Below are 122,482 nucleotides of genomic sequence, written 5' to 3' on the forward strand. Positions count from 1 at the left end.
TCTAAATCTTAATTGAGCGCACGTAAAACCAATGCCTTCCAACAGAAACCACCAGTAGCCTAAAATATAGGATTTTAGCCGCTACAGTTACCTTAGGAATTATAATACAAGGTTTTGAAGCAATTATCTATAGGATTTATTACCGATTTCTGATTAAGAAAATTATTTCATAAAATGTTTTTTTTTTTTTTTACAAAGTAATGTTATATTAAACTTTTGGATTTCCATTGTGGGTTGATTTGAGCAAATTTAAATTGCTATAAAGTTAAAAACTAGTTACAAACTAATGTGACCTTATTCGAAACTCTTGAGGACAAACAGCTATATCATTGTATTATTCTATTAATTATGGTTTGCAACAATTTTCATTTTATTTATTTATTTTTTGTGGCTTCTATTTTAGTCAAGTCTCACTTGTTTAGTCAATTGACTTTGATTGTTGGTAATACATTCTTATGTTATGAATGGAAGTTGTGATGAATTTATTCCATTTTGAACCAATAACAAATGTGATTTGTCCTGTATTTTCATAAATTTCCTATACAGATGTCCGCAAACATATGAACTAAGTTAAATTTTATTCAGTTTATTTATATAGCGCCACTTCACAACACATGTCATATCAAGGCACTTTACCATTACCACTAAGGCTATCCTGGTGGGTTCTCAGCTAGACCTTCTCAGCTTCGCATCAACTGCTGAGAAATATTCCCCTCACCCACACTGCTATTTGTCCCACATGTTTACACCTGACTCCCCACCACCACTACCTCATAAGGAAACAATTTCAGAAATACAGACCTGAGTGGGAAGAACAAATCCCTGGATGAACAGCTTAATTGGGAATGAGGAAAATTATAAAATATTGAGGGCTGTCAGCATTTACAATAACACACAATGAACCAATAATTGTTTAGGATTCAGCAGGACAGAAACACTGCAGACCCGGAAAGCATCAGTCCTTTATGTTTCCTGAGACCTACAGAGTATTGTGATACTGTTGGGTTTCTGTTGATTGTATATGTAAATTCAATAGTTTATTTAACATTCTTTATATTAGTCTCTATAGTTGGCTTTTTAAAGAGTATCATGCTATAAGAAAAAAAAAAAAGCTAAAAAAGCAAATAAACATAGTTCAAATTGGTTAGTTTTACATTTTTTTAGTTTTAAAAGGTGTTTTTTTGAAATCTTTTTGTGCATTTTATTTTATTTTTTGTCAAAAGTTAATGTTCAGGGATCAAACAAACAAAGTTATCAGTGAAATATGATGTCATGGAGAAGGCAGATAAGTTTTCTGCTGTTTTGTAGACCTTATACTGTATTACAGTTTTATGAGCATTTAGCATACCATTTCATATTTTGTATATATTTAAATAGCTGTTAATTACACATTTCACAAAAACTTACCAAAGTTTAGGTGCTAGTTCCATGTAATAGATTATACTGTAGACACATATAAATGTGCAATAACTGTGGTGTGCAACCCTGATTGAGCCAAGGATAATGTGATTTTTGTCCTTTTAAAGGACAACAATTGGCTGGATGTAAAATAGTACAAAGAATGGATTACTAGAATAAAATAAAAAATAAAATACAAAATTGGGGTGTCTATTTTCTCTCTATACACCGAATTCGTCATTATATTTACTTTTAACCACACAGTAAAAAAAAAAAAAAACACGGTTAAAAATAACACTTTGACACCTACAGATTGAAAATCAATCTGTTTTAGATAACATTTGGCATCAATCGAAATTAGTGTAAAGTGTACTCTAAAGCCAGTGTCAACTACCCAGAGTTAAATTAATCATGTTAGTGTCAAAATCCAGGAGTCAGCCCATGGGTGTCTTGTATTTTTATTTAGGAAATGTTGCATCCCTAATTCACAGAATAGCATATGACAGTCTGAAAGCTGTTATATGTTAACTAAAGCACTTCAGCATTTAATTACACATTTGTTATGGTTTTCCCGGGGTAAGCATTGAATTTAAAGTTGTTGCAAAAACAATAGGCAAGTACTGACATTGAAAGGAAACATTTATAACAAGATTATTTACAAATTCTGCGGCAAAGAAAATTAGAGAGAAAAGAGTTAAATAATATAAGTTATTTATGTCAAAATAATGCTAGCACATGAACATACAACACATACGTAAAGAAAAGCTGCAAAAACATTGCAAGTAAAAAAAAACTGCAAACTAGCTCTACTCCAAACCACTTGGGGAGATGAGGTTTTTTTTTAAGCTGCCTGATTATTTGCCACTCTGATTTCGGTGTTGGTCTCATTTAAATGTTTGCTAGTCTGTTTCTCATTTTTGTTGATAGCAGGATTTTTTTTTTATTCTCCTTGAATTGATGCATTTTCATGTAGTGTGCACCCTTCGGCCACTTTAATCTACTGTGGGTACCTCTGGAAGTGATCAGTTTAAACGAAGACATTAAGACTTTAATTAAAAAATTGAGCAGAAGTGAAAAAATAACTACCTAAAGTATATAGATACTAATTATAGTCAGTCGAAGTAACAGTGAGTATGACTTTTTTAACTTATAGATGGAGTCAGCCGCGGATGAAAATGTTGTGAGTCATAGGTAAGAGAGTTCTCAGGCAACCGAAATGTCAAATCACTCAACTTTTTAACAAAAAGAAAGAAAATCTGAAGAAAAGAAGTCCTGTGACATTTACCTTCAATTTTACAAAGCGAAATACTTTTCCTCTCTCTTAACATCTAATTATTATTTTTTTTTTCACTTAGAGCTAAAGTGTGCTGTCATGAAAAACAGCCTGACATTAACGTTTCTTCCATAAATCAAGAGTAGTAAAACAGCTTAGTAAGTCATTTTTAGTGAACTCATATTTTTACATTTAAACTGAGAGAACAGGAAAAGCTGAAACTAGTATTTCATCTGTAGATTATTATTGGGACAACACCTGATTTTGTAAATCAGCTCCTCTCATCTGATGATGATGAAATGCTTTGATTTTTTTTTTTTTTTTTTTTTTCTTGTTGTAACAAAAATCTTAATCAACTGCCCCTTATATTGTGGAACTTAAGGTTTCTATTTCCTATTTATAAAAATAGGAAAGACAAGAGTGTGCCAATCCAATAAATTATGTGTCTCTTCACCACTCAGGTAGTGACAATGAAAACTAATTATTTATCTGAATCTCACTCTACGTCTGTTATAAAGCAACTATTAAAATCCCTAATCCCCCCTGTCAGAGAAGATCCTAGGTGTGTAAAATTCTAATAATAGGATAGTAATAACAAATGGGTTGTAATTTGCCCTTCACACTTTAAATCCTCTGGTGAATGTTTGTTTTCTTTCTCTCTACTCTTCTCCTTGGATTCTGTGCAGCTAGTCTAGGTTTGGTCATTCTCACATACTGGTTTCGTATTTAGATCACCTCTCATCAAGACTCAACTTATTTCCAGCAATTAATGGGTGAGAGGTGGGGTACACCTCAGACAAGTAGCCCGTCCATCAAAAGAAAACCAAGAGACACACAGAACAAGCCACAATGCCTGGACATACCTGACCCAAGTTTAGAGGAACAGTTTTACAAAAAAAATCCTGTTGCTGGACTGGGGAGGACAACAGAACATGTTGATTTCCCAAACTCCATGCAAAAAGAGCCCAGGCCTTAAACAAGATCTAGCCACAGTGGTCACTACAGTGGACGGCTCTTTGAAAAAGGTTCATTCTGTGGTTAGTTGTAGTAATTACAAGTAAACTTGTTCACCACTTGTGAAAAATCCAATAAATCATTTTATTCTAGGATTCCTTTACAGGTAAAATAATTAAATATAGCGTTATATATATATATCTAAAAGTAGATAGTGACAACATATAATTGGTCATAACAGCCCTGTTCTTGTTTCGGTCTTTTTTCAATTATTGTTCTATGTGGAGATGAAAATTTCATACATTTTCGTTTTCCGTAATGTTCTATGGACATACAGTTGAACACAGTGGGTAAAAGAACTATTTAACACACTACAATTTTTTATTTTCAAATAAATTTTTAAAGGTGCCATTGACATTACAATCCATGCAAACCATAGAAATCAAACCATAGATGTCTAGAGATGAGACATGCATAAAACGAGTCTGGGTTTGTCAGATGCGAGGAGAACAATACTTGTCTGACTGCACTATGCACCAGTGCCAACGGCAAGGTAGCGCATAAAGACATGGGTGGTAGAGTTTGATGTGAACTTTAATGGCCGGCACAAAATCCTGACCACCCGATAGAACACAAAGTAGAGCAGAGACAGAGAGGCTGGTCTTCTCATCTTATATCAGCGTGAAACCTCGCAAATGTACTGCTGGAAGAATGGCCAAAAAATCCCATAATAACACTTCTAAACCTTGTGGACAGCCTTCCCAAAAGAGCTGAAGCACTTCTACCCACAAAGGGTGAACAGATATCATATTTAATCCATATAAGAAGGAATGGGATGTCACTTAAACTCATGTGTGAGTCAAGCCAGATGAGTGAACACTTCACTCAATATAGTGTAGTTTCACCAAAATTACTTCTACATTTCTAAAGCTAAGTTTTAATGTGTGGCTAAGGCTGCCTGGTGGCTGTTTGATGCCAGAAATGGGAGACTTGCACATTATCAACACTTCCAGTAAGAACCTTTCTAAATCCATGACACAACATTAATAATTTCCAGTCTCAGACAATATTATCAGTGTCTTCTGGGTCCATCTAGACATCCTACCATTAATGCAGAAGACCCTTGAAGGCTATAAAAAATCTCTTAGTTCTTTCTAGTGTGTAAGTGACTGTTGCCAGCACTAGAGGCCAGTAGGGTAGCTAGACTATTTTCATAGGGGTGGCCAGTAAAGAATCAATATGCATTCATGGGTGCTAGAACCAATTCAGGGGCAATCTACTGTTATCATAGCGTATTAACAGGAAAATTAATGACTACAATATCTATATTTTCCCAATAAATCATCATGTACATAAATACAGTACTTAGAAATAAAGTTTAAAAAAAAAATCAATTGACCCCACCAACCCACCCTCCTTCAATAAACACTACACTGACGTCTGCATGTCTCTGCCAGAGGTCATGGAACATTCAAACCTATAAAGGTGTTTCAATGACTGAGACCAAGGGGGGAATGGCTTTATAGGCCTTAATTGTTGCAGTTTATCCTGGGCTATTCGTTTGGAGACTGATATAACCATTTCCCAGCCGAAAAACACATTTAAACCTAGGAACAATCGGCTTTTAGTGGCAGTGGGAACAGCTCACTTAGCCATATCGACCCGGATGAAAAAACTTGGCAAGTGACCCAGGTGAAAATCATCTTCAAACGCAGTGGCGACTGGGAAAGTTTTCTCCAGGGTGGGCTAAAAATTCAAAATAGACGTATACCAAAAACCAATCAAGCACATACTAAATTATCACACCGGTATATTTATATGAATGCCAACAACAAAAAACATAAAAATTATTTTTAAAAACAAAACATAATTTCAAGTACAGGTTTACAATGTTGCCCTTCTGAGGCTTTGTGGAGACAAACCTGTGTGTTGCATGGTCCAATATGGTGTCAAAAACCTAAAACAAAATAATCTACCAGTTTAATAATGGAGAAACTATTAGTCAGATTTATATTTTTTAGTATATACAAACTATTTATTTTCTGAGAATGTGTTTCTTTATGAGCAACTATGCAAATTAACAAACGTCTATGAAAGGTACACTATGTTATATTATTTTCCATGTGAATCCCACATTGTACATGCTTCTTTGCCTTTTTTAAAAAGTGCTATCAGTCCTACCTGTCTTTATTCATGCAGGGTCAGATCCTGACGTTTGAGGCAGTCAAGGCAGCAGAATAAAGCTTATCCTCGGTCCATGCAGTTAGCCAAGCCTTGTAGCCAAACCAGGTCCTGGAAAGAGTGTCCATCTGTCTCTGGACAGCTGATTAATTTTGATCAGAATCAGACATACTTTAATAATCCATAATAATAATAATTCCTAGAGGGAAATTACTTTTGTTACATGCTGCAGATATACAAACATTTATATATATACAACAATGTTCGTCTGATCAGATCCAAACGATTTCACCTCCAGCTTCTCTTAGCAAGATTTTAAAGATATTTCCCTTCCGAAACTTGGCCTGTCAATCACCCATACTACAGCTGTGACGACACTCCCTGCCTCCTCGTGGTGCATAGGAGGTTCAGAAATACATCACCAATCCAATGAAAAACGAAACAGCTTTACTCATCATTAAAGATTATATATTTATCTTGCACATCTAAAAAAATATATATCAGTATATTATGAAATATGTTCATTTTATAATTTTTATGTTTTTTCTTTTTATGTCTTTATCAAGGTCATTGGGAAGTTGGGGCGGCGCCTTAGCACCCTATATTGGCCAGCCGCCAATGTTTAAATTACTTTGCTCCGATTAGCATACAGCGGGAACATCAGAACCGGTTCAGTCCGCTAATGTACATAATACCATTGAGCGCAACGTACGGACGTCAACATGCCACATCAGCTGCGTCTGATCTAACAAGCCAAAACAAAAGTGTTTACATTCGATAAACATGGCACAGTGCAGGTGAGAGGGAGTTGGAGGGACAAAAGAACGAATCTATCTTTTATATCTTTGCTTTGTCCCTTAAATGGCTTATGCAAGTTTTTATTGTGTGTCACTTTCCTTTAACGTTGACTTTTTTTCTTGCTGCTTTTCAATAAGCACCTGATTTCTGAAGCGCACGATTAACAGTTGAGGTCTGAGGTGTGGTGCTCTGCTGCACCGTTGAAGTTGACACATACGCCTGTCATGCTTCTCTGATTAAAGTTCTCCATACCTTCCTTGACAGTTTAATGTAAACTGACATGCTGGTGCCAAATCACAACTTAAATAGATCTTCTTCAGACAGTTTAAAATGTTTCACTTTATTTCAAACATAGAAAATGCACATATACTGTATGCAACATCTTTTAGAGTCTCATTTGTAAAAATAGAAATGTTAAAGCCATTAATTATTTATTCCCTTCATGTCTTAAACATGCAGTACTTTGCAATGCCCATTTACATAAAATCTAAGTAACATGCAGTGAAGGTTGCGGTTGTAAATGGGCAAAATGTGAACAAGTTAGAAGAGAAGCAGTACTCTTCCACCCCGATCATTTCATTACTGTACTGCTGGACGATATGGGGTGTAGTTTGACAGCTTTTTCCACACATACCTCCCACCTAAATGTAGTTTTAGACTAAATAAATATCCTCACTGTGTTAACAGTCAGGACAGTGGAGCAGGAGGAGGGAAATATGTTCCCACACATAACCAAAATACAAGAGAGAGGCATCTGTGTGATGGGACACAACAAGGGAATCCTACAGATACAGAAACAAAAAACAGTCCCATATGACATAACAAAGATCAGAAATTAAAACAAGTGTCAGTCTGCCTGTTGGCATTGTTTCTTGCTCCAGCTGTGTAGTTTTTATTTAAAATAGACTAAAGCTCTTCATATGTACTGCAAGGCATTAAAACTGGATATTTTCTTTTCCATTCATTTATTGCATTAGAGTTAAATGAAGGGATCTTTGTGAATATATTTTAGGCTGTGACATAATAAGAAAAATGAAAAATAAATTAACCAAGATATAGGAAGGAAATTGTGGACCTTAATGAGTATGTCTCATCTCTGGGTACAATTTCCAGATGCACAATCATGATGAAGTATAGTGTATACTTGACAGATAACTATATCTTTTAAACTGGTCAGGGAGGTGATGGGTTCTTTGTCCCGGAAAGGAATGTGGTTGGTGCAAACTTACAAAGGAATCTCAAAATAAAGGAAAAAGATAGGAAAAATACAGACTGAAGCTGGTAAAAAGTTATAAAATTAATAGTGAAACAATCTTTTCTGATCTTGGCCGAATGTCCCCACAATGAGAAATCAGTTAACACCACACTGAAAATTACATTAACATTTCCAAATGGGCTGGAAAAAAGGCGCTATCTTGATTGAACTAAAATTGAAGTTTTAAGGCATTATGACTATTTTCATATTCGGAGAAAGAAGGGAGAAGCTCTCAGGGTAGAAAACGCTATCTGTACTGTGCAGAACCCAAAAAACAAAAACTGGGACTGAAATCTCAAAAGCGTCTTTTTTATTTCTCCTAGAGAACAATGAGATCAACATTAGACAAAAGTGGGACTGAAGCCTGTTTTTCCTTTGATTCAGACATGTAAAACAAGTAAAGCGAAACTTTGTTGGGCCTCTGTGAGTTTAAAGAAGGATATTAATATGGCCTCATCTAATGATCTTTAGAATCTCAACCTGAGAGTTCTCTATATGAATTCATGTTATCTCATGTCAATTTCTATGCATAGATTGGGTACATTAACTCTCAGTTGCGTCACTCTGGGAGTTTAAAGCCTCAATCAAGGCTCCTGTTGGTTTCCCTGGTGATTTAAAGGAAGAAACGTGAGGTTCAACTGGTACGGAGCTCAGCTTCAGGGGAAATCTCAAATTTGTCCACTATTTGTCTCCAGAGTCTCCCAATATTTGAACAATTTTTCCTCTCTCTCCCTCTCTGGTTTTCTCTTCTCCGAAGCATCCAATGATTTTTTTTGTTAATATTCACCACAAGCCTTGTGCTCCAGTCTTGCTATAAGGTGTCAGATTGCTTTTCACATCTTTCAGCTTTGGTCCTTTCTAATATGATAGATCTGAGCATATATTGGCTAGCTGCCATGGGTACACATTCATAGGCCTTGGTTAGATTTAACTAGTGACATCATTTTTAAACTGGGTCTTTTATCAGTTAAATTGCAGTGAAAAACACTTCTTTTTTAAGAAGACAAAGATGAATACTTCTACATAGGACTGCATAGAAATAATGGAAGTAGATTGTGATTCATGGAAACTAACCATTAGTCTTTACTGAAGCACAAATCCACTTTACCTCTAATAGTTCTGAGTCATCATCCTGTAGAGATGTTCCTTTTACCTGAATTCTGTCATTTTTTTCTGGTTTTTATTGAGTTAGATTTCTTTTTTATGTGTTATGAACCTTGTATATAAGAAACAAATTTAATACCCGCATTGCCTTGTCAGCAGGTGAAGTTTATCATTTACGTCAGGAATCCTTCTAACAAGGACACCTGTTGGCTCTTGGTGATAAGAGAGAGCTGGTTTCTGGCGCTCTGTGAGCAACGAATCAGCAAGGCAGCATTGAGACGACAGGGCTGCACTGGGCTCTTTATCAAATATTTTCACAGATACAGCAATAATACACACAGATGCACAAGCAGGAGGAAGAAACTTTGCAAATGTAACTCATGCTGAAAGATTGACTATAGGAATGGAATCATTTCTATTCCTGTATGAGAAGAGGAAGCTGAATCTAGACTATTTCTTTGTAGTTTGTAGGATATTAGCCTTGATTGCAGAGAAGAGTTTAGTTTCCTGTTGATGAAAATGACCTAAATAAATAAAACTGATATTGAGAGAATCACAGGAACAAAGTCCTCATTCAAACTTTTTTAAGGATTCAAATGACTTTTTTTCAGTAGCAGAAAAATTAAATGAATGCAAACAGTTACATCTATACAATTTTTTTATAGATATTATATAAGCAGGGGATGTCAAACTCAAGTCCTTAAGGGAAACACATGAATCTTGCTACAACTCACCTGATTCAAATGGCTTAATAACCTCCTCAGCTGAATTTCAGAGCATCCTCCAACTATCCAGTCTACCTGGACCAGGTCCTTCAAGGTCAGTGAAAATAAGGAGGCTGGAAGAGTTTTAGCTATGGAATTAAACAGGTCCAGCCTTCTTCGACTTTTACCGCACGTACTGTATGCTCTGTCGCCTAGCAATGGTGACAGTTGACAAAAAAAAGCAGTTAAAGAATGAATATTGAACTTTTCACTACTCTTTTGGTTGCTAATTTTCAAGGAGCTTCAGATTTATAGTCCTCACACTCCAGACATATTGGAATCTGTGCTTTAATGTCAGCCAAACCCATTTGAACAGGGAAAGAAAAACCTTTCAATAAACCAAACATTACCCGCCACATGTCTGATTCAAAAACCATCAAAAGCATCTATTTTCATTTATTTCAGACGGGAGTATTATTCACATACTTGCATTGTATTTAACTGCACTTACAATATTCACCATTGTTCAGCGCCATTTACATTTTTCCTACGAGCATCGAGCAGCTGGCTTGCTTGGACTTGCAAGAGAGTCCGAGCAAGCCAGCTAGAGCAGACGCATCTCTAAGGTGCAGCCACCATCCCTCAAGGACTGGATTCTGACATTCCAACAAATGCTCATATTATGCTTCATTTCTACCTTTCTGTGCACCTTCCATTATTTGAGAAAAACTAGAGAGGGATCTCTGGAGGTTCATACACAATGGACACATTTATAGATAGCTTTGTATGGATTTGATCAGATTTTTGACTCCAGGTCTTCTCCAAGCTTGAGTTTTGAATCTATGCAGCTTCCCCAATCACACCATGTGCCCTGGGCTATTCTGTTGATTAGGTCGAGTTTCAAGATTTAAGAAAAGCCTCCCCATGACATGATGCTGCACAGCTTAGGTAAAACAATTAAGTTTTAGTCTCATTGATAATGTTAAATTCTATTTCAGATATGCTATTGGTTTCCCTTAAAATTTTTATTCTTCTTATTGACACCTTTTTTTTTTTCATAAAAGACAACGCTGGAATTGTGAAGTGTGTAAGAAATTATCTTACCTGAGCTGCTGGTCTTTGCTGCTCCTTAGCATATGGTGCTTAATGCTCTCTTAACCAGGCTTTTTACACGAAGAAATGGGATTTAAATGGTGTCACGGTGTTAATCCCAAAAGGTAATTGTTTCCTATTTTTTATAGTTTCACACAATGTATTGAAATGTAAAATGTGACTTAAACTGTGGAACATTTTTAGCCGAAACTTCATACCCCATCCATGACTTTTTACAAATTCTCCAGTTTGCTCCATTAAAATAATATCAAACTGTTTTCAACTCCTAAACTTTTTTTTTCAGCAAAAAAATATTCTGTTTGGTTTCTGCAAATAGCAGTAAGACACAAAGACACATACCACAGTGTCTCAGCATATCCAAATTATACATAATTTTTGCTAAGCTATCAAGAAGGCATATTAATGAAAAATAATGGCATTAATCATTTATTTTGTTGCTGCAGTGATTGCAGCATTCAGTCATTTCTAATGCTAATTTGATTTTATTTCAAGTCTATCACTTTCAGGAACCTACTCTTTTTATAATATCAATATTTTTTTCTCAATAAATCAGTTCATATTGTGTCTTTAGAACAGTTTCTCCTTCCCACCTTGAAGTCAATCATCTGTTTTGGTAAAAAAAAAGAACTTGTCAAGCACGGCCTTCAGGATAGAATCCAGAACATGTCCTTTTTTCTCTCTCTTGCTCTTATCTCTTTGCAGTGTCCTTCATTAGCCATATAAAAATGGGAGCAACTCCTAATATACTTTGCTGTCTCTTGCAAAGACAGACATGCTGCCTGCGGTTGTGAAGCTCTGCTGTGGAATATCCTACCCACATCTCAGGAGCATGACAGGTAAAACAAAGAAACATCGGAGAGAAAAAGTCTTTCTTTGCTTAATTCAGGTGCAGTTTTCTAATTGAGATCTTTTTTAATCCTATTCCTACGTGCAGGGCTTCAGCGCACAGCTGTAGCAGTGATAGGCCAGGAGATCTCACACATGAAGCCTTGGACGCACATCCAACATCACTTGGGGAAACTTGCTGGTATTTAAATACAGTTCTTTTCTATCCAAAAAAAATTAACTGTAAATTGTGGCTTACATAAGCTGCTTGCAGAGCCCAAAACAGAAGTGGCAGTGAGTGAAGATCACCTGTTTTACATACAACAAGGCAAAGATGCACTCAGGAAGGCGGTAAACATGTTGGAGGACAGAGAAGGATGGAGGGTTGAGATCAAAGAGGTAAAATCTAAATACAAAGCCTGCAATTCTCCTTGACACTCTTTATCAAGTTAGCTGTGCTTTAAGGACTTTTATAGAATGTTTTTTTTTTCCTGTTCAGAGCAATGGCGACGTCATTTGCAGTAAAGTGATACCGGGGGCCGGGAAGGTCTTCAGGCTCGAGGCAGTTTTGGAAGCCAGCGTGGATGATCTCTATGACCTCCTGTTTATCAGAGTTGAAGACATGCACAAGTGGAACCCAAGCGTGCAGCATATCAAAGTGAGCTGAATATCATTAAATAACTAAAGGACTCTGCGGTTCATAATGCATTTTTAATAAGTTGCAGAGCTGAGACTTATAAAATCTCCCACTTAGTAGACTTGCTGGAATTTTCTGTTTTTGTTTTTTTATCATGCTGGTAAACAGCTGCATTCCAGCTAATTAAATCGTCCTGAAAAAGTTAACTTATTCCTTGCAATTTGATTTGTAGTTCAAATCAATGAAATTATACCAGTGCATTGCACAATATGTTTGTTATACATCAAGCATTTATATCTGTGAATTACGATTATTAAAGCTAAGAGGTCATGAAAATCATTGTGTCATAAAATGTTAATATTTGCTAGAATAGAGAAGGATTTCTTGAGAGAAAAATATTGATCAATGTACATGTGCTGAATTCTTTTTCTAGTTCCTTTTGCATGAGTTTCTACACTAATGCTACTTGGCTTCAGGGACAGTCTGTGGGTCTGTAATGGAAGCCCAGGTTGCTTTATTAGCTGCTGTCGGTTAGTCTGCATTGTTGGATCTGGTGTCTTTTATGTCCATTTTAATAGTATTTCATAAGCCCCATTTACACTACTCTTTTAAAACCGTGCCGAGATCAGATGAAACATCACACTGGACCCCAGAAAAGGTGGATTTTGGGTCTCTCCACTCAAACTTCTTCAATTTGGGTCCTTGACTACCATATTATGACCTTATCTTTACAGATTTTAAAGGGAACTAAATTGCACATGCAATTATTATTTTCAGTTTTCTTTAGGTGTGCTGTGAGATCATTTCTGCAAACGTTAAGATGTGCAAATGGTTTCATTCTTCCCTATTGAAATGAGCAGACTGTAGGTTCTACTTAAGTTTAGTCAAGTTAAAACAGACCCCAGTAGACAGAGTAAGAGTGCCCCTAAAAGAAAGACAAGGTTCTAAGCCATGTATTTGGAGGCAATAATGATGGTAATCATTTAAAAAATGATAATAAGGAAAATATTGAATATCATTTATTGCACATTGGTTGCGTATCTCAAGGTGCTTAATAAAACTGCATTAATATTTACTTTACTCCTCAGAAGATTTTTTTTATCCCTTAATATTATTCAGGCATTCTTCCAGTACTGTACCAGTACTGAACCAGTATCTCCTTCGTGGTCACATTGACTTCAATAATCTGTATGAGTATGCATTACATTTTCAAACAAGCTAAAAAAAAAAAAAAGTAATGTCATATTTGACAAATTCCTTTGCACATGGTAAATTTTAATATTTACACTTTACCCACCTATAAATTTGTGCGGTTTGGTCATTAGAATATGATCTGCATATAAATGATGGCACGCATGCAAAAAAAAAAAAAAAAAGGTTTGCAGAGCCTACCTGCTGATTTGATGTGCAAATCCTTTTGCACCTTTAAAAAAAATCTGCTTCCCAAGACCAAATAAAGTCAATACATATTCAACAACCTTTTAAAGATCAGGCCTTAGAGAAAAACTTTTTTTGGGGACCAACAACAACCTTTTTCTTCTTTGTCCTGTTAAAATGGTATTCTCACCTTGTGCTCAGGAGTGGCTCAACACAGGACAATGACGGTTGAAACTGAAATTTTAAGCACCGACTGTAGCTTGAGTCCATGACCTTCCCAACCACCAGCATGGGTTATCCCTTTTTTATGACGATGTCCTTGACTATCTGCTGCACAACTCAAGTCAGGGGTTTTCAACACAATTTCATAACATTTCACATTTTAATTTAAATTACTAAAATAAACATAGGTTTAGATTATGATCTATTTTACTGAGATTACAAATTATCTGCTAATTTCTGCTGACAACTGATATTAATGTTTCATTAGAGTAATGTGAGTGTGATAGGTTAAAGTTTACGTTTCCAAAATTTTTATGTGGCTCTTATTCCTTTTTTGTCTGGTTGCAGGTTCTAAAACGAGCCGGACCTGAAACAATCGTGACTCATGAGGTTTCAGCTGAGACAACAGGGAATCTGATTGGCCAAAGGGATTTCCTGAGCGTCAGACACAGCTGCAAACAAAAATCCTGTGTTTATCTCGGAGGAGCAGCAATTCAGCTGGAGTCATTCCCGCCTCAGCCTAGATTTGTGAGGTATGTTGTAATCAAGCCAAACTCAAAACCCCATCAATTATGCAGTGTGGATGCTTTCTAAATAGCTCTATTAGAAGTTTAATAGGTGAATATTTTTCCTCTCAGTTGGCAATGTAAGGAGATTGCAACAACAACGAAAAAAAATCTGCTTTTAAAATCAAATTTATAGACCTAAAATTATGTGCAGACGTGAAAGATACAGTGCAATGCAAGTGTATGCATGTTCATTAAACGCCTTTCCAGTTTCCGTCAAACCACACAAGGCTGTGTATAATTAAAAGGTCCTTTTCCCAAAGTTTCTTGCAAAAGAAAGTTTTTTTCATTCTCTTTTAAACTGACATACCTACATAAAAGCTAAGATACTGAAGACTGCTGTGATCAGATGAGACCAGATTTAATATTTTTTGCTCTACATTAAATATGTGGTGGGAATGAACACACAGAAAAGATTGTTAACACTGGCATGATTCTGGAGGAAAACCTTTTAGAGGATCCAAAACAGTTGAGACGTTCATACTAAAATATTAATACTCATTGGTTAGATCAAAGCATATTTAAATAAATACAAATCCATGGCATAGTTTATGTTTCTTTGTAAAACAAATTAAAGCATTTTCTTTCTGATGCTAATTTTAAAGTGTTTTTGAGTCGATCAGGTAAAATACCTCATATTATAATACATTTTATATCAGTGTCAGTGTTTGAAAAGGGTGTTTTATTAAAGATTTTAACTATTAAGTTTAGTATGTAAAAGGGAAATGTAAGAATTGTAATAAGTATTACAAAAAGTAACTATTTGTGTTGGGAGGAGTTATTCTGTAATGGTGTTATTTGGTTGGTGTAATCTTGTTTCTTTTTTCCAATAATTATACGTATGTAAACTGTAATTTATTTAAGGTTATGATAAAATGTGTCTGAGATTAAGAGAATGTCACAAGAAGCAAATTTATGTGGACATAAATCAACATAGATGCTGCACAACGTCTTTGAAAAAAGATCTTAAAGTTACTATTTGCCTGTTTGCTTAATACACAAAGGTTAAAACAATGCAGTATATAGAAGAAAAATAAAATATATGAACATTTGTCACAAGTGTCCTTCCATTGCGTTGATTTGCTAAATTATTTTTTTTATCTGATGCAGAGCTGAGGATGGACCAACCTGCATCGTTATTAAAGCACTGGATGAGGACACAACAAAATGTAGCTTTACATGGCTCCTTAACATGGATGTAAAGGTAAACTTTTATATTTCTATACTTTTGAGGCTTTATTTATGCAGCTTTTAGCATGCTTCTTTATGTCACCTATTTAGGACAGTTTCCGCATATATTTACCAACCTTTTGAGGACCAACAGTTTTTGTAGGGACCAAAGGCTGGTCCTAATGTTATTCAGTTTAGAGGTATGGTGTGAATTAAGTGTAGGTTTAGATTAGGGTTAGGAATTTTCTGTTAAAGGTTTAGGTATATGCCAGGGTTGGGCTTAAAGGTAGTAACTACAATGATGTAAAGTCTTAATATGGATAGAAATACAAACAGGTGTATGTGAGTGTTCGTTTACATTTGATCACTGTTGCACTTTAAGAAATAGAAATGTCATGATAGCTATACAAAATGAAATTTCATGTATACAAAATGAAATTTCATTTTGTATACATTCTGTGTATACAAAATGACAATACACTTTGTCTAAGTATATTTCTAAATTTATTTGGATTATAAGAATTGCACTAACTAGTTGTTTAAAGACTATACTCAGTCAGGTGCTACTGTTTTCTTAAAATGCCTGCATGATTTGGGGATAACTTGCATAATGGTGGCCCTCTGCTTTAGGAAACTAAAGAGGCAGATCTTATTTTTTTTCCCCATAAGTACAGTATTTACTCTTACTGTCTATTTTCCATCTCCAGGAGCAAAACTGGTTTAGATTCAAATGTCATTAAAACTTTGACCATTTATCAGAGCACCGCTATTGAAGAGGGGGAACAAGAAAGCTCCAGTTGAAGAGAGCTTTATGATATCCTGTTAGCAGTTTTAGATGCATTGAAGACTGGTCAAGTGACACCAAAATGAAAAATAACTTTTGTTCCTGTATGCAAGGGCTATTTGTGAGGAAATATAAAAACTTATAAGTGTAGCGTCCCTAGGATGAAATATGGTGGCAGCATCAAGCTGTGGGGATGTTTTTGTTCACTAAGGGAAGGAAAAATTTCCTAAGTTATGTAAAAACAGATGGAGATAAATGTCTGATAATAATCATGAAAGAAAAAGGCAGCTTAACAATTAAACTGAGATAAAGGCTGAATCTCAGACAGGGCTCTGACCTCTGCTCTACAGCCACGGGTGTTATAGATGGTTTAGAATTCACAATTTAACATCATCCTTGTTGCCAAGAGGAATAATGCTCAGTCTTATGTGCAAAGCTGGTAGACAGACCAATACTCTCTGCGGTAGCTGAAGTATGGAAAAATTTACATCATATTTTTTTAAATTCTTTTATGTTAACACCTTTTAAAAAAAACTTTGAACTTTTTTCTTATATGATCTTGACAAAATATATTAAAGTCTGTGTGCAAAGCACAGTATAATGCAATATTATTGTTTTACTTTGTCCATATTCCTTCTGCACAGGAGCATATTGTTAGGCCATTGTTGGTTACCATCTACAGTAGAGCAAAGCTGATTTAAATTGTATAGCTTAGATGGTTCTAAGAAAACCTATGCACTTGCCTAAACACAGTTATTTTCTGTTTTTCCATAGGGGTGGCTACCGAAGTCCATTGTCAATCAGGGTTTGCCTCGAGCGCAGCTGGATTTCACAAAACACCTCCGAAAACATCTCAGCCTAAGATGACTGAGTCTTCATGACTGTACGACTGCAGCAGCACCTTGTCCTTGTTAAAATAAAGTTTGGCATAGTGACAGAATGACTGTATGGCAAACTGCTACCTTGTTGAACAGAAATGCTGCCTGGAGGAAATGAGCAGTTTGACGAAGAGCTAACAGACGGGAGAACCAGCCTGGCAGGTGGGAGTAGGATTAAAATAGGAATGAATGTTAGATTATGCCAACTAAACCTCAAAGATATCTCCTGTTTAAGAGTCTAAACTTGTCTCTTGATACATGACACACTACAAATGAATGGGTAGACCTACTGTAATAAAGTGATTAAAAGCGCATTTGTTGTCTTCCTTGTTTTTACTTGTATTCTAAAAACACAATAAAAGGAAAACTTTACAGCAGTTATCTAATTTAGCAGCCTTGATCTGCATTAATTAATTCAGAATGAAATTAGCTAGCATTGTAGGCTTTTGTGTTTTCAATTTTAATGAAGCAGCTGTGTTTCAATTCAGACTTTACTCAAACTTTTTTACATTTTCTCACATACCACATTATAGTTTTTTATGGCAGGAGAACACAAGGAACATAACCGTGAAAGCTGAAGTGTTTTACGCTTTTCTAGAACCATGTTTTCCTGCAATTGGAGCTTCAATGCTTTTAGGTGACCATTCCTAAACAGTTTACACATGCAGACACTAAACCATGTGTTGATAACAGTTGTCACGCTGTACGATGGAGGACGACAAACTGAAAGATTTGCTGCTGTAAGAGAAACGTGTCCAATAGAGCTGACAAACACATCAGGCCATCAATAAATGTACTGAAAGTTACATATTATTATTATTAGAGACGGATGCTGCAAAAATAGAAAGGAGAATAAGAGAAAGGAGGCCATAATAGAACTACTGATGTCATAGAAGAGGAAAGAATTAGATGTTGATTGCAGCAGCACTCACACTCTAGAATTTTCCCAGAACATTTTCCATAATTCATATTTATGAGTGATTTTTTTTGGTCTAGGAAACGCTAAATTGATTGCAGGTTTAGGTGCCACCCTGAACGGCCCCCGGCCACTATTTTAGTTCAAGATGGGAGATTTCTTTCATAAAAAAAAAGGTTCATTCAACACAGCCAATTATTGCACAGTGTAAACAAAGCTAGTTTTTTTCTCTCTATATATATATGCTTTGAATTAGAGCAAAAACAAGCTTAGCTCTCACCTGCCAAATGTGAGTCTTCTACTAAGCTTGTGATAAATTAAAAATAAAATACTTTACGAGTTTTCTTCTAACATTGTTTTCTTCTTGTTACTTTTCTGTTAAAGCCAGGTTTGTGAAGCATCTAACTTTTATTTGTCCTGCCAACAGATTATTTTATCTGAGCTGTGGATTTCTGTGGCTTCCTCAGCTGTTTTCCTCTTTCTATGACAAATTTCCTAGAAAAAGCTTCCTTTTTAACTGGCTTTCTATGTCTTAGTTTTTAGTTGTACTTCCAATATTCATATGACAAACTCATTGGAGCTTTGTTTTACATAAAAAAACATATAACATTGGTTTATAACCTTATTTTAAACTTCTCAGCTTTATCCCTGACCTGTATGACCTCAATGATGCAGCTTGCTCTCTAACAAACAGTATTTCTATTGGAATAACTTAAGCTACAGTGGATTTCTTTTTACCAATTAGGGTGGTTCTGAGGGACATTAGTTGTAGTGCATTAGAGTGGAAGGTAGATGTTTTAGTTATCAGGCTCCTCTCCTGTAGAGCCAACTACCACTTTTAGTCAGTGGCAGACACCCTGTCTTCTTTAGGACTAGGCTTAAAAGTGTCTTTTTTGATAAAGCTTATAGTTGTAGTGACTGAGGTTATACTGAGCTATGTATAGCTAAGCTGCTACAGGCTTAGACTGCTGGAGGACATATGGATCACTATTCCTCATTCTGCTTCATTCTATCTCTACTCTCCCACTCAGAAGTTTTTGTTAGTTAAACCTCTAAAGCTGGGCATGCACTGTGCAATTTTTTTCAATTGTTGCATGCAGCTACAGCTTTTGCTGTACAACGAAACCCTGCGGTTTTGTTGCACAGTGTGAGTTCACAGCTCACAATGTATGTTCTCACACTGTGCAGCACAACGCTCTGATGGGATCTACCTGCTCAGACTGTACCTCTAAAAACCATGTCAGACTCAGCTCCGCAGTGAGATGGCTATATTCTGACTCGTCTATCCGGAAGTAAATCCAGTAGAAGAGGAATATGAAGCTTACTAGAGTGAAACGTGTTGCCTTGGCAATTTGTGCAATTTTGAGTGCAGAAAGCCCTAAGAAGAAAAGGCATTGATGTACAGTATTTGGACAAATACATGGCTGAGCAAACGTGGCTACTACGGTCTGTCAATTTTACAGAAAGAACTCCATTTCACTCGCACCCCCGCCATGCTTCTGTGTTTCCATCAGAGAGGAAGAACAAGAGTCCTTGTTTATGCATGCCCACTGATCGCCCCTTCTTAGCCCCTGTACAATACACGATGCACGATCAGGCTGAAATTCGGGCCGATCGGAAAATTCTCGCACGACTGGAAAGTCGCCCCAAAAAGGGCAAAAAAATTGCAAAGTGTAAACTTGGCTTAACTTATCCTGCTTTTTCTCATCATAGAAGCTTCATCTGGTCTGTTGTTGCTGTTAACCGTACTGGAGAGAAATATCAGCTGGACTGCAGCTATCAACACCTTTGTTTATAGATGTTGGAGCTCGGACTGTTTTTCAGTGTAGTCCTGTTTCTCTTACTATGGGCTCTCTTTTATCCTTTGCACTAGGAACAGTTCACTGCGACCGTGATGAAATAAGTGGCAAAAGATGGATGAACTTGATAGTATCATTCTGCAGTACATTTGTTTCTTGTCTGTGAAGAGGTAGGGGTTTTACTTTTACAAAGCTGCATACATACAAAAAAGAGAAAAGAGAACATAGTGAAATAAAAAAACCATTGCTTTTTGTTTTCAAAGTGAATTTTACTTTTTTTCACTTTACCACTTAGAAATTCAATAAATATTAACACTTAAAGCTCTCATTCATGTATATACAGGAACTATACAATAAACATAGTAAAGGTGTTAACTAGAGAGCAGGAGTCATGTAGCAGTATTTCCAGCTGCAGTCCGTAAACCTGTAGCGTGGGCTATCCTTTCCAATCCCAAACATTTCTAACTTGTAATTTACACTATGTACAAAATCTGAAAATGGAAGAAGTTACAAAAATATCATAACATGTTCTTTTTAGAGTTTTTTTTTTTCTTTTTTGTTTTGTTAGTCTTTAAAGCATTAACTCCCATGACGACAGACAGAGGCATGCTACAGTACATTGGGGTTGGCTTAAAAAAAGTCATGATTTTGCATCAGTTAGGAGTAAATCACCATTAAGTTAGGCTTGTAAAATATTAATAATTATAAAAAAGAGCACCAGGAGTGCAGACCATAAAATCTATAGTATGCCACCGGAAATTACAGCCATTATAATTATCCCATTGTTTTTACATTGTCTCTTGGCTTAAATCAGGTGTTTTCATCATCTTATTTAAGCTCAAATTTAACCTCACATAAGCTTTATTGTGGCTAACATTTAGCTTTAGATGAGAGCACATGTGCTGTTTTATAATACAAATTGATAGGTATGACATTAGTGTAAATTTTCAAAAAGACACTGTCTTCTAACCCTGTGTAAGATACTGTTATTTAGTGTCTTCAGAGCCTTGAAAATATTTGTTTTCTGTAGTGAGACAGAAAAATAGTTCTACTCTTTAGTTATCCAAGTAGAGATATTACTGGTTTGTGCAGAATTAGGAGAACAACGGCAACAACAAGCAACAAATATCTCCACATGTTTTATTCGCTGTTTTTTCATTTAAACATATGAGTAAGATTAGAAATACTTAAGGGAATGTATTACTTGTGTGCAAAAATCTTCTGTCAAACCTTCCGAATCCCATAAAGAATTATGTTTTTATTTTATGACTTCCATTGGTTCTTGCTGTGCTTACTCGTCCCTTTTCATGTCTATAACTAAAAGATGCAAACGAGGAAGTGACCAAACAGAATCTGACCTTTTCAGTTATTCTTCATCTGGCCATTTCTTATGTCTGCTTTGTCAGTAATATGACCTGTGACTTATGATTACTATTAGCAGTACATATATATACATATATATAGTGGGGCCAAAAAATAACTAGTCAGCCACTGATTGTGCACATTCACCTACTTAGAATAAGGAGAGAGGTCTGTAATTTCATTGTAAGTACACTTCAACTATAACAGACAAAATGAGAAAAAAAAAAGATCAGAATTTATTTGTAAATTATGGTGAAAAATAAGTTTTTGGTCACCTAGAAAAACTCTGCAGAATCTGTTAGTTTAATCAACTGGTTTTCCTTAGATCCTAAGCTTATACAGTTCACCAGATCACTGTATGATCTGTTGAACTGTAAAGTACCTTGAGATGACGTGTTGTGAATTGGCGATATCTAAATAAACTGAACCGAATTGAATTCCAATTTTGTATTTTGTACTTATGAAATTCAGTTTTTGATGGCAAAAATGTAATTTAGAAACTATATTGTTACAGGTCCAACAAGGTGATTTTGACCAGGGAGAATCTTATTTTAGTTATCTACAAATGGGACAACTGAGAGGAGAGTATTTTTAATAAATGTAAAAACATTCTACTTAGAAGACTTTATATAATCATATGCATCAACTCAAGAAGCAATCTTCTCCTTCATCATTTTCCCTTCCTTTGCAGATGTAGTGCCGTTGCTCTGTCTTTCACATGCATTCTCCATTTATTACTTTCATTTCTGCATAAAACTAGTTCCAGTGGGGTGAAATAGGCACCTCCTGTTTTCTGTAGTCATGGTGACTCCTTGAATCGGGACTCCACTAATAATGACGTTTCATAATTGATACGCCAGTGTTCAACTCTGAGTGAACCTACTTAGAGTTGATTAAACTGCAGCTTTATGAAACTGAAAACTCAGGGTTTCCAAGCTAAGGCTAGATCAACTGACGCATGATGTCATACTAATCTGACCTCCAAGTAAATATTCAAATTCTATTAGGAAAATTGATAATTAAATTGCATCCCTAGCAAAGAGACTTTAATTAGTTAAAATCCATATTGGCTGCCAAGCAAAAAAGAAAGCTTTTCATGGTGCATCTTTAGGGGAATCAATTATTAGATTAAACTGAGCAGTAGAAAACCAGCCAAAAAACAATAAAGCACACTTTAAAGATTAATTGGCACATGCTGAGATAATTATATTTCTCTTGGTGTAATCCTTATAATTCTCTTTTGAAAAAGGTTAATAATTATTCTGGTGGCACACTAATGAAACTATGGTGGGCACATGCACCAACATTTTCACAATCCAAGTTCAATAGTAGTTCTAAAGCACTTGAAAAAAAGAGGCTTACACATCTGTGCACAGATTAAAACATGAATGTAGCTATGCAGTCATCACATTTTGAACACGCCCTGTAGTCTGATTAGTTTACAGCACCGCTGTTTTGACATTGTTTTTCTTCTGCTTCATATTTTATGACCAGAGGGCAGAGCGTGTGCAGAGGCTACACACTTTTCGCTCTGAGGTTTTGATGAGGTAACCACCACTGGGCTTGTTAGGGTTCACTGGCATGGAGAAAAACATGTTAAAAAACAAAGGGAGAGAAGAAGTGAGCTGATTCTTCAGATCAGTACACTTACACTCACAGCATTGCTCACTGTTCATGGCAGAGCCGAAGGGGTTCTGTGATTCGAGTCCCTCTCTGATCCTAAATTGTCCTTTTTAGACCTAATGGCAACAGGGCCTAAAGTACTCTTAAGACTGTGCCTTTTCAAAACACCTCTACTTAAGTCTGGTGTGGGCTGTGGTGGCCCTGGAGGTAGATGAGTATCCGCATGGGAATCTCTCCTCTCTTCATTTGGAAAGGAGTCGCTGGTGGGGTGTGGGTACAGAGTAGCATCTGTTGGTGGAGGAACCTTAGCAGTGGCAGCCGTGTTTGGCACGGGGGTGGTGGAGAACAATCTTTGTCTCATGGCTTTAGTGGTTTGCGGCAGGCCCTGAGTGGTGGTTGCCAGCCACAATTTCTTGGCTGAGGCAGAATGAGACCGTGTAGAAGTCTCTGGCCCAGTCTTGGACCTGGAGTCAGGAACGTGTGTTGCGAAGCTTTCCTTTTTGTTGCATGACTCACAACAAAGCTTATAGTATCCAGGGATGGAACAGTAACGGGCCAAAACTTCCATTTGACAGAAAATTGATTTGTCCCCCAAACATGGCTCATCTAGTAACAGAAAAAAAAAAAAAAAACGTTATAAAGCAAAACTTTTTATGTAAGAGATGCACAATAATTCAGCTGGTGACAGGATACTGTATTCAGCGTGAGTTCAAGTTAAAAGTTCCATCCTTCCTGAATTGCAAATAAACACTGGTTTACTCTTACAGAACACACGGATGTATAGTGTCACTGAGAAAACAGGACTCAAACGCTGCTATTTTCTAAATCAGTGATGATAACAAACACTTAAACAAGAATAAGACTTTACACTGAATGCATTACAGCTAAGTTGATCCATTTTTACTTTTGTGATTTGAACTTGTTCATTGTCCTTAAGTATGTTTTAATTGGAAATAGCTGCTCTTTTGTGCGACCCTATTTCAGGTGTATGCTAAAGGATGCTAAAGGCAGTTCAAGAAGTGAGCTCTATAAGAAGTTTTAAATCACTCAGTAGCTACGTTTACATGCGCAAAATTTCCCCGATCCGATCCAAACCTTGGTTGATCGGAAATGCAAAATCTCCGTTTACATGGACACTAAATGAAATGATCCGATCATGACGTGTGTATACATGTACCAAGCGTTGGATCAGATTAAATCTTTTAAGCATGCGCAGAACTTCCTGCCAAACTTGGCAGTTCTGTCTGCGTCTGGTTTTTGGGAGTCCTGACAAACGATGCGCTCGGAGCGAGCGGAAAGAAAAACGGAGAGAGGAGGAAAAAAGCGTTTGGCAGCGAAATGTACGAGAGAAAATGTAGAGAATGAGCGATTGAACTGGCGTGGGAGAGCGAGTGGGCTGTGGAGAGAGAAAAGAGCAAGAGGAGGAGGATAAATTCCTGCTTCCTGCAGCTTTAAATGAACTTGAGTGTATAAGTCGGCGTTCCTAGACTCCCCCCGCCATGTTGTTCACAGCGAGAGCGAGAGCGACCGGTTGTTTCCTGTTGTTGACAAGGCGGAAAAACGTCACGCTGACGTCGCACACATGCGCAGTGAAGATTATTTTACTCTTAAGATCCGAATGGGTGTTTACATGGACGCCAATCGGAATGGCGATCGGCAAAAACCACCTCTCTCTTTCGGAATTAAATTTAGATCCGATCGGACCGAATCGGATTAGAATCTTCAGTCTGACATGTTTACATGAAACATTTTTGATCTGATCAGGCCTTCAATCCGATTAGTTGTGTCCATGTAAACGTAGCTAGTGTTAATTATGTAGAGGATACAGATCCCTTTACCAAACCTATTTTTCTTATAGAAAGTACAGTTGATTTAAATTTGAAACATTTTCTGTTTGAATCTAACCTATTAGAGATTAATGCACTGTAAAGACATGAACGTATCATTACTTCTCTGTACAACCACAGGTGCTACAGCACCATCAGCCCTTCCCATGTTCTCCTGCACTAAAATTTTCTCTCAATTGATCAGAGAACTGAAAATTAAAAAAAGAAACAAAACTTGACTTTTTTCGAGGAGTTACATCCTGCTGGCAACCCCTACAAATCAGTTGGCCAGTACAGGAAGATGCAGATGGAAACATTGCTTCAGATTTTTCTGGATAGAAATCTTAAAATTAAAAATGGAACTGTGTGATTGTGCCCATGCTCTGTAGTGTCAATCTACACCCTCACCTTTCCAGCCAAAGTGCAGCCTCAATCTGGCTGATTTTGATTATGAAGAGACAGCCATGTTTATGCTTCTTTCAGTTCTGCTTTCTGCTCTGTCCTAAGAAGTGCCGGCCTGGCAGTATGCCAGCCTGGCAGTATGCCCCAATCCCTCTCCCATCCATGCTACAGGGACATCACTGGTCTATGTTACCAATTAACTCTCCAACTTCCCCTTATGTTAAAATTTCCTTTTCTTTTCCTATTCCTTTTCCCCTCCATTGTCACAACTAGCTGTTCTCTCATATGTAAAATGTATCTTTAAATCAGCCAATCCATTGGCTGAACACGCTGAGGACACTGTTCCTCATCTCCTGGGCATTCACCATTCCCAGACCTTTCTCCATTGTCAATCCAGTTGCCCTATTGGCCCAGCCCCATGCTTTCACCACTTTGGTTACAATTCATGACTCCTTATCTGACCCTTCTGCTTTACTTCAGCACCTGAGGCCATCACCGCTGCCATTTCCTCTGGGTGTTTGAACACGCATGTCAAGTTCACATTAAGTGTGTTGTTTAAAGACCATTGGCTGCAGTTTCTTTACCTTTATAATGGACAGTAAGCATGGCATTAGTGGTGACATTAAGCATGCTAATCTTAAAACTTTATCAGCCTTTCATGCTCCTGACCAGTTAAAACAACTAAAGATCAGACAAACTTTAAAACTTTTAGCTGTATAATCAGTGACTGATTTGTACAGTATCAGAGTGGGTGCGTGTCCTTTCCAGAAAGTGCTTCATGGAGAATTATTCTTTGGAAACATTTTCTGCATGTTAAGTGGGTTAGCTTAGTAAAACTAGCTTCAGCTGTTATCTCTAGTGGTTAGCTGGTAGGTTTTCAAGGTTAACTTTAACTGTTGTGAGCTAACAGCAGCAGATGCCACTGTGAGTCACAGGATGCAGCAGTTCCACTCCATAGCTAGTTTTAACTAAAATTAGAAGTACCAAATAAGTTAATAAATTCAGCTTGTTCAGACATTAATTTCCGAGACTCATTATAGTCTGACTCAACTCTGAACAGCATGGTGACTCATTCATTTTCTGTTCCCCCAATTGAACCATCCTTACATCCTCCTCCACACCAGTGTTTCACCCTGCCTACGGTGAAAAACTCTTTGAGACAGCTGAGTCAGTTTGATTTCCCTCACCTTTCCCTCCAAAGCTCACAGGCAGTTGCTTCGGGCTACGCAATCACAAAAGTATCATATAATCATGTCCTGGCTCTAAAAACCTTACTATCAGCCAGTTTTTATCCAAGGGGACACCATCTGTTCTATACCAAACAAAGAATCAAATTGGCTACTTATCCCTTATTGGCACTTGCATATCAAATAGTACTATTCCCTTTTCACACTTACCACAACCCTTTGCCACTAAACCCTCTGCTGTCCTGGTATCTATTTAAATTAATGTTCTTTAGGTATTGAGTTCTGAATATGTTAAACCCGGCTACTTCTTGCTTCATGTAATTGTCTGTCAGTCATCAAAGCTCTATCTGTACTAAACTAAATCTCAGCAAGCTGCATCTGCATATCTAAAGGGAGCAAACCCTGAGCTAAGCTAGTTACGCTACCACTCTGTGGTAGCAGTGGAAATCGAAAAGACGGGCGTACACTGTGCAATTTTTTTGCCCTTTTTGGGGAGACTTTCCAGTCGTGCGAGAATTTTCCGATCGGGCCGACTTTCAGCCTGATCGTGCGTCACGCGTCGTCTAGGATACAGGGGGTAACGAGAGGCAATCAGCTTCTCACGACCACCTCCCGATCAGGAATCATGAGGTCATCGTGCGCAAATTGCTCAGTGGGCATGCGTAAACAAGCATTCTTCTTTTACTTCTTCCTCTCAGAAGTAAACACAGAAGCATGGCCGGGAGTGTGACTGAAATGGAGTTGTTTCTGCAAAATTGACAGATCGTAGTAGTCACGTTTGCTCAGCCATATCTTTGTCCAAATACTTCGTCGCCTTTGCTTTTTAGGGCTTTCATCACAAAATTGCACAAATTGCCAAGGCAGCGTGTTTCACTCTAGTGAGCTTCATATACCTCTTCTACTCATTTGGCTTACAGATAGACGAGTCAGAGTAGCTCCATCTCACTGCGTAGCTGAGTCCGACGTGGTTTTTAGACGTACTATGTGAGCAGGTAGATCGCATCAAAGTACGTGCTTCACATACATCTTGAGCTGTGAACTCACTGTATGACGAAATTGCAGGGTTTCGTCGTACAGTGTGAGCTGTAGCTGCGCACAATGATTGAAAAAATTGCACAGTGTATGCCCAACTTAAGAGAAAGCTGTCAAAGGCTAGGGCCTCAGGAATTTCCCGATGTCTGAATTCACCTGTAGCGACTGTAAGCTAATATACTTTAAATTGTACATGACGTATGTGGTAAAAACTGTGAGAGCTAGAATACAAATTGCAATGTTTCATCATTGTCAGATGTTTTGACATTTTGGGTTAATGTAGGTATACATGTTAAACTGTTTTCCACAATTTAAAGAAAAATATTTGGAGCAATGGAGTAATGATTAAACAGCAAACTTTAACTTTTCCTTTCAGAAACAAGAAATACAAATCCTCCTTAGACTGGCTTTTCATGTAAACCTAATTATTTAGAATGTTACCCTTTGTGTAGATTTTTAATTGCAAGCTTTATATTTTTTATCTTGGGAAGGTAGAAATCCTATATTCTCTAATTGAGAAGTTTTCAGCAGGGAAAATACACACCTCTCACACACATTGCCTCTGCTCCCAATCGGAATAATTATTAATTGCTAAAATGATTGCCTGAACACACCTATTAAATGCTATACTTGCCAATTCTTGCAGAGAAATTTTACGTTTAATCAGCTAGGTAGAGCTTTAGAAACGATGAAGGATTTTTTTTTTAAAAAACTGCATCTTGATATATATGCAGGCTTATAAAAGTGATTGTATTTTTGGAAAAGACTTCAAATCAACTTACTAGAAGATCGTGGAGAAACATCGTGGATTGCAGCTTCATCCTTTATTGTAGAATTATCTGTAGTTTTGAAAATAAGACAGTAGATATAAGACCAGGACAACAAAAACAAAGTGAAACCAAAATAAATGATAAACTGTTGAACATGCCAAAAATGTAATAAATAAATTCCTTTGCAATTTTTAGGAAAAGCAGAAGAGATGTGTTCTGTGATAAACCTGAGGCCAGGCAATAAAACGTAAACTGCAGTTGGTCATCACTGGAGAAAATCTGTGTTGAAGAACCTAAAATGTCTTGTTAGAAGTTGCACCTACAAAGTGTATTGCAAATTTAGGAGTGTTTGGAGCTCCTGGAGTGAGTCATCCCACAAATAGAAAATCATAAAAAACAAACCACTCCCTCTATAACAGGAGCCTCTCAAGGGAAGGACAGAAGGTTTCCGGAAAATAAGAGTGCTGATTGAATTTCCAGAATTTAGCTGGGCAAACTAAAACTCCAGCACTAACAGTTTTTTTTTTTACTGTGCTTACTTTCATACACCTCCACTGCCTTTTTCACCTTAGACACACGAAGTGGCCATGAGAAAAAAAGGAAAAGTTGAATGTTTCAGAAACGGCCTGATGAGTTTTTTTTTGCTGGATCATCAAAATAAGTGGTCCTCCAAAATGTCAATCATTCTGGTGATATGTTTACTGTACATAATGTGGTCCTACATGTTCGTCCGCTGCTAGCTGTCTAGCTTTTATGTGGTGAGCTTTGGTTTTAATCAGTGATTAAAGCTCACCTTTCTCACCACGGTTCTTTGAAAATGGCTGAGGACCGTAGGAGAAAAGGTGTCTATGAAGTGTATGAGAAGAAGAGAAAGACCTTAGAAAGAAACAAGACTAGAGTGTTTTTGGGAGATTCTTTCACGCGGTGGCGTACACTGAAAGCACTGGTCGGACTTCCCACTGATGCATTGGTTGTGAAGTTTCTACTCGACAGGTAAAGTCTGGCATGCTATTCGGAGAAATGCATTTCATATCACTGCTAGTAAAAGTTATCTACCTCTACATTGTTTCCAGGGAGATAAAATATTAGGTCAATTAATTAATACATTAACCCTTCTACTATGTTTCACAACATATATATACACTATATTGCCAAAAGTATTTGCTCACCTGCCTTGACTCACATATGAGCTTAAGTGACATCCCGTTCCTAATCCATAGGGTTCAATATGACGTCGGTCCACCCTTTGCAGCTAGAACAGCTTCAACTCTTCTGGGAAGGCTGTCCACAAGGTTTAGGAGTGTGTTTATGGGAATTTTTGACCATTCTTCCAGAAGCGCATTTGTGAGGTCGCACACTGATGTTGGACGAGAAGGCCTGGCTCTCAGTCTCCGCTCTAATTCATCCCAAAGGTGTTCTATCGGGTTGAGGTCAGGACTCTGTGCAGGCCAGTCAAGTTCATCCACACCAGACTCTGTCATCCATGTCTTTATGGACCTTGCTTTGTGCACTGGTGCACAGTCATGTTGGAAGAGGAAGGGGCCAGCTCCAAACTGTTCCCACAAAGTTGGGAGCATGGAATTGTCCAAAATGTCTTGGTATGCTGAAGCATTCAGAGTTCCTTTCACTGGAACTAAGGGGCCAAGCCCAGCTCCTGAAAAACAACCCCACACCATAATCCCCCCTCAAACAAACTTTACACTTGGCACAATGCAGTCAGACAAGTACCGTTCTCCTGGCAACCGCCAAACCCAGACCCGTCCATCAGATTGCCAGATGGAGAAGCGCGATTCGTCACTCCAGAGAACGCGTCTCCACTGCTCTAGAGTCCAGTGGCGGCGTGCTTTACACCACCGCATCCGACGCTTTGCATTGCACTTGGTGATGTATGGCTTGGATGCAGCTGCTCGCCCATGGAAACCCATTCCATGAAGCTCTCTGCGCACTGTTCTTGAGCTACATGAAGTTTGGAGGTCTGTAGTGATTGACTCTGCAGAAAGTTGGCGACCTCTTCGCACTATGCGCGTCAGCATCCGCTGACCCCGCTCCGTCAGTTTACGTGGCCTACCACTTCGTGGCTGAGTTGCTGTCGTTCCCAAACACTTCCATTTTCTTATAATACAGCTGACAGTTGACTGTGGAATATTTAGGAGCGAGGAAATTTCACGACTGGATTTGTTGCACAGGTGGCATCCTATCACAGTTCCACGCTGGAATTCACTGAGCTCCTGAGAGCGACCCATTCTTTCACAAATGTTTGTAAAAACAGTCTGCATGCCTAGGTGCTTGAATTTATACACCTGTGGCCATGGAAGTGATTGGAACACCTGATTCCAATAATTTGGATGGGTGAGCAAATACTTTTGGCAATATAGTGTATATATATATATATATATATATATATATATATATATATATATATATATATATATATATATATATATTTTATATATATATATATATATATATATATATATATATATATATATATATATATATATATATATATATATGTTTTATGTATGTATGTATATATATATATGTTGTATGTATTTATATATATATATATATGTTGTATGTATATATGTATATATATATATATATATATGTTGTATGTATGTATATATATATATACATATATGTTGTATGTATGTATATATATATATATACATATATGTTGTATGTATGTATATATATATATATATTTATATATATATATATATCTGAGAAGGTTGCGAGTATCCAATAAACCTGAATTCAATACTAAAAAAATATTACTGTGTCTGAAACTGCAATAGCAATAAATGGTTCCCCCCAAAATTTGTCTTAGTTTGGCAAATCTATGTTCTTGTTAAAATTTTAGAGAATCTCACCTGGACATGGACTTAGCTTGCAGATAATGACTGTTTCCGGCTTATCTCCCTCGCATTCTGTCAAGGTACTGTCGCTGGCCTTGCAGGCCACCTGCCTTTCCTGAATCCCTTCGCCGCATGTCACTGAGCACTGCCAAACAAAAGTCGAAAACGAAAAGAATAAGCAGACAGTTAGGTTTATTCTAAAATTAAGGTAATTCAATGCATTATCAATTTTTTTTAAATATATGATCTCAGTAAAATGTTGAAGTCAACACTGCTTTCCTCTTTTTTTTTCCACATTTCAGACTTCAAAGATCGAGATATAAAACTGTAATTTTATGTGAAGAATCAACAAAAATGGGACACAATCATGAAGTAAAACACCATTTATTGGATATTTCAAACTTTAAAAAAATGGCCAAATGTCCATAGGACAACAATCGGTCGTATACTGTACAAATCTGGCTTTTTTTTTTATGGAAGAAAGACAATACTAAAAGATATCCATAAAAACTCATGTTCAAAGTTTGCCACAAGCCAACTGGGAGACACGGCAAACATGTGGAAGAAGGTGCTCTAGTCAGATGAAACCAAAATCAAACTTTTTGGCATCAATTGAAAACATGTTTGGCACAAAAGCAACACAGCTCATCACCTTGGACACACCATCCCCACTATCAGACATGGTGGTGGCAGCATTATGGTTTGGGCCTTCTTTTCCTCAGCAGGGACAGGGAAGGGAGCCAAATACAGGAACATTCTGGAGACCTGAGACTTGTATGGAGATTAATCTTCCAACAAGACAATGATCCAAAACATAAAACATAATCTACAATGGAATGGCCAAGTCAAAGTCCAGACCTAAATCCAGTCGAGTATCTGTGGGAAGAACTGAAGCCTGCTGTTCACAAACGCTCTCTATCCAACTTCACTGAGCTCCAGCTTTTTTTTGCAAAGAATGGGCGAAAATTGCAGTCTTTCGAAGTGCAAAACCATAAGAGACAGAGCCCAAATGACTTGAAGCCCTAACCACTGTTAACCTAAGGTGGCTGAATAATATTGTACACTCAATTTTTCATTTTTTTTTATTTCTGAAAAAGTTTAATATATCAAATAAATTTCGTTCCACTTCATGATCGTGTCAAACTTTTTGTTGATTCTTCACAAAAAAATAAAATTTTATACCTTTATGTTTGAGGCCTGAAATGTGGCAAAAGGTCAAAAAGGTCAAGGGGGCTGAATACCTTCACATGACAGTGAAAATGCAAATACACCAAATTAGGAAGGAATTTTACAAGATAGGAAAAAAAGCCCAACGATTTTTATCCAATCTCTTTTGTATCCAAATTGTTTTATCTCTTTTTAGAACATTTATTTAAAAGTGACCACATTTTTAATATTCTTTTACCTCAGACCATGCCCCAGTCCTCCACTGGGAGGGGCATGCGGTGTAGTTACACACTCTCCTTATCTCTGGCCGATTGCCTGTGCAGTGTTTACTGTGGACAGTCCGGCTGGTGCCATTGTTGAGTGGCTGCATGCACTGCACCACTCTGGTCTGGTAGCCGACCTTCCCGCAGGTTTTACTGCATGGGCTCCAGTCTTCCATTATCCACCTATCAATACAACAGATCGTTTTAAAAAAGGGTTTCACATTTTGAAAATTTATATAAATTCACAATGCATGTTTGTGATGTCACCGACATTCACTTACGTGGGCTGGTTGCACTCTTGAACATTGCAGCGTTTGCGGATAGGTTTAGGCTTTTTACTGGTTTCACAAAAGTTTCTATGGACTAAACGACCATCACTCTTCCTCCTGCATCCATATTTTGTGTACTGTATACCTATAAATAAGTAAGAGGAAGTAAAAGCTTAAGGAAGTATAAAAAGTCCAGAAATCTGAGAACATATTACATTAGAACCACCCCCTAATGAACGGCTGTAGAAGGCCTCTATAGATGTGTGTCTACCTTGTGTGAGCTTTTTCTTTAGGATATTTTTTTTTATGTGCTTGCATGTCTTTGCATCACGTGTGTTGCGGCTCCTTTTGCCAGTTGCTACATGTGTGCACCTGGTAGCCAGCTTAGAATTAAGCTTTAAATCTAAATCAGTCATTTGAAAACAAAATGACTCAAGTTCAAAGTAGCATTTTCTTCTAACATAAGCTTTTACCCATATAACCTGCTTGGTTCATTCATAGCTCTACTCTGTGTTTAATACAAAAATATACCATATCAGTGTTCCTTAAATCAGAATAGGCAGCAAATGCAACTGAATTCTGATCTCATTTTGATTGGGATAATCATAACCTGTGTTCTGAGATTCTCTGTTTTTAAAATAAGAAGCTGCTTTAAACCAGTGCAATTTGCAACTGGTTGATCTGTTCCACATACACAAACTTACCTCCGCCACAAGGTTTGGAGCACTGAGACCAGCTTTTCAGTGCCCACTCGTACGTATCCAGCTCAGAAAGAAGCACATTGTTGTTGGTGATCAATGGCAACAGGTCCTCATGTATTATGTACTTATAAGTCAAACTAATTTTGACATCTTCTTCCAGTGGAATGACCTGCAACAAGATAGGCTAGGTTATTGATAAACTATTAAAGCAGATAAAATTTAAAGTAATTTTTAGTTACTTACCAGAACTACAATGCCTTCATGCAGAGGACCAGTTGTTTTTAATGTCTCCCTCTCTCCATCAATGGAGTATTCCCACTGTAAACCATTTTCGATGAAGGTCTTTGATTCAGCATCTTCGCTTTTTTCATTTAATATGAAGTGCCCGGTAACTTGATTCTTTACAGCTAAGTATTGAAGGGAAAAGGTCATTTAATTAAAATGCAAAGAGAAGAAAAATATCCCTGCCAAGTGACTTTATTTGAATATCTTTTATATTTTCTCAAAGGGGGAAGCCTCACTGCGTGTATTCTCACATTACAACTATTGTGATGATCCGACGCTAATTCCTTCAAGTTAAGTACCATCTGCCCCTCTCAATAGCCTCTAAAAGCAAGGAAGACAATGTAGAGACAGAGAAGACTCTAGTAAATGCCTCTCAAATCAATATGTTATTAATCATGTCTTAAGTAACATAAATTATCCAACCTAAAAGAAAATATGTTTTTAAACGTGTTTTTTTTTTGCAGACTGAATATAGATAGCACTCAAATTTTAATATTCAGAAATCAGTATGAATGAAAAGATGCAGTGATTAACTACCGTAAGTATTGCACTCTAATTAGTTTATGCACTAGCATATTCATCTACCTGACCTGCTCCATAATTTCATCTGAGATCCATATGGCATTAGCTATGAACTTAACTATTTGACCAAACATAAACTTTATAGCTCTAGGCTGAAAATTGGATCTGCGATGGAAAGACAGGATTGTTATCAGTTGTGTGTTGAATTATGAAACAAAGTATTTAAAAAAGCTTTTGTCTTGTAGCTGAAAAATTTCAGGTTTGATTTCAGATTCCTCCTCTGTCACATGTTGACGTGCCCTTGAGACCAAAAGTTTGCCTGCCTATTTGGATATCAGCATAACGATGTATAGTATTAAGCCCTTAGAGGTGCATAGTCACGTTATTTGAGATTTTTAAATGCATACACCATTAGCTCTATGTGGTTGAATACAAAAGTTGTTTTTTTCTGAAAGATTACGGCTTATAATTGAGTTATTTTTGAGTTTTACGCTTTGTTTTCTGTATTTACACAAAACATCATTGGTATGAAAGGGCTTATTTGCACAGGGGTAAACAAGGAATGAATGCAGCAAAGTCAGTTAGCACCTCTGAGCAGTGTGAGAAAAAATAAAGAAAAATCCAATATCCTGTGTGATAAAATATTTAATTCCAAAAGGGATAACACTCAAACAGCGCTCAGAATGCAATGTAAAATAACATTATCTAAAAATGCTGAAAAATTTCAATTATTCTGCTGATTGGATGGATGTGTTAGTAAATGTCCTTTTTAATACTAATATTACTTGTAACAATGCTATTCTTATTTCTATTCTACAGTCTTAATACTAACAAATATTATAAATATATAATGTAGAGTGGCTGGTTCCTAACTTGATGTTGTGTTCCTGTTTGTATTTGCTAGTAACAGAATAGTTCTGCTTGGTTTTAGTTTTTTTTTTTTTTTACAGAAATATAACATGGCTACACTTTTAACCAATAGGCCTTGTACCTGCCAGAGGGAGTTGCACCCACTTTTCATCTTTTGTTAAACTTGGTCAGACATTTCTGGTTTCAGAAATCCCTCAAAGAAGCCTTAAACTCCTAAAACAAGTTGCTAATATGTTTTCACAATTAACTTATTCTTACAACACTTACAACAGAAGATACAATTCAAGGCTCAATTAAAAGCATTCTGGAAAAATGCTTCATGACACAGATATGTTGTTACTTTTCCCCTCATTGCTGGTATCCTTGGAAACTAGAGTGATACCTTTCCAACAACCTATTGTATGTCTTTTTTAGATGTTGTTAGGCATCACAATTTCAATCTGTAATGAAGGTTAAAACAGCTGTAGTCATTTTTATAACCTCTGTGCTTTTTGTACGGTTTGCTGTACAGATTGCTCCGAACACGGCTCTGTCATAGGCAGGAGTCCCCCAGTGTGAAAATCAGCACTTTGACCAGATCTCCTTTTATAAATGTAAAGGTTCCGCTAAATCATGTTAAAAGTGACAGCTCGGCCTGTAACGATGACCCGCTAAAGCCCTTGTGGATCAAATATGCTTTTGTTGATTTTGTTCTAATTGGCTGTAATTATAGTAAAGCTGTAAATAAATAGCTTCCAATGTCTGTCCTGGGTTTTCATAATGTCTGTTACGGTGCTTTTCACTGTTAATAAAAAAAAAATCTTCAGGGAAGGCAAGAAAAGGCTCCTGAGAAGGTCCACTAAGGGAAAAAGTTATTCTGTTGTTTCTGACCTCAAGATGACCTTTGCTGAGTGCAAGTAAGGTATGGTTTATAGTTTCAGAAGAAAAACAAAATGTTGTGTTTTTTATGAATGGACAAAATGATCAGTGTACACAATCCAGGTGTGTCCAGATGACCTTAATTTCTCCCTACAACAACAATGAGACATAGTTTAAAGAGTCATCTACTAAGCACTGATTTAAAAATACAGAAAACTCCAGGTCAGTATAAAGCTTAATACATTTTTTCTGCTTTTTTTTCTTTAGGTAAAATATTAGCAGAATGATGTAACATAAAAATACCTGACTTTGGATGATGAGATAAAATCTATAATTAAATCATTTAATATTAAGTTTCTGTGTTATCTGTCCCACAAGAGGTTAATACTAGAAGAACTAGAACAAGAAGAAATAAAACATTCATAAAAACAATTAACGGATGTAATGCTTTTCTTTTTCTGATTCCTATTTTTAAAAGCAAAACATACTGTACAGTTCAACCAAATGCTTTTAATGTAAAAATTGCCAAATTATCAAGTGAAGACCCTCTTGAGGGATTTAGTCTCAGAATAAATGTAGCTGTTCAGTGTAGGCCTTAGGCATTTGTAAGACAGAATTAGACAAACAGCATAATACAGAAAACAAGAAAAATTTAGTCACTTCAAGGGTAAAAGTTTAAAGCCTTCAGATATAAAACAATATACCATGCTTTGTCCATATCACAGAGGTCTAAAAAATGGAAATAATGTGGCACAACTGCAAATCAGTCAAGGCATGGGGCCTGATTTAAAAAAAAAAACAAAAACAAAAGAAGGAACACTAAGGTTCATAAGAAAAAAATAATGTTTTAATGCAGGTGCAATAATTTGGGGCATTGTAGGTGATCTATGAAGATGTGGTTTCACCCCATTTAAATGTGCAAATTGCGTGTACTACTGGCAGTGAGAGAGAGGGGCTGTAAAAGTAAAGATGGAGTTTTAAAGATTGTAATTGTGATAATAATTGCTTAAAAAAAGAAAGACAAATTATAACAAAGATAAATAAGATTTACAGGGCAAACAGCTGGATTTACCTCCCCACTTCATCTCAACAGTCAGTTCATAGAAAAATATTGCAAACAATGGACGACCGACAATAATCTAATAAAAACATAACAGTGCTTCATGTGAGTCCCATGAAAGAAAAGTTAGTAGGAGGGGGAGGGGAAGGTGGTTGTAATATTAATGTAGCCCAAACTTTTCTTATTTTTTAATAAATAAATAAAACAATTTAGCAAAGTTTTGTAATTGCAATTTAGTAAAAGATATATATATATATATATATAAATAAAACATATATAATTGAGTATTGCGGACTATAGATGTTTTAAATTTCTTTTTTATTCAATATTTTCATTTTGCATAATCTAGACCAACATTATTACCAATGTTTAAAGCAGAATAAAAGTTATTATATATAAAGTACTCACCAATTATGTGAGGGGAGGTATTGTTTTCTTCAATAATTATGTGTCGGGCTCCCATTGGGATGTCAAACATTTTAAGCATTCCTTAAAATGACAAACAAAACAGGTCAGGCAAGAGAAGCAAACTATTTGGGCTTATTGCTGCAATAATTGGTTGTAACTTTAGGTTTACCGTTCTTTTTAGGGGTCTTAGTGAGTGTCAGCTTCACAGTACGACAGTGAGAGTTATCCCCCTCACAAACTCCACATTTATCCTCTTCTTTGTACGAGCCGACCTCTTTGTCGCAGCCTACATGCTGCAAAGCAAGAGACCCAGACAGACAATCAAATCAGCAACTTTTAGACACACCAAGATTATGTCAATATTATGATTATGAAAATTATGTCATGTGTGATTCTTTCTCTTATTTGGCTTTCATGGTGCCTTTTTAATGTGACGATTTTCAGGGAAAAAGGCAGAGATAACGTAAAATGTAGCCTAAACAAAACATTGAGCCTTTTCATACAAAGATTAAAACCTCAAACGTTATGTTCAAGGTGAAAACCCGAATAAAATACAAATAGTGTCTACTCACTGGAGGAGAGCTAAATCACAGTTTTGCAGTTTACATTAAGATATGTGATGAACCACAGAATGAGAACAATAATCGAAAGGACATCAATAACGGTTGAGGCAATTTGTGAACAAATACCAGTTCATACACACATACAAATAAACCTGACTATCTTTACGGGGCCTCTCCATTGATTTCTGTTATTTTCTAACCTATTTCTATAACTTAAACATGACCTCTAGGCTAAACCTAACCATTAGGGGTTGATAACTAACCCTACCTAAACTCAACTCTTACCATCATCCTAAACATGACCCCTGACCCTAACAGCACTTCTCCTCATGGTGTCCAGCATCAGGTCCCAGAAGGAGCAGTTAGCCCCATCAAAAAAGTGCTATTTTTCCAGGGCCCCTCAACGTATCAAACCCAGACACACTTCTTACTTATTACTTCTTCATGTGGTATCATATTTAAGGTAAATACAAAAACCTGACATGAAAATTACACATGAACACCCACTCATGTTGTCATTTCTACTGGAAAGCTGGGGAAATTCTATGATACCTGAGTTGCCAAGATGAGGTCACCTATGACTATTTAAACATGGCGAAGCAGGAAGGAAGCAGGAAGTGACTGGTACTGCATAATTAAGCGTTCTCCCCTGTTGTGTTTGTAGCCTCCACAATGCTATGAAAATTATTGTTTTAAAAATGTATAACCATTTAAATTTGTGTCGTTTGTGAAATGGCCGTCATTGTTTGTTTTACAAGCAGTAAGGATCATCTTTACCAGAGCACCTGAAGGCAGCATTATTCCACATTCAACTCTATTAACTTATATCTGAACATCCCTTCTAAACTTGCTATTTCAGGACTTTTTCAACATTTAACTCAATTTAAATGGATAAGAACATAAAGGAGTGGGAAGATGCCGAAACCTCAAGATAAAAATTCTTCTGCTACAAAAGCTACAGCGCCTCTTACTCAGAGATAATCATAACCATAATGAATCTGAAAGTGGAGATTCAGGGGGACAACAAAAACAATATGGATAAACTGTACCTGGAAATTAAAAGCAAGCCATATTAAGTGAGGCAATAAATCAATGGTAAGTTGGAGAACAAAAATGAATCCATCTGGGCAAAACTAGACCAAGTGTTGGATTTAAAAAACTCCAAACTTATTAAGAACATAGTGTTCTAGAGCCCCCTAAATTGAAGAATTATTATTTTGCAGCATATTTGAGAAATGTAGTTTTTTGGCGCTCCCTGGATGTTGAAGCAGAAATGGAAATACATTTTTACTAAAAAGTGTTTAACTGCCTTGTGTATGTTTAAGGACCCTTTACATAATTTGAAAAACTGAATACTTAATTTATTTAAAAACAAAGATCTGTTTAGATATATACAATTAAGTCAATATTAAGATAAAGAAAGTGGTCTTGCCCCAAGATTGATTTGATCAAAGTATTTTCTGATGCTTATAAATATCTACTCAACAGAACGGTCTCTAATATTACAAAAACTAAATGATAACACTGTAAGCAGGAGATGGAGGTCAAAATGCCAGACACTCTGCTTTATAATGTGCAGCACACAAAAACTATCAATAAGCTTAAAAGCTAGATGGAATTTACTGTAGTTGGAAAACCCATATCAGACTTTTATCACCTAATATTTGTTCAAAACTATCAGGGGTAGAATCAACAATGTTGGAGAAGGTGCATTCATTCAAACAGTTCTTACACCCATATTTTTTTTTTACTTTTCTCCTAGCCTAGCCTAAGATTTTTCTACCGGCTTTACTACCCATAGCGGTGATTCAGAAGGAGGACAAATATTCCTGTAATTGCAACAAACGATGCTACAATGAGAATCAGGCTTATATAAGATCCTCTTCAGGCTTATCAATTGCTTGACCTTATAGAGGAGATACACAAAAATGGAAGATGAACCATTTTTCTTGGACTTATAGAACATAAAATGTTGGTCTAAAGGGTATGGATACAGACAAGGAGAAACTTGAAAACATATTATTTAAAATGTCACTGTTCTTTGAACAATTATACCTTACCAGTGCTCCAATCAGTTTGTTTTGTTACTTAAAGGTATAGTGCAGGATTTTTGCGAATTTTTTCCTCTCCACTTTAAAAAAACAATAAAAACCGCACATGCAAAACCCTATACCCGCTATGTGCGAGTGCATGCACAAACCCATTTCTCCCTGTGTACGTTCTGTTTAAAAGTTGCTGTTTGCATCGCTTATACAAGCTTACTTTCCTCATTTTTCCACTATGTCAGACTCACCGCCGGAAAGTGAAAATGCGGACGAGCACGTAGGATGGCCTTACGTAAACATATCGCCAGAATCATTAACAATTGGGAGGACCAGTTATTTTGATGATCCACCCAGAAAAAGAACATCCTCCACTATACGTTTAATCTCTTTCCGTTTCTTATGTGTACTAAAATCTAGAGCATATAAAGGGTTTTTTTTTAAAAATCACAATTACTGCATTTTATGTTAAATATGCATCTCTATAAGCTTTAATATCGTCAAAAGTTATCAAGTTTTCAAAATCCAACAAAATGTAACACCCAGAAATCATTGTAGGGACAACTTCAACTTGTAAAGACCCAAATTCCTAATAACATTTTCTAAGTCGTTTTATGGCACATGACTGTTTTTTAAGGTAACTGTTACACCTAAGACTCACCAGACACTCTCCTCGAGCACAGACGCTGAAGGGGTCTGTGTAACTGCACCTCGTCCCATCGTGCATCACCTGGTTCATAAACACCACCTCTCCGGTGTCTTTCGACTTACAGCTTAGTTCACATTTACGGGCCTCTGGGAACACAGCAACAAACAGTCGTACAGACCATACAGTAGTTTATCAAATTACTTAACTAAATTCTACTTAAATAAATTCTTTCGTAAGAGGGCTTTATCTCCAAACTTCAGAATACATTTAAAGGCTTACCATCCGGGTGCTCGTACGGCAGCCAGGTGTGCTTTTTGTTGTTGTGGTATTTGTTGCTCCGCTGGATGCATTGCTGAGCACGGAAATCTTCATAAGGGCCAGCGCACTCCTCCGTGTTGCACATCTGGTAGTCAAAAGCAGAGCCTGAGCAGTCCCGACCACCGTAGGCAGGCCTGACTCACGACATCAACAAAAGCGACATAACATTACTCAACAAGGTCTAATAGCAGCTGTATTTAGAGTAATTCTATTTCTAATCTATTTTTATTTTATTAAATTTGACTTGACTTATTTTTAGTAGTTGAAACAAAGATTTGACTTAAAACCCCAAATATTTCTTATTAACTAGCAATATCAGAACACACATATTTCAATTTGAATTTGCTTTAATGTTACTGAGTATCCATAAGAGAGGGCAGAGCACTGTAGTCCTACTTAAGAGAAGCACTAGAATGAGTACTCATACAAAAGTGAAATTACGGTGCAAATAAACTACTCCTAAAAGTATAGATTTGTCAAAAATGACTCAAGTATGCAAAGCTGAATGAATGTAACGACAGTAGCTACTACCCACCTCTGGTCTATAGTGAAGCAAACAGTTTAAAATATCATCATCCAGGAACCCCATCCTCTGGAGTAACTTTAAATAAAATTTGAAAAACCTTTGATTTCTATGTTAAAACCTGTTCCTAGTACAGTTTTTGTTCTTCTTGCATCTCTTAAATTACTTTGCAGTTTTTCTTTGAGAATACCCGGTCTAAAGGAAAAAAAATAATAATTTGGGACTTTCAGACTGTGCATGTTTTCTGTTTTCCCTATTTAACAGTCCATTTCCTCATCATATACATCATATATACTCCCCATTCGTTCTATCCTCATCTCATTACCTCCACCTACTGCTTCTATAAGTTATTTAGAAGGGGAAAGAAAAGAATTAATAAAAACAAGTAACCAAATATAATGTTCCTCTTTTAAGAAAAACCTTCCCACCACCATTCTGCATGGGCATATTGGTTTGCTTATTTATTTATTTATTTATTTTTTGTGTTGCTTCTTGCAGCTCTTTCAGGAAGTCAGGATTTGTGACATGCTCAATTGATAGTTGACTTTCAGGTCTGCTCCTGGCATTATTATCACTCATTCTTCCCACCTGTGCAGCTCCTCCCTTCTCATCAATGCTCATGCTTACCACCTGCTCCCCTCTCTATTTAACCAGACCTCAAATCAGTTACTGTTGCCAGATTATTTGGAGAAGATGGAGTAGCTAGTAGATGTCTTTTGTTATTTCGATGCCTGATTCTAGCCTTGCTTTTGCTTTTTTTCCCACAACCAAGTTCCTTTTATTCCCCTTTGACTTCAAGACGGTGAATCTGTCTCTGAGTATCTGGTTGTACTTCTGGCCCAATCTGCTCTTGTGAGCAGTGCCCTCTCCATTAAAGTGGTACAAGCCAGCAGTGGCATCACCATTAAATCAAGTATTATTCAGAGTGTTGCTGCAAAACCAAAGCTCAGTTTCCTGGTTGCCAAAGATTCTGACAAGAGGTTCCTGTCTCCACTGCTGACTGGGTTCCTGGTTCACTTTGACTTTAATAAATTTGCTAACCTTTAGTTTGATGTGGTATTATATAAATTTTGCCAAAAATAAAAAAGGTTTTGGATCCTTCTAGCTAATCCATAGTTATCAAGTGTCTTTTAAGAAATAACAAGATAAGCTATCAAAACTTTGCATATGGTGACTTGAAAAAATTTACTGCATGGATGTGCCAAAATTATCTTCATGTGAATCAAAACACAGCTTCAGTTAATTCAGCTAGAAACAACCAATCAGGCTTAAAAATGTATTTTCTGTTTATCTTTAGTAGAATTGATAACCTCAATGTTGTCTTCACAAGTCTGCCTAAAAAATGATCAGAGAGCTGCAGCTAATCCAGAATACAGCTACCCTCACTAAAACTAAGAAAGTGGAGCCCACCACCCCAGTGCTAAAATTTTTACACTGGCTCCACATATCTAAGAGAATAGACTTTAAAATACTTCTGTTGGTCTATAAATCATTGAATGGCTTAGCACTAGATTACATTACAGACTTGCTGTCAGTGTATCAACCACCCAGACCTCTCAGCTCTTCTGAATCAAATCTGCTTTGCATACAAAGAACCAGAACCATAAAAGTTGAAGCAGCTTTTAGTTCTTATGCTGCACTAATCTGGAACAAACTCCAAAAGATGAAAAAGCACAAAGCTTTATCAAATTGAAAGAAAAAAAAAAAAGTGTGGATTGGGCTATGACGGGGATTTCTAAATATCCACCCAAGCGGGGGTCGCGAGGGTTCCTATCTCCAGCTGTCTACGGGCGTAAGGCGGGGTACACCCTCGACAGGTCGCTAGTCTATCTCCAGTCTATTGAAATGTTATTAGTTTAATTTTGTGGACCAAATTTCTTAATTTCATTATCAACCATTTATTATAATTTAAGAATTATTTTTGCAATGTACTTTTATCTGTGTTTTCATATTATGTACAGTACTTTGAATTATCTTACTATTGAAATCTCAGATATACATAAACCTGCATTGCTGTAAACCTCTCTTTATTCTATCTGCTAAGTCAATTAAGCTGAACATCCATGTCTTTGGGATTTGCAGTTATGCCACACTCATTATAATAATCCTTATCAGATTATGATAAATCGTTGCTACTACCTGAGACTTGCACACTACTTCGATTTTTGTCCATCATATAAAATCTCAATGACATGTTCAACATTACAAAATATAAAATACAAGATTATACTTTTGAAGCCTTGTGACTTCACTATGTGATCAGAACAGTTCTACTCAGCTCTGCCATCATAGTTTTACAGTATGTTATCTCTTTGATGAGCATTAGGTTCACTTAGGAGGCCATAACTTTGACTTGGATCAGACTCATCACTGCTTCAGGACTCACGGGGGGTTGTTGCACTGTCTGCTGCGAGAGCGAACACCACCTCCACATGTCCTGGAACACGATCCAAACTTTGACCATGAGCCCCAGTTTCCGTCATGTCCCTGCGGTTCTTGACTGGACCTCCAGATGCAATGACCCTTGAAGCACCACTGAACAAAACAGTAACATGAAAGAGATTCCTTAACATCAGAAGGGTTAAAATATGGGTCACAATATTCAGAAATATCATAATAGACGGTCGGTTTACCCAAAGGTTTTCTATCATTATGAATCAGATTTTTTTTAAAAAGGTTATGCTTTAGTTATATTTCCTACCTTTCCAGGTGCACACTCTGTCCCATCTACAGGAGGACCTTTTTTCGTTTTACAGAAATACTGGTTGTCTGGGTGGCTGCACCACAGCTGCTTACAAGGATCGTAGGTTCGAAACTAAGTAATAAAAAACCTTATTTTAGAATATATACCAACATCAGTTTTTTCTCTGAACATTCTAAAATTATGAATTTCACTGCATTTTTAAACAATAATATACTCTCTAATTCATGTCCAAATTTTTTAAATGTGGACATGCATGACTTGCTCAGAAAAAACAAGTAGTTGTCATCAGTCAATACAATAAATCTCTTCAAATATGCAAGACTTACAGCTGTGCACATTTTGTAACCGGCACCAAAATCGAAACGGCACTGCTCATCCATTGAATAATTAATTCCAGGAAGCTCAGGGAGCTTGGGCCACTTGTGTTCAAAGGGATCATCCAAAAGACAGTCATAGGAGCTGTGGAAAAGAGTGAAATAAATCACACTTAAATATTATATATCATGAGAGATATTGGGAAAACTGCTCTAAATTCTTACGGAACCAGAAGAATACTATATAAAGTGGTGTGGGAGAAGCAAAACACACTGAATATATCTGTTGAGCTCCTGTTTGCTGCAGCGTGACCAGTGATAACGATGGAAAGCTGCTTGGACAAGTGGAGCCATGATGCTGCCCATACTGGTTTCGTCAGCACAACGATTCCCTTGGCCATCATGCTCCATACCTAGCCTATGGAAAAAAAAAAAGATAAAGATTTAAAGTAAAGTTTTATCTTTCTTTTGTTTAAAATTCAGTTCAGTAAATAACATATTTGGCAATTTTAATGCTAATTAAGATTCTGCTTATATTTTGTTCTCAGTCATGTAGTGAAGGAAAAGTGACAGAATTCGTGGGAAGATGGTTGGAGCTAAACATATAATAATGTTTGAGAGAAAAACTTTTACAAGGTTGCAAAATACTAGTACAGCAAATACATATTAAGATTTGAAATAAGAAAAGATTCATAAAACATGTACCCTTTGCGTTCCACTTCACAAATATTAACTACTTTGTTATGGCCTATCACAGAATATATCAAATATTACAGAGGAGTTTGAGGTCGTAATTTAGAAAGTTTAAGAATCAATAGTTTTTTAAGGAGAAAGTATAGAAAGCCCAATGGTTAGGGGTATTTCTCGTTGTGGCTAAAAGGTGTTGAACAATCAATATCTTTGCAGAGTACATACAGTTGGTTTCAACACTGTAATCTCAGCTGTAGAGCTAAAGAAAACTGAAATCCTTAAAGTTAGACTAAACATTTTGCACCCTTGGCTGACTGAGTTTTTCTATTATAAATAGTTTATTAAGTCATAAGGACGGAGACAGTAGGGCAGAAACAAAGTTGTTTGCGAGCACAGTTGGCAAAAAAGAGTTTATGAGAGTTTAGAGTCCAACAGATATGTATTCAATGAGTCTTTGTAAGGTTTAAACACTGCAGTCTCATTGTACACACAGATTAGTAACTGTGCCCTTAAGCTAGTGGTTCAAAAAGTATGGCATATTATGTGCGGCCATAATATAACAGGCTGCAGCTCCTCCTTGTGCTGCGTCCTGCCTCTAACTCTTTTCTGGTATGCATTAAAGAACCATTCCTCATTACTTCCACCTCTGTATACCAGCTTTTATTCCTGTTTTAACACTAGCTGACACTCTTTGTCAATCGCCAGTATGGCAATCAGATATAAAGTGTAGGAGGGGGTTAAAACCAGGTATCTTCTCTTAATTTCCTCATTGAGACAAGTCAGACTTCTAACCTTTACTTAATCATACTTAGTTACTTTAACACAATTTTTAGGACATAAGACAATTGTGTTAAAGTGTCTAAATATAATTAAGTAAATGCCAAAAGCGGTGCATTATTTTTTTCAGTGCATTATATACAGTAGAGTAAGAAGTTACAAGATCATCTGCATACAATAATTGCTTAATCACAGCGCTATATCACGCATCTATATTTGGTTTTCCAGCTTCTTTAACTACTTTATTAAATCCTCGATATAGACATGATGAGGAATAGAGAAAAAAATCTATCCAATAAACATACAGTAATACTTTCTTCCTGAATAAATATAGGACTGTAAGCTCATACAAAAGAAACTGAATCTGCGTGTTTCCTTTTTCTGAGAGGCATAATTGCCATACCATATTCATTCAACCAGCGTCACTTCTCTGTGATCCTGTTGATAAAGCCAAAAGATTACCTCTGCATGCGAGATAGAGGTTGTATGGTGAAAAGGCTTCCTGTCTTTTACTTTGCTTGCATGCATGATGACACAGGAACATCAAGTTTTTCATTCAACTGACTGGAACAAGCTTGGACTGACTATATCAAAGAGTAACCATGACAATAGCTCGCAAGATACTTGTTTTATTCAGAGATTAGAGCTGGAACTATAAAGCTGATCAAACCCATAAGAAACTATCATGCTCATATAAAGTAGGTTCAATCACTCAAAAAAGTTTACTTCACTCATCAGTTGTGAAAAATATAATTGTTTTTAAAATGATACTCTTCATTTCATCTGCACTTGAGACTAAAATTAAGTCGAAGCAAACAAAGTGCATTTGAACAGAGAATTATTTTCAGATAAAATCTTTCCCTCCTTCCTTTTAGGCTGAGAACAAATAAGCCACTGATGATGATTATTATTATTACAGACCATGGACCTTAGTTTAAAAACGTCAGCAGAGAAAAATAAACTGAAATAGCACTCAGCGACATAAGAAACTCGCTTGAACTGATCACAAGCCTAAGCATTCAAACTCTTTCAAGACAAATTAATTTAATAATTATATCTCGATAAATTAAAAAGAATAAATTATTTGTATAATTTCACTGACAAATTAAAATCAAACATGACTTATTATTTCCATCCATCCTCTACTGCTTGTTCGTCAGGGTCACAGGTGGCTGGTACAGTTTGGGAGAAAGGTGGGGTGCGACCTGGACAGGTCTATAGTTCATTGCAGAGCAATCATATATTGAGATATTTCAATAATTACTTCGGTTCATTCTAAATATCAACTGATTTTGGTTCTAAAGGACATAAAAAAGTTTCTGGCTGATTGTTTCATCATCAGCATAAAGGCAATAATTTATGTAAAAGCAGACCTAACCAAGAATTGCAAAAGAACAGTGCATAGTATAATCAGCAGGTAGTATTTGTTGCCTAAAAATCCTTTTTTAAATGAAACACAAAAATTTTGTAAGCACCGAGTTTTGCAACTTTATTAGCTATAAGCTATAAACATTGCAATTGGTAGAAATAATTATTTGAAATATTAAAATAATTTTTAGCTTCACCTTTACAATGACAAAGTTACTTTTTGATGAAACTGGATGCACTCGTTTATTTGACTTAATATTGTCAACAAATATTAAAAATCACTTGGTAACAATAAGTGCAATAACAGGTTTTAAAAAGGTTGACAAATGGGTGGGCGATGGAATCAAAAGAAGTATTTGGGTGGCTGTTCATCTGAAGGCCAGAGACCTTTAATTGGCAATAGGCACAGAACACAGTCTGCTTCTGTCAAAGGCTAATGGGATGAAACGTTGTTGACCTTGTCCTTTTTCTTCTTTTGTGCAATATGACAGACAATCAACTGTGTTCGGCTGGCTCTGGATTCTCGTGCCAGTAGGAGGCCTGGGTTCACAAATGTTACAGCACTTCATTATACTTCAGTCAAAATAAAAAGGAGAAAGAAGTCTGCAAATAGGCAGAGGTTTTGCACAACTTTAAGAATTGAATTCAACTTTATTTTCATTACACTGTCACCAGTACAAAGCAACAAAATTCAATCTCTGCATTTAACCCATCCTCTTGGGGAGCAGGGGGCTGCCATTCTGCGGTGCCTGGGGAGCAGTGTGGGAGTTTGAAACCAGGTCGTCTGCGTACGGTAGGTGTCGCAGTGAGCCCCCTCCGCAGACACCTCTCCCAAATTGTAGGCGACTGCAGACAGTGCAGCAGGCAGGAGGCCTCTGATTTGTCAAATCTACATCCGCTCTACTCATGCGTATTTCCTGTTTGGTACCCTACCGGCTTGTTTTGTTGGTATGACTGCCATTGCAGAAAACAACTCATGAAGCTGGACCAGCTAGAAGAGCGAGGTGCACGAGACCCTTTTTCCACCTGGATTACCTCTCTTTTTCACCCTCATGTACCATGTTGTCATGCAAACTTAAATCAAAAATGTCTGCTTTAAACCTGCGACAAGCTCACTGCGACACACTGCTGTGGGAGTATAACCAGCTCTTTAAGGGTCTTGCTCAGGGACCTAGAGTGGCAGTCCTTGGGAGTGGGGTTTGAACTCAGAACCTCTGGATTTCAGTTTTAACCAATAGGCTACCACTCCTTTATCATTACAAAAAATGGAGGAGACAAACCCTATGTAAAACATAAGTTACCTCCTAATAAATAGGGTATCATATACAGTACAGAACACTGTAGAGCAGTGATTTCCAACCGGGGGTACTATTACCCCTAGTGGTCCGCAAGTGCATTGCAAGGAGTACATGAAAATATTAGATTTCTTAGGTAATGAAATAAAATAGGGCGGGGATCTGTTTTGTTTTGTGAGGAACCAATTGAAAAATGAAACAGGCTAGAAACATATAAGAAAAAGTGAGTTTCTCTTATATGTTTGAGTTCACCTTCAGCTGTGACACATATCAAAACCAAGCAGAGGAACAGGCTGGATGTAGAGAACAGCCTGGGATCAGCTGTTTTTCACACTGAGCTATTGGAGTTCATCAAAGAAGCTCAGGTGTCTTGATGAAAACAAAATAAATCTAATAAAGTCAGTCTGACTAAAATTGTTGTTCTGTATTTTGTTCACAATTCATCAAGAGCAAATGTGATTATAAATGAGTTACTAAGAGGAGCTCCAGTTTTATAAACACAGGTTTATAAAATGATTTTATTTTGTATTTACCTGTATTTAGATTCCTTACTAACTTCCAGGCAACATATACATGTTGTTTTATATTTGCATGGAAAGCATAAAATACCTAAGAATGAAATGCTCAAATTAAAAGATTAAGTTGAATAGCTTATATTTCGTAATCAGTTATTGCACGTTCCACTTTTGGACAATCATCAATACTTTTAACTGAGTATTGGTGGTATTGGTAAAACACTAGTAAAAACTAAGTCTTTTATCTAAGTTAGTTTAATCCTGTGGGAATAAATCATAAAAATCATTATCAGGGGAACCCATAGCAATCACCATACAGTATAAAGAAATAACTAAAGAATCGTCTTTTATTTCCACTGGGATAAAACAAAAATCCCATCACTCTTAGCAGCTTATCAAAAAGGGAAAGGTGTCATGATCTGGCCTGTTTGCTCTCCCCTAATTAGTAATTCCTCTCACCTGCCCTCTTCCTTCCCAGCCTCAATTATAATTTATTCCCCTCACCTGTTTCCTCTGGTTTATATTCAGTTCAGCCTGAGCATTCAGGGCCAGATCATTGCTTGTCTTTCTGTCAGTCTTTCTGTTCAGTTTTATTTTATGGTTCATGTCCTGGATCCTAGCTGCCAGTGGAAAGAGGGTTTTAGTGTTTGTCTCGCCTTGAATACTGGGTCCATCTGTCCTCGGTTCATGACAAAAGGAAGAACACGCCATTCAATTCAGATGTAATTATACGATTAAAAAAATGTAAAAGAACAGAAAGTTTGACTATCGAGTCTGGACATGGATGAAATGTTGATTATTAGATTATACTAAAAAAGCAGGTCATAGAAACTATCATAGCTCTTTCTTAAAATAATGCAGATAGTAGCGACTTGTAGTGACCAAGCCAACTTGGCAACTATTACAAACCAGATGCTAGAGAGGAGGAAAGAAAAGCCTTGTCCATCCCATCATAAGAAACATAAAAATGGAATTTCCTTAACACCACAACTCAATATGCTAAAACTATCACATGTGGATTTTAAAGTTTCCCAAATACATTCATGACCAACCTTTATTAAGCATAATTTAAGTTTTACATTGTTTTACATAATTTTTTTTATTTTTTAACTTACTTTGGATTTTCCCTAAATTAAATCAAATTTTCGAAGGCTCTAATATGTACATACACCTCAAATAATATTTACATACATGTCCCTTGAAATGGCACTAGTACAAATCTGAAAACAGATTGGACCACTCTCTTTCTATCAGAAATGGTAAAGCCTCTTTGCATTGACCTTTATTTTACCATAATAAGGCAGAACTAGCCCCATATTACTAGACCTTTTACCTTATTAAACCCTTTTGATGATTGTTTCTAATATTTTGTTATCACACCAACTTTACATTTGAATTATCTGCAGTATGTGTTGATTTAAAGTGAAACTAAAGAATTTTGATGTTTTCATAAATTGCAAATAGTTGATGGAATGTACTGTAGTAGCATAACTGGCATCAGAAACCCACAGAATAATGCAATCATCACCATGCTTGATCTTGACTCACATTTTGGCAAACAAATCTGCTTTTGCCTCAACGGATGAAAAACATTTTCTTTTTTGGCTTCGGATAACTCATCTTGGAAGCTATAGATTTTCCTCATGCTTAAAGCTCATTTCTAAGCATGCACTTTTTATTGTATGTAGGCATCTCCTCAGTCCCTCTTTGTGTATTACTCAATTCACCGTGGACATACAGTGGTGTTTGATCATCTTCCAGCTTCTTATAGACTTGAGCTTTAACGGACCTTAGGTTATTAAAACTCATAACCAATTTCCTTTCATGTGAGGCTGACAGTTTGGGTCAGACAGTTGAAACTATAATAAAATAAAAACTGGCTTTACAGCGCCTCCTGGATGTCTATGAAAAGTACCTGATTATATGCATGCAGTTTGAATCTCTACAGCTTACAGAAAATGCATAATGATTTCACACTAATCATTTCTAAAATAAATTACCTACATTTAAAGGAGCTAAATTCCTGCTCATCGCATGCTTATTAGCAAAATAATGTTTTTATATTAAAGACTTTTTCAGTGACCTTTAAAATCTGCCCCCTAATGGCTATGTTTTGACTTTCATCTGACTATAACTGGTTTAATTCTTATTAAATGTTTAAGCCTTTACTTCTTTACTGGAAAGACACCCTCTTCTCCTTCCTTCTAACTAAACTAAACCTCTCTAGCAGCCAGTGCCTCAATGACACCATGTCTTTTCTGAAATTAGAGAAGATTAGATATTTAGTAAAGGTCAACTATGATAAATTCTACAGTGTTTAAAGCCCTTTTCCGACACAGTTTAATTCGCTTTGGTCTTTGTCCTCCTACAGTACTAATGGACCCCACCCTTTTTATTATTTTATTTTCTTTTTAATCCTTTTCTCCTCCTTTCTCTATTTTTATATTTTTTCAAAGGTAAAAAGCTGCAGAATGTTAATTTTGTTTTCTTTCTGCTCTTTTGCAAATTTATTCTTTTTATGATACTGATGTAAAATTTATTTTAGTAATTAATTTCCATTCTTTTTTCTTTTCTTGTTCCTTTTTTCTGTAAAAAAGTAAAAAGCTGCAGGATGTGAAGTGCATATCTTTTTGTGCATACATCATGTCTGTTCTTTTTCACATTTATTCATTCAGTAATACTAATGTGATATACCTTACATCTCATTATATGACATTAGAATGACTTGTCAAATATTGTGCTTGCTTATAAAAAATATTAAGCACAAAGTCACAGACAGCCATAAAAACTATTTTAAAACTTAGAGAGATTCTAAAGCCTTTCTTTATAAGACTGTTACTTACACATGACCTGTTTCGTGAGCCACCACGAAGGCAGAGGAGAAGCCGTCTTCATGATTCAAGGTGCAGCTCCTAAGCGGGTGACACATGCCAGTAACTGGAGCATAACCTAGGCAAGAGAAGAGATCATACAGCCCCAAAAATCAAGAAAAAGATTGAAGAATTTACACTATATATTATATAGCATTTTTTCAGTACAGTCCACACAAGCCATTTAACAGAAAGTTCATACCAGATGTCAGTAAGAACCCAGCATTCAGGGAAATCATAATAACACCAAAAATGATGTCATGAATAATAAAGTTAAATGAAACTAGAGATATCTATTGAACATCTTTACTGAAATAATACCTTGTAGAAAAGCCTTTGTTTCTTTAGGATATCTCATTAACTCTGAAGACAATATTTGATTAACATCCATTACAAAGGGGTGATTTTAACCCTCTTTTTTCACACAAACATTCCTCAGATCTTATAAAGATCTGGGGATCTTTTTAATGCAGTCTTGAGCTTAGGTCTTACCAAGATTTTTTTAATTAAATTTATACGAGGTGATTTACTAATTAATGTTTTTCTTGGCTGTGAGTTTGCAATAAAAATCCCCGTTTGTTTTATCCTTACAAAGAATGTCTCCTCACACATCATTTTCTCAATTATTTAACGTCTGCCAGTACCACATGTGGAAAGACAACTGTATTGATATTTCCAAGTTGTGTGCAGAGCCATTCTTCCACCATACCTGCTGTGCAATAAACTGGTAATGAGAAACCTATTTATAGACCAACTTAAGCCAGTCGATATGAGCTTATACTGACTGCTTGAAAATGTGTACAGGTAACATTTTTTTCATTCCTTTAAATGCTGTTTAAACTTCCTTAAATCATATTTTCTATATTTACCTTGTGTTAAATCAATTTATTACACAAAACCTTCCTTTATTTTGCTTGCATTGGGTTTTTACTTGGGTTGCTGACAGCATGTAGTGTGAATTTTACATCAGTAGTGGAAATATTTTCACTGAAAAAATGTTGAAATGTTCATTATATATGTACCGGTATTTTCCTCTCCGCATTTACATTAGATACCCTAGCAAACTGTACAAAATGAATAATTATGGACTCGCCGTGACAGCAGGTCTTCAAACCAAATCTGCAGTTAATTTAGACTTTAAATATACCATAACAATGATTGCTTAGATCCTTAAAAAATCAATTTCTTCCGTTACTAGTGTTCCAATTGGGCAGAATATTGTATTCAGAAAGTAGCAATCTCAAGTATTCAAGGTAAACCACTTCTAATGATTTTCTGAAGGATAAAAGTAACTGAGTGGTTTGTTTTTGTAATGAGGTGTGAGTGGTTTCATTTTACTCTGATTCAGTAACTACTCGACAGGAAACCTCTTGAGCCTCTGACTGGCAAAAGGCTTGAAAAAAAGGCAACACTAATGGCCTTACATGTGAAATGAAAACAGCATGAGCAGCTTGCATCATGGTAATGATGAGCAAACACAAGCCCAATACATCTGTGACGCAGCATTTCTCCAAGATACATAAAGCTACATCCAGCTGTCATGACAGTATAATTTCAACATGGCAACAAACTTTGAGGCAAAGCACAAACAAAAAACATAACTCGATCAAGAGGTGTGCAGCGATTCAGCTTTAAGCATTTGGCATGGTCCAGAAGCAGGCTCTTTTGAGCCTTTTTTTTGGCAGCTTTCAGAGAAATGCTCATGCTAGCTGACCTCCAGAGGACTTTTTTTTTTTGGCATGCAGGTAAAAAGCAGAAAATGCAGCAGGCAAACAGCTGGTGATAAAAGCTCTTGTGTTATTTGGTTGGTGATGAATAAGAAACGTTGGCAGCAAGTTATTACAGTTGTAGTGTAATGGGATTTTATTATTCATGATATGACTGCTCTATATGCTATTTCATATTTCCAATTCATACTGCTGATGACTATAGTAATAAATGACAGTACAAGAGCTTATTAATGTTGCAGGTGAAAGAAATGACACGTGAAAGCAGATATAGCATGACTCTTTATCTCAAAGGCAGATAAAGGGAAATGCTGAAACATTGCAATGAAGAGAGCAGCTCTATATTTGCACGCTGAAGCACAAACATGCAGCAGCAGTAACATTTTTTTCCTGATGGAACAAAGTGATGCAATAATTCTTATAAACTCAGGTATCATATAGCATGCCTTGAACATGTAAAAATTATGTTTGCATGATTTTATTTTTTTTCACATTACAGCCAAAAACCTCTGTTTTACTGTGATTTATCTTTTCCAACCAAGCCTGAGATTGGAATTAAGTCTGACCTGTAACCTGGTCTTTCTAGTACAAGAACATGCCATTATCTAAACCTGTGATTGATGTTTTTCTACACGGTTTTGCATAAGAGAAAAAATAGCTATACCTTTGCATTCTGCAGATGTCTCCTAATGGCTCATTTATTAGATTGGTATTTTGCACTGATTGAACACCTGTAATATGAGGGAAATCCAGCCCTTAAGGACTATATTTGGTGTGTTTTCAGATTCAGCAGCTGCTAAAAGGTAAACCTCTGGCTGCATCTGAAAGGATTAAATGAATAAGAACTCTTTAGCCACAGCATTCCACTGCTAGCAGAAAGAGGGAGATACTGTAGGGAAAGGGGACTGTATGCTTCATATCATACTTTCTTTAGCTTTGGGACCTCGAAACATTCCTATCTGGTACTTAGTAGCAATAAGAAATCCCACAAGCCTTAGCGTGACATTACATGTTGGCATAGACCACCTCACTTAAATGACTGAAAATACATTACATGTAATGTGTGTGTGACACAGGCAAATGCATGCAAATTTTTATAAATTTGGTTTGTATGATGAAGAGCTTCATTCATTTGATACATTTATGTAACTTGTATTTTTGCAGTCCTTTTTCAGGAGACTTAAAGACTTAAGGCTGCTTTTAATAATTCAGCACAGCACTCTAGAATTCCTTTTCTACACATGGTAGAGTTCTTTCTGTTAATCTGTCGATCTACTGTTCAAAGGTGAAAGAACAGGAGTTAGAAAGAAGATAATTTTGGATGAAGCCTCAAGTGTCAAGCCTTCTTTGTCTTCTGATAGCTTTCTGTAAACAAAAACTTAATTGCCACTTGATCATTGCAGCCAATTCCATCAAGGGTATAATTAATATGTTGCCTAGTTTGTAGATTTTCCCCTCTGCAACTCCTCCAAAGTTAGAATGGGCCTTTTGATATCTCCTATTGTAATGCACGCCTTCAGAGAAAGGTTTTACATGACATTAATCTCATACGCTCTTGCATTGAATTATATTTCTGTTTCAAAGTAATGGAGGTTGAATAAAAATACGTTTCTCACTTATTTATTTTTGGTAAAAATTATGAAAAAGCATCTATATTTTATTCCACTTTTAAAAATATGCAATACTTTGTCAGTGTGCCACATTAACTAAATCAATGTAAGACATTGGCTTTGTGGTTGCAACATGAAAATATCTAGAAAACATTCATCAGTTATGACTGTTGCTGCAAAGCACTGTCTCCTATAAACTTAAAACACGATCTAGAAAACACTTATATAATATTTGATTTATGGCTAAATGAAACTGTTATCTGTGGTATCTTCATTTACCTCCTAAAAATCCTTTCCACCCTCTCAAAATCTATATTTGGTTATAGAATCTACCATCCCATGGCTGAAGACTGACAAGAACGTGCGAGGTCTTCTCCTGACGGAGAGACATAGCAACATGGTGTAACATGCTATAGAAACTGCGCTTGTTGTGAGCACAACATAACCGTATCTATGGCAACATCGGGGGGAATGACAAGCAAATCCGGCAGCCTGAGGCTATCCTCTGAACTTAACAAATGTAAATCAGGGATTGCGACTGTGCACAGGCTAAAACAAGATACCAAGCTTTAACTCTGTAAAAGTTCTTTGATTCTTGAGACAGTTTTTTGTGCAGGTTTGGCTGCTCACTTCAAAGTTTGTTTTGAAGGGCTGTAAAAAAGAAACACAGGGTGAAAACAACATGTATTGCACATAATTACCTACTTTTGCATACATGCAAACTTAGATATACAGGTGCTAGTCATAAAATATGAATATTATGAAAATGCTGAATTATTTTAGTAAATCAATTCCAAAAGTGAAACTTATATATTATACTCATTCCTTACAGAAAGCTTGAACATGAATAGTATGAGCATGTGTAGTCCTCCATACTTGTTGGGGTTCCTTTAGTCTGGCTTGCTGCAGCAATGCATCATGGCATTGTTAGGTGTTGCTTATCGCATTGTCCTCTTCACAATAGCTCATATATTGTCTTTGGGGTTAAGGTCAGGTGAGTTTGCTGGCCAATTAAGAAAGGGAATACTATTGTCCTTAAACCATTTATTGCTAGCTGACTCTAGCAGATGACATGGCAGCATAAACCAGTATTGACTGTGGGAACTTTAAACTGGACTCAAAGCAATCCGGATTCTGTGCCTTTTCTCTCTTTCTCCAGTCTCTGGGACCTTGATTTCCAAAGGACAAAACTATTTTACTTTAATCAGAGAGCATAACTTAGTATCACTTAGCAGCAGTCCACGGTTTTGTGTCTTTAGCCCAGAAAGGGTGATGCTGTGATACTGTCTCTTACTGAAGTCAGATAGTGGTCATTTCAAAGTGGGCTAAAATGATAATATAAAAAAAAAAACCTTGCTATAAGTTTTGATTAGGACTTGTCATTTGTTTCCCATATTGAACAGGTTAGTAGCATTTCTTGTTTCATCTCTGAGTATTGCAAAAATTTAAAATATCTTATCCATGGGTGATGCTAAGAAACTAGTCCATGCATGGTTACTTCAAGGCTGGACTTTTGTAATTCTTTAATATCAGGAAGTCCACAGACTGTAGTTAAAAGGCTTTAGTGAATCCAAAATGCTGCAGCCAGAGTTCCGATTAAAATTAAAACGAGCAATCCAATTTCTCCTATTTTACATTTGCTTTATTGTCTTACTGTTAAATTCAGAACACAATTTAAAATCCTTCTTTTTACATATAATGCCCTACACAACCAAGCTCCATCTGGTATCGGAGATCGAATCACTCATTATGTTCCTAACGGGAGACTTTACTCTCAATCTGCCGGTTTACTAGTGGTTCCGAGAATCTCTAAACATAATCCGTACATGTAATGTGAGGCAGATCTTTTTGTCATCAGGTTCCTCTCCAATGGAACCAACTACCAGTTTTAGTTATTGAGACAGACACCATGTCTACTTTTAAGGCTAGGCTTAAAACTTCACTCTTAGATAAAGCTTATAGTTAGAGTGGTTCAGGATATCCTGAGCTATCTCTATAGTTATGCTGCTCTAGGCTTAGACTGCTTGAGGACAAAGGGACCACTTCTCAATGTTCTGTTTCATTGTTCCTCCAGCCCCCAATTCTGCAGCATCTATTAGTGTAACCCCTAACTTTATGTTCCCGGTGCTTTTTCCCATCATAGTAGCTTCACCTAGTCTGGTCCTGTTTGGTAGGTAATAGCAGCTGCTGCCAGTGTTGTGCCTGAACGCGTTCATTGAACGAAAGTTCATGAACTCGTTCATATTTTGGGCGAACGTGAACTGAACGTACTGCATTATTGCCTGATGAACGTCATTGTGAACTTGTTCATTCTGGCGTCTGTGAACAGCACGCTCTCTCAGTTCAACTCCGTTCAATAGGTTGCCAGATTTCTATAAAGCCCTCCAGGCGAAACCCCGGCTAAATCACACCGTAAACAGGCCTTAATATGTAGCGGGAAAAACACCCAATCTGGCAACACCAGCTACCAGCGTCGTAGCCTACAGCCGCGTGCGTCATCAAAACAAAATGCAGCGTGGAAGCCACAGCAGCATGGAGGCGACTTAAAACAGGTTTATGACCAGGTGGTCGGTGAGGATGTTGGCAACAAGTTTACCCGCCGGCTTTCAGTAAAAAAATCTGCACTTCAGTAACCTTAAATTCCTACCTCAGCCTGGTCCCTCAGTTTGTTAGTAAAATCTTCTTGAGCGGAGGTCTTCAACAGGGGATCCGCGACCCCTAGGGGGTCTACGGAGGTACTGCATGAGGGTCTGCATGGTTAGTTGATATTTTTATATTCCCCCCCTACATTTTTTCCCCCACTAATTGAAATGTCTTTAAATACTCATTAACATGAAATCAACACACTGTAGTAAACAGATAAATGGAGGCAGAAGATGTCTTTCAGTCATCAATGCTCACATTCAGCGACACACAGGAGCTCTTTCAAGCTGGACACCGTTTCCTTCACAACAACCAGGAATCAGAATCAGAAAAACTTTAATAATCCCAGGGAGAAATTAATTTCTTTACATTACTCCATCTGTAATAGAGTGACTATAGGACACAATTTCATACAATATATATAAATAGGGGGTCCCCGCTCCATCTCGCCATCAGTTTGGGGGTCCTTGGTCTGGAAAACATAGAAGACCCCTGTTCTTGAGGGTTTTACTATCCATGTGACTTGTTTGTTAAACCTGCCTGGTATAATTTTCCAGGATTCCAGTATTCCTTTTTAGTATGTATTGAAATGGAATTTCAAATGGAAAAAATTATATAAAAAAAAAAAAAAAACATTTGCACCTTAAAGACTACTTTCCTATTTTTCTTTTAATAATTACTCATAAAAAAGACCATTCAAGCAGCACATTTTTCCTGATGTTTTTGAGAATATACTGTAGGGGTGAAAGCTGCAGCTGCTACTAGTGTGAAGTGATGGACAGCAACAAAGCATTAAAGCAACAATGGGGAAATGCTGTCCCCCCAATGCTAATGTAAACCCTGGTTGGATAAGGATTCAAAACTGGATATGAAGATGAAATCTGACGCACAGTTTCAGAGTTACAACTGATAAAATAATTGCTGTCTGTGGTTCTACAGTAGGCTATGGTGTAATTGAGCAATATATGAAAAAAAAAAAAAAAAGAACTATGAACTAGTTCTTTTTTTGGAATTGTGAACTATGAACTGAACTAGTTCATTTTAAAATGTGTGAACTGAACTTTGAACTAGTTCACGTAGAAAGAGAACTTTCCCAACACTGCCATCAACACCTTCAACTATGGATGATTAAGTTGGGTCTGTTTTTGTCGTCAACATAGTTTTGGGCTCAGCCTTTACCTTAACTAACTATACATGCTCTCTTTCATCTCTTTTTTGGCATGAAAACTGGCTGAGAGCTGATCTGCCTAATTTCTTTTCTTAGTGAGAGCCACCTATGAAGCTAGTTTAGCGTAACCTTTTTTAACATAGAAAGTATTTATGGATTAGTGCTTCTATGTTCCTTTTCTATGTCTGCTTTTCTGTCTTTGAACCTCCAGTCAGCTTCGGCAGAAGGCCTGGTCCTGCTGGGGGGGTTTCCTGTTAAAAATTTGTTTTTCTTTCCACTGCCTCCTCAGTGGTTGTTTTTTGGACATTTCTCAAGTCAGCGGACCTTCATGATTGTGTGGCCGACAGAACTACATTGAAAGGCTATTTAAAGGTCTTTGCAGGTGTTTTGAGCTACAGTAAGTAGCTGATTAGAGTGTGGCCCAAGGTGTCTTCAATATTGTACCATTTTACAGTATTGTAATTTTTCTGACACACTAAATTTGGGTTTTTTATTAGGTGTCAGTTATAATAATCAAAGTTTAAATAAATAAACTTGGGATATGTACGTTGGTGTGTATAGAAGAAATATAAGTTCATGTTTGGAATGGAATTACTTTATAATTTCTTTTGACAATAATAATATTTATGACCAGCACCTGAGGTTAAATTTTAATTAGAAAAAGAAAAAAAAAACAAGAAATCTGGTTTTTCTCTACATGCCAAAATTGTTCTTCAGGATTACCAATCTCCTTTTTTGCAGGGTTGCATCAATGTTTAATCAGCAAGGTTCTGGAAAACAATATTTATCACTCCTTGAGGTCACCTTTGGGAGATTTCCTCAGCAGGTAACCCCACATTACAAAGTTTCCATCAACCTTACCTTGGAAAGACATGAAGTCAACCCCTTTTTGTGAATTGAGGCAGATATCAGCACTCAGTCTGCACAGTCCTCGATCGAGAAAAATACAGTACCTTGCATACCTGCGGGACCAAAATCTTGCCTTGTGAGGAAGATGGCGTGATCGTGGTACTCTGCATGCTCAGGGTCGTGGCGCTGCTGAGAGTTGGCCCATCGGCACACCTGTTCCAGACTGCGGGATGGGTTGCCCCGCTCAATCAGGCTTACAGACTGCAAAGTGACAAGGAAAAGGAAAGGATGTGAGTAGAGATTTAATTGCTCCTTCCTATCAATCCACTCAGCAGGTGGTCCTCTGCTGAGCAGCTAAAATAAGGCTCCCTGACATTCCCTTGTTAATTTGTAGAACATTAGAGAAGGAACATCTGCACAACTAAAAGTAAAGAATCTTCAGATGTGGAAAAACTTGTCCCCTCGTACTAAAAGCAAAAAAAATGGTTGCAGAAATTGTTTTTTCTGACAAAAATATCAAATAAAAATTTTATGAAAATGAAAAAATGAAAGTGAGGCATTTGTTTTCAACCACACTTAACAGAATGTTTTAAAATAAATAAAAAAAATATTATGTTACCCCTAGAAAAGACTAAAAATAATGTCATCAGAAGGACATATTAAAGGAATAGTACACCCAAAACATGATTAGCCTTCATTTTCTACTCACCCCCCATGCTGAACAACACTCTGGAGGACAAATAATGGAGGTCTATGGCGCCTGAGGCAGAAAGGTCCATAAAAGTCCACAAAAAACATGTCAATATTCCTCCATACTGCTCGTCCACTGTATTCCAAGTGTCCTGAGTGGTTAGCGTCCATAATTTACTCGAAACGAAGTCATTTAGAATGTTTTTAGAACCTAAACAGTAGTGTATAGGATTTCCTCAAAGCGCGTTCACGAGTCTACGGAAACCGTGGCAGACCAAACCAGATGAAAGTGCGCATTCAGCGTCTGCTCTGCCAATAATGCAAGCGTAGAAGAAGAAATGTGCTGTTTACCTGTGCAAAGAAAGAAACAACGAAAGAAAAATGTCTGAGGACTTCAGTGTTGAGGAAGAGCATGAGTTATTTGCCGAGCTGAATGCGCACTTTCATCTGGTTTGGTCTGCCGCGGTTTCCGTAGAGTCGTGAACTTGCAGGCGCGCACTTTTAGGAAATCCTATACACTACTGTTTATGCTCTAAAAACATTCTAAATGACTTCGTTTCGAGTAAATTATGGACGCTACCCACTCAGGACACTTGGAATACATTGGACGAGCAGTATGGAGGAATATTGACACGTTTTTTGTGGACTTTTATGGACTTTTCTGCCTCGGGCGCCATAGACCTCCATTATTTGACAGTCAGCAGACAGCAAGAAGCCTCCCAGATCTCCAGATGCATTTGAGATATCAAAAAAGTACTCCAGAGTGTTGTTCAGCATGGGGGTGAGTAGAAAATGAAGGCTAATCATGTTTTGGGTGTACTATTCCTTTAATTCAAGGTGTGTCCATTAATTAGCACCTCGGGAGCCTAAAATCCTTTAATCAGTAAGTGAGCCTATATATGGGGCTAAAGGCTTTTACTGCGCTGTTTGTTGCCAACTCTTCTGATACCCATCTGAATTACTAAATTGGTGAAGGCAACTGGATATAAACAGCTGGTTCAGAAGTCCATCCTTTTCTGTAAGAGACTAAGAACCCTGATGGGTAAGCAAATTACAGTTATAATCAAGCAACTAATAAGAATTTATTAGTTTCACCCTTGAATGACCTATTAACTATAACTTCCAGTTCTAGTTATTTAATACACTGCTCAAAAAATGTAAGGAGAACTTTGTAATCAGAGTATAGCATCAAGTTAATTAAATTTCTGGGATATTGATTTGGTCAGGTAAGTAGCAGCAGTAGCAGTTGTTAATCAGTTCCAGCTGCTTTGGTGTTAATGAAATTAACAGGCGGACTAGACGAGCAACAACGAGACGACCATCAAAACAGGAATGGTTTTACAGGTGGAGGCCACTGACATTTTTTCCCCTCCTCATCTTTTCTGACTCTTTTTCACCAGTTTTGAATTTGGCTACGGTCACTGTCACTGTTAGCATGAGGCGCTACCTGGACCCTATAGAGATTGCACAGACAGTCCAACTCCTCCAGGATGGCACGTATTGACGTGCCATTGCCAGAAGGTTTGCTGTGCCTTCCAGCACAATCTCAAGAGCATGAAAGAGATTCCAGGAGACAGGCAGTTACTCCAGGAGAGCTGGACAGGGCCGTAGAAGGTCTACAACCCATCAGCAGGACCGGTATCTGCTCCTTTGTGCAAGGAGGAGCAGGAGGAGCACTGCCAGAGCCCTACAAAATGACCTCCAGCAAGGCCACTGGTTTGAATGTCTCTGACCAAATAATCAGAAACAGACTTTAAGGAGGGTGGCCTGAGGGCCCGACGTCATTTGCCACAGAACACCGGAATTGGCAAGTCCGCCACTGGCGCCCTGTGCTTTTCACAGATGAGAGCAGGTTCACCCTGAGCACATGTGACAGACGTGAAAGGGTCTTGAGAAGCCGTGAAGAATGTTATGCTGCCTGTAACATCTTTCAGCATGACAGGTTTGGCTAAGAGGAAAACATTTGTCAATTCTGAAGTGACCTTCTATGAGCCCTGACCTCAGTCCCATTAAGCATCTTTGGAAGGGGCCAAAATATCCCATTCGGAAAAGGCACCCTTCAAACCTGAGACAACTGCAGCAGTTGGCTCATGAGGAGAGGAACAAAATACCTGCTGAGAGGAGCAAAGTCTCACTGACAGTTACAGGAAGTGTATCATTGTAAAGATTGCCTCGAAAGATCATACAACAAAATATTAAGTTAAGAATACAATCCTTTTTGTCCAGGCCTGTATTGTGAGTTTATTTATTTTTTAAATCTTTCAATGAAGCATGGATAAAAAGAAATACCCGAATGTTATTTTAGTATCCATCCATTTGAGTATCCATCATTCCAAATAGATTGATATATCAAACATCACAAAAGATGAAATATACTTGCATCATGTATAAACTTTTCAGAAGTTTTCTTTTAAAAGTTTGTGTTTTTTGAACTCTTGCACAATAGCAAGGTTGTTCTGCAAAGGTTGGACTTGGGGATGGAACAAAAATGGAAAATGGATAAACAAAATCTTGAAATCAATGTTTCATTTTTTTCCTTTGGACATTTTTTTTAAATTTTCGATTTAGGTAGGAATGAATCTTTATGGATTGACACTGAAGAAAATCTTGTATCTAAGTTTTTACATAAGCTGTAAACATGCAGAGAGATTGTGTCTAAATGAAAATGATTACCTAAATTTTAGAGTGATGTCAGACTTTCTCCTTCATTAAATATAACCTATTCAGTTTGGATCTAAAACAGAAACTAGGAGGTTAGGAAATGAATCATGCCTTAATTTCCTCTAAATGTGCGCTGAAGTGGGACTGATGACACATTCGACTTAATTGTGCTTACCCAATTGGGGCTACATAAACAGAAAACAGAGAGCAAACACCAAAAAGGCTAGGTCTGTGGTCAACCAATTATGTAGAAATAAAAGGCATTTGATTACAGACGGAATAGCTTACGTGGAAAATGAGTCAGTTGTATCTTTTTCTTGGATAAACATAGGCAAAGGAACTGTACCCTGGACGTTTTAGATTCCAGCATGGGGCTTTTGGCATCTTAGCCTTCATTTTTCTTTATGTTACATCACTCTCCTTTAGTAATTATATTAAAAATATTACTGTAGATGCTATCAAACCAAGCCTTGTCTATCTCCAGTCCTCTGTTTAGAAAGCTTCATATGTGTCTGCTTCATTTTAAACAAGTGATTCTCAGTTTATAGTGTACAAATATAATATACAAGAGAGAAGAGTTGCACAGGTTTCCTATCTATATCTGGCAATATATGATAGTCTGTGCTAAAAAATAGCTAAAAAAAGGTTCTCAACTGAGCATGCCAGATGCCATTTCGAGGGCACAGAAACATTATTAAGATGAGACCAAAAAAAATGTTTTTGACAACAATGACAAAAATGACACTAAGCATCGTCATTAAACAAAGCATTAGTAACTATGGAGGTAAGAGGATCAGGCATTCGGAAGTGTTTCTTTCAGCAAGCAGGAAAGCTTGTCAAAGCTAATGGGATAATGTCTAAAGCTAATATAGGTCAGATTGAGGAAGATACACCAGTTTGTGGGTGCAAAAGTATTGACGCTGGAAAGTATCTTAAACATATCATCAGAGTTACAATCTGAAAGTATTAATCAAATAATATCACTGTGTTAAAATGGTTAAGTAGAGTTTCTGACTTGAGCCGGGCATACACTGTACTATTTTTTCAATCGTTGGATGCAGCTACAGCTCACACTATATGACGAAATTGCAGGGTTTCGTCGTGTGATTCACAGCTCACGATGTATGTTCTCACACTGTCCGACCCGAAGCTCTGATGCAATCTACCTGCTCACACTGTACATCTAAAAACCGTGTTGAACTCAGCTCTGCAGTGAGATGGCGCTACTCGGACTCGTCTGTCCGGAAGCCAAACGAGTAGAAGAGGAATATGAAACTCACTAGAGTGAAACACGCTGCCTGGGCAATTTGTGCAGTTTTGTGTGCTAAAGGCCCTAAAAGAAAAGGTGACGACGTATTTGGACAAAGACATGGATTAGCAAATGTGGTTACTACGGTCTGTCAATTTTACAGAAAGAACTCCATTTCGCTCGCATCCCACTATGCTCTTGTGTTTTCATCTGAGACGAAGAAGAAAAAAAATCGTTGTTTGCGCATGCCCACTGAGCACTTTGCCTGTGACAGTCGACTGAAAATCAATCATGTTTGACGGAGACATGACCATGGTCGTGAGAGCAATATATATATATGTGTGTGTGTGTGTGCATCGTTTCATGCATCGTTATAACTCTCACCTGTGTGATGAAGATAAAGTATCCTCCCTGCAGTCTAACTTTATGTAAGACAGAAACACTACAAATAAAACAAGCTGAATGATTTATGAGCTTAATAATTATTCTCTCAAATTTTGCTTCATGTCATGTTTTTTCTGCACAAATGTGACACTGGCTGATCTATTTTTTAATGGAGAGGGGAAGCTGTCTATCCTCATCATGCAGGCCAAAAAATAAAACCCTTTGGCTTCTTTTAAGTAGATTATAATGAAGTGTCTAGAATTACCAATCACTTGTTTATTTTTTTTATATTTCATGTCATTACCTTGAGCCTGTCTTGTTTCAAGTCAAATCAACACGTAGCTCATCCCAATTAAATTGGTAAGGAGCAACAGAAATTATCTCTATATCAAAAAGCTATCAAGAAGCGACAGAGCAGATGATAAAAAAAGGAAATTTTTCATAATTTCCACTTTTTTATAGAACACAATCATGCTGCGACATAACATAGAATAATGTCATCTGGAAATAAGTCAGAGGAGAACGCAAACAGTAGCATCATAAAAATATACAAGGAGAGACAGGAGGTTTTTTTTTTTACAGCTTATGCCTGGTTGACATTACCAGGTTTTAAAATGATCAGAATTAATTTTCAGAACCTTAGAGATCCAAAATGTAAGTATAAAATGTCATAGTCATAACATGTTTGGTCCTACCGTGGCATACAGCCCCAATGCAAACACAACACACCACCCTCCAACAGATTTTACTCAAGAACATTTAGATGTAAGACGGGAAATCTTGTAAAAAAAAAAAAATTCAAGATCAAAATGAGTTCAGAGTTAATAAATATACGTAGATGAGTAAGCAGCAATGGGGTTAGTTTGTGGACTCTTAACTGAAAGCAAAATATAATGAAATGAAAAGGTTTTGGTTAAAAGAGTGAAAACAGAGTTGGATCCACTTCCTAAATGATATGTAGGTGAGTCGTTGTGGAGTTTTCTCTTGGTTAGCATGCTCTCATTGGCTACAGGTCATATAAAACTTTCTATGTGGCCATTTTTTATCAAAGAACATCCCACACACTAGAACATCTCTAAATAAAATAGTCCCCGATTTGAGGACGATGTGGTCCCACGTCCTTCTGAGAAGGCTAGATCATTCATAAAACCACAGACAGCAGGATTACGTTGTAAGATTATATTTAGATCAATCACAATATCTGGGGCAATATCAAGATAGTCAGAGGGGAAAATCAGCACATCTATTTCTGCATGTCAACAAAACATTAAAAAGACCTCTTAGATTAGGAGAACAGTTTGATGTGATTTCATTAGAGTGTTAGGCATAACATAATAGGCCGAGTGAAGATAATAAATGAATGTCATGGCAAATAAATTATATTCTAGGTTTTGTTGTCTCCGATAACACTCATCGACCATTTCATACGTCAGATAATTTGCTACAGAATACATATGGAGATCTCAATACATGAAACAAAAAATATATGGTTTGTTCCGGCCTTAAACAAGCCTTAAAATTAGAATAAATAGAAAATGAGTAGCACTGACGATGTGGTGGTCTGGTCTATGAAACTTGAACATTTATATTCTACTGGTATTTCCACACAGAAATCTATTTCTCAGGTTTGAAGGTAATAGTCTAAAAACACAAGATATTCAGTGAATGGTTCAAGAAATTGTGGACTGGATAATGGGCAAACTGGTTTAAGATGGCTGAAAAGCAACAGTGGTTCTCAAACACTCTTATTTCAGCCAAGATAAATAGAATACCATCATCTACATGTTAAACCTTGAAAGAAGAACTTCTAACCAGCTGTCGAGTGTGACAGGAGATTGATTATAGGTACAGTTTGAGAATGGTGGTGGAATGCATAGGGATTCTGTAGTTAACAAATAAACATGCTATCAAGTGGACAGGGACCAAAACCTCTGAGAAAAGGTTCCAACAATTTGGTCAAATATTAAGGCAGGTCTAAATACTAAATACAGAAAAAGTAAAAATATAAAAATGTGGATGAAAAATAGGACATTTTCAGATTTTAAGCAGGCATCCCAAAACATCACAGTAAAAGTAAGAGAACTTACCTTTTTTGTAACTTAATACCTATCTCTATTATTGCCCTGCTTTTACTGCACAGAGGCAAACTGTAAGGCAGTCTTACATTAAGACATTACTTTTACACTCCATAACTTTAAAAGCATCATTATAAACCTGCATATTAATGTATCATAGAGTATTTGACTTTACTGACCTGCCTATACCCGACCATTATCATACGGACTAGCACAATGTTGATGTTGGCTCCCAGAGATTCATCGTGGTAGATCTCATCAACCTGAAAGAAAGGGAAGAGGCTCTGTTAGAGCTCAACTAAGACCTTATTACAATGTAACACCTTAAAAATGACTATTCTTGTGACATACATACAGTGCATATGTACTGTAGTGCTGACCTAAGCAGTGCACTCATCATATGTGGAAAGAAAAAAATTGCCGTTCAAGCTGAAACCTATATTTAGTGTGGGAAGTATAAAGGCTTTACTAAACACTGGCAAAAAATCCACAAGCTCTTTTGTGGTCTCTCGGTGATCCAACAGACACAATAGGACTAATCAAAGATCTTTCATTGTTGAACACACGAGCAACAAGTAAAGTGTTTGATTATGGGGCTAATTATCTAAATCAGTGAACCTGACTATGCAAAGTATGAGTAGCCTTTCTTTATCATGAGCATTTTCTGAGCAGGTGGGGAGGAGTTATTTTGTCTAATTTGTTATTTAAACCAATAATAGAGCTAGATCATGAAAATAGAAATGTTAAAGTTTATGTTCCGATATCTTTTTTTTTACTTGAATGTTTTAACTATTACACATTTTATACCAGACCAGGATAATCTGAACAAGTGCCAAATACAGTTTTAACCCTTTAAAGCCCGATCCAAGAATAAAACAAAACAGAAAATTACTTATTTGGCCTTTTAACAAAATATGTAAAAAGAAAAAACTGAATTTTTTTTTTGATATTAATAATTTATTACTATGTGATAAGTCAAGATTATTTCTTGTGTAGTCTTCTGCCCTCTGTTATCAGGTATATCTGATTGTGAACAATAGGATTTTGAACAAAGTTTTTACCATTAAAACATGCAAAAGGTGTCAGACACAAAACATTTCAGAAACCGTATGTATCAAATATGATACATTTGGCATTACAGGGTTAATACAGTCATTTGTTGTATAATAGGAAAAATTATATTTTGAGAAAAAGTATCACTCCCAACTACCATCGAGAGCTGGAAAAATCAGGAAAAGCAGTCTTTTGCATCACTGTAAAGGACATTCGGCCCTTGACTTTTTTCGTTAGATATTGAAGGTATTTTCTGAATAGCCTTTTTTTAATCCCAGGTTGGGCTTAAGTCCAGTTTTTTATTACATTTCAGCAATGCTCGTTTTGATCAATTGTTTTCATTTTTTGTGAAAAGTTTGAAGGAAGTTAAAAGTTGATACTGGTAGTTTTCTTTTCTGTAGAAAAAGGGAAAAATGAAAGTTTGAAGGCAATCCAACACAAAAAAAATTGAAAGAAGACAAAATATACATCAAATTGCTTTGCTTTTGAATTTGACAACTTTATTTTCTGTAGGAGTCAGTTTTCTGTACCATGTCTAAGGGACACAGCTTGCCTTATGAACAGGCTTGTCAAGGACACACAGGAAAATAAAATATTACGTTTTATAAAGTCTACATAATACTTTTCAAGTCTTCTAGATTATCAAGATATTTTGTCAGCAGATGTGCTTTGCCATGGCTTAAAGACCCCTTTACAGACTGACAGATAAAGATGTTTTATGAGATTGATTATCCTTAATTTTGTTGAAATATTGTTCTATTTGAGAGATGATGATTAAATTAAATTATTCATTAAATTGAAAGATTCATTAGTTTGGGAAATAATCCTGTTGCTTAATGTGACCAAAAAGTAAAACTGAACAAAAAAGAGGTTATTAAAGGTTGATTCATGCTTTAACAGAGGAGCAAAGATTATTTCTCACAGGTGAAGGTTATTTAAGGTAGCTATTTTTAAACTCCCTGTATTTACTGAGTTGACTTTTTATACATAACTTTATAATCTTATAAATGTGCAATAAGTTCAACAACTGAATTAAAACCACAAGGCGGCAAATACTTTTTAGAACACAACATAATGCAATATTGCAACATGTAATCATCTTTCTCCTAAAATTACAATACCTTTCCCTACAGTCTTTTGAAGCATATTGCTAGAACTGTGCAACTGTGCTATTTATTGTCCCATTTAAAAAACAATCTGATGAAACCTAAGTTGTAGTCCACTTACAACAAGCCAAAAGCATTAACTGGACCTTGACATTGTTGGTATGCTAGATGTAGCCGTGGGGCATGCTAGGATCTCATTTAAATCCTAAGCCACACATCACAACATATAATTAATTATGTTCAACTTCTGCTGCATGTCAGCCTTCATTTGGAGTCCAATGCAAACACAATAATTGCATCTTGATGGAGATGGATTCAACACTTGGCTTTAGTACAAACACAAAAATCACTTTAAAGCATCTGCCCAGACATTCTTCTCTTTTAACTCACCAAGTCAGAATGCTTAAATATCTATTTATGTCTAGAAGAATTTTCAAATTAGAAGTTATCACAGCAGGCACACTGGCTAGATGACTAGAAAAATCATTAAATAACTTTTTTACTCCAACTGCATCCTCTTCAAAGGGCATTTCATCATCTATGAGCTAACAATTTAAGAAGACATATTCACAGTTAATCTTTAAAAGGACTTTTTGAAGGACTTTTAAAAGTAAAAAACCCTTATAAACTTTCCATAAACCTGTAAATAGTTTCTTGTGGCTTTGTAAAGGCTTAATTGCTATCTATAGAGAAAAAAGCCTCTAGTTGCTATTTTTACTTGATCATTTACAATCATGTTATCAGTTTTTATCACACTAAATACATTCTATTCCAGGTATTTTTATTGAGTCAGAATCATGAGAGAGGCTGTTACAACTGTATTAGATAGAATTCATATTTCCTGCAAACATATTCATTGTTTAAAATAAAAACAACATTTAGGTGCAACATTCTTAATGAAGCATAATGTAGAAAATGTAATAAAATGTTATAACCAATCATACACCCGGATTTCTAGTCATATTATTACACTTAGGTTTCTGACATGCCTTGAGATTCGATTATCCTTAGCCTATTTGAGTCTACTAAATTAGTAAACAGTGTGTAATTAAATCAATCTGCTGCTTTAAGCACATAAAAAATTATAGATATAAAACACAGATTTATCTAAACATTTTCTAAGCTCTTAATGTCTTACTAAAAACATGTGATATCTATTTTGTAGAGGTGTAAGGATGATTGTGCAATAAGAGAGATATCGATACAAGGTAAGATTTGTATATGATCATGTTTTTTTATGATTTTATTGTTTTCCTTTATTTTATTTAAATTATTCCTTTATGTCTAAATTTTTCCGTTGTGTTAATCTGTCACGTAAAAATTACAATTTTGTAGATGTGGCAAAAATGTAAAACACCTAAGAGTCTAAATACTTTTGAAATGTATTTTATACAGTTATTTTTTTACATTAACCTTAACATGACCTAAAACTTTATGCAGAAAATGGAATCAGAAATATGGAAAGCTTCCTAAAAATCACTCTGCCCTATAAAACTATGTTATTAAACAGCTTAGCTTACAAGCCACGCCATTTTTGCAGTTTTTTTTTTCCTTTTCCTAACATCTATGGCCAAATCTAGAGTATGGAGGGTGAAAGCTTTGATGTTGAACATCTGTTAAACCATTTGGGATCATTTATTTCTTCTCAGAAAATGTATGTGCAAAGACTTAAAAGAAAATAAGATATGCATAGCTTAATAATGAATAAAAAGCCTTTACACCAGTGCGGAAAAGGTCAGACAACCTTTTTTTTTAATATTGAGCCCACTAGCATCCTGCTTCTTCTTTATTTATACCTTTAAAACATAACTCATTCCCCTGACAAAAGCGTATGCATTAGAGAAGATCCCTTATCCTTTGAAATAAAATCTATTTGAGCAAACATGCTTTTTCATTAGATTTCTTATATTCATTGGTTAAATCATTAGATAGGCTGTTGTCAGTGAAGGGATTTTAATTCAGTGAGTTCATTGGGTTTGTGTAATTATGTCGTAGACAGGTCTGGATCTCCTTGCTTTTAAAAATGACCTACATTTTTATTTCAGATTTTTGCCATTATGAGTTTCTTTTGTCCAAAGGTGTTCAGTGAAATGCAAGACAAAAGCTTTTATTTCACTATGCTTAGATCATCATGCTGTTGCTATGCACTGCTTTTCAATATCACAGGCTGCAAAAGGTTGTGTGGTTAATTAGGGTCATTGGGCCCTGAGGTGTAGTCCAATGATTTCATGAACATTAAAGCAAATAAGCTGTCCTAAAAGTGACCCTGTACCCATTATCCTCCGCTTATTCTGGACATGTTCATGGAGGCAGCAGTATTTACAGGGACCTCCCAACTTCCCTCTTCCCAGACGTTGCCTTCAGCTCATCTTAAGGAAACCTGAGGTGTTCAAGGGCTGGCTTAGAGACATAGTCGCTCCAGCATGTCCTGGGCCTTTCCCTGAGTCTCTTCTTAGTGGAAAGTGCCTGGAACACATCTCCACCTGAGATAAATGTCCAACAAACCTCCACTCCTCCAAGAGAAGCTGCTCTACTCTGAGCTTCTTCCAGATAGATGAGTTCTTCATCCTTTCTCTAATGGAGTGAAAAAAATCCACCCTGCAGAGGAAGCTAAGACAATGGGAAATGCTGAAGCACTCCATGGTGTCTTTTTTATGCATTTTGAGAAGGAAGTGTTTTTTTTATTTTTTTCCTTTATTAAAAGTCGCCCAGCTCAGAGTCTGACTCCGTAGGCAAGAGATCTGTTTTGGATGTTTCTGATCTGCAAGGTACGATGCTTCCTTGTTCCTCAGCATTACTACCTGAGCTTGACAGGCTGATGGTTAAATCACAAAAAACTGTTTCATACTAGATGTCCTGCAACAACCATCAATGTTTCCATTCATCTCCATTATAGAATGATGAGCTAGCTCCAAAAGGGCTTCTCTGTCTGAAGTGGATTTTCACTAACTGTTAATCAGAGCACTGCTGTCCTACTAAATGTAGTATACTTGTGTTAAAAATCAGCTTATTTGATTCATTATAACTCAGAACCACCTGGTATGACCTGCTGCATGATTTTAATTCAAAGTTACATAAAATCAATAAAACGTCATCAACACCTTAAAATACTTGACTTAGTCTATGTATCCCTGAAGGCTTTGAACCAAAATATATGACAGACCTGCTGTCATTGTATCAACACCCTGACATCTCAGATCCTTTGGCTCAAATATATTCTTTTAACCCAGAACCAAACATTGAGACGAAGCTTTTAACTCATATACTCCACTAATCTGGAAAAAAAAAACAAAAAAAAAAAAAAGAATACTGTAAAAGCACTGAAACCATGAGTTGCTTTAAATCCAGATTAAGAAAGTATCTGTTTAGAGTGGCTTTTGACTGTGCCATCTAAACATAATTAGATCAAGTCTTTAGTCCAACTTTCTTTAATTTTATTTTCAATGTTTTTTAATCTTTATTATTTTTTTCTTGCAATGTTCTTTCTCCTATTATGTACAGTGCGTTCTAATGTCTTGCTACTGAAAGGCGCTTTTGTTTGATTGTTTGCATGATTTTGTCTAATTCTGTTAAAATTCTTGTAGGATTTAGTTTGAGTTTTTATCTTTGCACACAAAGGAGAATCCTTATCTTTAAGCATCATAAGTTATGCATTTTTTTAAATTGTCATTTCAGTTTTAGACCAAGGTGCATATAAATTTGCAGGAGTGGCATGTAGAATTTGAAGAGATTTTGACTACAGAAAATAATGTGAGAGATATATTACTAACTGCTTAGATTCTGGGAAATTATGAATAACAAGGCAAAAGAAACAGGTGAAAGAAAATAGGTGAGAATGTCACTCAATTGTAATAATTTATATTATGTAGAACAAGCTAAAATTTTTACATATCTTACGAAAATGAGTGCATATAATAGTTTTACATCCTACAATATCTATAAATATTTATCTACATTCAAACTATAGTCATATGAAAATATATGTTTGTATTTCCTATGTACCAAAAATCTACATTAATGAACCAAAATGGCAAGCGTAGAACATTTTCTCTTATTCAGCATCCATAAGTTACTCCTTGCATAAACAATATAACTGCTTGAAAAAAAAGCATTGCCATCTGAGAAAAAACTCTACATTGTCCTAAATCCAAATATGCTCTGGGATGCAACCTAGTCTATTAAAGCAAATATCCTGCTTACAATGAGATGTGCGTAGAATGTAACAAAAAATCCTCACTAGGCCTATACCGACCTATGTTCATGTACAGAAGCTGGTGAAAAAAGAGTGTATCTTTAAAATAAATAGCAACATAAAGGTTTTATCACAGAATTGGCAAAAACCTGTGGATGTTTGTCTTTCAACTGAAAGACTAGGGTCACTGCATTCTTGACTTTTCAGTTAGTCCAGCTGAGGGACTGGCTAACCCCATGCCAATTGAGATAATTACAAATCCAGGAGGAGCACTCACAACACACACACCGAAGAAAGACTAAAATGGAGCTGACAATGGTTAAAATGAGATTAGCAGCTGTGCTCTACAGGCACTAGGTGTCCCTGGCTTGTGAATGGTTTTACATTGAGATGCACAAAAAAGTGGCCTGCAGTTGTCAAACAACTCAACCATTGTGCGGCAGAGACCTCGGTAGTCACCTCGGCATTGTGCAGACAGGATGTTCAGTAATCAATCCCTCAGGGAGTGTTTCTCCAGGTGGTACTAGACATTCTGCAGCCCCAGAGCAGGGATTCGGAGGGATTTGAACAGGCAGAGCTCTTTCAGACACAGCTAGCCCGTGGCTTACCAGCAGACCCCAAGCTTTTTTACCCTTGATTGTTTAAACTCCACCTGAAACTACTCTGAAGTTCAAACAAGAATGTCCAATATGAAGGGGAATGTATTCACAAAACTTAATTGCCTGATGTCATTTAGGGTGCAGCACAGTCAATTTTGAACAAACAGATTATTTTAAATGGACTCCTCCAGGTAGTGTTTTCCAATGCTATTAAGTGATGAGAGTGCATTAGACACTAAGGACTGACAGATATAGAGTTTGCATGAGTCACAGCTACTACTTAGCACAATCAAGTTCAGTAAAAGTCAGACATTTTGCTCTGTTAAAAACATTTGGATCCCGTTTTTGAGTATAAATTCCTAATTAAATAAACACATCATTCAATGTAAGAGGGTTTGGCAGTTCATACAAACGTTTGGCACCACTTTGCATGGCTGCTTCATACTGCTCCCACTCAACTTTCTAAGTGCTCTAATGCAGCTAATCAGACTGCCCTGCATGGTCCAAATGGTAACTGTTACAGAGTGAAACCAGCTCCCTGTGAAAATCTGACTTGGGGGGATTTAGGTCCAGTAAGCTGATTATGGTGGTAGGAGCTGGTGGAACCCATAATGAACAAGCTGAGAGTTTCTCAGATTTTCTCGTTTAGGCCCAGTCCGTCATCGGTAATCCATCAGTGACAAAGGAAAAAGAGGCAAAGCCTGATGTTAAAATAAACACACAGCAATATTTAATGACAAAAACGAAAGTTACGACTGTAACTACGGTTCTATGAATCCCGGATGACCGCCAGAGGCGGTGCTTAAAGCACGAATGATCACTCTTGCGCATGCACAGGTCGAGAATCTTATACCAACATAGTCACGTGTGACCCCCGGTGACACCGGTGTGCCTATATAGTCACGTGACAGCGACAGCTCAGTCCCTTAATCTTCTCGCGAACACACAATGATTCCGAGGGACCGAGCGCTCTGGCGGTCATCCGGGATTCATAGAACCGTAGTTACAGTCGTAACTTTCGTTCTATTTCATCCCTACTGACCGCCAGAGGCGGTGCTTAAAGCACGGATGACGATTACCAACAGAGTCCTGAGGAATCACACACAGAAACAACAACCCAAACATGCCCACCTCACTGGGAAGATGGCGTGCGCTGGGACAGGATCCCCTGCATTGGGTGAGGGGTGGCCAAGTTGACCCTGTAAAACCTAGCAAAGGTATTCGGGGATGACCAAGAGGCTGCTGAGCAAATAGCCTCCAGAGTGAGACCAGTCATAGCGGCCCATGACACACTGACACCCCTGGTGGAATGGCACCGTACACCAGCGGGGGGTTGGAGGCCCCGCTGAATGTACGCCTGTTCCACTACATCCACAATCCAACGCGCAAGGCGCTGTTTAGAAAGGGCCTGCCCCTTGCGGGGCCCCGCGTAGCAGACAAACAGATTATCTGCCTTTCGGAGAGAAGCTGTGAGACTGACATATGTCCTCAGTGCCCGAACAGGGCAGAGAAGCTCATCAGGCCCATCTGTATCAAGGCGAGCAAGCTGGAGGGGCACAGTGTGGCTCGCGGGTGAAGCCACTTTAGGAAGAAACGCCGCATTAGGCCAAAGAGTAACACCCGAACCAGCCGGGTTCCAACGGCAGCAGGACTCGTGAACAGACAGTGCATGTAGTTCACTCACCCGTTTCGCCGAGTCCATGGCGAGGAGAAAAGCTGTCTTCTTCGACACACACTCAAGGCTTGCCCCCGCCAATGGTTCATAGGGAGGAGAGCGCAGGGCAGCGAGGACAATAGAAAGGTCCCACACCGGCACAACAGGGCGTGTGGGAGGGTGCAAACGCCGGGCACCCCTCAAAAACAAGGAAACGTCCTTGTTACGACCCACCGTCTCCCCACTCACCACCGAATGCCAGCAAGAGATGGCAGCCACATAGACTTTTAGAGTGGATGGAGAGCGACCTTGAGAAAGCAGTGCTTGAAGGAAGGTTAAAATAACAGAAACAGGACAGTGTACAGGGTCCTCACTTCTTTCCTGACACCAGCGGCTAAAAGCCTTCCACTTATGGGCGTACACCAGACGCGTGGAAGGGGCCCTGGCGTTAGTCATCGTGTGTCCGATGTCCCCGCCATACTCCGAGAAGGAAACGCCGGGCCCTGCAGTGGCCAGACCCAGAGTCGGAGGCGACTGGGATTGGGATGCAGGATCCGACCGTCCAGCTGTGACAGCAGGTCCTTCCTGCAGGGAAGAGGCATCGGAGAGCTGCAACAGAGCCTGTGCAGCATCGGAAACCAAGTCCTCCCTGGCCACCGGGGGGCCACCAGAAGGAGCTGATGTCCCTCCTGAAGGACCCTCAGGAGTGTTGGGCCTATCAGGGGAAGTGGCGGGAAGGCGTAGAGGAGTGCCCTCGGCCAGTCGTGCGACAGCGCGTCCTGACCTAGGGGACTGGCACTGTCCGACAGGGAGAACCACAGCGGGCAATGTGTCGTCTCTCGGGAAGCGAACAAATCTACGGCTGCTCTCCCGAACCTCTCCCAAATAGTTTCCACTACATCCGGGTGGAGCCTCCACTCCCCGGGTGGTGGACGCCCCCGGGATAGGATGTCGGCAGGAACATTCTGCACCCCCGGGATGTGGGTCGCCCTCAGGCTGGCAAAAAGAGGGGCTGCCCAGGTCAGAAGCTCCCGGGTCAGCCTCAGTAGCATCAAAGACCGTGTTCCCCCTTGATGGTTGATGTGAAAAACAACCGACGTGTTGTCCGACCGCACCAGGACATGCCTTCCCCGCAGGACCGGGAGGAAGTGCCGCAGCGCGCGGTGCACAGCCTCCAACTCCAGAGCGTTGATGTGGTGCCGCCTCTCTTGTGGAGACCATGTCCCCCGAGCGATCTGTCGCTGCCACAAGGCCCCCCATCCTGTGGTGGACGCGTCGGTAGAGACAACTTCCCAACGGGATTGCAGCAAACCCAGCGGAACTCCCCTTATCATGAATCCTGCCTCTCGCCACTGAGCCAGCGATACGAGGCATTGAGGGGACACCTGCAATTTCCTGTGACGGTGTGACGCACGAGAAGGATCCAGCCTCAGGCTGTTGAGCCACATCTGCAGTGGTCGCAGAGACAGCAGCCCTAGGGGCACTACAGTAGCGGCAGCTGTCAGCTTCCCCAGCAGACGGAGATAGAGAACAAAGGGGGGCGCCCGACCGGGAAGAAAGGCAGGCAGCATCTGCAGAATGCTCTCGACACGCTGAGGCGATGGGCGAGCAGTCATGGAGAGAGAGTCCATCGTGATACCGAGAAACGTTACCTGCTGAGACGGAATCAGGTTGCTCTTCTGCCAGTTCACACAAAGACCCAATAGGTCCATGTGATCGAGCAAGGTGCGCGTGTCTGCAGCAGCTTGAGCTTCTGTGGGCGCACAGACGAGCCAGTCGTCCAAATAAGGCAGGATCTTCAACCCTCTGGCCTGCAGAGGACACAAGGCCGCGGCCATGCACCGAGTGAACACACGCGGGGACAGAGAGAGGCCGAACGGGAGAACCCTGAACTGAAAATGCCTGCCCTGAAATGCAAAGCGGAGAAAACGCCAATGCTGTGGTGCAATCGGGACATGAAAATATGCGTCCTTCAAATCGACCAAGGTGAACCAGTCGCCTGGGGAAATTGCCTGAAGCACGTCCCTGATGCTCAACATGTGGAAGGGGATGGACTTCATGTAAAGATTCAAACCCCTCAGGTCCAAAATTGGGCGGAGTCCCCCAGTCTTTTTGGGAATTAAAAAATACTTCGAGTAAAAGCCCCCTGGGTCCCGCAGGGGGTTGACGGGCAAAATAGCACCCTTGGCCAGCAAGGTGTCTATTTCTTGGCTCAGAGCCTGAGCTTTTACCTGGTCGCGAATCACCGTCATCCTGACTCGACCAGGGACAGGAGGGCGGCGGCGGAACTGTAGCGTGTAACCCCGGGTAAGTGTACACACCACCCATGGATCGGACACAAGAGCGGCCCAGCAACCGAGCTGCTCCGGGGTAAAGTGTCCCACCGCCGGTCCAGTGACGTCATCTCCGAGCCCCCCTGCCCTTCGGGGGGCGGGAGGGTTGCTGAGTTGCCCGCCCAGGTTGAGGAGCGACATTAGCTCGACCCCTCGGTGGATCGTAGTGGCCATGGGCAGGCCTGGCAGCAGGCCCTGCAGCAAACCGTGGCTGCCCCAAGCAAGGTGTAGTCCGGGCAGGACAATCATATGACAGGGACACAGAGGCACTCCTAGTAGGACGCTGCGCTCGTCTGCGATGCAGACCGGCCAACTGTTGCCTGGTACGCGAGGCCTCGGCCGATCGTTCCAGGGCTGCAAGTGCAGCGGAGCCAAACAACTCCCCAGGAACAACTGGAAGGCCCATCAGGGTCCTTCTACATGCCTCCGTCAGAGGAGACTGAGCCAGCCAGACCTGGCGACGTGCCTGAACAAGGGTAGACAGGACACGTCCAACCTCCCTCGACAGAAGAGCAAATGCATGGAGGGACGCATCCATCAGTCCTTGGGTAGGTGCGTCGATCGCGACGCCCTCCAAGGAAGCCGAGAGACCGAGTAATAAATGCGACAGGGATTCCCAAGTCGCCCCAAACGAGCCCCAGAGTCATAGGCTCTACAGAGCAGATCGTCAGTGACACGGCACTGAGGACGAGGACACCTGGCATTGGCCCTCAAAGCCTCATCCGGCGCCACAATGAGGGAAGCTATGGCTGGCTCAACCGAAGGCATATGGCCCAAGCCAAGACTGGGCGCATCATGCATGGCCGCCAGTGCCCTGCCGTCAGAGGTCAGCCTCGAGAAGGCCTTAGTGTCTGTCCAACAGGCATGGAGCTCCTTCACATACTCTGCAGACGGGGGAACCATAAAGGACGCCCTAGCAGTAGGACGCCGAAAGAAAGCACTGGAAGCCGCAGGTTGGTCCTGTGGAGCATCCAGATGCAACCGGGCGAGGGCAGTTCTCAGAGCGCCCACTACAGAACCATCCTCCTCTGACTGAGAGCCAGAAGAGATATGTGAACCGGCTTCTGAGAGGAGTGAGCCGGAGTCAAATTGATCCCGAAAATCAGTGCCAGACGCTGCCAGGGAAATGGCATCATCTTCTAAAGCAGAGACTCCCGAACCAACGCTATGTCCTTGGTCAGGGTCTCCAGACATGTCAGCGCCACGCTCGCCCCTAAGGGACTCAAGCAACGCCTTCATCCCTTCTAGTTCAGAAGCGAGCTGGGCCACCTGCCCAGATATGCCCTCCGGAACCCTGGGGCTCCTCTTGCTCCTCTTCCGTGGAGGCCCCATAGCCTCAGAAGACACACGTTTCACAGGCTGGCTGGCGCTTCGAAGGCCAGCCAAACGAGCGTTACGTATGGACAAAGGCAGGACAGAACAATTAGGGCATGCCGCATCAGTCAAGGCCTCTTCCAAATGATCCAGGCCCAAACAAGAGGGACACAGATCATGCCCATCCTCCAGCTGGAGAGGGGCCAAACAAGCTCTACAGCACGGCGCGTCCAACATGTCACGCTCACAGGGCTAGGTCAGGTCGAGCCGAATTCGCCACTCTTGACACTCACCGAGCGGACAGATCGGGAGACCCGGTCGAGCAGAGAACGCCACCAGGGGTTCCCCAGCAGCAAGGCCACAAGAGAACTAGCCAAGCACGTTAGCAAAGTAAAAGCAAGCCCAAAAACGGCTGCTACGGTAACAAAAGCAAGCCCGGAAGCGGCTGCCAAAGTGAACAAACAAAAAAAAAGCAAGCCCGAAAGCGGCTGCTACGGAAACAGAAAAGCAAGCCCGAAAGCGGCTGCCACAGAAAACAGAAAAAGCAAGCCCGAAAGCGGCTGCTACAGTAAACAAAAAAGCAAGCCCGGAAACGGCTGCTACAGCAAAAAAGCAAGCCCGGAACGGCTGCCACGGTAAACAAAAAAGCAAGCCCGAAAACGGCTGCTACAGCAAACAAAAAAGCAAGCCCGAAAACGGCTGCTACAGCAAACAAAAAAGCAAGCCCGGAAACGGCTGCTACAGTAAACAAAAAAGCAAGCCCGAAAAACAGCTGCAACAGTAAACAACAAGCTGGTCGGAGTCGGCTAACGCCGAGGCACCAGCAACAGGGAGTCACGGTGAGAACGCGTCCCCGTTCGCCGTCGATAAGAGAAAAAAACATACCAGACGAAGAAACCAAGCTGTAAATAATGAAAAGCTTGCGCAGCCTCTGGAGGGCGAGATGAGCCTCGCAGCTCCGACCAAAGTCTCGAGGCTACCAGCGACAAGCAATCAGTGTCGTACCACCTGTTCAACCCGCATGCGAGAAGATGAAAAGGGACTGAGCTGTCGCTGTCACGTGACTATATAGGCACACCGGTGTCACCGGGGGTCACACGTGACTATGTTGGTATAAGATTCTCGACCTGTGCATGCGCAAGAGTGATCATTCGTGCTTTAAGCACCGCCTCTGGCGGTCAGTAGGGATGAAATAGAACACACAGTTTAGAGCTGAAAAAGCACAATTTAAAACAACACACATATACCTGGAATTATTCTTTACAACCAGAAAATCTTTGGTTTACTTCTTATCTTTTTTGTCCCAATCAAACATAAAATTTGTTATTTCTCGTAAATAAAAAGATTGAGCGTATCAATATATATCCTTTTTATTTCACCTATAAGATAACCTTTTTACCAGCTATATTCATCAAATTATTACCTAAAATCTCAACAAGATTTATTGGAATTTATGTCAATAACCAACCCAAAACAGGCAATATTATAAATTGTTAAAATAATCACATAATCAGCAGGTATTTAGGACCAAAAAGCATTAATATGTAAAAGTAGACTTACAATGTTCATTAGGGTCAGGACGTAATTCTGCACATGCTCCTTGCCGTGGAAACGTATCACAGAGTCATCCACAGCCAGCAGAACCTCGATATTGTAGTCGTCTGTTTTTGCATGCCTCCTTTTGCGCTCTGACTCAGATAATTTATGTTCGACCAGATCCAGAGCTGCGGGGAGGTCTGCAATACCAACATCTGCCACTGTAAAGACATGAAGAGTATGGGGAAATTATCTGTGACCTTAAATAGTTCCCACTAGGGATGCACCGATCCAATATTTTTTATCGGTATCGGTCCAGATATAAGGAAAAAAAAACTAGATCGTATCAGTGACAATTGGCTCAATATAGGGGCTGATCTATTGATTCTAACTCTATGCTATGCTCTGCCGTCATGCGGCAGCGCAATAACACAACACAGTCATATTAACTATAACACCACCAACTTAATGAAACACCTCCAGAAGTTTCATCAAGGAACATGCTGAGATTATCGGACTCGGCAAACAAAAAGGAAGCAGCGAGAAGCAGCTGACTTCTTTGGAAGCGAAGGAAAGAAGGGACATTTTTCCATGTAACAGTATACAGGCCAAAAAAATCACAGAGATGATACGTGATGATGATACTTTTTTTTTACATGTTGACCAAGTCAGAAAACTTTCTGTTCAGGATTTTGAGCACAGTTGTTAAATAAACGAGTCATAACATTTATATTGTTTCCTACTTTTTTTTTTAAGAAAATGGAAGTCAAATCATATGCACAGAAGAATGATTCCATTTTTTTTTTTTTTTTCACACGATAAAACCATTTTTTTGCTAATAATTTCAGTTTTTGGTATCGGTATCGGCCGACATAACACTTCAAATATCTGTATCGTATCGGAGGTAAAAAAAAGTGAATCGGTGCATCCCTAGTTCACACTATGTGTTGTCTGTTATTTCAGGCCCATTAAAGTGACAAATTGAGTAGATATAATAATCATTGTTTAGAAACAGCAAAAAAACTTTGGAGAATTATTTGAGTTTATGTTTGCCACGTCAATCTATCTAAAAAACAGCTCAGTCTACCATTTAAAATATTTTTATACAAAATAACAGATGGCCTGTCTAAAATCAGATATGATCTCACACCTTTATGTGACTCAGCTGGGGTATTATAGCCATAGGTCATTAAAGCAAACTTAATGTTTTGTTCAGAGATTCGTTGTAAAAAGTTTTAACTAAGAACTATAATAAGGGCATTATGTTTAAAAAGAAATATTGTTCTTCTAAAGATGCTTCCATCAAAAAAAGGCCACTGTTATTGGAAGGTAAAACAATCATGGTTGCAGAAAAAGAAAATGTGTTGTCGAAACAGTGAGTTTTTGCAGAAGCTCTGTTGTTAAAAGAGGAAAAATTCACAATAAAGAGTGAATGAAAGCTCTCCTAATTTTCTAGCCTCCACCGTGCTCCTCAGCCTCCCATTGGGCTATTAGAGCACAGCATTCTTCATCTTATCAGCTGGTATTGTGAATAACGCTTCCACTACTGATCCTAATTAAACATACGGAGAGCATCCTTAATGCTGCACAGGTGAATTAACCTTTAAAATGAAAAAGGTTAGGTTTAATTAGCTTACTACAGCTCCTGAAGCATAATATATGCTATTCTGGAGTCTTTAACCCTCTTGGCAGTGCCTTGATTGTTTGCAATGAATTACAGCTGTAACAATAAATATAGTATATTTATTTATACTTTATATAAATATAGTATAAATATGTATATTTTGGTAAGATTTACTTACATCTGCTGATGATCAGTATTAGTCAATTTAAGCTCACCTGGTCCTTTCTAATAAGTTGGAGAAGGGTTTTTTTTTTAAATCACATCCCAAAACATCCCAAAACACATGTCAATGTTAATCCAGAACCTTAAAATTTAATAATTTTTTAATCTAGAAATGGACTTTACTTAAACACCACCCCCACACAACAGTGTCAATGCTAATAAAGAAAAGCTGGCCTTTTTTTGTTTTTTGTTTTTTACCAGTTTTTTCAGAATACATTTAAAGCAAGCACAACATGTTTGAAAAGTTATCTAATACAGTATTTTCAAGTGAAAGCACATTGGCAGTGTATACAGATTGCTAACATGACTCAAAGACTCAATAAGGCTATCCTACTTTTCCAGGACATCAGTTTTTATCTAACTTTAAAAACCTTTGTCAAAATGGCAAAGAAGCTTCAATAATAACAAGGGAGACTGGACCTGGTACAGCAAAACTGCTTTGTTTTCGTCATTTTAGCATTCAATATCTTTCCGTCTTGAAATTTATTCTATATTATCTTAGCATTCAAAATATATGCATGCAAGTAAGAATGGTTTTGTAAAACACTAGCAGAAAAGTCAGTGTTTGCTTCTCTCTGACCCCTGTGTTGATGTCTGGCTCAGCATGATCGTCTGGTGTGCCTCTTTTGGAACGTCTGGGGTATATTTTGGGTGAACACTTATAATTTCCCAGATGAAAGTAGGAAATTTACGAGTACAGACCAGCACATTGTGAGATCAAAGCGGTAAATGACCAAGTGGAAAAGTTTACTCAAACCTTAAAGGTACTACATCTCTTCACTGTTTAAGATCAACACCACTTTCTGTAACATTCTGGTTTAAAATAATATTTTAAAATGTATCATAATTTTTTTGCACAATGTCCTGAAACTTCAATGTATTTCATGAATATCTTATGTGCCTGGCTATTCAGTGAGAAAAAGATTGCACTCTTTGAATTTTGTCACAAACCATAAAAAGTTAACATTTAACATGTTGAAGGTGCTCTGGTCAGATGGGGTAAAAAAAAAAAACAGTAATATAAAAAAGTCTAATGAGTTAGTTTTCAACTGGTGCAACAGATGCTCTTGAGACCTAGATTTCCATATTGTGATGTACTAAGCTGCTAGGGAAAAATTCCACAAGACTGGAAGCTTTACTGCGTCAAAAGATGGTTCTATAAACTACTGACTCAGGGTTGAAAAAACTAGTTTACTACACTTCCAAAGCTTTTATTTGTTAAAATAATGCTCTGTTTTTTTTTGTTTTGTTTTCGAATGCCAGAAGTACAGTAATCTTAGTATGACTTTAAGCTATTTGTGAAATTAAAGATCACAACTCAATTGCCTTGGAGAGCAGGATAAATGTAAAATGTCTAACTTTAACTGGACACTTAATTGAGGACACTTAAAGCTCATTAGCTTGCCGTAGAAATCATACAAAAATTATCATATACTGTACAAGGCAAGGTATGAGTAAGAGAACCGTGGACTACCGATACCCATTTTTAGCAACTTTTCCATTGCCACTCAAATGCCTAGGGCTGGGGTCTTTAACGTTTTCCAGGCCAAGGACCCCCAAACTCATGGAGAGATGGAGCGGGGACCCCCTAATTATATATATATATATATATATATCAGTGCTGTCAAAATTATCGCGTTATTAACGCGTTAACGCGAGGCCATTTTAACGGCGATAATTTTTTTAACGTGAGATTAACGCTATGTGGTTTTATGGTACAATTTTTCCAAGTACATCCCGCTGCAGCCTGCGGGAAGGCGGGGCTATTTTCCCCCAGTGTATGCATTTCTCATAGGCTTCAAGAGCGGAGCTCCTCAAGGGAAAAAGACGCTCATACACTGGGTGACGCTAGTGCCTTTTCTTTAAGCCCCACCACCAACAAACAAGTTGAGTGTCTGGTAACTAGTAGCAACCTGAAATACGCTGAGAAAACTGATTACTGAGGTGAAATGGAATCTCGTAGCAGCACTCTTGCCGTCTGTGTACGCCACAGGTCGGTATCGCGTGTGTGTGTGTGTGGGTGGGTGTGTCTGTGTGTGGGTGGGTGGGTGGGTGTGTGTTCTCATTTTTGTTAAGAGGCTGAAAAGTAACTTTCTAGAGCATAGACTACCTTCATCTAGTGATGTCGGTCTATTGATTTTGATGTATTGATTGAAAATTGTTCATTATTACCTTGGTTAATTAACATCTAATGTTAACTCTACTAAATTTTATAGCAGTAGGATAAAATGCTTGTCTTTGTTCAAAATACTGTATTAACTGTAAAGACTGTCTTTTACATCAGCCTGTTTTCAGGGCCTTTTTTTTGCCTACATATTTGTTATTTTTTGCTACATGCCTCCCCATCTTCTTGCCATATGTTTCTATGGCATAAATCAGTATCTGTGACCTGTTTTCATTTTAAAAAAAGAACATTGGCACAAACCTAGCCTGTATGTATTTTTTTGTATGTCATCGAGAGTATTTAAATGATTTTCAATCAGGAAAAAAATGTGCGATTAAAATGTGATTAATCGCGAGTTAACTCAGGCATTGATGCGATTAATCGCGATTAAAAAATTTAATCGATTGACAGCACTAATATATATATATATATATATATATATATATTGCTTGAAATTGCGTTATATCAAACTGGTCCTATAGTCACTATAGTACAGATGGAGTAATGTAATGAAAGTAATTTCACCCTGGGATGATTCTGATTCCTGGTTGATGGGACAGGTGTTGTGAATGAAACGGTCCCCACCTTGAAAGAGCTCTTGTGTGTCGCTAAATGCGTGCATTGATGAATGAAAGACATCTTCTGCCTCCATTTATTTGTCTACTTCAGTGTGTTGAATTCATGTTAATGTTTATTTAGAGACATTTCAATTAGTGGGGAAAAAAATTGCAGGGGGGGATATAAAATAAAAGTGTAATCAACCAAAACTTTCACGACCCCCATGCAGTACCTCCGCAGAGCCCCTGTTGAAGACCTCCGGCCTAGGGCTTTTGAAAGTCTGAGTAACGTTTCATTACGGATTTACCAGACTCATTTCACTTTGCCGGGGCTTTGGTTCCATCAAAAACCTGGTGCTTTCTTTTTTTTGGGGTTGTGTACAGCTGCAGTGCTTTATTTCAGCAGCGGTGAAAAGAACTAATGAAGGTGAGATTTTATTTATTTTGTCACAAAATAAGTTTTAATATCTTTTTTATCAGAGAAAGTAATAGGAATAGCCTATTTTTAAACTTGTTTCTAAGTGGAAGAGCCCAGTGCTCCCAGGCTGGTGTTCCTCCTCACTTGTAACGTTGGTCAGTAATTTAATTGTTACCTGTTAATTATCTTAACACAAAGAGTCATTTTAAGATGTTTTTAAGTGAGAAAATACACATGAAAACATCATCTGTTTTTCCAGAGACAAACTGCTTACCGGTAATGTTGGTATGATTTATAAATTGTTTTGTCAGGTTAAGGGGAAGCGCATTCGTTCCCTTTTCCTTGCACAAGCATTAACTTTACATTCTCCTTAGGCCGTTTTCTCATATAAACCCCAACTTGGAAAAAAGTTGTATATAAATATACATACATAAATATACTTTTTTCCATCATGATTTTATGCTGACAGCACTGCAGAAAGAGAGATCAGGAGTTGAACAATCTCTGTCAGCTTGTAGAGATCTGTTTAAAGTTCTTCCCTTGTCAACAATGTCTACAGCTTACTTGATATAAAGACTTGCAGATGATTACAAACACAAGGTATTCATTCCTTGTGCATGTGGAGTGACTTTAATAAACATGGAATAAACCGTTTCTTTTTATGATGTAACTATTTAGTTTACCTCGTTATTAAATGTAATAAAATAAACTTAAACATGTCAACGAACTTTTGTAAGTTATTGCAAATTAATCAAACACTTATAAACCAACAACTTTGGCCTGATGCAAGATGAAAATAAATCTCCCTTATTACAACTTTTTATGCTTAAGGATTTACTTATAGCTGGTTGGCAATGGAAGTAAGGGGAAAACTATGTCTTCTAATTATGTGGAGTGCTATTTCTCTCATGTTGACACCCTGAGGCTTTAGGGGAATGTGAAAGCATGCTGATTATTCCCTAGTATTCCTCTGCAATAAAAATCTTTTCGATAGAACAGGGGCTTTAGGGTACATTTTCCAGATCTCTGAAGGTGCCTCCAACTGTTCATAAAATTTAAATATAAATATAAACAAAGTCGGTATCATTAATAGAACAATATATGACTGCTGATGTAGGTAATATTATGATGTAGGTAAGATTGTGAAATTAGGACTCTACTGACAAGAGCTAAAAAGCTAACATTCTAATACAGTAGAGGCAAAAAAAAAAAACAAAAAAAAGTCTTATCACACTTAAGCACTCAGAGACATAAACCTTACATTTTTGGCCAAATTGACTGTTGTTCTGTTTGGAGGAAAAACAGCGTAAGCTTACATGTGTGAAACACCATTCGAATTGTAAGGGGGATAGGATGATGCACTCTTGCTAAATACAGACATGGCAGCACAAAGTTAGTTTTTTGTTTCTGTATAGATTGATACACTTTACGGAACAGTAGTAACAGAGAATATTATAGAGAACATCAACCATGCACCCTGGAGGTAAACTTCAGACAACTTTTTCTCAAACTGATCAACGAAAAGAAAGTTTACACAATTTAATATGATACAGAAAAAAAAATATATATGTATATAAGTAAATAAAAATATATGTCTTTTTTTAGCAAACAAACCATATGGACTATATTGTCCATCCTTTCTGTAAGTGACCATGCAGCTGAGCTATTCTGCACGTCTCTCAACCCCAGAACACTTAAACCCACGCATGCTTTTTGTTTCCAGTGATGTAAGGCTCCTTCTCTCTCCCTACCTTCATTGTGAAAGTCCTCATTCCGCTGGGCTGTCTCCTGCTTGATGGCCGATCTGCGGTAGACCACATGCACTCGACCCTTTACTTCCACATCCTGTTGGCCTTTCTCAAGTGGTTCGATGAAAAACTCGCCATTATCGGTGCGGATCAGGCCTGCCTGGAAAAACAGAACTTTGTATCAGAGCACTACTTTTCCTTTAAATTAAGTTAACCCAACTCCTATTGTTACCGTTAAGCCAGCCAATTTGACGACCCATTATAAAGAACTTTATAGATTTAAGTTTTAATGATAATTTCTAAACAATATTGAGTGAAGCCCATCAACAATGCACGACTAAAGTAATTACATATAACTAAATTAACTCAGTGTCTACCCCATAATTAACATTTCTTTTTTGTAAATCTGTACCTGTGATTGCTGTCAGCTGCTTTAATTAGATACCTTCTATTATATTTAAAATACATTTTTTTACAAAGCTAAATTTCTTTTAATCATACTATAGTTCTTTAATAAAATTTTACATTTCAAGCACTTTCTCATAGTGATTTCACAAATTAATTTTGGCGTTAAAAACAGAGTTTTTTCTTGTGGAAAGTAAATAATCTCTTCCTTTCCTTAGGAAGACTTGTGTCTTGAAGCTGCTACACTGATTCCAGACAATCGCAAACCTGCTATTTTCTCTTGATTGCATAAATATACAAAATGCTAAGAGGTGTTCCACGTAATATATTTACAAGAATAACAAATTCAATCAGCACTGCATCAGGCTATGTATGTATTTGCATGGAAAATCAGTTTATTTGTCACTTTAAGTTATATCAATCTGTTTGGACCAGAGGGAAAAAAAAACACTGTGTCTGTTTGGTATACAGGTAATATATTTTATATATATATATATATATATATATATATATATATATATATATATATATATATATATATATATATATATATATATATATATATATATAATTGTGAGGTCACAGTGTACATGAAGATCCCAAGTTTTTTTTTTTTCACTTTTTTATATAGAACCTTCTCTACTTCTACAGATACTGTACCACACCCTAAGGAACTTTGCATACACATCCTTTTTATTCTGATACAATACAATACTATACAATAAAGCCCATTTAATTATTGGGAGGATGTTTCCTGCCAGCAACCAAAAGCACACATTTTTTGTTTTGGGGAGCAGGATTTCCTCTACTTGGACTCAAAACTTGTAATGTGAAGTGATTTTAAATCAGTAAATTTTATCATCAGGAAAACTCAGTAGAAGAAATCAAGAGCACCGTTTCTGAGGCTTTCAGCCTATTGGTTGGATAGGTTGCAAAACAACACTATAATTCCAGTCTGAGAGAGGGCAAAAAGTTCCACAAGTAGATCCGACGGGTTTGTGAGCGTATCTCTGACTCAAGCCGAAACTGATTTGCATGCAAGGAGAAGGAAGTAAACAAAAGGAGAAAATATCTGTGCAAGAATCATTAGATCTGAGAGCAGAAACAAAGATTTGATGGAGAAGAAAATATATTTGAGAGACAGCAGAAGTCTGGATTGTTAGGATTACAAGTTTTTAGTGCAAATTGAAAATGTGTGTTCTTGGTTTTTGACAGGACAAAATCTCCATATAATTGCCTTTATAAATGTCACAACTAGTAAACAACGTTAAACTGTTTTGAATTTAAACCCAGTATAAATCCAGTGTTTCGAGAAGACAGCAGAGTTTTGACTGAGAACATTGATGAGGAAACAGCAGCATGAAGACCAAAGAACATATAAAACAAGTGAAGGGTAGCCAAGGGGAGCATTAATCTGAAAAGCAGCCTTCATATTAAGGAGGTTGAGAGATTTACAACTTGGACGACACTATTACCACTAGAAAAGTCAGATACACACTCAATAGAGCTGGCCCTGATGGAAGAGGAGATTCCTTAAACTGCATGGAAGGAAATCTGTGCAGTTTACTAGAAAATTGAAAGTACAGTAGGATTTCTTTTCCAACACATTTTTACCATGTAAAAAATGTTTTTATCAAGATCTCCCCACAGCCGCTTAGCAAGCAGTGAAATAGAAGGTCTGGAAGTGAAACTAAAATAAATGGTCCCCGCTACAGTGAGAAATCAATGAATAACCTCAACCAATCAAAAAAGACGGTCTGTTGTACACGATTGGTTCCATGACACGTCAATCATGGTCATCTGCTTGTCCCTCCCCTCTGTGCGCGTACCCTGACACATTAACGAATCGACCCCCCAATGCTCCTGCAGGACGCCATGGCTGGAAGCAAGCCACTGTTATGCTGTGTTCACACCTAGGGTGACCAGATTTGGGTTTCTGAAAAAGAGGACACTTCTTTTTTGGGATGGGGGCTGCTGGGTGACCGAACCCACTCTGCCTTACTGGGCAAGCCGGATGAAGCATTGGGCTGCCGGTGTCCAGGCTACCGTCACCGGGTCAGATTCGGTTCCTCTGTCCCCACAGCTGCACTGTAGTCTGACCAAAATCCCGGACGATTTTTAAATCCCCCCCGGACATTTTTTTAGGTATGAAAAGTAGGACATGTCCAGGAAAAAGAGGATGTCTGGTCACACTTGAAGCAGCAAGGGCAGCAAAAACGTGTATGCTGCTTCATTTTTTATGCTTGTACAAGTTTAGTTCTGATGCGCGGCTGAAACATCTTTGCTGCTTAAGCTGCACGGGGACAAACGTGGTTTTTGATGCGCGTTGGGCTGAGCTACCCTATCCTTTCTTTGCCTGTAACAATGGCAGCTATATTTACTGTGATCAGTGGGTAAAAAGTAGTTTTAATCTACTTGGAGTGAGAAAGTCCACCTGAACATCGTCAGTGCAGTCAGTTCATCCAGATTACCATCCTGCCTTCAAATATTATTTCTGTCGGAGCCGCTCAGACCCCCGTGCACCGTCAGTGCATTGTCACTAGGGAACCAATTCAACAGCAGCCTATGGCCAGGTTGCCACCTCGCGGTTTCCCGTGGTGGAAGGAAGGCCTTTTTTACGTAAGTAATCCAAACTGCAGGCAGCAGGATAATCAAAGCGAACCTGTTTTGCCAGCAGATTTTAACATTTTAAGCTAATTTAAGCGTTCATAAACTGTTTCGGAGGAGTAATCATAGCGCTCTACATCATCAGTGCTGTCTGTCTCCCTTCCAGCAGCTGCTCAGATGGGCTGCAGACAGCATGCGTGTTCATGTATTTTGAGAGGGTATTTCGACGAGTTCGGAGGTGGAGACATGGTTGTGTATGTTCAAAAATATAGCTTGCTGGAACCGTTTTTCCAAGATCTCCTACTGCACCCTTAAAGCTACAGTGTGTAACTTTTAGCGACATCTAGCGGTCAGACTGCAGACTGCAGCAACATGAACATCTCCCCCCCACCGCTTCTCCCCCCCAACAGTACGGCGAGCGTTACGGGACAAAATGTCCGCATCACCTACCTTCTCAAGTGATAAGGTTTGTTTACATAGATAATTTTACAGATAGTATTTCATTAGTCTGTGTAGGGTATAGATTTCATGTAGACTTAAGATAATAAATATACCCGTTATTTTTTCTACATCGTTGTGACGTTTTGGCGATCTCGCAATCGCTAGTTTGTTGGCTCTGCGCTGCCGTAGCGCAAAGATGTCTGCCTCCATGGCTGCGAGACCAGCTCCTATGTAATTATAAATAACGAATTCTAAGGCAACGCATATATTAAGGTTAAGAGGCTGAGCTCGTAGATGATGATAAATAACATAGTTATGTATAATATATTACATTTCTGACTGTATATCCCTGTAATTATTACACACTGTAGCTTTAATGGAACAAACCTAAATTGTAGATTCTGGGAGTAGTTTAAAATGTTACGTGTAGTGGAAAGCTGTTGCTTTCAATATACCATCCGTGGTGAAACATTTCTTTAGCAGGAACAGCATAACCAGTCAGAGTTGGTGGGAGAATCGATAAAGATAAATTCAATAGAATCCTGAAAGATTTGGATTCTGCCATTCGATTTGATACTGAGGAGGAGAAAATTACTTTCCAGTAGATCAGAGCCTAGACATGCAGGCAAAACCATCAATTGGATGGTTTAGACCAAAAGATACAAAGCATACATAGACATCAGGATGGCCCAGTCCAAGTCGATATCTAAATAAAGTTAAAAATTTTGTGACCATGCTAGAAAAGTCATATAAACATCCACATTCTGTCCAATCTGGCTGAGCTTGAACTATTTTTTCCCAGAAGACTTAGCAAAACTTGCATTGCTACACATGCAATGCTGGGAGACAGCTTCGTGTGATTTCACTACTGCTACTTCATGTGCTACCATGATTGGCCTAACCCAAAATTAGGTAGGCGAGCCTTAGGTGTCGCTTCAAACATTCAGTCAAAAGGTTTTGCTGAACGGCACTCTTTTCCCTAAACACATTTAATTGGAGAAGTCCAGGATTACTAATGTGTGGATCAAAACCTGAGTGCTACACATCATCAATCCAGATCAGCAACTATAAACACAGCTAGAAGAGATTCTTTCTGCTGAACAAAAAAAAATTTACTTCTGATTTGAATTTGTCATAGATTTTGAAAACCCTGTGAAAATTATACACTGATAGTGACCTCCAAGTCATGTGATGGATTGCTTATATAACAATATTGATAACAGCTGCTCTGTCTGTGCACAGGATGTGTTTTGAGGTCAGTATTGAATCACATTTTGGAAGGCAATGCTCTCAACCTCACATAATAACTGCTTCAAAACAGATAACATCAGTCAACACGTGAGCATTGATGCTTTATAAAGTACATTTGTTTACGGAAATGTTTAGGCCAAACAGTTGATTTGCTTCACTGAAAATGTTTGAAGCAGTTTGTCATTGGTTTACAATCCTCATCATGATCCGATGTAAAGCATTACCATAAAGCTTTATTTGTAAATAGAAACAAATATATTGGAAAATGTACTGCTAGATGTCACATCACAAACCCCATCTATATCAACTAAAATAAAGTGCTGAAGGGTTTCATTCATTACAAAGTTTGTGTATGGCTTTCAAATTATGACTAGAAATGAACAACGGAGAGATGCTTTTGTTTGTAAGTGCTTGAAAATCTGTTATTTGATTACTATAAGATATGTAGTGAAGGGAGAGAATTATATCCTTTTGCATCACTACATATCTTTCTTGTATTTTAATAGCGTCGGAAATTGTTTGCTACTTTAGGTAAATAGGTATCTAATATCACTTTCCTTCAGTATGGTGCAGATTTTTTGTCTGGAAAAGACAAAAATCGCAGAAGGGTGAGTCATAACTAGAGTTGGGCTATAGGCCAGCTGCAATAAAAAAATACACAGAGCAATGATGTATCAGAAACAATAATGAATTTAATTGTCTTGCTACTATAATATGCTATATAAATAAAGTTGCCTTGCCTGAAATCTAGATTAAAAACATGTTTAGAGCATTTTTATTCCAAAATTCCTTTGAGTTTCTGACAACCATTTATGTTGTTTTTTAATTTTTACCAATATATCCATAGTTTCTTACTGTAATTATGTATTTTATTCTCTTTTTTTATTTTTCTCCCTGCCACTAAAAAGTTTCTTTCTTTTTGTTTCCCATGTAGGGCACTTTAAATTGTCTTGCAATTGAAATGTGCAATGTCTTAAATTCATAAACACAAAAAATTTATCTAGCTATTTTTACAGTGGTAAAACTGATGTGCATAATTACTGGTTATGTTTACACATGTGCACTTTTAAACAGCACAGTAAATCAATTTTGTACATTAAGATAGTCTGAGTTTAGAAGGTGATTCATGATAATATATGATAAAAAATGTGTTTTAGTGAATATTTTACAATTTGTGGCACTATCAGACTGTGTAAATGGAATTTAACTTCCATCCAAAGATGTTTAAGACTTCTGGATACTAAAGAACTCTAGCACATGTCATATTAAAAATACTAATAGGATCATATACAATTAAAAGTTGTGTAGAACTTGGGGTTTTAAAAACTGTATTTTTTCTTTTACACAGTGTTGATTAAATTCCATTTTGTTTTAAATATGCCAACCAGTTTTTATTATTGCCATGCAACTAGGTTGATCATCATCAAACCAGCAGCTGTAATCAGACCCAAGAGTTTCTTAAAACCATGCTGTTGTGATGGAAACAGGTTATTTTTTCCAGTATCTGGATGGAATTCTCACTATCTTTGGTCTGTGTTTCTAATGAACGCAAAGCATGATATCAATAATACTGAAGCAATAAACATTTGCTTGTTTACTGCTAGTGATATTGTCATAGCAACACTCGCCAACATTGCAGCATATATAATTAGCTTTAATTCTTATGCTTTTTTCTGTACTCATTTGTTTTTCCAATGTGAGAATTTGCCCCCAGATGTACATTAAGAAAAAAATGACGCCTTATCCTTTGGGAGGGAAATAAGCTTACATATTTCTTTACATATTTTTCATCTGTCATCTAGGTTAAATTAATCCTAATAAGCACAGACTACTGTACACAGTATACATCTGACACGTTTCTTCTAGACCTTATGAGAAAAAAAAAATGTTTTACCCTATCATTAGCTTTGGGACACAGAGACACTAACAAAATGTTTGGCAAGGATGTGTGTGTTTACAGCTGCTGAATGAATTCTAAATATGGAGCAGAAATTCAAACTTGTGAATCAGGAAGAAACTTAAGAGAATTACAGTACTGACTGAGGCAACTATCTGTTCCACAACAATAATGAATATAAAATATATGGGTAACATCATAAAGGTGGGTCGAAGAAGAGTGAGATAAAAGAACAACTAGGTATTAGATAGTAATGTATTAAAAGGTGTATTGGAATATAGGAAGTTGGAGACTGTTGAAGGGTCTGCAAAATTAAAATCAGTAAAGTCTATTTTTTGTTGTATATTTATCCCTAAGTTATTACATCAGATTTGTAGCTATGGGTAAAATGTGATAAAAGTTTTACGTTGAGCTTAATTAACCCATTGCAAGTTAGTAGCTAACTCAAAAAGTCATCCATTCATTTTTTCCCATCACGGTTATTCTGGCTGGGGTCACGAGGGGTGCTGACTCTAGCTATCTACGTGCTAGAGGTGGGGTAGACCCTGGACTTTTCGTCAGTATATTGTAGGGGAACAGACACAAACAGGAAAAACATCCATTCACACACACACTCACACCTAAGGAGAATTTAGAGAAGCCAATTAACCTAACAGTCATGTTTTTGGACTGTGGGAGGAAGCCGGAGTACCCAGAGAGAACTCACGCATGCACAGGGAGAACATGCAAACTCCATGCACAAAGACCTGGGAATTTAACTTGGAACCCTCATGCTGCAAGGCAGAAGTGCTACCCACTGCGGGACTGTGCAGCCCAGATAAAACCATAAAAAAATTAAAAAATCTCATATATTAATAGAAATAATGGCGTTATACTCCATTGAGTTAGGTTTAAATGAAAAGCCAGGCTTAAGAGAATGTATGAGCACAAGAAAAAGTGAAAGTCTAAACTTGATTAGTTGACTGATAAGCATCAATATTTTTCTTACTGAAAAGTTTATAATTTATACATTCATAAATTTAAAAACTTGGCTACAAGACAGCAGTGATACCCACTGCATCACTGTGCAGCGTTTAACAATCATTTTATGCTAATTTCAGGAAAGACATGAGTATTTTTAGTGCCAGTTACTTGCAATGCAAAAATATTCATATGCATTCATACATGTATTAATAATTACAAACTTTAGTATAATGTGTTATACCATCAGCTGTCCCTATACCTTTGCCAAAAAAATGCACCCCTTGGCAGCTTCACTAAAAAATGTTTTTCTTTACCAGATTTTTGTGTCATGATCTGTCCTGATAGCTGACCTAATGGTTCATTTCACTCACCTGCATAACTCTAGTTTCTATTCATTGCTCATCTTATCCACCTGCATCTGCTACTTTATATTTGGCTCAGCCCAGCTATCGTGGCAAGATCATTGATGATGTATTTTTGTTTATTAGTTTGATTTTTTCCATGATTCATGTCCTTGCTCTCGGAGGCCAGTAGGTAGCGAGAGTGTTAGTGTTTGCCTTGTCATCTCCTGACCATGTCCTGGCTCTTGCCCACTGAGCATGTGCCGTTTCCTGTTTTGGCTCGGCGGGGTGGAGCTAGTTTAAAGTCCTGTAGTGGTTTTTATCCATTGAGCATGCTTGTTCCTGTTTTGGCTCAGTGGAGGAAGCCAGTTTAAAGTTCTGCTGCTCTCCTTGTAGCACGTCTTGTCTCTGCCTCTCTACTACTGAGTCTGTTTGTTCTGCATCTGAGTGTGTCTGCCTGAGATCGCTGCTGTACTCATGGAGCTCTGAACCTGCCGGAACACTCCACGGATTCCTGGAACCCTGGATCTGTTTCTTCTTGTTCGGATCAGAACCCCTGGTCGGGGTACGGTCTCCTAGATCTCTGAACTGATCTGTTCTGACCTGTTTTCCCTGACCTGGCTGCCTGCCTGTCCATTGGAAAGTGCTCCATCTGGGACACTCTGTGTGGTTCCGCAACGCATCTCATTAGCAGTGCACCGGCTGGATCCTGCCTCACCCGAGGTAATGGACTGAACTGTTAAACCAGGTAAGTGACTCACGCGGATAATCATCTTCCGTCTGATTATCATGGTCACGTACCTGTGTTTCTCCCCATCCAGAGTGTCAGTGATGGGGCAATGGTCTGCCTCCCCTCGCAACTGCTGCATTTCTCCAGAGCCACAGCTCCACGTTATTCTGTGCTTTGTGTTAATAAATGTTTTGAACTTTTCCACTGTCTGTCTCGCCTGAAAACTGGATCCTACATTCGGGTTACTTGACATTTTGGTTTTGCTGGACTTTGTTTGAAACTGTGCCAAAAAAAGCAGTGTTCTTAAACTAAATTATATTTATGACAACTGCAGTTGTAACTTGATGAAATGTAGAAAACAAAAGAGGCATGAAAGTTTTTGTAAGACATTGTATGTAGTAATCACTGTTAAACCAACAAAAGATGAGGTGAAACCATCTGACTCTCTAACTGGGTTTGCATTTACATGCCTTCATAAAAAAAGACATGTTTCTCTGTTGCCTAAGCACAAATAGAAAATGTCTAGTTAATAGGTAGATAATATCATATAATTTCTACAACTGTGACCTTTCACAATCGTATATTCAAGCCTAAAGTATAAAGCAAGTTTCTTTTTTGTTTTTTACTGAAGTCAAGTGATATGGAGCCACAACTGCAGAGGCTGGAAATAGATCTCAGCATGCAGTTTGCTTCCACAGTACAAAAGAAGATCCTTTTAGCTGTGTCAAGCAACACAAAAAGGACATACATCAGAATTTAGAGAGGGAATTTAGTGCTCACTTATACACTACATTCCTCACTTCTGCAGGAACAACTTTGAAGTTACACATGCAATGCATGTCATTTTAGGGTGACATACAAAAACCTTTTGGAAGGTTAAGAGGTGAAATCTCTAAAAAAGGACAGAAGTGCCTGGCATGCTTAAAATCATATCTAGTTCTTCCTAAGTAAAAAGTTTGGTGCTGCTTACAAAAACAAAAATACAATATAAAATCCTACGGTACTCTAAACCCTAATAGGTTTCAAATACTGTACCAAAGCTTCTCCCAACAGGAAAATACACGTCTTGATTCATGTGTCAAGATAAAGATGATGTTTGTTTTTTTATATATAAAATATCTTACATATTTATTTTTCTTCTTTTTATTTCCAGCTCTGAGTGAGCCCCATAAATCACAGATAGCTGATAAACAAAGGCATAGCTACGCTGCGCTGCTGCCATCACGCATGGTGGTCCAGTTACATCATCGGTTGAGATAATCTGATGGAGTCATCCTTTATGGTGCATGTCAGACAAACAAAAATCCAAAAGCTGAATAAGCACCACAAGCTACGGATGCAGGGAAATTAAAAGCCAGCTTTGGTTCCGGAGACTCAACCTGTAATTTGTGGCTGATTATTTGGAAACATGCATTTTGTTTCCAGGCACGCTCTCTTTCTGATTTCCCAATAAGACAGGAAGGCTTGGAAAGGTAATACTGTGTTACATCTGAGGTCAAAGGGTGCACTCTTTCCATGAAACCTAGTCCATAACCCTTTGTCATAAAGTCTACAATATTACTTGTATCACTGAGAGGATGAGGTGAAATCACTGAAGAAGTATTAATAAGATTAAAATGATCTGAACGTCTTTGTCATACTTGTTAGAAACAGGTTTTGGAGCTACAGAGCAGGGCAGCAGATACTGTAAGCAGCATCAGAGGATGAGAAATAATCGAACATGGCAGATTGTGTGAGCAGGAGATCACTTCCGAATTCTTACATTTCACAGTGCTATGCATGCAAGGATATGTATGTCCACTCAATAAAAGGATCATAATTCTTTTATGCATTTATTAATCACACCAATTTAACATCAAGGGGATAGATTATTAAACCAACCAGGGATAAAATGACAGCAAATCAATCTGCATAAAGAAAATAGGTTGCCTTCCAAACATATTGCTCTCATAACAATTGCAACAGCATGAAGCAAGCACTTGTCTATAAATCTGTCTAAATATAAGCTTATTAGGGAAGAAAGTTCTACAAAAAAATATGTCTCTGCAATTGATTTTGATTCAATAGATACTTGGTTGTGTGTGTGGTAAATATACACGTGCCTACATGGGGTGAGGTGCAACTTATCTTGTCATCATCTTCTCTGACTTTAGCATACAATCTAAACATAACATTCAGCTTCACTGAACAAATACCTTTAAATAATTACATCTTAACATTTTTTTCTGTGAAAAGTCTGTTTCATGGCCCCATTGACTGTGTTGCCCTACAGTGCAAAAACAATCTAAAAATAAGTACAAATTGTCTTAAATTAAATGAATTTGTCCTTAATTTGAGTCGGTAAAGAAGGAGAAAACAGGAAGGAATAGGAAAACAACTGCAAGCAGACCTCCAACCCTCAAAGTACACTGCTTGTTAAGCGCTGCATTAGACATTTAAGGAAATCTGCACGATTGAAGGCTTTGTGAAAAGCTACACACATAATATACAATAAACTTTATCAATACTATGCAAGTAATAATGGAAATAACAGCTTTGCAGATATTAGATTGTCTCCCTTTGACTGTTGCTAGGGGTCCTTTTAGTCTTTTGGAGCGATGGACACAGAAATAGCGCTCCTCATGCAGTGATGGGGTTTGTAAGGTGCTCGTGTTACACCCTTCATACGTGTAACTCAACCCGTCTGTCATCCAGGCTAATTCTTGACACATGAGCAACAGCGGTATTATCATAGCCAACACTCATCACTCCACGACGGTAGCACCAGTGGCGTGTCTTGTGCACTCAGCTGTTGCCGTCTAGGAGGGGACACTTCAGTAGGAAGATATCACAATCTCTGATAAAGTCAACCAATTACAAGTACAGATATACTTTCTTTCAAATTCCTCTAAATAAAAAAATTAGAAGAATAAATAATAACAAAAGAATTAAACCCACAAGTAAACAGATTCCTCCAGTGTGTGAGCTGATCTCCATATAAATCCACCTGTTCTCTCACACCTTCAGGGTTTTTTTAGAGCAGATTTAGGAGCCATCAGCATCATAATGATTAAGGAACAAATAAAAACATGGAATACTATGGGAGAATTATCCTGCCATAATGCAAGAGCACATAATTTCAATTTGAGAGAAGAATTTCATCTTCTTGCACTCAAAACATGCGCTCTCTCTCAAATATTTTCTCTTCTCTCTCAAATCTTTGTTTCTTCTCTCAGATTTAATGCTTCTTGCAGAGATATTTTCTCCTCTCGCTTGCCTCCTCCTTCTCTTCGTGCACAAACCGCACTCTGCTCGAGTCTCAGTTACGCTTTCCAACCCGTGGGCTCTACTTGCGGATTTTTTCTCTCTCAGATTGGATCGGATCGTCGCCTAGCAACCTTTCCAGCCAATAGAACGACAGCCTCAGAAAGGGTGCGCTTGTCTGGAGCACCCCACAAACATTTAGAACAACCTCGTTTGGTCAGATGGTGATATATATATATATATATATATATATATATATATATATATATATCAATTTTTATCAATCTGGGATGGATGCCGTTCGGTCTGTCTGTGAAAAAGGGTAACATTTAGTAGAATACTTCAAGCTGACTGGGTGACGTGCCAGCTAGTATCCGCCTTCCACAACACGCTTTCAGCCAATCATAGCAGCGAATCGTGACATTTTCACAACTAGCGGAGTAAGCTTAAAAATCAAAAACTTTTTTTTAATCCTGTCGGAAGAAAAGCACATACATCTTTAGAATCTACAAAGGCACAGAGTGCTTCTCTTTGCTCCGTTTCTTAAACAAGATTTTGTCGTGATTTTAGCTAAAACCAAATAATTTGGGGTATCAACAGGTGAGTCCTCCAGTGTAGCCATGTTTGTAATGCCCCATTAAGGCCCTTCTGATTGTTGTCATTCCTACCTGTCCTGCACCAAAAAATGCCGACTCGCTGGTTGTTAGGAGACAGAAGTATTAGAGGGATTCTTTCAAAATGGATTTGTTGTGAGACTGAAAACTCAGAACTTGTGACAATCCAGGTTGAAGCGCAAGGTTACAATTACTAATCCAATCACATAAAACTTGAATACATGATCCTAACATTGTTTGTAGTTGCAACTCAACCCATGTGTCACATACCTCTTAATGCTGTAGTTTAAAAGAAGCATGTTTGGAAATTTAAGAAAATAAGGAATCACTTACCGTATTTTCACGACCATAAGGCGCACCGGACTAAAAGGCGCACTCTCAGTTATGTGTCCCATTTCTGTATTTAACACACACATAAGGCGCACCGGACTATAGGGCGCGTTTTTTATATACAGGTACAAGTCCTCTACTACCTTTAAATACCTCTACTGCGTATTTAAAAATACAGCGGGGGCAAAACTGAGTATGATTGTGCTTTATTCATGTATTTATTACAAAGTATTAATCAAACCTGGCAGCTGGCCGTGAGACAGACACATTGCAGATGACAGAGCACTGTGATCGCTCCTAAATTAACTTAAAATCCTGAAACCTGCTGACGGAATATGTTCGCTTTTATTGCCGGTATCCTGGTGCCTGCAGCTAAAATTATTTAGATGAAAAACACCTGCCAGCAGCCGCGGTGAACCCCAGGCTGCCCAGCCTACAGGCTGCTGATGAAGAGATTTCTGCTGTCAGCGCACCGCTGGTATGTGGGGGTCTGAGCGCCTCCGACAGAAATAGATAATCTGGATGAACTGACTGCAATTATTAAGTTTTCAGGTGGACTTTCTCACTTAAAAACATATTAAAACTACTTTATTCCCACTGATCACAGCAAATATAGCTGCAAGATTTAGATTATTTAGATGAAAAACACCTGCCAGCCGCCGCGGTGAGGCTGCTGTTGAAGGGATTCCTACTGTCTGCGCACCGCTGGTATGTGGGGGTCTGAGCGCCTCCGACAGAAATAGATAATCTGGATGAACTGACTGCAATTATTAAGTTTTCAGGTGGACTTTCTCACTTAAAAACATATTAAAACTACTTTATTCCCACTGATCACAGCAAATATAGCTGCAAGATTTAGATTATTTAGATGAAAAACACCTGCAAGCAGCCGCGGTGAACGAAAGGATTTCTCCTGTCGGCGCACCGCTGGTATGTGGGGGTCTGAGCGCCTCTGACAGAAATAGATAATCTGGATGAACTGACTGCAATTATTAAGTTTTCAGGTGGACTTTCTCACTTAAAAACATATTAAAACTACTTTATTCCCACTGATCACAGCAAATATAGCTGCAAGATTTAGATTATTTAGATGAAAAAACACCTGCCAGCCACCGCGATGAAGAGGAGGAGACGCGCCGGGGATGCTGTTGAATTAAGTTTTCAGGGAGAAAAATACAGCGGGAGCAAAACTGAGTATGATTGTGCTTTATTCATGTATTTATTACAAAGTATTAATCAAACCCATCAAAGTCATCATCCTCTGTTTCTGAATAAAACAGCTGCGCTAAATCAGACATGCCAGTTTCCCCTTCTTCGCTGTCAGTCACTTTCCGTGCAGCGCGGCTCCTCAGAAATAATGCCGGCTTTTGCGAAAGCTTGAACAACAGAGCCAGCAGACACTTTAGTCCAAGCATCTACAATCCATCCGCAAACTGTGGCGTAATCTGCCCGGCGCTGCCTTCTTATCCTGAAACTGTGGTCTCCGTCGGTCATCCATCGCTCCCACGCCGCTCGCAGCCTTACTTCGAACGGCTGCTTCACACCGATGTCGAGCGGTTGAAGTTCCTTTGTCAGACCCCCGGGATAACGGCGAGCACAGCGTTCATTTGATTCACCTTTTTTTCACATCGGCTGTGAGATGGGCACGCAGCGATGGTGATGCGTGGAAAAAAACCACCTAGTCTTCTCACATACACCTGCCTCAGCCACGCATCCATCCAGCCTTTTCCATTTGCGTTAATATCATATGTCATCAGAGCGCTGTCTGTCTCGCTGGCAGCTCCCAGATCAGCTTCTCTGATTGGTTGATGCGGCGCGTCCAGCAGCAAAACTTCAATTTTTCCATCTCGAGCAGCAGAAGCGCGGCGCTTCAGATGCTTAAACGCTCCCGACGTGCTGCACCAAAATGCGCTGCGGGACCTTTTGCTGCACCTATATGCGCGTCAACCATTGACTTTGCATGTAAACTCGCTGCTTCTGCTGCACCTGCTGGGTCCGGTTCACACCGATGTCGAGCAGCGTTAATTTGTTTCCCCATGTTTTTCACATCAGCTGTGAGATGGGCACGCATGGAGTTACATATTAACAGCGATGGTGAGGGGTGGAAAAAAAACACCTGGTCTCCTTACATTCAGCCACTCTTTCATCATCTCCTCAATGAGGTGGTCTCAAAAGTCGCAGTTACAACACACATAAGGCGCACCGCACCATAGGGCGCACCGCACATTTTGAGGGAAAAAAAAGACGTTTAAGTGCGCCTTATAGTCGTGAAAATACGGTATATGAATCTGTGCTGTTTTTCTCTTCCATTCTGATTCATCCACTTTTAAAGGCTATATGCTGATAGTACCACAAAATGCACAATGTGTCTCAAAGATCTGACCCGTATTTACTGACTTCAATATGATGTGGACTTTCTTCCACCTTTCACACACAACGCCTTTCATCAAACATCATCTTTTGAGTGCCTTCAACTTCAAGCATTATACATCCGCCTGTCTGTGCAACTTCAAGCACCCTCCACGCCTGCTCTGACAGGTCTGTGTTTAAGTTGGCTTTGATTCAAGGAAACACATGGACAATATTCCGAAGAGTCTGACAGCACCTTTAAACAGTATGCTCACACTAATCAAAGGCTAAACATGGTGAAAGGACCAAGCTTTAATCTTAGTTTAATCCTCAATTTTTATGTCAGCTACAATTCATCACTGTCATTTTACCCAAATCTGTTTTATAAAGTTCAGATTTTGTGGATGTATTATTACTTAAATCTTTTGAATTTTATGCATTGTCTTTTGGTTACAATTAGGGCTGAGACAATTAATCAGATTAATCGTCATAAATCTGTATTGACTTAATAAACAACAAATTTGGTAATGGATTAATTGTTAACTGGAGTGTAGAGAGTATAGTAGTAGTAGTATGGTAGTAGTACAAAGTTATTTTTAAAAAATGTAAATCTTTTGCATTAATATAAAAAAAATGTAATCCGTCAGTATGCTACATCCAGAACTACTCAGTTGGAAAAGTTTTAGTTTCAAGTGGTTTGATTTCGTAAAATGTATTCTTTAAGCCACTTTTTGCTATCCGGTTATTAATTGGTCAAATAAAATAAAAACAATTGACAGATTAATCAATTTGCAAAATAATGGTTAGTTGCAGCTGTTTACAATTTTCTAAATATTTAGGGAGCAATTGTCTCTAACGTGCACAGTAAGCACCCATATCTCTAAGTCACTTGTAATTTCAACAGATGAACAACTGAAGATTGAAGTGCACATCGGTCTCTCAGGGGAAAGTATACTTAAATTTTCTTTAACAAAGAAAGCATAGCTTAATTTGGTGGGGTTTTTATGTCGTCTATTAAGTCGATAAGGAAAAAAACAAGGACAAAATTTCCTTTAAGAGACAAGTTACTCCTGTATGGTGTAGTAATGAAAAAGATAACTCAATGGTCCAAATAACATAGAATTGATTGGTAAAAGCTGCTTAAATAATATGATATAAATGTACTCAATGATTTAGAAGGCAGAATAACTTTAACAAGTTGACATGAGAGAAAGTGTAGAGAAGCTGAGACTAGTCGTCATACAGCAATAGACACCATTGACTATAATAAACTACTATATCAGCCTGTTTTCTACTGAAAGGCTCAGGGTTTGTTATATCCATGTAAAGACTCCTGGGGAATTTACCAGAGTGCTGTTCCCATTTACTTTGAAAACATTCTAAAATTCAGCCTAAGGAAAATTTGAAATAAAACAGAAAAACTACACCGTTGGTCCTGCGGGTGGCAGTAATAATATCACATAGCTGGCTATCCCTCTGCTGTTGTTCCGTTTGACAAATAGTACTACATTACCAGCTTTAAAGTTTGCAGTCAATTAATTCATTGCACTGTTAAATTAAAGTATATCGCTCAGCATTAAAGGTTTAAATGGAGTTGATAAGGATCAGATCAGGATCCCTGAAGGCTGGGAAGCTGCCTCCAATTTTGCAACTGCTGTACCGTGAGCATAAAACCATCCATCCATCCATTCATCCATTTCCCGTCACGCTTTCCCCTGCTGGTGTCACGGGGGTTGCAGGTGCCTATCTTCAGATGTCTACAGGCGAGAGGCGGGGTACACCCTGGACAGGTCACCAGTCTATCGCAGGGCAACACAGAGACAAACAGGACAAACAACCATTCACGCACACTCACACCTAAGGAGAATTTAGAGAAGCCAATTAACCTAACAGCCATTTTTTTGGACTGTGGGAGGAAGCCGGAGTACCTGGAGGCAACCAACGCATGCTCAGGGAGAACATGCAAACTACATGCAGTAAGGCCCCAGGCCGGGAATTTAACCTGGAACCTTCTTGCTGCAAAGCAGAAGTGCTATCCACTGCACAACATATAAACCATAGAAACCATTAAAAAAACAGATATATATATTAATATAAATAATGGCGTTTACATGAAAAGCCAGGCTAAAGAGAATGTGCACAAGAATAAGTGAAAGTGCTCTAAACATTAAGCACTGATATTTTTCAATATGTTTCTTACTAAACAGTTTATAATTTATACCTACCGGTACATAAATTTAAAAACTTGAAAGATTCTAGTGAAAAAAATGTTTTCATGCTGTGGTACTGGCAGTCTTTACTCGTTACCTAAAGCTTTATATTGGAAGGGCAATAGATTATTATTTCTAATTTACATTATTTCAAGGTATTTCTTTTTCAATACAGTAAAAATATGTTTAGGCTGCATTTTTAGGCTTCATCAATACAACCACACAAGCATCAGGTATGATATGCAACAGAGGAAATGATGCCAAGTTACTGAGAATAAAAACAACCATATCAAATGTCTTTAGACTAGTTGCTATGTAAACATTTAAACATATATTTGATAGATCAATCTTGTGTCTGAATGTGTTTATGTTGAGACTTTATGCAGCAAAGCAAATATACCTAATCTCATATTATAGTGCATTATCTAGACACTAATGAATCAGATTTAAAACATCCCTTTAGCAAAGGTTAAACATGTCATAAAGATGTCATGTTTTTTTATCCGTATGACATAACATCTTGGAGTTTGTATAGATCTGTCATGCGCAATCAATTACAAAAGTCCTGTATTACTGAATATCCCAAATGTACTGTAAAGGATTGAGATCTCGTGATTGTACCCCACACCATTACCCCACCTCCACAGGCTTGAAGTGTTCATACAGAGTAATATGAATCCAAACTTTCCTGTGGTTTATGCAACATTCTGACCCTACGATTGGAAATAAGGCCTAAATCTGGTATTATTCTTCTAATGAAGAAATAGAAAATTTAATTTGTAAATCAATTTTCATGAACATTAACATCACAATGCAGTTCTCAATCAACATTTATCTTTTTCTGATCATTTGTTTTTAGCTTGAGCGTCGTGTTAAACTCACAGCAGATCAGCAGTTTCCTAAACAGTCAACTCTGTCATCAACTTCCCCTTTAAAGTCACCTGAATTCATATTATTTCCCATTTGCATGCTTCATTTGAACTTAAGCAGTTTCCTCATTGTATTTAAATCCCTAAATATATTGACTTGCCATCAGGTTATTAGCTGATTCACCACCCTATGTTAAGACAATTAAAATTTGTGAAGTAGCTAGTAAATTTTTATAGTTAAAAAGTGGGAAAAACACTACTATTAAGTTCTAAAAAGCTACTGAACAAAAATTCAACGTCAATACATCGTTTGTTAATCGTCTTGTGCTTTATTCGGGACCGGGTCGCAGGGTAGCAGCTTCAGCAGAGACTCCCAGACTTCCCTCTCTGCAGACACTTCCTCCAGCTCTGCCAGAGGAATTCCCAGCCCAGCTGAGAGATACAGTCCCTGCAGCATGTCCTGAGTTGTCCCCTGGGCCTCCTGCTGATGGGAGGTGGCTTGAACACCTCTTAAGGGAGGCGTCAATGGGGCAACATAAAAAGATGTCCAAGCAACCTCAGCTGACTCCTTTTGAGGTGGAGGAGAAGCAGCTATACTCCGAGTGTCTCCCAAATGACCAAACTCCTAACCCTACTGTATCTCTAAGGTAGAGCCCAGTTCTTTCATTCATGATACAGATTTCATGACCATAGGCGAGGGTAGGAACGCAGACCAACCAGCAAATGAAGAGCTTTGCCTTTTAGCTCAGCTCTCTCTTCACCAAGACAGACCAGTGCAGCGTCATTATAGCAGCAGCCGCACCGATCCATCAATAGATCTCCTGCTCCATTCTCCCCCTACTCGAGAACAGGACCACAAGATACTGAACTCCTCTATTTGAGGCAGAAACTGTCCTCCAACCTAAAGGGGACAAACCACCTTTGTTTGGTCAAGAACAATGGCCTCAAACTTAGAGAAGCTGATTCTCACACTCGGCTGCAAACCGCCCTAGTGAATGCTGTAGGTCTTGGCAGGAGGTAGCCTGCAGAACCACGCCATCCGCAAAAAGCAGTGATTAGATCTGCTGGTCCCCAAACCAGATCCTGGACCCTGGTAGGCTAAGCATAAACACATTGTTTTGCTACAAAATAAGTAACCATGATACTGTGACCAAACATTCCTGTTTTGGATGACCTGCACCAAGCAAATCCCACGACTGGAAATATCTCAGATTTTAGCATCTGAGGAATAAGATGTAGACCGTGTAGAAAGCATTAAGCTTTTCATCCAAAACAGTGAGCTATCCTGTGACATTACGGATTTAATTTAGTTGTAACTTAGCTGACCATTGCTGGGATAAAGGTTTGGTTTGTGTTACTAGTGTTTTCAGCATTTACTGTGCTTAAACGATATGCCTGGAATCTATTTTTACAAACAATAAGAAGTGGAAAATATACCAAACTTTCATAGATAACAGAAGAACAAAGGTCAAGATTAATTCCAAAATCTGTTTCAGAAGATATGATTGTGGACTTTACAGCGACACAATGTGCTGCTCTGTCATTAGTCCACATACCTTCATTTTTCTGCTGAATCTTTTCTGAGTGAATGCCTTATTCTGCTATTTTTTTGTGTAGACTAAGAGAAGGCATGGCCTCCATGCAAGAACTATCAGTGTATATATTTCCCATTTAAAACCAACAATCTTAGTCTGCATTTTATTAAATGATGTATGGTCTGGTCATGGTGTTGCACAATCCAAACAATAGAGCTGTCATTATTCCGACTTTTGCTTGGCTGTTCCCTTTGCTTGAATATGCTGGAAATCCAAAATATCTAAAATGAAAAAATAATAATGATAATAATGGAAAGATGAAAGAAATTGGAAGAAAGTAAATCTTTATATGAAGTTCTGTAGTTTGATTTTTTTATGCGGGCTGGTTGAAAGAAATCAAGTTTATTATAAGTAAGGAGTTTTTTTTATATACTTACAATGCAACATATTTCACGAGTCAGCTGGCAAATGAATATCACTGCCAACTTATTCAGAAAATAATACCTATTAAATCAAAGTTTATTTCCATTTGAATATTTTTTTTTATGTGTTTATCTCCAAAATTTATGAAAAAATGTTTAACAAATGAAAACAATATAAGGTTCACCCTCTGGTGGTAAACTATTTAAAAGAAGATGGATCCATTCAGGCCATGGCTACACGCTCATTTGGAGCAGCTGCAGCTGAGTAGGCAACCAACTGCTGTGAGCTGAGAAATCAATAATCAGCACTTATTGTCTCACGTCATCAACCCTCTTTGGGTTGCACCGCTTACACTTTTTCAAATAACTGGTTTTACATGATAACCCAACCTGACCTAAATAGCAAATATGGCTAAATAAACTAAAATAAACTAGTTCCCTCTGCTTCCATGATGGGCTAATATAGATGTGGTCCTAAAGTTGATTGGAAAAAGTATAGTTAACTGTATATAAATATTTAAGTAAAAGTCAGCATGACCACAAGATTTTGACCTTTGATCAAACGAAAATAACTATAATAAATCCCTACTGCTAAAGTACTGATTCTTTATTGGTACAAGAGGACCCCCTGGCAAACTTGAATTAATGTCCTGAGGTAGACTGCTATTTCTCAAATAGAGAAATGTGGGATATCGCAAAATAGACATTATCTGACCACAGTTTGCTTGGTAAACATGTTTCATGGGAATTGTATGTTACAAAATGTTACCAGATGAATCATAATCAGGCAAAGAAAAATTAAGTAGTTCGTGCAAAAAGTAAAGCATACAAATCATTTTGTTCTATTTAAATTTGCAGAAAGTCATGTTTCTACTGAATAGACCTAATCCAACCTGTTTCTATTTTTTTTTTATTTTGATGTCAAACAATGATAATGCATGAAGTATGCATCAACAAAACATTGCAACAGATTTAAAAAAGTTGAGTTTCCAGGAATGTCTATTAAAACTTTTAAGGTTTAAGCTAAAATAGCAAAAATCTTGCATCTCAGTAGTAAACACAATCTTTGCTCTCTCAAATTTACTTGAAATGTTATTCAGAGATTGAACTCCTTCAGGTAAAGCACTGTGTGCATTTATCTTCTCTATAGAAACAGCTTCTGATGTATCACTTTAAAACTGGGATACGTCACTGGTGCTGGTTTCAATCAAAGGCCAAAGTTATCAATAGACTCTCAAATGTTTTTAAACCTGAAAAAAAAATCTTTTTAACCTATCCACTGCACCATTTTTATGTCACATTGTTTTTTAGAATGGAAACAACCCACCTAAATAGTTAATTTCCCTGCAAGATACTGTGATTGTTTTAGTATGTCCATGCTATAAATGGTTAAGTCTTTTACTTTAATTTAAGGGTCCCAAATTTGATTCCAAGTTATTTCTAGAAGGAAAGCTGGTATAAAAACTCAGTTTGCAAGTTGTAATGATGTTGTGTATTGATCATTGAATAAGGGAGCTAAGGACTGTCTCCATCTCTTTATGTCCTTAAGAGACAGATCAATTGCTGACAATCAACTGTTAAAGATATTCTATTTCTAACATCAAAATTGTAGCCTGTTGTCCACAATCTGAGCCACTTTAAGTTTTATCTCAGTTAAAGTCAAAATAAATTAATGCTTCAGAATATAGCTAATTGGTATTGAGAAAAATGTGACATTGTTATATAAAACAGACAAACCCAAAAGGGTCCTGTCAGGTGTGGCTATCTACTTTAATAATATTTCAATCAGCTGGTTTAATATTTTATTGGCAAAAAAGTAGCTTCATGACAGCTGGTGGAAAAAGAAAAACACCCAACAAATAATGAATTCCAAACAACTGTTTGGATTAGTAATGCACAAACTAAAATTAGGATTATGACATGTTGAGTATAGCCCCCACTTGCAGTCTGTCCATTGTTAAAACTCAGCCTTTTGTATAATCTTTCTTTTTTAATATATAATTGGTACACACACACAAGCAGAGAATGCCAACCTTAAAATAAAAGCAGCAGCATTTTATTGGGTTAGGAATTGGGTTAAGAATGAACGTTTAATGCAAGTTTCTGATGCATCTAGAGGACCAGGAGATTTTATTTTTTACCTCACGCTTCTAATGTTGGGTGTAAGTTACTATCTGGCTAAATCATACTGTAAGAAGTTAGGCCAATCTAACCATAAACATTTTACCAAATCCTCTGTATGATTTTATAAAGCTAGAAGATGTAGAAGGACTTTTGGGGAGGGGGAAAGTAAGAATGTTTATATCTTTGTTTAAAAGTTCACACTTACCAGTCCATCACAGTTGCTGATAGCCACAGAGGCCTCTGGCATGTCAGTCACATCACCAGTGAAGACACAGTCCCCATGGATGTGTTCCTTTGTCTTTTCCTCAAAATCCTCCTGCCATTCCACGAAAGCCCCAGGGGCCACCAACCTCTTGTTGGCTCTGAGGCGAAGGTGAAGCTCTTTCCCAAACAAGGTGACATTGAAAAAAAGGTGGTGACCTGAGCTAGAGGTGACTGATGGTATTGGGGGGACACTGCGGGCCACCCTTCTTCCACTGCCAGAGGCTGAAAGATTTTCAGCAGCAGCATCACCTTTACTTCCACCAGAAACCACGTGAGAAATGTATCTGCCATGGGAGTCTGTGCTGATTGGCACCATAAGACCATATTCACTTAACTTTCCAGAGAGTTTTTCTGATGGGACAAATAATGTCAAATGAGATTCACTAAGAAAATACATTTGACAATGAAAAAGAAGGAATGGAGGGGTGCAATAAAAATAAATAAGGAAAATAATTTGCTTATTTAGGGAGAAAGTAACTGATGGACATTCAGAAATATTCAACAATTCTTTTATCTTTTTTTCAGCATAATATCTGTACATTGACTTTTATTTATAAAAACTGCAATAGAAAAGTGAAAATGAAACAGCAGGAGAACTCACCATCTGATTCTGCAGCCAAAATAGTTTCTAAATATACTTGACAAAATGAAAACCACATCAATAAATATATACAATCCATAGCTCGAGTTAAAATGTGAGGGGATGCAACTTTTCTAACTTTCCCCTTCAGTTGTAAACTATGAAAAGCCCCAAAAAAACGCAGAGGAAAAGTGCTCAGAGCTGAGCTCCAGCGAGGCGGCCGGGCATTTCTCAGCGTCGTCCTCTCTACACGCCAAACTGAAGCTGCCTCCAGTGTGTTGGCCCGCGCTGAACTGCACACACCGAGACTGTGGCATGCACTTAGGGAACCGAACAGAGGGGGGGGGGGGGGGGGGGGGGGGGGGGGGGGGGGGGGCTAGTGGTGGTGATGACGACAAACTCCCCGGTATAAGAGCCGGAACGATTGGAAGTTGTTGCCCACTTTTTCTTCCTCCTTTCCTCCTCAAAACTTTTTTTTTTTTTTTTTTTTTTTTTTTATGCAGAACAAGACCAAGTTAATACACGCCTACACACAGACAGAAAGAGGGGAGAAAAAAAACCTAGGTAGAGTTAAGATGCAGAGACATAGTGTCCCAGTGGTGGAACATCTGCCGTCCAGTCGTGCACAATTACGCACCGATGGTGCGCCGAACGCGCCACCCCTAACCAGCGGGAGCGCGTTCTCTCTGAGAGACAGCCACATATTGAAACAAGCGGTCTTTTCCTTACCTCATAAAGGCTACCACTACGTTATATAATCATATTAAGTTCGGGAAGGAAAAAAAAAGCCTGCCTCAGCCACAGCTGACGTTCAGTCATGGAATCTGGGCTATTTGTCTTTAACATGCCGAAGAAAACCCCGTCCAGACGCCAGATGCAAGGTAATAACTCATAGAGAGGGTGTTTACATTAGTCCACAAACATATGTTAGTGATCACATGGCAATAAATCTGGGAACAGCATTCCTGCACACGAGGCACTGGTGACGATAGCACTACAAAGCCTTGGTCCAGAACTTAGGAATAAACATAAAAGGTGAAAACTTAAAGGAATAGTACACCCAAAACATGATTAGCCTTCATTTTCTACTCACCCCCATGCTGAACAAAACTCTGGAGTACTTTTTTGATATCTCAAATGCATCTGGAGATCTGGGAGGCTTCTTTCTGTCTGCTGACATTCAAATAATGGAGGTCTATGGCGCCCGAGACAGAAAGGTCCACAAAAGTCCACAAAAACGTGTCAATATTCCTCCATACTGCTCGTCCAATGTAATCCAAGTGTCCTGAGTGGGTAGCATCCAGAATTTACTCGAAACGAAGTCATTTAGAACGTTTTAGAGCCTAAACAGTAGTGTATAGGATTTCCTAATAGCGCCCCCATGCGCGCTCACGATTCTACGGAAGCCGGCAGACCAAACCGGAAGGAAGTGCGCATTCAGTGTCTGCTCTGCCGATAATGCAAGCGTAGAAGAAGAAATGTGCTGTTTACCTGTGCAAAGAAAGAAACAACGAAAGAAAAATGTCTGAGGACTTCAGTGTTGAGGAAGAGCATGAGTTCTTTGCCGAGCTGAATGCGCTGGTTTGGTCTGCCGGCTTCCGTAGCGTCGTGAGCGCGCATGGGGGCGCTATTAGGAAATCCTATACACTACTGTTTATGCTCTAAAAACATTCTAAATGACTTCGTTTCGAGTAAATTATGGACGCTACCCACTCAGGACACTTGGAATACATTGGACGAGCAGTATGGAGGAATATTGACACGTTTTTATGGACTTTTATGGACCTTTCTGTCTCGGGCGCCATAGACCTCCATTATTTGAATGTCAGCAGACAGCAAGAAGCCTCCCAGATCTCCAGATGCATTTGAGATATCAAAAAAGTACTCCAGAGTTTTGTTCAGCATGGGGGTGAGTAGAAAATTAAGGCTAATCATGTTTTGGGTGTACTATTCCTTTAAGATTTGCACCAAAAAAAGTAATTGGAAGAAAATAATAATTCAGGTTTATAAACGTTTTAGCCTTTCATTGATCAATAAAGCAATTAAAAAAAGAAACACTTTATTAGCAGAATGGTAAACTTAATTGATAAACACAGACTACTTTCTGACAATCATTATGCATTTAGATAACAGTTCCATGATAAAAGGAAGTTTACAATTGGTCTGTTTATTAATCTTAAAGAGAATAAACATTTTACACATTTGATCACAAGAAATTAATCCGGATGTGATGGAAGGGATGAAGACCGAGCTATTTAGCTACCAGGCAACAGAATGTGAAAATGGGTAATTATCCTTATTCATGTTTGGACATTGGGGACCGATATTGTTTATTATCTGAATAAATTAAATGGCTTCAAGCAGCAATCCAGTTTGTTTTATTTGATACAAATATAAAAATTTTCTCTGCACGGGTGAGAGCTTTCAGCAGCTCTTGGATGATACCACACCAGAAAAAATAATCTTAAAAGTAGTTGGACAAAAATAAACTGTCTTTGAATTTGGAGAAAATTAATTTATTTTTATTTGGAAATGATAAGGGAAATATAGATGTGAATGTTATAATAGATTAGATTGAAGGGGAACTATTAAATGAAATAAAAGTCTTTAGTGTGAGCATTGACTGCAAGAGCTGCTGGAAGCCCCAACCCAAACATTTGTAGACTAAAAGATCAAGAAGAGGCATTGCGCTGGTGAAGATTCTCAGTCATCCAGGTCCACTCAGACCCATTGTCAGCAGCATTAAATCAGTAACATACAGTGTTGCTAAACAGCTTTCTAATATTTTAGCCCCTTTGGTGGGAAGCACAGCAAATCACATAGAAAACGCCAAACAGAGGATGATGACTTCGATGGGTTTGATTAATACTTTGTAATAAATACATGAATAAAGCACAATCATACTCAGTTTTGCTCCCGCTCTATTTTTAAATACGCAGTAGAGGTATTTAAACGTAGTAGAGGACATGTACCTGTATATGAAACCCGCGACCTATAGTGCGGTGCGCCTTATGTGTGTGTTAAATACAGTAATGGCACACATAACTGAGACTGCGCCTTTTAGTACGGTGCGCCTTATGGTCGTGAAAATACGGTATGTTAGAAAACCGGACTCTTCAGACCAGGAAATGTTTTTTCAACCGTCTGTTGTTCAATTTTGTGAGCCTGTTAAAATTGTAGCTTCAGTTTCCTGTTCTTGGCTGACAGGTGTGGTCTTCTGCCGTTGCCCATCCACTTCAGAGATGCTCTTCTCCAAAGAATGGTATATGAGTTACTGTTGCCTTTATATCAGCTTGAAACAGTCTGGCCATTGTCCTTTCACCTCCTGTATCAACAATGCCTTTGCTCCCACAGAACTGCTCCACTGGATATTTTTCTCTTTTCCATTCTCTGTAAACCCTAGATATGTTTGTGCACAAAAATCCCAGTAGATCAGCAGTTTCCTTAATACTCAGACACAGCCCATCTGGCACCAGCAAGTACAGTGATTGTACATCAAACATATTAGCCAATTATATATATCAACCATTGTATACACTGTTTGTATGTTTTAGATTTAAAATGTACTAGATTGTCTGAAATAAGGTTATTTTTTCATGAATTATGAATTTCATTCATGAATTTAACATCCAAGTTAAATAGAAAAGTATATATGTGGATGTTAAGATATCACCTGAAACAAATTGCAATATTGTTTGACATCAATGAAAAGCTGAACAAAATCGCCCAAAATAACAAAAACAGAATTGTAGACCTTTAAGGGATTTCTTGGGTAAAATGCCTGAAGCTGCCATGTTCACAGATAAACCTGTTTTTGGTGTGAAATGAAAATTTTATTCACAGAACAAAACCACAACACCTTGTGAAGATGCTCTCTATAGCCGGTAGGAGAATGTGATTATCCACAATGAACCATATTGGATCAAAGGCTGCTTACCAAGTAAAAAACCCATTACTCCAAAAGCAACAGCATCTGCGTGGGTTGCACATTTTAAATACATGTAGGGCACTTTAACATTTAGAGACATGTCCTGTAGTTAGATCAAACTTTGTGGTCATCACAAAGTCCAATCTCGCTTTAATTAGAAATATATTAAATAACAACAACTTGCAGAAAGCTTGAGAAAAGACAACACTGTGCAATTAAAGTGATTCACTGATTAATTTAAAATACCTGTATGTCTATCGATTACATTCCTAGCTTCAATAAGAGTAACAGACCCATACTTGTTTCATGATCTGAACTAATCCTGTTGATGTCATTACAAGTTTATAGTCAAGATAGTTCCATCAGAGAAATAAAATTTGAAAAGAACCAGGAAAATGTTTCAACTTCACTCTGCTGGAGTCTAGACGGATTCAGACATGAATGCCCTGAGACTGAACCAACAACTCTGGAATCTTTCTTAAAGGAAGGAAGACACAAGGGATTCTTTGGGCTGCAGTGAACCTTAACTTTTAGGAGCATATTGAAAAATTAGGGTATCTGGACTGGACACCCTCTCCAGATTTGCCTTCTTTCTGTTCCTTGAATGTGTCACGGCACCAGATAAGAGCATGTTGCCTGAAAATGCTCTACATGTGTAGCTAAATAGCTGAGAGCTTCCAGGATGGTCAACATGGTGCAGGTGTTGGGCAGGGGGATATTGCTCAGTCAGTCCCTCAGGGCGGCTGAGAAAGGACTGGATGGTAAATCCAAAGCTGTGCATTAATAAGCAGTGGAAACTAACCACAGTATTAAGAGATGGAAACCATTAACTGCCTTGTGAGATGCTTTATGCTGTTTTTCCATCCATAATGTTTAGAAGTTGTTTTTTTTATGTGTGTCTAAAAGCCAGGAAGACATTCCACAATATAGCATAGTATTCAGTTTGAAGCCCTTTTTTTTCCCCCTTCAGAAATGAATAGCTCCTCTCACAGGCTGTGGTTACTTCCACACACAAGAACAATTTTCTGCAACAGAACACTCTGTCCTTTATAACATAGGAGTGGAACATTTGTGCACTTTTGTTTTGAACTGAATGCAGATTGTAACTGTGATTTAGAAACAAATCTACTATTTTCTGTTTTGTTAAGCCCCTTTTCAAGAGGGGTTTGAGCTATGGGAAGAAGTTGCAGTACAGAGAGAATCTCTGCAAGCTCTGGATGCCGTACAGTGTACTGTAATGCTGTCAAGCCATGCCAACGTGCTGAGAAAATATGTTTTTTTTTTCTTCAAGATGCAAAAGATGTAAAGCAGCTGCTGCTCGACGCAGCCGGCTGAGAGGACCTTCTGCAAAGTGGCTGGAGGGTTCTGAATCAAATAGTTGTTCTACTGAATAAGGAATGATTCGGCTTGCAGTGTTGTGTGCACCTGCAGCTCCAGAAGAGTTGCAGTGTGCATCTCTACAAATAGAGTTTCATAGTTCTCTTTTTCACTGTGGGAAAATCGGCATTAGTGCCACAAAGAAAACATTGCAAAACTCAGTGATGCAGAGTCGTTTTTCCAGCATGTTGCATTTATTTATTCCTCAAAATTTTCAAGCTCCAAATCTGTACAGAGTTGCTCCCAGGCAGCCACTTTTCATTACAAGGTGAAAAGTGGTGTACACCTTGGACAGGTAGTCATTGGGGGAATAAACCATTAATGTACATAATCACACCTAATGTTGATCTGAATGAATAATCTCTCTATATATCCAATCCAATCCACTTTATTTATATAGCACATTTAAAAACAATTTTTTCCCCAATGTACTGTACATAGAAAAAAAAAACACAACACAAACAAAAAAGCAGTTAGAGTTTAAAATGAATAAGTAAATAAAACAGACACAGTTGACCACAAAATTATGCAGCGTTAAAAGCCCAATAGTAAAAGTGTGTCTTAAGAAAAGACTTAAAACACTCCACTGTGGAGGCTGTTCATAAATGGAGGGGCAAACTATTCCAAATTCTAGGGCCAACTAGAGAAAAGGTTCTGTCCCCTGTGGTTTTAAGCCTCATCTTATGCACTATTAGCTAAAGATGGCCCCCCAGACCTCCGAGCACGTGCCGGAGAATAAATCTGGAGGGAGGTTGGTAATGTTTTGAGGAGTGATCCCATTCATAGCTTTAAAAAAACAATACATTTTAAAATGTATTGTAAAACTAACAGGGAGCCAGTGCAGAGATGTAAGAATTTATGTAATGTGTTGATGTTTTTTTTACCTCTTTAAATGCATTTTGGACTAATAGCAAACAGGAGAGAGCTTGTTGGCTAATGCCTGAATAAAGCGCATTGTTGTAGTCTAGATGGCTAGAAATAAAAGAGTGTAAAACCTGTTGAAAGAGGTTATTAGATAAAACCAGTTTTAACTTAGATAAAGGACGGAAATGACAAGAACACTATTTTAATACACTGTTTTTTTTTGGTTTTTTTTTGTACAGTTTAAAATCACTGGTTACTGGTTACTTTGGAACTTACAAAATCCTTGAAAGGTCACAAGTCAGAGATGGCACTGCCAAACACCATCACCTTTGTATTGCTCTCATTTAGTTTCAGTAGTTTCTTTGATAAACAAGCCTTTACGTCACCCAGACAGTCAAGTAGGGGTGTCAGGGGCCAGTGGCTGTTTTTAGCAATTGGCAAATAAATTTGACAGTCGTCTGCATAAAAATGGTACACTATACCATGTTATGTAAAAATCTCTTTGAGAGGGAGGGATATATAAATATATATGTTTATATTGTTCCATTGATCATATTTCCTCTTAGATTTACATTTTCATATTTATGACTGTTCACTAATATCGAGAAACTGACGTAATTTCCTTGTTTTTGTACACCATCTTGACCAGTTAAGCTGATTTAATTCTGACCTTTTAAAAATAAAAACCTTTAAGTATATATTAATCACACTCAACATTATACCCAAAATGTGATTTAATAATACACTCTTACATTTTGTGCATAAACTTGATATAAGCTTTATAATTTACAGACATAGGGGCTGTGAGTAATTTGTCTATATACTGTGCTTATCTAAACTTGTGAAGTAAATCAGCTTTTAAGGAATTTTTTAATTGATTTAATATGAGTGTAGACAAATGATGGCCAGATGATCCAAATCTTTGCAATCAGCCCCGAAGCAAATAAGCCTTTGGTGCCTATTTATAAAATCCAGTTTACATGATAACGCAGCAACTTGATTTAGTTCCTTTGAAGAGAGAAACTATGTCTTCTAAAAGACTGAAAGAGATGAGAAATAGTTTTCAAGGGTATTTGTCAATTTCTGTATTGTCTTTTTTTTTTTATCAAGACTTTTCATTACCCTGCTCAGTGGGGTGTGTAATACATTGCCTATCAGGGACTCTTATTGCTCTTTGTTAAATTAAGACTTGGAAGTGCAAAATTAAGCACATCCCTTCATGGTCCTATTACTGATAAATCCTTCTGAGGGCTCTAAGGTGTTTGTCATTCTGCCTTCATACACACAAGAACAATCAAAGCGGATGGCCAGGCAATCATGCACCCTCAACCCAGCGCCATGTCTCCTGTCCAGACCAGCTCTCTCATCTGCAGCGGGAAGCTTTCCACATGAAGTTCATTACATCCCCTCTTTGCTGCAATGCTCTTCAATGGTGCTCTTTGTCCCTCGTAATCTCTGGATCCTTCAGAACCACTAGCTTGAGTTTCACTTTGGGGAGTATCTCAATGAGTTTGGAAGGGATTTCAAAGGCGAGGGGGCCACTATATCATCCAAGCATGGTCCTCATGTCCTGGGCTTATCTTGACCCGGAGTCAAGTTGGCCGCATGCTGCAACTAAATAGGCCCTCTCCACATCCGCATGTTGTTTCAACTGAGTTGTCTCTGCCGATAAAGAGAAAACAGGAAGAGACATAGGTCTTTGCAAAGGGGATCCAATGTATTGTATTTATACCTTGGCTTTATTAAAGCTTTCTCTCCCTCAGAAAATTGAATCTATTTTACTAAGATTTTATGTGATGGATCATCACAAAGTGATGTTTAATTGTGAGGTAAAAAGAAAACCATTTCAGTTAAATAAAATTCCAAATAGAGTGGCACGCATTTCTATTTCCACCTTTCTGCAAAGTTTTGTTGCAGTTATAGTTGCAAGTCTTTTGTGGTGCATCTGTTTATCAATCATTCCTTCAGACTTTGGGATCTAAGTCTGGGCATTGACTGAAAGAAAAAAAAAAAAAAACCTGCACCCTACGTGTGTTTATGGTTGTTATGACCTCTGAAGATTAAAGGAATAGTACACCCAAAACATGATTAGCCTTCATTTTCTACTCACCTCCATGCTGAACAACACTCTGGAGTACTTTTTTGATATCTCAAATGCATCTGGAGATCTGGGAGGCTTCTTGCTGTCTGCTGACATTCAAATAATGGAGGTCCATGGCGCCCGAGACAGAAAGGTCCATAAAAGTCCACAAAAACGTGTCAATATTCCTCCATACTGCTCGTCCAATGTAATCCAAGTGTCCTGAGTGGGTAGCATCCAGAATTTACTCGAAACGAAGTCATTTAGAATGTTTTTAGAGCATAAACAGTAGTGTATAGGATTTCCTAATAGCGCCCCCATGCGCGCTCACGATTCTACGGAAGCCGGCAGACCAAACCGGAAGAAAGTGCGCATTCAGCGTCTGGTCTGCCGATAATGCAAGCGTAGAAGAAGAAATGTGCTGTTTACCTGTGCAAAGAAAGAAACAACGAAAGAAAAATGTCTGAGGACTTCAGTGTTGAGGAAGAGCATGAGTTCTTTGCCGAGCTGAATGCGCTGGTTTGGTCTGCCGGCTTCCGTAGAATCGTGAGCGCGCATGGGGGCGCTATTAGGAAATCCTATACACTACTGTTTATGCTCTAAAAACATTCTAAATGACTTCGTTTCGAGTAAATTCTGGATGCTACCCACTCAGGACACTTGGATTACATTGGACGAGCAGTATGGAGGAATATTGACACGTTTTTGTGGACTTTTATGGACCTTTCTGTCTCGGGCGCCATGGACCTCCATTATTTGAATGTCAGCAGACAGCAAGAAGCCTCCCAGATCTCCAGATGCATTTGAGATATCAAAAAAGTACTCCAGAGTGTTGTTCAGCATGGAGGTGAGTAGAAAATGAAGGCTAATCATGTTTTGGGTGTACTATTCCTTTAACCCCCATCCCCGTCTCTCTGCAATGTCTAATAATTTCCCTCTGGGAACAACCTGAATTCTTATATATATCTAAATAAATTACTAGAATCTTCTTACTAACTTAAAAAAAAATATCGCTGTTAACCTATTCACACAGTTGGGTCAGGAGCTGGGTCTATACTGATAATGACGATTTCACCTTGATATATTAGCGCAAATGTCTATGTGGCACGGATGTACAGTATATCTGGGGGCAAGAACAAATCAGTCAAACCTGTGTAGGCGTAGCGTGAAATTACCAGATTGAAAATGACGTTCTGACATGGATGCAGCTATAAAGCCTCCTAGTTTGCTTCAGGGAAAATCTATTTTAAAGAAGATTCACAATGGAAAACTCATCAAAACTAAAGCTCTTTGCACCTAGTGCAATGCAGAGTTGGTGTACTGCAGGAGTTCTTCCAGTCTCAAGTACCACTTAAAGGCAGGTAGGCTATGTTATGTGATTAAAAAATTTATTTTATCATGACACCATGAATGATTACCACATTATGTTTACTTCTTGATGACCGCTTGGGTGAATGAGGGTAAAGTGGGACGCTTCTTGAAAATGTCGCCTCTGTGGTATTTATTTAGCCTAGTTAATTTCTAGAGCTGGAGCTTCATACGATACATTTTTAAAAACCTTGGGATCTTCACATCACAAGAGACATTCTGAACACAGATTTTAGTATTATCCTAAAACGCTGTTGCTCCAAAGTTTGGCCCCAGAGTTGGTCTGCCTGAGTGACAGGTGGAAAAAGGAGAAATAGAGCTTGGACTAACTGACACAAAGCTACTAACTGTAAACAGTTCATCATTACCTATTATTTCTATAACACACATCTTATGGATTATTATTCTTATCACCAGTTATCATAAAGCTTCCTAAAACAGTTTTTGATGCATTTTGGAAACAGGAGATCAGCCCCTGGTCTAATGTGCCGCCTGTCTCAAGAAACCTGTTCAAAAACGTACTTTTAGTTAATATTTAAGCAGCACACACATATCAAAATCAGAAATACTTTAACAATCTCAGAGGGAAATTACTTTTGTTACACGCTCCAGATACAAACATTTATATATATATATATATATATACATACATACAACAAATTACACAAGAAATATAAATATATGCACAACTATATATGCATATGTATAACTATAAATCCAGATATCATGAATGTCTATGGCAGAATTCAAATGAGCAATTTTAATGTAGATTAATCTAAATTGATTCCAAGATTACAGTGAGATTAATCTATGTCTGTATAGAAATATCCCCACAGGATGATGCTGATAGAGATTTACAGGCTTCTTCATTGATTCTCTTATTGCCTGTCAATTTAGGTGGATGTCCTCATCCTGGTAGGTATTTTGTTCCATGTGATAACTTATTCAGATTTTTTTAAGACTGTGGTAAATTTTGTCATTTAGTAAGTGAGATTGGCTAATAAATTTATAAAAATGTCAAAAGAAAACAGATGCTATGTAAGATTTGCTTTCGGGGAAGTCTGTGTACATATAGAACAACCCAGGGCAGGTAGGCCGCGGAGTGACAGACATCCTAAAAACTTCCGTACTCCAAAAGATAAGCCTGCTATGCTCTTACAAGAAGGGAAGTGATCTGAGATATTAGTCTTTCAAAGTACGCCAGCAAAGCCAAGTGAGCTTCAATGATGTGCCGGCGACCAGTGGCTTTTAATCCTCACACAGCCTCCATTCTTGACGACCACTTTTCTTTTTTTTTTTCTATTTAATTAAGACCTTACCTGTCCACATCAAAAGGCTTTTCAGATTAGTCTTTTGATCTGAATAAGCTCTTTATTACTGTGTATGGAACATGTTTGGATTTCAGATGAACAAAGAATGATCTGTTGGATTCTTTCTTTTTTTTTTTTGCAAATGTAAATCATAACCTGCTCTGCTCTGCAAGGTTGGCACCAGCAAAAGGCAAAGAAGCAGCACTGATACACGAGATGTTTTCTTTACTGGCTGTAATATGTCGAGAAAAGGAGGAAAGGAAGCCGATGAGGGAGGCGATCGTTTTATGGGGGGGGCTTTAGCAGTATTGGAACTAAAACTGTAGAACAGTGGATCTTTACAGCATTTAATGCATACTGTATTTTACATAATAAAAAAAACAACAAAAAACCAAATCATGTAGTTTAAATTCTTTTATTTTAGTCTCCAAATAATAAAAAAAATACATACAAACAACAAAGGCAGACATAAAACCTTTAAAACAATTGCTTGTTTAAAAGCACATGAAATACTATAAAGGGGATAGACAAACTAAGGTGTTATCAAAGCTTACATTTACATTAGCTTGTGTTATAAAGTTACACAATAACGCCTATTTCGGCACCTAACTGAAAGGCGTGAATTAACATCATTGTTTTGATCCTCCCAATTATATTTCTTACTTCAAACAAAGAGAAATATTAAGCTTCTTTATGGTGAAAATATGATCCCATCACTGGCTTATTAAGTTTTGACCTTTTGCATCAAGTTAAGCAAAA

The 122,482-nt window shown here is 38.0% G+C and overlaps 2 protein-coding genes across 3 annotated transcripts; one reads left to right on the forward strand and one right to left on the reverse strand.

Moving 5' to 3' along the window:
* The first annotated feature begins 11,543 nt into the window (after positions 1–11,543).
* On the forward strand, positions 11,544–17,553 carry star2 (steroidogenic acute regulatory protein 2). Its single transcript, XM_038272816.1, has 7 exons — positions 11,544–11,616; positions 11,715–11,807; positions 11,880–12,004; positions 12,105–12,263; positions 14,190–14,374; positions 15,518–15,611; positions 17,136–17,553. The coding sequence occupies exons 1-7, from the start codon at positions 11,553–11,555 to the stop codon at positions 17,226–17,228; spliced, it is 813 nt and encodes a 270-aa protein (XP_038128744.1). The 5' UTR covers positions 11,544–11,552; the 3' UTR covers positions 17,229–17,553.
* Positions 17,554–21,700: 4,147 nt separating this feature from the next.
* Positions 21,701–111,132, reverse strand: LOC119774940 (A disintegrin and metalloproteinase with thrombospondin motifs 14). Of its 2 annotated transcripts, none has more exons than XM_038272726.1 (22): positions 110,818–111,132; positions 110,158–110,567; positions 87,625–87,781; positions 80,913–81,109; positions 67,281–67,364; positions 60,147–60,303; positions 52,019–52,124; positions 44,805–44,948; positions 44,543–44,675; positions 44,214–44,327; positions 43,899–44,047; positions 40,951–41,123; positions 40,684–40,817; positions 37,587–37,710; positions 37,418–37,498; positions 33,658–33,821; positions 33,418–33,583; positions 32,726–32,858; positions 32,420–32,627; positions 31,030–31,159; positions 28,169–28,225; positions 21,701–23,545 (listed from the first exon to the last, which is right to left on the reverse strand). In XM_038272726.1, the coding sequence occupies exons 1-22, from the start codon at positions 110,894–110,896 to the stop codon at positions 22,989–22,991; spliced, it is 3,657 nt and encodes a 1,218-aa protein (XP_038128654.1). In that variant the 5' UTR covers positions 110,897–111,132; the 3' UTR covers positions 21,701–22,988. The 2 variants fall into 2 exon arrangements, with proteins under 2 accessions (XP_038128654.1, XP_038128653.1); XM_038272725.1 differs by having other exon boundaries at positions 60,156–60,303; positions 110,818–111,027.
* Between the last annotated feature and the right edge of the window lie 11,350 nt (positions 111,133–122,482).

The sequence above is a fragment of the Cyprinodon tularosa genome, unplaced genomic scaffold (assembly GCF_016077235.1).
Source record: "Cyprinodon tularosa strain WSP-4 unplaced genomic scaffold, ASM1607723v1 ctg84, whole genome shotgun sequence".
Lineage (NCBI taxonomy): Eukaryota > Metazoa > Chordata > Actinopteri > Cyprinodontiformes > Cyprinodontidae > Cyprinodon > Cyprinodon tularosa.

What these genes read in the sequence shown, in the direction of transcription:
- LOC119774940 (XM_038272726.1), bottom strand. Translation starts at nt 110,896, where the DNA reads ATGGATTGTATATATTTATTGATGTGGTTTTCATTTTGTCAAGTATAT. An exon ending in TCAGCAACTGTGATGGACTG is followed by an intron (nt 87,782 to 110,157) that starts GTAAGTGTGAAC and finishes CTGTTTTTCCAG; the next exon opens with GCAGGCCTGATCCGCACCGA. An exon ending in GCCGTACGAGCACCCGGATG is followed by an intron (nt 40,818 to 40,950) that starts GTAAGCCTTTAA and finishes CTGTGTTCCCAG; the next exon opens with AGGCCCGTAAATGTGAACTA.
- star2 (XM_038272816.1), top strand. Translation starts at nt 11,553, where the DNA reads ATGCTGCCTGCGGTTGTGAAGCTCTGCTGTGGAATATCCTACCCACAT. An exon ending in TCACTTGGGGAAACTTGCTG is followed by an intron (nt 11,808 to 11,879) that starts GTATTTAAATAC and finishes AGCTGCTTGCAG; the next exon opens with AGCCCAAAACAGAAGTGGCA. An exon ending in TCCTTAACATGGATGTAAAG is followed by an intron (nt 15,612 to 17,135) that starts GTAAACTTTTAT and finishes GTTTTTCCATAG; the next exon opens with GGGTGGCTACCGAAGTCCAT.